Here is a 121,280-nt window from a genome sequence, read left to right on the forward strand (position 1 = left end):
GCAAATATCATTAATTTATAATAACTATTAAAATAAAAAGAAAACATATGTAAGTGTAAAAAACCTGTAACTCATGCCATATACCCAGAAAATGTTTAACAATAGTAACATTGCGCGCTATCATGTTAAATTTTGTCTGAAAACTAAAACTATTTAACTACCTCAACAGAATTATCTTTGGCACTACTGTCGGAATCCGTATCATTAACGGCGGCATCAGTTTTATCAGAATTATTAGAATCTCCACTCCCACTACTGAACACCTCTGACGATTCTTTACTGCTTGCTTTTGATCCTAAAATATCTATAAAACTACTAGCTTGTCTACTACTTTTACTTGAACCATCATTGGAGTCACGGTCTGTTGATCGTCGATCGCTTTTCTTGTCCTTTGAACTATAATGATCATCTACAGGTTTTTTATCTTTCTTTGAACTAGAACTTTTTTTATCTGAAGGTTTATCTTTGTCACTGCTCTTCTTATGTTTATCAGAAGATCTTGACGAGCTACTATATCTCTTATCTTTATCTTTAGAACTGCTTGATGAAGATGATTTAGGCTTATCCTTCTCTTTAGAGCTTTTAGAAATATCTTTATCCTTACTTGAACTTTCTTTGCTTTTCGAAGATTCTTTATCTTGAGATCTGTCCCCACTTTTATCCTTGTCTTTACCAGAATTCCTGCTTGAATCTTTATTATATTTATTTGAATTAGAGCTAGTAGAACTTCTACTTCGATCTTTGTCACTTCTGCCTTTATCACCTCTATCCTTTTCTTTTTGAGATTTATCTTTCTCTCTTTCACTATCCTTACTCCTGTTACTTTTATCTTTATATTTATCTCCTTCCTTAACTTTGTCACTGTCTTTATTTCTATCCGATTTGCTTTTGTCAGTGCCATCAACTTTGTCTTTTCCATTTCTGTAATCTTTTCTTTCTTTGTCTCTATCTTTGGAAGAACTATGTTTTGAGCTAGATTTATAATCTTTATGGTCTTTTGATTTGCTGTCTGACTTACTTCTGTTTCTTTTATCTAAAACAAATTATATGTTATATCATAAACTCAAGAAATATTATTTTTAATACCTTTGTCATCCTTACGATCACTCCTTGACTTATGTTTATCATATGACCTTTTGGAGTCAGATTTTTTATCATCAGAAATCTTGATATCACTGTCTCGTCTACCTTCTTTTTTTTCTGCATCATCAGAAATAATATCCTTCATCTCATTTGTATTTTCAATGGATTTGTCATCTATTTCATGTCTATCATTTGATACATTACTATCCTCACATATTTCCATTTTAGAATTTTCCTCTGACATTTCAACAGATAAATTATGACTATTTTGGGAGCTCTGTGAAATATCTTGGATAATTTCTAAATTACTGCTAAATTGTTTGCCTTTAATATCAAGTCCAATAGACTGTCCTAAAAACATATATAACATTAAGAATCCTTTTAATATTTATATACCTAAAGTACCTGATTGATCAATATTTTCCTCCCGTGATGAAAATTTTGTATTTTCTTCTAATGGTTCAAATGGTGGGCTCTCATCTTCAGTTTTAACAATTGAACTAATGAAAGAAGTATTATGTGCTTCTGTATCCACTTCCATTTTATCTTCATTTACACATATATCCTCTAAAATAAGAATATTAAAATAAGTTTTATTTGTATTTAATTTCTAACTAAAACTAAATACCATGCACTGATGCAGGAGATACAGCTTCTAAATCTTCTGGTAACAAATCAGTAACTTCTACTTTTAATTCCTTTTTGATGTCATTAGTTGGCCTTTCCAAACCTAGATAACGATAAACAACATCTTCAACTTTTGGTAGAAAAACAGTATTGATTTTGGGATTTACAACTTGATCCACAATGCGTTCAACGCCTATTTCCAAGAAACCTGATCTGAAAATTGATTATGAAATTCATAAGTATAATGTAAAATAATGTCATACTCTGATATATTTTTGCGGAGCTGTTCACGTATCTGGTTTTTATTCATATCACCACTAAACGTTTGCTTCTTAAGGAAATTGTTGACGCTACCTTCAACCCTTTGCCTTAAATTCTGATAAGCAGGTTTGGTATCGACGTCTGCAATACATTCTTTTCGGAATTGATCGAAAATACCTTGGGATTTCAATTCATATACAATTTGCTCTATTAACCTTGGATCACCTGGCACGTAACCTGTTGGGACAATATCCATAGTGTTTTGTTTAAAGAAAAAAACTAATATAGAATATATAGTACTATTATTAGCAATGGTTTCTAAATAATATAATGCATCTAAATGTTTTCATGCGGCTGATGTCAAAATATGAAATATGTCAATTTCTTCTTAAATCCCTAGCTTTATAATATTCCACATATAAAATAGTTATACTAAAACAAAATTGAATAGAGTTAATGTAGTTATAAAATATATTCTATACATACACTTTAACACAATATATACTCAATATGATTAAATCAAAGATAGGTTATGTTTGGATGGATCTAGGAGATTTCATAATACATATATTATTAAATATAGGTTATGTTTTATCTTTAATGTAAAACGTAAACAATACAAGTATTTAATCTTCTATGTATGTAATTTAAGTGAAAAAAGAAGGTTTCAAATACAGGATTATTTATTAGAATATGTGTTAAAATACCAAAATGTATATATAACATTTTAGATAACTCATATATGATTAAACTGTTGTAAGTACATTTTAATAAATAATATACAAATTAAAAATACATATCCTACAAAGTAGTACAAATATTGGATAAAATTATATTGAGTAATAAATACTGTCATTTATAACTTTACTTATAAGTTATAGAATATGGAACAACTAAATGTATATTTTATAATTTATCAATTTGTTATCTATTTGATATAAGATAAAACAGTGATAAAACTATCTGTAATTTATAACCTAACTGCAAAACATAAAGGCAGTAGATAAAAATATAATGTAGGAGATAAAGATATTGAAAAATATTTGGTGCATTAAATGAAGACTTAATAATAATTATATGGGAAATATGACTTTCTTCATATTGAACATTTAGTGTTTTGCTCTAGTATAATTTGAAAATGGCTACAACAAATAGATTTTATATTTTAGTAGTTTCTGTGATATCAGGTGTTGCAGCAATATTTCATCTGCTATCATTAAGCACAGAGTACTGGGTTAGTGGTCGAATATTTGAACTACATTCTGATAATCCTAAAAGTTCAATAAATTATGGGTTGTTTAAAGGCAATTATGCACGAGATCTGTCTACATATGAAATATATGAAGTACAAAGTAAGTTTCTTTCAATTATTTGTTTACAATTTAAAGCTTTACAGGCATTGTAATCTAATTATCGATATTATTGTAGAAAAACTTTCATCTCATTACCTTATTGTAATAATTGTTTTATAGTTATAATTTTCAGTAGATTATTAATTATAAATACTATAAGAACAATGATATTTATATTAAATATGTAAGCATTATATGAATTCATTTTCTATTAATTAATTTATTATAATATATTATTTAAGCGTTGATTTAATCAGCTCTACTTTTCAAATTTTAGTGACATGTAGTTTTAAAAATAATATATGCATATTGTTATGTGGAGATGAAGACTACAAAAAAGAAACATTAAACAAACTAATATCAAATAACTTGAGAGGTGCTGATGTTGACTTCATATTTCCATGCTATTCAACTAGTTCTTATTCTCAAGACTTTCTAGTTTCAAAGAAAAACATTAAGTCATCAAAAAACAATTATAATAATGGTAAGTCAAAAATTCTATAGTAAATTTAGAATATGTATGGTAATTAGTAACCTTAAGACATCATGTACACAATATAACATCACATAATTAATTCCATTTGTAAAAGCAATAATGTATTTTTGTAACTATATTTCAAATTTTAAATAATTCATTGAGCAGAACTATTTACAATTCATACCCTTTTAATGTACCGCACTTAACAATTTAATTATTATTTTTTTCATTATCTTAGTCAAATATGCATCTGCCTCTTGAAGTTTCTTAACATTTACTACTACGTAATATTTAAAAATGCTCTGTTAATATTTTTATTTAGTACATCGAATTAAAGCTTTTTGATACTCAATTTTTGGTGCAAAAATTAGTGTAGATATCGATTTCAATTTACTGATGTTTGAATAACTTATTAGAATAATCAGAATGGATTTCCAAAAATAATGACTGAAAGATCGATTTATTTTGTGCTTTAAATACAGTCAATGTTCTTTTGTCAAATTGTATTCCTTGAATGCTGATGTCTCTTTTCCGAGAGAATCGATAACTTTTCAGCCAATGTATTTTATTAGTGCCTTATTCACCCATTTTATAAGGTTTTGATTAAATAGCTTTAATAAAAAATGTTAATTTTAAATTACAGTTCAATCCAAATATTTTATCAATGCTGCCGTTTGGCTTTGTACTGTTATATGCCTGGCTATAGCTACTTTCTTAGGATTGACTTCTTCAGCACTGTCATTCTATAATATTATCGGTGATGGCACACAATTCTATTTGAGGTAAGTTCTTTCTTGTTGACTGTTTTTCCGTAAAAATTGCATGCATTTTAAATGAACAGAGTTGAAAGAACATGAAAATCTGAGAAAATATAATATCAGGTAATGATATAATTGATGGGTTTATTGTGTGATTTGTATTAATATACTACTATGACAAAAATAGTAAGGCTCAACATAAACAAGCATAAAGGAGGTGATTTATTTATTTTTGTCCCTATTTGATCCCCTTCTAAGTTATCCATCTGGGATACATATAATGTAGTTATTCCAAGGCTTTTTTCCAGTTTTAAACAGCTCTGGTCTGAAAAGCCTTCTTTGATTGACAACTTTAACGACAATATTATATAGTTATTTTAGTTTACTACACTTTTTTAAATTCTATATTAAAACTGACCTCCCAGACATGGTTCATTCATTTCTGAGTTCACACACACTATCCAATAATTGGCAGTACTTACACAAATTCTCTTCAGTTTCCGAACGACATGTTGTCCATCTAGAAGCTGCAGTTTCTATGGTATAAGGTGTGGCCTGGTTTCATATCCTCCGGCAAGCTTTTTGATTTTTCTTTAATCGTAGATATTCCTAGTCACGGTACTAGTCTTCATTCTATACCACGCAATACCTTGTACTAAAATATTTGAATTTTCCTCATATTTTCAGCTCAGCTAATTTCTTTTTAACATAACTCTTCAATTTTAATTTATTGTCCAAAGCCATATCTAGATATTTGGTACTATTCTCATACACAGCATATATATTCTCACTACAGTAGTGCCAAAAATTGATGGATTGTTTAGTTTTTTGTTGGTGAAGTCGGTGAGAACAAATTTAAACTCGTTACTTACTCTAAACTATAATAAACATGTCTTTTCAACTCGAAATTTTGCCTATAGTAAGAAACCAGAAGTCTAATTTATTCTGTAAGCCTCTTGTAAAAGCTAAGCGGAAGTTTTAGAGTAATACAACAGCCCAAGTTCGCATAATAGAAAAAGTATATGGCAACATATAATTAATATGCAGTAATCTTTTTTTCTGTAAATGTTGATGAATTTATCCGTTTGGATACGAGTCTTTTTTATTTATGTTTCAGTGTTGGAAGTCTCTGTTTCTACAATGGATTGGCATTTGTGTTTACTTTGTTATATATAATATTTTGGGGTACGTTGTATAACTTGACTATATTTCACAATGTTGGTTTGCCCGACACCTTGATTGGACTGATGACGTCAGACAGAAACGCATTTTTAGGGTATTCTTATTGGTATGTATATCATAGTATACAAGGATCGTTCGATAAATAAGAAAACAATAACTAAATCAAGTTCATAATTTAATATTTTAATGTTCTTTTTGTTCGATTATCTTTTCTTTCTTGTTTTACTTTTCCCTGTACTCTCAAAGTAGTGTAATTAATGTAATTGTAAAGTAATGGAATGCAGCATTGTCAAAATTGTTAAAATATCAATTGTGGTCTGTTTTGTTGTTTGAAAAATGTTTTTTATTTATAGGATAAGTTTTATACCACTGGTTCTTTATGGCAGCAACATAGGAATTCTATGTTACCGAGTGTATCTTAATGGAAAAGATTCAAAATATAAGACTGTGTATCTTGAGGACCCAACCAACCAAAACATACATTTAAATTGAAAAAGATATTCTAGTATATATATTTATCGTTGCACATATTACTTAGTTAAATAAACATTTTCAATTTGGATAATGTGATGCGTTTAATTTAATATATGTGTATAAATAAGTTTTTCTATATTTATAAAATATGGCGAACTAATTTTAGATCTCATTAGACCATATTGTCTTGCTGTCAAACTGTGCCGACAAAATATAAAATGCAGAAAACGCTTCTCTTTGTTTTTATTGGAGAAGAATATAATTGATAAACTATTACTGTGTCAAAACATATGGGGAGCTTTATTAGCATATATTACCTTTAATTTGGGGAATAGTTCATAACTTCTTTTGGAATTCCGTTTTGACTGAGAAACACTTTAAAGAAAGAGAGAAGAAGAAAAGTAATAGTTGGTGGTGGACAATATTTTGAATAAATTAAGTTGTACACATTTTTCTGAATAAAAAAAGATTTAAAGTTATAAAAATCTCAAAGATTATTTGTATATTTAACACCTTATATATAACACATTTTTACCATGTACCTATGTCATTAATTTACAAATCTTGAAAATCTATTGTGCGGATATTAATACAGTTCTCCAAAAATCATCATTGGTCGAAAAAATCAACACTGCATGTCTCTGAGACTTATTCATGCCATTGTTAATTATATTTATATTCGTTTAATTTTTTTTGTGTGGTTGAGAGTGATTTAGTTCTGATGAAGAAAACTTCATTAGAGAAGGATTAATTTTCATATTATCTTGGAGTATTATTAAAATGTCTAGTTGTTTTTTCCGATAGTGATGGTATTTTATTGAATAAAATATATATTTCGGAAAACTGGATGATTTTTGATTGCTTCAAAAAATGACAGGTTTTTACAATTTATTAATATATTATGCCTACGAAGATAAAAAGGTATATTCAGCTATATTCTTAGATGTAGCACAAACCTGTAAAAATTACGTGGTTGATTTGAATCGGGTAGGGGAATCCTGTTACGGATACCTGGTTGGGAAGACCCGCAGGAATAAGCGAATTTGACTGGTTATGTGGAGACTGCCTCTGGGCTACCCACTAAACCCCACCCTGTCAGCTGATCCAATGACCCTAACTGATACTTCTTACTGTTAGTAAGGAGGGTGGCCGTAACCGGCAACACCGTTCAGATGCACAAGGGCCAGACAAGGTCGTGGCGTCGTTATCACACCAAGCAGCTTGCGGTACATGAGTTAATCGCTCGCCGGAGAAAGTCGAGAAAATTTGGAGTTAGAGCACGACGGGGTAGTGTCGGCTGTGATAGAATAAGGCTACGAAGAGCCGAATGAGTTATTGGCCTAAAATATCGGCCAGCTCGGTAATATATGTATTGTCCGAGAGTCGAAAAGTGGAGAAATAGCTCGAGTAAACCTCGGATATAAAATTGTGAACTTGGGGGACATCTGTTTCTCCATGAATTTGATTGTTCCTGACGAACCAGGGGTTCGATTATTCTCCTCTCCTGAGAATTTTGTTTTGAAAAACTTCGAGACATTCCACCTGGCTAGGTGAGACGTATTTTAGATAGTCACTGGAGCCGTATAGAACGACTGATCGAACCAGCATCTTGTACAGGAGAGATTTTATAGAGAGAGGAAGCCTGCTGGCCCGGTTGATAAGTGGGAACAGCAAATTAACAATACCTTGACCTTTATGGAGGGACTTGTAAATGTGGGAATTCCACCTAAATTTGCGATCGAAGACAAGACCGAGATAGGTGGCTTCTTCTGACCATGGGATTTCGGCGTTCTCGATTTTAAGACCCGAAATGCTCGGTGCAAAACGCTTCTTGTGGAAGAAAATGGCCTAGGTTTTCTGTGGGTTGACCTGTTGTTTCAGGACCGTCTCATCGAGTTGTTTTTGGAGTCTGCTTCGGATGTGCGGTGCTACTCTTGAAGAAGCAAAGTAAACAGTGTCGTCTGCGTAAAAAGCTGCCTCAACTTGTGGTCTCCTAAGGATATCTGAATGAAAAATATTAAATAGAGCGGGTGTCAGGGAGGAGCCTTGTGGAACTCCTGCATCGATGGTTTCTGTATTAGGTCATCGTGTAGACCTAATCGGATGCATTTCGCCACTAAGCCTTCGTGCCAAACCTTGTCAAAGGCTTTGGTTAGCTCAAAGAAGACCGCGCCAAGTCTTTCACGTCGGTTAAAAGCACAGTTGATTTTTGCGGCCAGCCGATGGGCCTGATTAACGGCTGAGTGTGTGTCTTTGTAAAGTCATTAAGAGCATAAAGAATTGCTCTTTCAGCAAGTTTGGAAATGGAACTTAGTAGGCTGCTAGGTCTGTAGTCAGAAGGTGATGACTTAGCTCCTTTTTTGAGGATAACTGCGATGAATGAATGTTTCCATGTGGATGGAAAGTGATGCAGCCTCAGAATGGCGTTGATGATATTACCTAGTTCGGCGAGCTGCTTGTAGGGAAGATTTTTGAGTTGGGCTATCGAAATATTATCGAAACCCGGGATGTTCTTGTTCCGAATCTTGCTGATCATTTGCGTGAGTATTTTAGAAGTGACTAGATGGTTTAAAAGATAACTCGGAGGCATTTGACAACGAACGGAGTTGGCATTCCTAATGATTTTGTCGTTCTCAGCAGCGTTTATATTTGTAGCAGGAGGGAGGCGTTCCATTTGGGCCTCATAGGTTTTAGCGAGGAGCTCGGCCTTTTCGTGGTCGATGTCTGCGAAATTTCCTGTCTCCGCTGACTTTAGGGGGATATGACGTTTTGCACCTTCCCCACGAGGCTTTTAGAGAGTCGCCAGAAAGTTGCGGGGCCATCCAGCCTTTGGTCCGCTATTCCATATCTCGGATCCCCAGGCTTTAATGGATTCCTTCACTTCTCGTTTTACTCTGTTGGCCTCTCTTTTGTCTGCCGAGTTGAGGGTGGCACGAGCTCTACGATAGAGACGATTTTTGAGTCGGATCTGTGACTTGATGCCTTCAGGAATTGCTCACTTTGAGAGTTTGAAAATGATGGAACTTCGAATGATGAATTCTGATAGGCGGACTGGATGTCTCGAGTTAGCTTCGACACGGCACGCTCGAGTTTGTCAGGTCGATCAATCTTCGGGATTGGACCGGATTCCAAGAGAATTTCCAGTCCGTTTTCTTTCTGGCCTTGAAGCGAGGAATTTCGATTGCACAACAATTCCCGAGAGTTAATATAATCGGACGATGATCCGAATGTAACTCGTCGAGAACTTGTACATCAGAAGGACGATTGATGTTCTGGAGAATGAAAAAATCCAGAATGCGTGGAGTGCCCCGTTGTCCAATAGCGGGGTGATGGGTCGACTCATCCGGCAGGGTGAGACCAAGCTCTAAGTTTGCAGTCAGTGCTGCGATATCGTTACCTGCTCGATTTGCGCGCTCGCAATCCCACATGGGATGGTGAGCGTTGAAGTCTCCACCGATTATTTTTGAGGTTGGGCCGTCGAAGAGCGTTTTGAAGGCAGGCGAGTCATGCGTGGAGCATTTCCTGCACAGATAGGTGATCACGATTGGACGGTCCTGAGTTTCCATCTGGATACAGGTGTATTCGATATTTGGTGACGATACAATTGAAGGCAGAAGGCTGTGTTTAATTCCCTTTTTGACTAGGATAGCAGTTCCGCCATCGCGAGTTGGGTTACGGTCATTCCTGTAAACCGTGTAGTTTAGAAGGGAAAAACGATGAGAGGGTTTTAGGAGAACATAGGTAGTGAGGTTGGAGATTCTGAGAGAGTTCCCGAAGTGTTTGGAACTGTGGTAGCTTGAGGAGAAGTGTTTAATGAGTTAATAGCCTGGCTACTTACCTGAGTAGGCTGGGTCGTCTTGACGGGTTTGGGCGTTGGTTGGCTAGCTGTCTTAGTTATCGGTTTGGTGGACGCTAATCTGACGGAATTTCTGGAGGTTGATAGTTGCGAGTTGGCCTTGGGTCTTTGCTGGATGGGTTAGCCGTCTACCCGGCTTGGTTGTAGCTGTCTGTCTAGCCTTATCGACGGCCTTCGACAGTTGACTTGGTTGTGGCGGGGTGATGGGACCCCTCTTCCTCTTTCCCACCACGGTGAATCCATCATCCGGATCTTCATTTTCCAACGGTAGGGATGTGAGTTCATTTGGTGTCTCAGGAGGTTGATGTACTGGCTGCGCCGGGGTGGGTTTAGTAAGGGCGTCTTGTAGCAACATCCGCATTGCGGAGAGCTCGTCTCCTTGCTTTGTTAGCAATATTCGAAGTTGAGTAACCTCAATTTTGAGCTCTGCATTTTTATTTTTAATTTTGTTCATTTTTGATAAGTTCAGGATCCATCATCCGGGCATCGTCAGGGCTATCATCTGCACATTTCTCGGTTGTTGGATGGCAACTTTCTGGATGCAGTGATGGCTCTGGCGTGCAGGACGCCATTGTCCCGCTTGTAAAACGCTTTGCAGCGTTTACAAACGTTTATAATGTTTGGGCGAAGGCGCTGATGGAAGCGGTTTACGAGTCGATCGTTTGGCAATCAGTTGCGGGTAATTCTCGGAAGAGTAGGTAGGCTCGGAGGACCGAACACGATCGCTCTCTTCGGAAGCTAGCACTGAACTGCTACCCCCGTGTCCATTCATACGATATAAATCAAAACCGATATTTAAGTGGAGATTTCGCTACATTTAGTCCAGCGCCGTATGTGACCAGTTATCTGTATTGGAATATTATGTGACTTTCGACTAGTTAATAATAACAATATTAATAACTGTTATTATGGAAGTGGTCATTAATTTAATTGATGTGAAGAAATGCTTTAAATATTCTTACGAATAAAAGTTGGAATTTAAAGGAAAAGGTAGACCGTTGCCATAGAAAAATAGAAATTTCACGTTATAGGCGACCTTGGGCAAATGTTTTGCTTAGTTCAATCAACGGTAGCGCTGCGATCGCAGATTGTGATTGGCTAGTTTAAATTGCTGGAACCGCCACTAAAATGGAACGTGATTGGTTGGTCAAATTGTGCCAAGCTATAATTTTCTATGGGCATCCATTTTTAAGTTTGAAGGTTTTGGTGTTTGTTTAGGTTGTTTTACATTAATTATTATGGAGTAATAATATAAAAATTGATTACAATTCATCCGAGTAGTGAAAGATGTATACACTACATGTCTACTGGGTGTAAATCTTCTACCGAAATTAGAAATCGTTTCCCAAAGAATGATCTCATTCTTTTCCAAAAATTGGTTGATCAAGTAAATAGTAGTAAATTATCTGAATTAACCACAATGCAAATATATCAACGCCATCGTGTCTGTCATAGACATTTTAGTGAACAATTTAGAATTACCCTTCCTTCACGAACAGGTATTCCAAATGGGCAAATGCATGGCCAACATTGTTTTTATCAGGTACATATAAAATTATCTATCTACTATAGTTTGTTTATATCTATATTTATATTGTTTATATATTATCTATTGTTTTTTTTTACAGAAAATCAACGTATTTATTATTAGTTAATCTACCATGTTGTTCGTATGCTGTCAATCTTTTCTCTCCATATAAATAAGTCTTGCAAGAAGGTAATAATTAAGATAACTAGATAATTAGTACTAATAAATACTATTTTTAATTGTAAAATATCTTTAAAATATTTGTAATACTTTAGCTTTCTAGATCAACAATCAGAGGGTTCAATAATTTTGGAGTAGATAGAGATATTGTATATTTAAATAGTGCCAAATTTTATTTCCTTCTTAAGAACATATTTGTTACGGTGCTATCACTTAAAAATTTAATTGCGACTTTTAGGGGATTTATTACCTTAAAGAAATCTATTTTGTCTAAATTTACAACTAACTAACTAACTAATAACGAATTTTTTTGATTGCACTAAACAAATACGAAAAAGTGAGAAGGCGTTATAAAATAATATTTTAAGTTTGCCTGGAACGGAGCTATTAATGTTTTTTTATTTATACTTCTATAAACTATTTATTTTTGCTTTTTGTTTATATATATTTATGTTATTTACGTTAATGTGTATTTGTATAGGATTTTATTTTAATAAATATTAAAAGTTAAATTTGATTTTCATTTAAATACTATTGGCCAATAAATGTGACGTCATAAAGTAATCACACGAAATGGCAGACCAATCACAGCAACGTATTTTCCTTTTAGATTTTTACATAATCATTTTAAACTAACCAATCAAATTCACGTCGTCTGCGCCACCGATGTTTGGACTAAGCGAAACATTGCCCCACCACTTATCAAAGTAGTTGCACTCCTTTGACCATTACCAATATTATTATTGAGACATTTATTTGAAAAATGAAAGGATTTGCTGATGTAACCAAAAATATGCGTTGTACTGTTTCCTCTGCTTACTTTTTGGTGGCCATAAAGCTTGGACGGAAATATAGCTAATATAGGAAATATAGAAAGCTTGAATTGAAAATAAAAAGACAAAATATGTGAAAATCCATTTTCATAATTGTATGGAATTTGTTAGTAATGTCTGCTAATATTATGGCTTAATTAGATTCTGCGCATTACATAAATATACAGAGACATAATGAAAATGTGTCAAAGAGTAGGTATGTTTAATCAAAAATTATAAATTGAATCAAATTTTGTGGAGCATTTGAATTGGCTTTTCGAGGACATGATGAGAGCAATACTTCCCAGAATCTGCGGATATTTCGTTGACCTATACACTTTTCGGCTGATGCATCTCTAAGTAAGCACCTAAAGAATGCTTTAGTATTTAAAGGCACCTCCAAAGAAATACAGAACGATCTGTGGTAGTATATGTTTGAAGTTTGTCATGAACAAGTAATTGAAGAATTAATAATTCTTCATTTTTGGCGATCATGGCGGATGAAATAACTGATGTTGCTGCAAAATTTCAATTTGTAGTTATCTTTAGTTATGTTCGTGATGGTGAGCCAATTGAGCGTCTTTGGAACTACTTAATTCGTGAAGATCCAAGCGTGAAGGCCAGATCTGGAGAATGCGGTGGATGAGGAAGTAATTCGAAGCCCAATTCATGGATTTTTGCCATTGTTTTCACTGACTTGTGACACGGTACATAGTCTTGGTGAAGCAGCACTTTCTTTTTCTTCAAATGCGGCCGTTTTTCGGCGATTTCATCCTTCAAACGGTCCAATAACGCCATGTAAGTGTCGCTCTTGATGGTCCTTCCTATTTCAAGGTAGTCAATGAAAATTATTCCATGCGCATCCCAAAATGCCTTGCCAGCCGACTGTTGCGTTTTTCCACGCTTTGAAGTGGGTTCATCGTGTGCAGTCCACTCGGATGACTCTCGATTGGTCATAGGAGTGAAATGATCCATCTTTCATCCATTGTCACATATCGACGCAAAAACTCGGGTTTATTACGCTTGATCATCTTCAAACACTGCTCCGAATCATCAACTCCTCGTTGTTTTTGGTCATAAGTGAGCTCGCGCAGCACCCACTTTACACAGAGTTTTCTCATACCCAAATATTCGTAAATGATATGATGAACACGTTCAGTTGATATCTTTAGAGTGTCTGAAATTTCATTCAATTTCAATTTACGGTCATTCAAAATTATTTTGTCGATTTTTTTTATGTTTCCATCGGTAACAACCTCCTTTGGGCGTCCACTGCGCTCACCGTCTTCGGTGCTGATTTCACCACATCTAAACTTAGCATACCAATCCTTGATGGTTGATTTTCCTGGGGCAGTGTTCGAAAACTCGGCATCATGCCAAGTTCTTGCATCAATTGTACTTTTCCCTTCAGAAAGCAATATTTTATAATCACGCGAAATTCCTTTTTTTCCATTTTTTTTCACAATAACAAAAGGTTGCTTCACTCAAAATGCTATAATTCACAAACTAATGATCCGATAGCTGTCAAATTTATAGACGCATCTAGGGTTAGGCCTAACTAAAAACATATGGATTTAATTATAGTAGCGCCATTTTTCTGTCAAGTCGGGGATTTTATAATTGACCTGTTAGAACCCTTAATTCAAAATTCGCCTAAGAAAGTGATCGCACGCGAAGCTATGATGGAGTAGCGGTGATGAGCGGCCAACGTGCAGGCATTCGAGTATTAATTTAAAAAAAATATTCCTTTGCTTATTATGTACACTGTTATGCGCACCAATTAAATATGATTATATCTAAAGCTGCTTCTACAAATAAGCAAGTACTTGTATTTTTTGGCAATCTACAAGACATTTCTAGATTTTTAAATAGTTCAATGAGTAGAAGTGTTGAACAAAATGGTTAAAAGAAGGATCCTCCACGGCGCTGCAACCCGTTGAAACTTTATTATACTGACTATTAATGTTATGTATGAAAATAGAAACCATCTCATTGAGTGTACGGATGAAATAAAATATTAATTCTCCAGCAACACATTCTGTAGTAACAGCAGCCTTTTTTCCATCATGTGATGCCCCATGTAGATATTCTTTTTAACCAACTACAGCAAAGACAAATCGAACCTACTGGAATATGAGACGCTATCGATAATTTTGAAAGCAGTATTATTCAAGTTCGAAATAATATTGATAACATCATTAGTGAAGCAGATATAATAAGTCATGAGTCACCAGAAAATAAACGCAACCGTCCAAGCAACAGTAAATTTGATCACCGAATTTCTGCTTTAGAGGTGTGTGATATTATAATAAATTGTCCAAAAGATCGATTTCATTTTAAAAAACATCTAGTAGTTGTATCACCTTTCTTTTCGGAATACTTTGGAGTTTTCTTTCAAATTATTTTTTTTTGCAGAAAAAATTTTATTCCAGATAAAGTAAATACGTAGAATTGTCATAAAATAGTTTTTCGAAAATAGTCATCTACCCTTTTTCTGTCGTGACCTGGTGGACTCCTGCGGTCTTACCACACTTTAATAATTTTATTTCCGTTCGCAATCCGTTTATTTTTGCCTCCTCTGTATGTTCATTTTATTTCATATCACAATACAAACTCAAGTGTCATAGCACATATCAAAAAATAGATTTAATTTATCAGAATAAGCTATCTGATTTGAGATAAACCGGTGATTGATTGTGTTATCTGCAGTTCATATACGAATTGTGAAACCTAAATACTAAGGAGTGGAAAATATTCGGTTTATTAAAATAAGTTATGTATCATAATAGTAGCTAATCTATGTGAAGTGTATTTGTTTTTTTTCATAGTGAACAATAGTTTATGATATGCTATTGGAATTGACAGATTTTAAAAATGGCGACTACAAATAGGGTTTATATTTTAGCTGCTTTTGTGATATCAGGCATTGCAGTGATATTTAATATAATTTCGTTAAGTACGCAATATTGGATAACTGCTAAAATAACCGATTTAACATTTAATACAGCAACAAGTTCTGTAAATTATGGATTATTTAGAGGTAGTTATGAACGAGCAGTACCGTCGCCAAGTGTATATGATGTACAAAGTAAGTTTTATAGCATTTTTTAAATTGTAATTTCAATGTATATATGATATTGAGATTTATTCAACTATTAGGATTGGGAATTGATTCTTATTATTCATTTAATTAAGAAAAACTGGTAAAAGTTAGGTCAAGGAACCTATTTGGTCCGTATTTTGATTAATTTTTTCTATATTTCTGACAATACTGAGGTTTTACCTATTTTCACACATCTTTAACTCTATCTTATTTTCTTTTAAATTATTTATTTTAGCAATCTAATAAATGAATACTAATAAGCTATTTGTTTTTATCCCAATTTGCTACGATTTAACATTACAAGGTACTTAGTCTATGATAGACACTTTGAGCTTAACATCTATGTCATTATTTCTAATACGCACTAAGATTTATTTTTAACTTTACTGAACTAGATCAAGTGGTTTTATTCCCTTTAGTCTTCTGACTAAGCTATCGTTATCTAGGAGCTGGGGAACCTTGTTGGTGTAGCCTCTGTTCAGTCCTTGGGCATAGTCTTTGATAATGTTACCGACAATTTCTACCTTCATGTCTTTATGTACATTGTTGTTACGAATGCACTGTGGAGCATTAACAATACCTCGTAGTTAGTACTTTGTTTTGAAATATATGTATTGTATTTCTCTGCGTACTTTTTGGTGGCCATAAAGCTTGGACGGAAATAGTGGTCACCGATCTAGAGCACTTAAGTTTGAAAATAAAAAGACAAAAAATGTTAAAATCCATTTTCATAATTGTATGGAATTTGCGTTACTAATATCTGCTAATATTATGGCTTAATTAGATTCTGCGCATTGTATAAATATACAGACACATAATGAAAATGTGTCAGAGAGTAGGTATGTTTAATCAAAAATTATAAATTGCATCAAATTTTGTGGAGCAAGTGTATATGATGTACAAAGTAAGTTTTATAGCATTTTTTAAATTGTAATTTCAATGTATATATGATATTGAGATTTATTCAACTATTAGGATTGCGAATTGATTCTTATTATTCATTTAATTAAGAAAAACTGGTTAAAGTTAGGTCAAGGAACCTATTTGGTCCGTATTTTGATTAATTTTTTCTATATTTCTGACAATACTGAGGTTTTACCTATTTTCACACATCTTTAACTCTATCTTATTTTCTTTTAAATTATTTATTTTAGCAATCTAATAAATGAACACTAATAAGCTATTTGTTTTTATCCCAATTTGCTACGGTTTAACATTACAAAATACTTAGTCTATGATAGACACTTTGGGCTTAACATCTATGTCATTATTTCTAATATGCACTAAGATTTACTTTTAACTTTACTGAACTAGATCAAGTGGTTTTATTCCCTTTAGTCTTCTGACTAAGCTATCGTTATCTAGGAGCTGGGGAACCTTGCTGATGTAGCCTCTGTTCAGTCCTTGGGCATAGTCTTTGATAATGTTACCGACAATTTCTACCTTCATGTCTTTATGTACATTGTTGTTACGAATGCACTGTGGAGCATTAACAATACCTCGTAGTTAGTACTTTGTTTTGAAATATATGTATTGTATTTCTATTGCTTTGGCTGGTACAACCCCACACTTGAACACCATAAGTCCACACTGGTTTCAAGAGTTGTTGGTAAAGCAAAAGCTTAAATACTGATAGGGATGAATATCTGTCCTATAACTAGTACATTTCTTTATACTTCAAGTTTAGTTTCATATTTTTTCTTAACATGTAGCTTCCACCTGAGTTTATTGTCAGTGGTCATGCCAAGATATCTGCTTGCATTTCCATACGGGACTACTTGCTATTTAATATATACTGGCTTATGCTTGATTCTTTTGTTGACGAAATCAATATGGACTGATTTATTTCTTAAATTTTTTTTGATGTGCCATTTGTCTGGCCAGCATTGTAGTTTAGAAATAGCTGTTTGTAATTTTTCGGTTCATTTAGTCTTGTTATCGTTAATGGCTAGGATCGCAGTGTCATCTGCAAATATAGCAACAACATTTTCATTGAATGTAGGCACTCGGGACGTGTACAGCAGATAAAGGCCTGGTCCCAATACATTTCTCTGTGGCACACCTGTTTGTATTTTCCTCAAGTCATAATAAACATCTGCTTGCTTGACTCTGAAATATCAGTCAGTTATATATGACTCTAAAATGTATGAGTATTTGTCAGGGAGAAGAATTTTAATCTTATGCTTTAAACCGTCGTGCCATGATATTGCGATTTGACTCGGTGAACCTGATTGATCCATTCTTTATTTAAGTTGTTGAATGTTTACATATGATCTACGGGAGGATGGATAGGATATTATGTTAAGTCAAGATTGTGTGGAAGTGATGCAAGAAAGGAATGAAATAGAAAAAGGGAAAAAGAGAGAGACGTAGTCGTGTTGGCGTTCCTTACCTTTTACTAGCCATCTGGGAGATAAACATTACTATTTCAGTCGTTATTAGTGCAGTATCAATTGCCATTGTACCAAGCCTACTACTATGTACAGCCTTACTGCGAAGGGAGAACTGCAACTGTATTTGCGCGGTTTCGGCGTCAGGCAGTTTTATCCTGCCTACACGTGCCATGACCCTCACTGCGTTACCTTACCAAGCTGCGTCTCATTTTGCGCCTGGTATAATGATGATTTTTCGCGTGTAATTCTTCTGTTGTCCATTGTACAGATATTCTGATTCCGTGCAGTTTTCTATCTAGTAAGTACTCATTAACATTTTCTACCCTGTAGATTATTTATATATTTTCGCTTCTTTGTCTGTACGAGAACCGTTTTCCAGTTATTCGACGAAATATTTCGGTTATCTATATGTTAGATGTTTCTTTGTTTTTGCTATATAGTCAGTCACTCTAAATTTTATTTTTACATTATAATACTTTGTTATTAAAACTAATTGGGTATAACTTCTTATTATAAATCTTGACTCTTTTAGTTACTTTATATTATCTGTTTATATATATGATATATTTATATATTTGATAATTTACAACTAAATCGGTATGACATTGTATTTTATCATAGTTTAATCTTCTTGGCTGTTCTATATAATATTTAAAAATATTGATATTGAAAATTATCGATATATCGGAGAAAAAAATAATTTTGTTCCATTCTTGTACTAACATATTCGCCTATTGCTTTAATGATGTTGCAAATGGAAATCTACTCCTCCCTCTATGTTCGAAAACTCCCCATAATGTTTCAATTATGTTGAGGTCTCGCGAAATGGAGATCGAAGTATGTGGTTTTCTGGAGCCAGGGGATAAGGACTTTTTCTATTTGAAGGCGATACGCGCGGAATTCGCTACGGAGTACCATTCGGCCGCGTAGTTTAATTGGGATTCATTGAACAGGGCCGAGGCGAGAGGGGAACCTTATGGAATTCCAGCGGAGATTGGTTTCCGGTGGAAAGACCTAACTTCCAAATAGTAGTATACCAGGGATACTAGGTCTTCCCTGTCTTATAAAAGGGCTCCTACCCTGCGATCTTCTAATTCCGTCCACAAGGCTGTTTAGTGTGCTGCAATAGAAGGTGTGCTGATAGGCCTGCAATCTGAAGGATTCGGTTTTTTCTTTGGGATATATGCGATGTGCGTATCTTTACGCTCTTTTGGAAAATACTTAAACCTCAGTATGTAATTAATTATAGACGATAGAGATGTAGTCGTACATGCCTTTTACATCCTGGGACCGCAAGGTACAACATGGTATTCAACCCTAGAATATTATGTGGGTGTATTTATGGTGGTCTAAAGAATCAACGCGGTTGCTACAAAAGCAATGGAAACATAATGGATGTAAAATAGTTAAAACATAGTTTAAAAAACTGTAAAAGTTATATAATATAGGTTCTATCATCTATTATAAATTTTTCAAAACTTATTCACAATCCTAGTAGATTTTCGAATATACATTGAAGATATTGACTATAAAATTAGAATAGAAATTAGAAACTAATAACGTAATATTATAATTTCAGTGACATGTAGTTTTGGAGAAAATGTGTGTATGTTATTATGTGGTGATAAAGACTATAGGAAATTCACATTGAATGAGATCGTCACAAATGATGTATTAAATGACACCGATTATGTGTCCGAATGCAATAAAAATGGTTATAATTCTAAAAGCCTGTTGGTTTCAAACCTTAAGACAACCGAAAACGATAAGTCACTTCGAACAGAATCTGATAATAGTAAGTAAAAAATTATTTTATGTAGATCGTAAAATAATTACATTAATCAATCTAAAACATTGTTTTATATGATTAATAGAGTAATATATAGAGTTTCAACTCAATACAAATAATTTCAGAATTGTTTTGCGCGGTCTCAGCAGGAAGGCGCTGAGCACATTCGTTGAATTTTATTGGTTAGTTCAAATTACCATTACAGGCACCTGTAATGAAAATATTTTATTAGAAGAGCATTTAGTAATATAACATTCTATATTATTCTATCTTATACATTCTATATTATACAATATCAAGAAGTTAAAATATAACTACATAATGAATATATAATGTATATGAATAAAAAATAATGAAATGTGGATATATAAATGGCTACAATCTGATTGAAAACATAATATATCTCATGGAAAATACAATCAACATTCTCAATAGGTCTTTTTCCCCTTTTTTATGTTTCTTTAGTGCTATCAATTCTAATAAGATGTATTAAAGTTTCTATCTTTTTGTTCCCTCATACTGAAAGCAGAGCAGCCAGCCGAAAGTCTGTGTCTGTTAATATTTTACTTACTTGTTTAACACAAAAAAGTGTTATTGTGAAAATTATGGAAAGGATAATTAAAACACTTCAATCGTATGATGTGCGTCAGAATGAAGAAAACATACCGAAAAGTAATACTTAGAAACAAAAAATTAAATTGTATGATATATATCAAAATTACTACTGTGCTTCAAGCTCATCTTGTTGGTCTACAAATTGTATTATATTATTTTGTATTAATGTATTTTATTAACATCCTTATTGAAAAGGTTATCTCGGTTAAGGTATCGGTATAAGTATCTTGACCAATATACATTTGTTTCAAATAAATGAACCCTTTCAAATTAATTAGGTTTTTAATTGATGGCACTTTACAAACAACTTTTTAAAGGGTAACAAAATATTTTCATGTAGTATAATCACATTTACCTTCAATGTAATTTTGCTATGGTCCAATTAGGACACATTTTGTGTTTAAACTGTGTGTAATATTCTCATGATTTCAAATGAACACAAATGCTTTGTATAAATAATTGCTTGCGTACCAGGTAAAAGCAATGATAAGTCACACACACACATCCTTAATCTAGATAACTTGAGTTGTTTCTTCCAAGGAAAACTACGTCTGGTTTTTTATTTCCGCACATACACTGGATACGCAATACTTTTGGAGATGAAGATACATTATAATTAAATAATAGTGATTATATTTAAAACACAAAAATCCTGATTGCATTTTATGTCAGACATACAAAAATGGCGTCGTAAACAAACTGAAACGTTATAGAAATGAGTCAATTAAATGCCTTTGTAGGTCAATTCAAATGAACCAATCAAAAACGTGGTCTCGGAGATGACCGAGCCCGACTTTCATATAAGTCCTGTCTCTATTGTCCAGGAGATAAAAATTGAACAAAAACATTTTGTAATCTTTTGGAATAGTCTAAATACAAAAACAAAGATGGATGTATGGGTGCTACACCACTTTTACAAGAAATCATTGGCCAAATTTACATCTGTGAACAGCTGATGAATCGTAACAAACTAGACCCATTTCTGAACGACCACAACGTCAAGTGAAAATGGTCGGCGAGTCTGAGCTAACGCTGGACAAACAAGGATTAACGGCAAGGAATGCTTTGTTGTTCATTTGGTGGGATTGGCAAGGAATCGTAAACTGTATTGTGCGTTCAGGGTTGAGAGGAAATAATATGAACACATGCATCTTGGCAACATTGCTTCCGTGTAAATAATGCGCGTACGTATTACTCAGTTTACATGCCAGATCTTGTAGGTATGCATGTAGGTATATTCCAGTGTATTATACGCTTTGTTCTGCTATGGTTAAAACAAACGATCAGTGAAATGTGTGATCTCTAAGACTTCGAAAGAGGGAAACACATTGATGCTCAGTTAGCGAGAACGTCTGTGTCGAAAAAAACCGAATTGCTAAACTTTTCACGAGCGACATCTTTCACGGTGATGACAGCATATTCAAAACATGGTAAAACATCATCGGCGAACAGGAGTAGTGGAAACCCAAAGTTAACTGACAGGGACTTAAGACCATTAAACTGATTGTATTCAGACAATATACAAGTACCGCGACAAAAGTGACAGTCACTTGAGTAATTCTGCAGTACGGTAGGAGCTCCACAGAGCTAACATTCAGGGAAAGGCTGCAATTGTGGAATCGTGCATTAAGGAATTTATAACGGAAGCCTACTCTACGGTGCGGAAAAAGTAGTACAACGATCATAAAACCTCGACAGTTAATGATTGGAAGAATATGGTCCCATGAATAATCGTTTATATTGTTTCCTACAAGTTGCCAAGTTTATGTATGGACAACCTTAGAGAATATCTACATACAGACATACTCAGTGATGAAGTTCTTACTATGACCGGCATATTGCCGTCAAGCGCTACCATATTCCAAGACGATGTGGCCGTACACACAGCCAAAAACATCAAACATCTTCCCGGACCAGCATAACCTCCAAATCTCATTATCGAACCGTTTTGGAGAGTTTGAGTGCAGAGAGTGAGGAGTAGATTTTCATCTCCAACATCATTGTAGCAATTGGCAGATGTTTTGGTACGAGAATCGAACTGCATTCGATTGAAAATTATTTAAATACTGTACGAATTTACTCAACGAAGAAATGCAGCTGTTTTAAAAGCCTTACTCAACATTTTATTAATAAACATATATTGTGTATATCTCAGGTGTTCCTATTATTTTGCCAATTCTCTATATGCTCATAAACAATCGCATAAAAGGGACACATACACATTGTGATCACTTTAGTCACTAGGACACGAATTCAATATAGTCAGTCTATATACATCAATAGCTACCCCTCTAACTACGGCAGTTTGGTTGGGAGATTCTTGTTGCAGCCACCTTATAGCCGTGGCATCACGTGGTTACCATTTTGTCCATAGCGAACGATTCTGTTGAAGAAAAAAATCCTCAATAGAGCCTGTTAAAATCGACTCTCCCAGTTCTTTGACAATAGGGATAAAGGCTTCTAGGAAAGAAGCATAATAGAGTTACTTTCAAAATGGTATCAAGTTATGGAACAAACCTGTTGATATTTGACCTAAATCATTTGATTCTAGTCTAAATAAAGCCTTTAATTTCTACTAAAATTAATGGATTTCTTTTTAGTTGTATACGTATTATTTTTAAAGAAAATTATATCCTTTAGTCATAAATATTATAAATTTGTATGGCATTCGTAATAATTTATATAAATGTTAATCGCATAGAATATTGTTTGGGTTATATGGTGGAAATCCGCAAGATAAATATAGCCATTCATCAAGCTGCTATGTTTTTTCTAATTTATGTATAGTCTCTTTTGAGGCATTATTTCAGCAGGCTTGTTAATCTGTTTGTAATTTCAATTATGACTCAAACAGCCTGAACCAAAATGTAGCTTTGTTCAGTATTTTCCTGTCTTGTTAAATTTTAAATTTGTAAACTTAAAATTACATTTAATTAAATATATAAAATATATATAGATATACAGAGAAGCTTTCTATGCTATAAAAAATTAAATTTTATCGTAATGTGCATTATTTTTATTCACTTACACCCGACACATATCTTTGGGTATTTAGTAAAATCTGTTCAACCTGAATACAATGAAACCTATATATAACCTAACATATATCTTTAATTAAATTAAAAATAATATTTAATTACATTTGGTTAGCTACGTCTAAAGTGTTAGAGACCAAATTTTTAAAAAATAATTTCTAATTGAATGATGGCCTAATGCAAAAAATTAAAACATTCAATGGATTGAGCTTTTGTAATATATTTAGTTTTAATTAATACTAATTTTTAATTTTAGAAGAAACCAAACATTTTATCAATGCAGGAGTGTGGCTTTCTACTGTGGTGTGTCTAATTTTAGCTACCTTTATAGGATTAATATCTTCAGCACTAGCGTTTTATAATACAATTAGTAATCCGATACAGTTTTACTTCAGGTAAGATTATATTTATATCATTATAAGTGTATCTCGAAATATTATTATACGTTTAGGGTATTCAACAAAAAAAAATTACTTTTAAAACTGTTTTATTTTACGGAAAGAAGATGCGACTTCTTGAACGGCGGTACAAGGCGACATTGAGTGTCTTTTAGAAAACAGATCAAATCAATGAATGAATGAATGAATGAATGATGAATGGTGAACGAGTGTTCACCATTCAGGTAGTTTTAGGAACAGATGGCCAGATAGTCAGGGCCGTATTACATAACATTCTACTGAACAGATTTACTTAAAGTTTGTTTTCAATCTTTCTTATATAGGGTGGGGCAAAAGTCCCGCTACCATTTTGACTTGAATTCCAAATAGTAGACGTCCAAATTTTATTATGGATAAACATAACAAGTCAAACGAAAAGTCTCCGGTCTGACACATAGATGGCGCTACTATAATTAAATCCATATGTTTTTTAGTTACTCCAACCCGCAAAAGATGCGTATATAAATTTGACAGCGGTCGATTCTTTAGTTTGTGAATTATAGCATTTTGACTGAAGCAACTTTTGTTATTGTGAAAAAAATGGATAAAAAGGAAATTCCGTGTTGAAGCAAAAACTTGGCTAGATGCCGAGTTTCCGGACACTGCCCCAGGAAAATCAACCATCAAGGATTGGTATGCTAAGTTTAGACGTGGTGAAATGAGCACCGAAGACGGTCAACGCAGTGGACGCCCAAAAGAGGTTGTTACCGACGAAAACATTTAAAAAATCCACAAAATGATTTTAAATGACCGTAAAATAAAATTGAATGAAATAGCAGACACTCTAAAGATATCAACTGATTGTGTAAATCATAACATTCACGAACATTTGGGTATGAGAAAGCTCTGTGCAAAGAGGGTGCCGCGCGAGCTCACTTTTGACCAAAATCAACGGCGAGTTGATGATTCGGAGCACTTTTTGGAGATGATTAAGTGTAATTTAAATAAGTAACAAGAGTTTTTGCGTTGATATGTGAGAATGGATGAAACATGGCTCCATCATTTCACTCCGAAGTCCAATCGACAGTCATCCGAGTGGATTGCACACGATGAACCCGCTCCAAAGCGTGGGAAAATACAACAGGCAAGGTTATGACATCTGTATTTTGGGATGCGCATGGAATAATTTTCATAAACTACCTTAGAAAAGGAAGGACCATCAACAGCGATTATTACATAGCGTTATTGGATCGTTTAAAGGACGAAATCGCCGAAAAACGGCTGCATTTGAAGAAAAAGAAAGTGCTGCTTCACCAAGACAATGCACCGTGTCACAAGTAAGTGAAAACGATGGCAAAAATCCATGAATTGGGCTTCGAATTGCTTCCTCATCCACCGTATTCTCCAGATCTGGCCCCCAGCGACTATTTCCTATTCTAAAATATCAAAAGAATGCTCGCTGTGAAGAAATTTAGATCAAAGTATAATAGCAGTGTTTAAACAATATTATTTAAGGCGCACTTTTAGTTGCATCTTATAATGCATGGAAGCAGATGCTTCTTTGACTGTTAGCGAAAGTTGGAAACAATTTAATATGCTCATTGCATAACCATTATTAAAGATACAGTGAGTGATTTAAGACAATCAACTATAATAGTTATTGATATCTCAGTATTACCGGGGAAAGAAGCCGAAGTCACTAACATTTTACAAGTTACGTATCAAATATATGGAAAAGGTTTTGAAGATCTTTACAGATCCTAACAGATATTTAAGAAGTTTTACCCGCTAATGACAATGAACTCGCGGAAGTGGTACTCGGTGAAATTTTGGAAAGCAATACAAACAATGAATCAAATGATGAAGATGATACTTTTCGAAAAAATTAGCTGGAAAATTAACTACGTCTTTAACTTTAGACAAAATAAGTAAAATTTTGTCATCTGTTTTTATCAACTGCAGGATTTGATTTTGGACCTGGATCCTTAACTGGAACTGGAAGATGTTTAATGGTGGTCTGGAGGGTTTACTACAACCGTACAAAGAAGCGCAGAAAGACTAATTTTTTAAAAAATAAATTTTATTTTGTTACATTTATATTTTCTAAGTACATATAACATTGTGACTTGCGTACATATGCACAGAGATTTTTCTTTATTAATCAACAGACAAATAAATTCAACTATAAATCTAACAAAATTACATGCTTTTCTCCTTGTAATCTGTACATGTATGGATACACCCGCTAACCGCGGTTTCACCAACCGCTGCCATGTTATAGGAACGCAACCCCCGCGGATAACGAGATATTACAGTATATCATTTGTAGATTTGTAGTAAGCTTATTTCTTCTTATTTATTTTGAATTATTTTACAGTGTTGGAAGTCTCTATATTTACAACGCATTGGCATTTTCATTTACATTGCTATATATGATATTTTGGGGTGCATTGTACAATATAGTTATATTTCACGAGGTTGGCTTGGCCGATACCTTAGTTGGATCGATGACTTCAGATAAAAATGCCGTTTTAGGATATTCCTATTGGTAAGTATGCTAAATAATGTTTTTTTTTAAATGATAGAACTTTGAATTTAAACAAAATTCACTATCATAACATATAGTTATTTGAAGGTTATTCTCACTCAATATTTAACACCATCGCTTAGTTTTATAACGGTATAACCAACAATTTTCGATGGTATAGAAATACTTGTTCAAGATATTAGGTGCTTGTATATATTTTTAACAGCGATATCTGTGGACGAAAATACGAAGAAACAAAGTAAACAACCGTTATACAACCTAACCTAACTGTTAAATTCTATATACTTGACATTCTCAATGTAAAATAATATATATATGTATATATATATATATATATATATATATATATATATACATATATTAATATTTGTTTGATGCTATAAATTTAATAGGATCTATTAGTCTAGAGATCTAGACTCCTGTCTTTTTATTTTCATATACTGAACTTTGAGATTTTCTTTGTTAAAATTCTGTTTATCTGTTTTATGCAAAACCATATGGCACCTTATTATTTTTAATATTCTATTTGGAAGATCATTATATATTTTAGAATTAAAAGGTTCAATTAAAAGTTCAAAGGTTAAAGGGTAAAATCAAAATTTAACCACTATTTAAGTCCTGAATTAATTTGCACCAAAATTCCTAGTGTGTTGAATTTCGGTTAATCCGCTCTTAAAAGGCTTGCATTCAGTAGGTATTATTTACTATCTAATACTGTTAAATTTTGAAATTTCGAATAATCCAATATACCCAAATTAAAATGACTTGAAAACTACTCAAGGTCGCAGAAATAGCTTAAACTTTGCATTACCAAACGATTAGCAAGAAATACACTTTCGTGAACTTTTCGTGTATCTGAAAATGTTTTTAAAATCTTTGCTGATGCTGGTTTGTTCCTTTGTTCGAAATGTTTCCATCATCAATGGTCCAAAACTATGATTTTCGGATACTTCTTCTGAGGTGCAGTGAAGTGGGATAGGTTTTTCGCAACTAGTCTATCTGCGGTTGTTTTACAAGTTCCATCCACTTCATCTGGAGCACCCGTAATTCGTATTAATGCCACGTGAAATTAATCATATTAGGGCAAAGCTCTTGTAACATTGACACCTATACTTTAAACATAATTTTATTACGGTATTGGGAAACATGATTACCGTTCAACAACTTCTTTGTTGTAGACTGTCAAAGTTGTAGACCAAGTTCAAAATGAAATCCCATGAGTACATCTTCAGTGCTTTTAACACACTTTATTATTGTCAATTTTTTTTAGCTTTTGGGCCGACATTCTCGGGGGTCCATTTGGTTCACATTCTTAACAATTCCTTTTCTTTTATCTCTAAGTTTTTATTGTACGTATTTATCGTGATTAATTTTTATAATTTGGTACCTTAAACTTTCCACTGCACCTTTTTTCTAGGCGTTATTCAAGTGTTTTTTTTTCGGCCACCATATTCTGTAAAAGAGAAATCCTCTAGACATAAAAGACTTTCCCTTGGTATATTGACATGACGAAGCAGGGGAGGTACGATGAGGGAGATACATTTTGGAAAATCAATAGAAATAGTCTTAATAGTATTTATAGTACGTAATTAATAAATAAAAATCAGAGTTTATGCACATATAATGGTATATATACTTATTTATAATGGTATATGTATAATAATATATACAAATAATATAAAATCTTGAGAAATAATCATAAAATAAAACTTACTAGTGGAGAGATCATACTTACTGATTCATAACTGTACATGTGGTGTTATGTTGCTGAAATGACAATATAGTTCCGCAGCCAGGTCGCGCGAAGCTGAATTTTGTTTTAAGGTCATGGATTTATCCGATAACGTAAACAAACGTTGTTTTTAAACGAATACAAAAATTCAGGGTACGAGACGCAACATATGTGGGACAAATATAGATGCAATTTTTTTATGAAAACGAAATATTATGTAAATTTATTTTTTAGATTACAATTGTTGAGTTATTTATTTAGCTTTTTTTTTAAATTGATAGTGATAAAATTGCGTGATTTTGATAGTTTATTAGATTTCTATGTATTTAAAGTCACCGCTACACGAACAGAATCTGTTAAGGGACAGGCTAGAGGAGATACGTTTTTCATGTTTAAGGTACTATTTTGACTAAATTAAGTATATTTAAGTAACGAAATTAAATGAAAATAAAGAAAATGGTCAGTTTGAGACCTAATAACGTTATTTCGAAAAAAAAAATCGAATAATTGTAATTTTTAAAATGGATGTGGAAATTACCTCTTAACTTACAATGACTTGAATGAATGTTAAAATATTTTTGTGATACCATGTTTTTAACTAATAATTTAACATTTTAAAATTGAATGTAACTACTAGTAATAATTATAAACGATCTATCACTATTTATCACACATTCTTTTCGTTTCATTCATATTAGTACATTGCGATCATTTTGTTATCTACTGACGACTAATCATGCTAAGCAACAATAAAGAGGATTAGCTCATCCATTAACGAATCATCATTCTGTGAATTATGACGTTTAATATCAAATTCAGCTGCTTTTATCATTATTTTTTATTATGGATATTATTAATTGATTGTTGATTGACACACAATATTATTAGAGATTTGTTGTTTTCTTGTAGGATAAGTTTTGTACCGTTACTTTTTTATGGTGGTAGCATAGGAGTTCTATTTTACCGAGACTATCTCAACGCAAAAGATCCAAAGAATAAGACTGTGCATCTTGAAGAATCGACCGATCCGAACATATATTTATATTGATTGGGAATAAAGTTAATGGGCTAATAATGGCGACTATTCTAATAAGAAATAACTCGCTATATTTATCGTTGTAAATTATTGTTTAATTTAATAAATGTTTTTAATTAAAAGTAGTCTTTATTCTACTCCATTCTTATGAATCTATGGTAGGTATGATTCATATATCTACACAAACATTAATAGATTTACAAAAAAGTGTTATAATTTTTTTTTTGTATTAATCTCCTAGAACGTCAACGCTCTGCCCGTGGGAAATAAGTATTCATACAAATACAAAAAACACTACTGTGAAAACATACGCAGGTGACACAACAATCAACAGCATCAAACATTCTACAATGATGAAATGCAATTGTTGCTGAAGACTTGACGTATTAATGCAAACGAAACCATCTATTAATGAATGTTAAATGGGCAAGTCTAGCCATTTAACATTTATTCTGCTCAGAAGAACATGATACAACTAATATCAACTAAATATCTTGATATGCATCTGGACTGATGTTTAATCTGGAAGAAGCACATAATTGTTAAACGAAAATAGCTTGGACTTCAAGTGTATCAAATGCATTGGTTTATTGGGCGCGCACCTAAGTTATAATTAAATAACAAGGTATTGCTATACGAGTAAATACGAGTTCTGTTATTGGCATCTGCATAGGCAAAGCCTATCTATCTTACTATGTCTCTAATGAAGTGATATAACGTGACATCCCTTTAGAACTCATAACAAGTGTAATTCAAAATGTTTGTGTTAAGCACTTTAAAAGCAAGTGTACCCCAATGTTCTGGCTAATCAGCTAAATATGCGACGTGATAGTGACGTTCGTAAACTATAAATTTTAACACCACCTGTTTATAGGACTTATACTATATATTTTAAAATAAGACTAACTAATTAAGATAATATTTTACATAAGAAATTTTGAACTGATTTTCTACATGTCATGTATCTAATATAATCATAAGAAATATTTATTGCACTCTGTGCAGATTGTTGAACCACTAAGAGTAATAATTAAAGAAAGTTCCTTTAACATACTACATTCTCTTAAGAGACAAATTACTGTCATTTTGTACTAATAATTTGTTGATGTCTTAATATCAATATCAATTTCATTCTTTTCTTTCTATAACAATTCGTATTCAAACTAGTAAAAACACACCCTGGCTTCATTTGTGTCGTGCCCTGGCTTCTCTATGTAATTGATCATATCGTTAGTAATTGTAAATTTATAAAAGTACCCATTATGACTTAAAGTGAATGCAATAGATTTTTCGAAGAATTTTCAACTTATTATTGTATTAAGTTAAACAAAGTGTCGCCTTATTTTAGAATATTTGAAATAAAGTAAAAGTATCAAATTCAATTAAAATGATCTGCACACAAATTAATTTCATCGCATTTCGTCTTGTCGTATGAGGTATAAAGGTATGAGGGAGAGGGACTACACACTCTTTATACATTTCATAATGATCAAAATACAATTCAAGATTAACAATAAAAATAAATTATCGCGATGTTTTGATTTCTGGTAATATCAGCTTGTATATTTAGGCTTAGGTTTATATCGTTGAGATTCATAAAAAAAAGTTTTTTTTCTAATTTCTGGTAACAAAAATTGTTCTGAAAATGATAGCTAAAAACTATTAGGCGCACGAAAAAGTCTCCGAAGTTAAACATAATGTGGAACATCTGTCATATGACAGGACATCTAGGATGACTTAATATCATAGAATATATTTTATTTAATTTTTAAGGAAATAGAATAATGTATAATAGATAAAAAATATTTGATTTTATCTTATCTCATCACTTTTGTCATGTTTAATAATTTCATCACAGTCGTGTGATTAATCAATTAGATTTGTATAGACAATACAATTCAGACAGAATCACGATAACACTAGATTTAGAAAATACTACATATGTTCAAATTTCACAGCTATACGAGAGTAAAGCTAATTTTTTTATATAGAAAGACATAGTTAAACAACTTATGGAATTTTTAATAAAATATGGTCTTTTATCTGTTAGTTTAGTTCTGAGAAGTTTTGATGATTTTTTGATTTTACCTTCCACCCTCACTTTGGTTTTGAAGATCTTCGAAGCATGTCTATTATAATAAGTCTTTGCTAACCCACATATCAACTCGATTGAATTGCATATACAGTAATAGAGAGAAAATCGTAATACTATGTGACCATATTGTTCAGCCACCTGATCTACTGTATATCTTTTTCCAGGTTTATTTCTAAAAATTTTAAAAAACGCAAGGACACATTTCATTTATATTTATCTAGTAACAATTTGAAATATTTCATTCTTTAACATGGTTTCTTCAAAATTTATTTCATATACTTTAAGCCATTCCTTAATTGCAGCCTTATGTTGATGTACTTGCTGGGATCTTCTACACCAGTGTACTATCTTATGGTGAATTATCCATAACAATAACTGATAGTTTCTTCAAGTTCTATAAAAGTTGATTTTCAAACAACTGCAAAAACAAATTATGGTTCATTTCTCTATAGTCAACCCTGGACTTAGAGGAAAATACTAATTTTAAACCAGGAATAAAAATATTTCATTTATATTCCTGTTTCCAGTATTCAGTAGTTCTTCATGGTATATAGGTATGTCTGCAATGAATTATTAATATTATGTTATGACTAACATCACCTAGTCGATAGTTATTCCCACGTTTGCCTTTTTCCATCAACTTTTGTTGCCTTTGCGCTATATTTATTATCATCTTGCCATGACTGACCTAATGTACCATTCTGAAATATCCACGTCTCATCTAAATATACAAATTGATATAATAATTCTCCCTTGATTTTGTTATGTTTTTGGAAATTGAATTTCTTTAAAAGCAATGTCTCAAAGTTCCATTAAACCCATATCTTTACACCACTTAAATCCCATATTACCCAACAGTGTATGTAGGGATGTTCAACATCCCCCAAATAGCTGCATATCTTTCAGCTTTTTATGGATACTTTTAAGACTAACAATTTTCTCTGAAATAATTGTATTAAATTATGTTTCGATTGAAAAAACTATTTACTGTTTTTATACATTTCGTATATTTGAACTCTGATACAGTTAGTATCAAGCTGATCTTGACTCATCACCCGTTTTTCATAAAGACGGTTTCTTTTTGGTGAATTTAAGTTATTATTGTTTTTTTATTTTTTGAGATATTTTAGAGGCCGTGTCCGTACTAACATTCAGTGCAACTGCAACAGGCTAAAAAATATAAACGGCGGCTACTTGAAATTCATTAAAACAAACATTAAAAAAAATTAAAAGTCTTAAAACAACGTTTGCCGGTTTATAACACGTAATTATAGTATTTTGAATAACTTTGCGTACGTTTGACAATCGGACGGCTTTGACAGGCTAGTTCGGTTTCAAGTTCGACCTTATCAGACAGTATTAGGTCTCTTTTTAACTAGAATAAAATGGGAAGGAAAATATTGTCTGGTTCTGAAACGAATTTATAAATCGCGGAAAGCAAAACATTATACATCTTGATGACCTATATACAAAAAAACTTTGAATAGACTATATGTATGTTTTGATAAGATAATACGATGAAACGGCGATAAGGTAAGTTTAGTTTGGTTTTATCACGAATAGCTTGAAAAACGATTGTAAATGGTGGTAGATATAATAAAATGATGTCCATTTTATGATTGACAAAATAGTCGGAAACAATTAATTTGATTTATACTTTAAGTGGTAACAGAAATCCACAAGGACGTCGTACAGTTTATACAGAAGAAGTCATTGGTGCTGCAGGTAGTGGCATAGAGGAAGATATGAATAGTTCCTCTACTATCTGCTTTCATCGCCTTTGTGGAAGATTTTGTGAAGATATCTTAGCTACAGGCTTATAAAATACAATAAAAATACATACGTAATCAAAAGTTGAATTTGGAGTAAACATCTTCAGGTCTATGTTAAGACACTGAATCGTCCGTACTAATCAGAGCGTTAAAGTCAACGCTACAATCGATTTATTGGAAGAAACATTTGATGAATGCATAATTTTACTTATTGCACTCGTTAATTAGCCTCCAAGATCGCGTGAAATAATATTGATAGACTATTACTTGCGAAAATGTAAAGTCGCTAGTATGCGCCAATAAACATAAGTCTATTGAGTACATGAAAGACAACATTTGCCCTGCTGATATAACGTCTCAAATGTTGCAAAAATTAATCGAAAATTAGACTTTCACGTTGGACTATATCCTATCCAGCTATATATATATATATATATATATATATATATATATATTCAAATAGAAATGGCAAAATATTAATTTCCCTTTAAAATCAAAGCAAATTTATGTAATTTTAACTGTTTAATTAACATTTCTTCCTCTATTTATTTGAAATGGGATTTCAGTTGCAATAAAACAAATTCTCGTTATTCTTTACAATTTAGAGAACGCATTACTTTTTAAAACTCAAAAACCCTTATTTTGCAAAAATTATATTAACACAACTTGGTTTTTATTATGCATGCCCTCTAAGGTGTTATTTTTGTATTTCCCAAGATACACATAAAAACGAAAAAAATGTACGTAACTGACAAGGAAATATGAGTTGTCTACTGCTTTAACAAACATATTACTTATTTCTATAGCGCTATATCAGATTATACATATTAAATTAATACTAAATATTACCACTACAAGATAAAAATATTACAATTTGTGAATTAAAACAATTTTTATTACTTTTAGTGTTCAACAATCTCCTCAGTATGCAGTAAGTATTTCTCATGATAACTATTATACACTTGACATGTAGAAAATCACTTTTGTAATCCTGTGTTGAATATTTTATTTTAAGTCTTACTCTAAGGTCCATTAGTCAGATTGGTTGGTAGTAAACAGTTTAGTCTAGGCATTTCATTGACTTTACACATATTTACCTGATTGGCAGTACATTAGTATTATGGCTTTTAGACGTATATCCCAGTGAATTACTTGATTACGTCCGCATAGTAAGGAGCATCGACAATGGCACATGATACTTTATTCTGGAACCATTGTATGGTGGCTACATTATGCATGATAATTTATTTGTTCAGCAAGGTGTCGATCTCGGTGTCGGTCTAGATGTACGCGAAGGAGTTGGCAATACTATTTTTGGAGAGGCTAAGATTACCATATCATCTGCGTATTTTGCCACAGTACTTGTTTTTGTGGACTGCAGATATAATTGGCGCAGCCTTGTAAAATTCCTGAATATATTGGATGTAGTTCAGTGTGTTCATATTTTCTTTTATAACAAACTGTTTATCAACTTTTTTAGCCAGGCTCATGTGTTACACTTTATTAAGTTTAAAAGTTATCCAGGAATGCTATTTGGTTTTTCTATTTATATATATAATATAAAGGACATGTTACTACTATGTTATCTTTATAGCATTTAATGTAAATATGATTTGTTTAAATGCAAAACAGAATGAAAGTCTTGTTTTTCTAGTAGGTGAAGGTATAAATAAAAGAAATTCTTTTCGAAAGAGCAGAAATGGTTTTTGAAAATAAACAATTATAAACTTAAGAAAATATCTTGAGCTACATTATGCTTCCGAATAGGAAGGTTTGTTCGTTGCATTTCAGACCAGATGATTATAGACCCAAATGTGGAAGAGCGTTGCTTAACCAAGCTGAAATTTTTAATTGTGATTTAAATAGTGATATCTTTTAATAAGTCTACATCAATAATTGAATTGAAATACATAATATGTGTATATTCATAGATTCTTTGACTTAATTTATTTAAAGGGATAATATGGCTACAATATAGGAATCAACAGTGATAGATAGCTTGGAAATTGAAAATTATAACATATGTTTCTCCGTAGATTCTTTTGAATAAGACGAATCCAACTAGTGCCTCCAATTCCATGCAGATAAGAAGCAGACTAAGTGTGTATCCATGTATGGTAATATGGAAAAATATTTTTTTATTATTTTACTATTGTTATTATGTTGTATTATCAAAACATTACTTAACGGTGCTAGGAATGTATTTTAACCCCTACTCCTATTCACATTTCCCTCTAGCGATTCAGACGCGCAAAGCTGGGTTACAACTTTATACTTATATGTCTCTTTATTTTATGCCTCATGGTTTATTTGAGATTGATTTTTGATTTTAAAAATATTTTATATATTTCTATGTTTATTTGTAATGGTTAAATTAAGAAAAAATATACTGCCCGCTTAAAAATTTCTCTTTGGATTATATTACTTGAGAAAATGTAGTTCTTAAAGATTTAAAAATGAAAGTTACAAATGTTATGTTTCGACCGTCCCTGTAACACTACCCATTATTTATTTCGTTATTTTATTTATAACCTACAAGAATTATTAAATAGCGCTCTAAATTTTTATTATATTTTATACTAAATATGGTTAGCACAATCTTAATTTACAAATTAATTGATTACTATATTGCCTCAATATAACAGGTCTTCTGAAAAGCCGCATAGTTAGCGCTACTAGAATTAACCCTAAGCCCCAACCCTCAGAAAATGTGTGTATAAATTTGACAGCTGTCGGATCATTACTTTGTGAATTATAGTATTTTGAGTTAAGCGACTTTTGTTATTCTGAAAAAAATGGATAAAAAGGAATTTCGCGTGTTGATAAAATATTGCTTTTTGAAGGGAAAAAATACATATTAAGCAAAAACTTGGCTTGATTCCGAGTTTCCGGACACTGCCCCAGGAAAATCAACCATCAAGGATTGATATGCTAAGTTTAGACGTGGTGAAATGAGCATCGAAGACGGTGAACGCAGTGGACGCCCAAAATAAGTTGTTGCCGACAAAAACATTAAAAAATCCACAAAATGATTTCGAATAGCCGTAAATTGAAACTGAATGAAATAGCAGACACTCTAAAGATATCAACTGAACGTGTACAAAATATCATTCACGAATATTTGGGTATGAGAAAGCTCTGTGTAAAGTGGGTGCCGCGCGAGCTCACTTTTGACCAAAAACAACGACGAGTTGATGATTGGGAGCGGTGTTTGAAGATGATCAAGCGTAATAAACCCGAGTTTTTGCATCGATATGTGATAATGGATGAAACATCGCTCCATTATTTCACTCCGAAGTCCAATCGACAGTTATCCGAGTGGACTGCATACGATGAACCCGCTCAAAAGCGTGGGAAAACGCAACAGTCGGCTGGCAAGGTTATGGCGTCTGTATTTTGGGATGCGAAATAATTTTCATTGAATGCCTTGGAAAAGGAAGTACCTTCAAGAGCGACTATTACATAGCGTTATTGGACTATTTTAAGCGCGAAATCGCCGAAAAACCGCCGCACTTGAAAAAAAAGTGTTGCTTCACCAAGACAATGCACCATGTCACAAGTCAGCGAAAACGATGGCCAAAAATCATCCATCCACCGTATTCTCCAGATTTGTCCGCCAGCGACTATTTCCTGGTCTCAGATTTCAAAAGAATGCTCGGTGGGATGAAATTTTCTTCGAATGAAGAGGTGTTCGCAGAAACTGAGGCCTGTTTTGAAGCAAAGGCCAAATAGTACTACATAAATGGTACCGAAAGGTTGAAGGGTCGCTATAATCAGTGTATTACCCTTGAATTATGTTGAATGAAAAAAAAACTATATTTTCCAAAAAAATGTGTTTAACTATGATAGACCGTTGACTTTTCAATTAACCTGTTACAAGTATAAATACATTAGTATCTCTATAATATGTATCTCCTATATTAAAATTTACGCAATGTTGGATTTTTAGTTATTTTAACACGCTTTATATTTGTTTAAGATTTAATGATATGGCTCAGTGAATAGAGGTCAAACGAAATGAAACAGCGGTATTTGCATTATGTGGCCTTTATTTGTTGACGATATAAAATATTATGTGGCAAATACTAGTGATAGAAAGGATCGGCGCTGGGTTTACCTGAGGATGAGGCTTGGGCAGTCTATGGTGGCACGTCTGATCTCAACGCTGATAGGGAATGATCGAAAATACCGCTCAATTACATATCAAATAAACATCTCGGGGTTGCCAGATATTCGTTATCATCTTGTAGTTGGCACTGCTGTCACCCTGCCCGTGTTCAACATCTGGGATTATATTTCTGGGTATTTTGTAGACAGTTATTCCACGATGAAAAAATTCGATATGCCTCAATGTCGCTACATTTGATAAACCAACTAAAACCTTCTTGATTTTATGCATTTTGGAGCATAATTTTTTGATACTATCATTCTGGATAAAAATAATGGGAGAATGATCATAAATTCATATCTCAAGCTTCCCTTCGTTCGTACAACTTGCAGGCACATTTCGTGGTATGAAGAAATTGGTTCAATCGTATTATCCATATTGATTAAGTTGAACCCATAGTCTCATCCATAGTCATGGAATTAAGTACTTTCAATTCTTTTAAACCCATGTTGAATTTATGGTTTAAATGTTTGGCGGTTACGCAACTTGTAAAAACTCATTGAGCAACCTAACATTTTTAAGACACTGCACAGATGATTTATATCAAAAAAGACTTATTTATACAGTCAATATGTAAAAATACTTAAATTAATATTTTCGCCAGTTTAATTTTTATAATTAATTAAATAACATTTTTCTGTTCGTTTGTTCCATTTTGGTCAGAGCGGAATCGAATTTTTAAAGGTTTATAACTACCCACCAGAAAAAGTGCGCGTGTGTCTGATGCTTTATTTCAACAACCGTCTCTACATCAGATGTGGTTTTTACTACTTTTATTAGCATTTCCATATTTATTCGCCTTTGATTAAACATTCGTTAGAAAAGGTTTTGAATTGGTTAGAGAAAAATATTTGAAATCGACGAATATTTTATCTGATGTTTCAAAATTAAAATTTAAAATGGTTTTACCACTAAACGTAACATAAATATTTGTAATTTACTAGGTCAGCCTCTAGGTTTTGTGCCAGGTTTGGCTGCTACTGCTACGATTGTTATTTGGTTAGGGACTTGAACAGTGATAAGAGCGGTAACAATTAAGACAAGATGGGTATAAAATTAATATAAGATATCCGTAGAAAATCGTATTGTAGAATGTGAAAGATTTGTGTGCCTAGAGGTGTGTAATTTTTCAGTATAGATCAGTCTAGTATAGATTAGTTAAGTCACCAATAATAATATAATGAAACAAAAATACTGTTATCAAATAAAATTTATATTAACATTATAGTTCATCTAATGCATATATTATCGAAGGACATAAACTACAGTTAATGATACAGTCACAATGGTTTGTAGGTAAGAATTGTGTTTCATTGTATACACATTTAGCTCTTTTAGAGTTATACCTTATTTGAGTTTTAAGCGCGTTTTTTGGTAGCCTTATCCCCTGGAGGCCTAATCGACCTAAATAATAATTGTATATCCAAATAATGTGTTTTACTTTCATTAGAGAGCATATTTACATTTTTATGTTTAGTTCTTGTTTTATTTGTTGATGTGTTTCTTTGTCAAGTAATTTTCTCTTCTCATTCATTCTAACCAAATCCTCATGTATATTCCAAACAATTACACACACATCTATGCACATAATCTTTCACACTCTACAATATAATTTTCTATAGTTGTCCTCTATTAATCATAGTTGTATCTAGTTGTATCCACTCTCATTACCCTGTCTTGGTAATTGTCAGCGTTGATTAATAGTGTCATGTCCAGAAAGTTTCATTCAAACTGTCACGTTCGGAATCGCTATTTAAGTGAATAACTAAGCTGCTAGTTTCCAGTATATCTAACATTTTTTCACGATTCCACCATTTGTAAATTTCTTCTTCAGTGTGTCTGATCGTGTTTAATACCAACCGAAGGTGTAATTGTAAACAGTTCTTTTTTTGCATATCCTAATAGTTCTTGCTTGTATATCCTTCTCGATCTGCATGTCTATTGTAATAATTCTTTGCCGCATTCCATATCAATTTCATTGAATTGAATATGCAGTGATAGGGAGGATCACGTGATACTCTGGGGCTATATTATTGGGCCACCTGATCTACCATGTATCTATTTCAGGCCTATTCATAAACAAGTAAATTATATAAAACGCAATTAAACATTTCACTTATATTTACATAGTATTAATATAAAATGTGAAAGCCAGTCCTTGAGTGTAGCAGTTGTCAATTCCCTTGTTGGGATTTTTTCCACCAGTGTACTACGGTATGGTGCATTGTCCATAAAAATAACTGATGGTTCCTCCAAGATCTTTAAGAGCTGATTTTCAAACCACAGCAAATACATGTTATGGTTTATTTCACCCTTGGATTTAGAGGAAAACACTAAATCTGCGCTAGGGGTAAAACCATTCTTGTTTCCAGTATGAAGAACAATATATCTGCAATGAATTATTAATAAATGATATGACTAATAAATCCTAATCAATTATTGTTTCTAATTTCCATCAACTTTTGTTGTCTTTACACTATTTTTATTATTATCTTGCCATGAGTAATCCAATGTCCCATTCTGGAATATCCGTGTGTCATCTAAATACACAAATTGAAATAATACGTTTTCTTTGGTTTTATCTGGAAGTTCCATAATACCTCTTTGTGCATTATCTTTACACCATTTAAATCCTATATTAACCAACAGTATATGAACAACAACAGTACATCAAAGAGCTGTATATCTATACATTTTCTACGGATGCTTTCCAGACTAACAGTTTCCTCTCAAACAATTGTTGTAAATTATGTTGTAAAAACTACTCACTGTTGTATACATTTCTCATATTTGATCTGGAATAAGGAGGTAACATCAAGTTGGTCTTTACTCGTCACCCACCTCGTATGAGGACGGTTTCTTTTCGTTGAATCCAATATTATATCGTTTTTCATTTCTTGAGATATTTTAGTGACTGTGCCCATATTAATAGTCAGCGCAGCTGCAACACTCTAAAAATATTTTCAATAAAAACCGCAGCAACTTAATATTTAACAATATCAATGCTTACCACTCTAAGGCATTTTACCGGCAAGAAGAGGCCTGCATGGTCTCGTCCATGTACGACGCAATTTCGCATTTCAATTAGAATAATCATAAGCAGCGATTTGAAATTTATTAAAACAAGTAAAGCGTTAAAACAACATTTGACGGTTTATAACCGGTAGTAATTATAATTGATATTTTAAAAAATTTTGTAGACGTTTGATGATCGGACGCCTTTTGTAGGCTGATTCGGTTACATGTTCGAACATATCAGATAGCATGGCATCTCTTTAACTAGAATAAAATGAGAAAAAAAATATTGTCTGATCCTAAAACGAATTTATAAATTGCGATGTCATTCCTTCGTTTCAGCGATGTTTTTTTAATAAAAAATATTTTTTCAAGTTTGTTGTCTGTTGTCACTGGCTGTCAACTACTAACAAAATGATGCAGCTTCCGTTAATACAATGACGTAGCTTGCAATAAAATATTAAATATAATAATAAGAAAAATAATATTATAAAAATAATAAAATAATAATAATAATTAAAAATAATATATCGAGACTCTAATAATTCTAATCATATTGTTGTTGGAAAATAAATAATTTATGGTAAAAGGTACTGTACTTTTCAATCAACTAATATCTCATACTAGAGAAACAGTCGCACGTATCATGTTGTTGTCATTTATAAGTGTATTTTTTATAATTACGTTTTAGAAATAGCGATATGGATCTTAGTGACCAGCCGCACCTGGACAGCTTCAAAAGTTTGAAGATATAAAAGTTTTTACGGTTAAAGAAAGATAGAATATTTTCGGAGAATTTCTACGGTAACGTGATTAGAGATTAACGTGATATAAGAACAATTGTGTTAAATTTGTTGAAATTATATAGAAAAAACAAGTTTCCTTAAACAAGAACTTAAACAATTATAAAAAAGTTTTTTAAAACTTATTTTAGTGTTTTTTTAACACAAGTAGACTACACGTGTATTCGGAAGTACAAAAATATGTTTTAATAAATATTACGTCGCGTTTGTGTGTTTCATTGGTAATTAATGCCTGTTGATTAAAAAAGTTTCAAATTAATGTTTGGCGATTCACCGAAGGTAAATAGATTACGAAGCCTTAATTACATTCCGATTAAATTTGTGAAACTTTGTGTGTTTACCATTGTAAATAAATTACTGATGATTCTGGAACGTATACCATAAATAATAATATTGAAAAAAATATCTGACACCTAAAATTAGTGAAAATTAATTAACTATCCGTATTTACGAATATTTTAAAACAATATTACTTAACTTGAAAGATATAATTTTTTTTTATTAATCTCCTGGAACGGCAACAATCTGCCCGTGGGCAATAAGTATTACTATATGATTTCCGTTATATAAAATAACCATCCTGACATGTAGATCACTTCAGTAAGTGTTCTGCTGTACATAATCTAAATCTTGTTCTAGATAGTAACTTATTTTAAAGTCTATCCTAGCTTATCCTAAAAACTATTCTAGCTTATTCTAGAGATTATTAAGTCTCACTCTATGTGTCTATTAATCAGTTCGTATGGTAGTGTGTTTGAACCTACGCACTTCATTGTTATCGCGCATATTTAACTGTTTGGCGAGTGCATTGGGATGCACTAATAGTGTTTCAGAGTACTTCTCACTAACACTCCGAATCACACTCGTTATGGGTTCTAATGGGTTATCGCGCTGAATCAGTCCGTTGGACACGTAATATGGGGCATCGACGATGACTCGCAACACTTTATTCTGGGACCTCTGGAGGATAATAAGATAATATTATAGAGATATTAAATTTTAACAATAAAATGTTAAAGAGAAAAATTTATTACAATTATTTGTTTTTTTATAGTGAGATATATAAGCATAAATAGAAACATTATTTAAATAATACCAATAAAAAAATTTACAATTTTTAATGATCGTAAGTAGTGAAAGTAGTAGTAGGCGTCCAAATTTTATTATGGATAAATATACGCCACAAGAACGAGCAGAAATAGTGACAATATTTATTGAAAATAATCGTTCTATTATTGCCACTCAGTGGAAATTGCGTCAATGGTAGCGGGACTTTTACCCCACATTGTATATTATGACAAGTTTTTTGGTCATAATATATATGTAATAATTATAATATTATTTAACTCTAGGGCTGATGCTTCAAACTCAAACTTAAACAGCGTTTGATGGATGTATTCAACTCAACACTAGTGTTTCTAACTTGGCACTACTTCCGTATATCGTCTAACTAAATTACACTAGTTCGAATAACTTCTGTCATATTTCTTACTGTCAGTAAATCATTTTTTTAATCATTTTATGTAATATTCCGGATTCTCACCATTACAGATAGCTTGTCTTTTCAATAATTTGTCTTCTATGGCTTGCGTCCGCAGCAGGAGATTTCTTTTTTACTCTACCTTGTTGCCCAAATGAGAACTAAAGTCTCGCCAACAAATGAGAAGTTTAAAAATTTATTTTAACTGTTCATTCCCAAATAAATTTATTTATTACCTGTAATATTTGGTTACGGATTTGGTTAGAAGTTAATACCAATAACATTTTCAGAAAAATCTGAATACATTTTACAATTGTCTCTACTACAATGATATGCTATGTCTTCAGAAACATGTCAATTACTACCACTTCTTAAACAAGAACAATTTTTTTTCGCTGTTCTGACTTGATTAGTTGAATCTGAAAAACTGCTTGCGAAAATCTAAATACATTGTAAACTAAACACGGATGATTCTTGTTATTCTGGAATTTTGATAATCTATATTAGGATAAAATTTTCACATCTCTCCTGTTTTTTTTCACAACTGAATATATCTTCCTATAAAGCAGACATATTAATTTGTCGTCACTAAATATGTTCATATAAATCATCATTTCTTAATCGTTAAATCATAACTACCATAATTCTTTAATTGATCCAACAATATGAGAACCACCACAAGTAATACAATACCTTAAACAACGCTGCTTAAAAGCAAATAAAATTATAATTAATATAATAATTTTTTATCTCACTCACTTTCCGTGTTAATATCATTTGAAATACAAAACAGAAGGACTTATCTTCCGATCTAAAATTACTCTGACTTTCGTAGGGTACTTACTTAAAATTGAGACCATTCCAAATTCTTCTTCCGTCTCTTGGTGTTTCCGTTTTCTCCAAATATATATATATATATATATATATATATATATCTATGTATGTATATATAATTTGGCCCTTTGAGGGTACACAATATAGCGTTGTATGGGTGTGCAAATTTGATTAAAGCCTCACGGCAGCTACAAGACTTCAATAATATAATTGGTTCATAATGCTATACAGTATAAGGAAGTATATACTGTATTTTGTTGCTACTTGTTGGCCAACACGCTGGTTGCTAGCAGATTGACATATATATTGAACTTGTTTTATAGCATCGTATAGTTCTTTACAATGTTTACAAATCTTTGGCCTCAGAATGTATGCATATTCCCTCTGATGTCTTCCTTAGATTTTATACGGATCTTTACAGGTGTTGTTTGTATCTGTCATTTTTGTATAATAATTTTGTTCTCTAATTCTTGATCCAGCTCAACCTATTTCATAGCTCCTTAGTGTAAATTGTCTTTTGTTTGTATTATTAGCACCAGCGATTCACAGACTGACGCTAATCTATTATAAAATAAACTATAAAGCACTTACTGTATTCACTACTGATTTATTAATTCAACTATTTACAATGAAGTGAATCAAGGCGATGGATTTGACTTGGGTCTTTCTAACTCGACCTTTTGAAGGTGAACGTTTCATACGATGCTCTTTGGCTACAACGTAACGTGATGGGTATACAATCCCACCTTGAGAGTATATTTTATTTTGCAAGAGCCTTACCCCTTACCCATGAATGAATTTGAAAATACTTCTAGCACAAACGCATCAACCCTGGAAAATATTTTCAAAGAAATAACTAAGATTCGGGGTGTCCCAGCGGTGGTAAAAATGTCTCAAAAAGGGTACGCTATACGCTAAATATAAATTTATAAGGCGTGACTAACTATGGCCGTTGGTCTATATCATATCTTCATAATGTTTAATATTATTCTATATCTTTAAGACTGATTCACCTCTAGATGAAATGTTTGGGTGTTTGATGCAGTACAACTTTTTAACTTGTATTTCAGATAACTTTTCGTAGGAAATTTTTTTCAGAAATTTGGTATAGGTCTATTTTCTTGTTCAAGTCTTCAATATTTCTATTCTAGAACATTTAAATTCCACGCAACTATTCTAATAGTTGAAATTTTTTTTACTTGCTTTTGGAGGTTGCTTTTCAAACTTTTTTTAATAACGTTCTGATCGTTCTTTCATGATTATCCAGATTGTTTGTATTTTTAACAATATGAAGTACAATGCCGCGTATTGCTTAATAATATTTTAATCGCCAATCAGCTATTGTTATTCTACTATTAACTCGGTAAAAAAAGTTGCGTTGACTGAAATACTGACTTGAGAATATATCCTGCATTCTGGATGTCTCTATTTACCGACAACAGCAGCAGAGTACAGACGTCTCATCGATAGATTGTTTCATATGTCTCCGATGCCTCCGTCTCGTGTTTCTTCTTGTATAGGTGTCTATAGTGGTCTGTCGTATTCCTCAATTTTAGCCATGTTGTGGGCTATGTTTACTATAAGGGCATCGTTCAATTCCCGATTATTGTCGTAGATTATTGGCTTCAAAAGATTTGTATTTTGGCTTAAAAATGTTGAGGTCTCCCCATATTTCGCTGCGTACCTAATTAATCAAGGAATTTCTAGTATTTTGACCATCCTCGACTAGTTTAATGGTACCGTTGGTAACAAAAGCTTTAATTATGCCCAATAAGTTGAGAATCAATGCATAATCTGACAACATCAGCTCATTGAATAGTAAGGATGCTCGAAAAGCTGAAAAAGGACAGCAGCAAGCCAAAAAATGACACATATGAAGTTGAAGAAGGATTGCAATATGGTGCTGAGATAGCGGATTAATTAGTAAGTTGTTTCAATTAATTAATTACTGGCGTAAACCTACCTCTACTGCTTTCAACTTTCAAATGCGTTGTTCTGGAAAATATGTTTTTCGAAATCTGTAGATTATAGCCCTTAGAGTTTTTAACCAATCGTTATGAAATTTTACACATATCTTCTTTATATTCAAATAAATAGTTTATCTGTGAATCAAAAACTAGTAAAATTTTTCATTTTTATTATTTTTTTATTGTATGTAAATGTAATAGGTTAATTGAAAAGTCCTTGGCCTGACATTAGAATTAGAATTAAATCCATATGGTTTTTAGTTATCCCTAACCTTTAAACGATGTGTGTATAAATTTGACAGCCGTCGGATTATTTGTTTGTGAATTATAGCATTTTGGGTGAAGTAACTTTTGTTATTGTGGAAAAAATTAATAAAAAGGAATATTGCGTGGTGATAATATATTGTTTTTTGAAGGGAAAACTACAGTTGAAGCAAAAATTTGTATTGATGCCGAGTTTCCGGACACTGCCACAGGAAAATCAACCATCAAGGATTGGTATGCTAAATTTAGACGTGGTGAAATGAGCACCGAAGACAGTGAACGCAGTAGACGCCCAAAAGAGGTTTTTACCGACGAAAATATTTAAAAAATCTACAAAATGATTTTTAATGACCGTAAATTGAAATTCAATGAAATAGCAGACACTCTAAAGATATCAACTGAACGTGCACCTACATCATATCATTAACGAATTTTTGTATGTATAAGAAAGCTCTGTGCAAAGAGCGTGTCGTGCAGATGATCAAGCGTAATAAACCCGAGTTTTTGCGGCGATGTGTGACAATGTATGAAACATGGCTGCATCATTTCACTCCGAAGTCCAAATCGACAGTCATCCGAGTTGACTGCACATGATGAACCCGCTCCAAAGCGTGGGAAAACTTTTTGTATAACAGTCAGCGGGCAAGGTTATGGCATCTGTATTTTGGGATGCGCATGGAATAATTTTCATTGACTACCTTGAAAACGAAGGACCATCAATAGCGACAATATTGAAGAAAAAGAATGCTGCTTCACCAAGATAATGTACCGTGACACAAATCAGTGAAATCGATGGCAAAAATCCATGAATTGGGCTTCGAATTGCTTCCTCATCCACTGTATTCTCCAGATCTGGTTCCCAGCGACTATTTCCTGTTCTCTGATTTCAAAAGAATGCTCGCTGGGAAGAAATTTTCGTCGAATGAAGAGGTAATCGCCGTAACTGAGGGCTATTTTGAAAAAAAGGAAAAATTCTATCGAAAAGTTGGAGGGTCGCTATAATCCCTATATAATAACTAACCCAATATAATATGTTACATATGTTCAGTATGTTCTTAAAATAGAAATAAGATAAACTTATCCTCTAGTGGCTAAAGAATTTCATAAAGATGACACTAAATAAGCTGTTTTACACCTATTTTCCCCCTTAATGCTTAAAAATTAATATTCGTGACATCATCGGTTTAACAATAGTGCTTACTTGATAATGAAATGGTGGTTTTTAAAATTTTTAGAACGATAGAATTTTTCAAATGTTAAAAATATCCTTCCCCAGGTGAGGCTCGAACTCACAACCCCGGCATCGCTCACGACTACTGTCTTATAAGTACCGTGCGCTAACCAATTGCGCCACTGGGGACTGATAAGGAGTCTATAAAATAATCTGGTGAGATTTTTCTAATATACTAGTAATATATAATTGAGTATATCTGCTCTATAGTAATTAGCGAATATCTAAAACATAAACAAGATCTGTAGTGCAAAATCTAAGCCTATTAACATTTGTATGTATACGTTTTTCAATTTCTGTTTGAGCTGTAGTAAATTACGTGATTGCGCGAATATGCTCACTTAAAACTTGATTAGTGTTGGTTAAGACTCAATGCATTTTTCAGTACATGATTGTATTAACAAGTACAATTGCTGTAAGTGGTATAACGCTAACCTACATGATGCCTTCCTTTCTTCCTTCCTACACGCTAACCTACCTTCACCAGATGCCAATGCATCCACAAAAAGTTTCTATATGTGGTTTCAGCGCATATAGCCATTTTGTATGAATTATTTGAAGGTATCTCTTTTATTAATTACATCTTTCATTAGATATGCTTAGTACAATCTTAGTTTATAAATTAATTTATTACTAATGTTCTGTAGTAAATGTATCAATACACACGTAAGGCCAGTCCGGCAAAAATACATCAAAATGTATTTCTTAACTTAGAATAAAATGAAGCTAAAGTTAAAAGTAATACTTTACACTATATAAATTCGTGTGGTTTGATACGCTCAATCTTTTGATTTCCTGCATGTTGTCCAGCAGCTATATTGCTTCTACTTTGCTGTGATTTGATAACCTTATTTTATGTTTCAAGTTTAGTAACTTCAACCCTTATATGGTAGATTATTCGTCGTTTCTATTGTGCGTACATCAACCACGGATGCGTCAATGTTTATGGGAGGACAATTCTTTTAGTTTTACATTTGAACCGATATTAGAACGGAAATTAAGTGTGTTTGAAACATTATTAAACGAAGTTACTTAATTTTAAGGAATGGTATTAGTATGGTTACACAGAGAGAATAAATTAATGTGCCCATTTTATCGGAAGGTATATACATCTGTAACAGAAAAACTCGAAATTTCATACCAACATAAAATAACAACATTTTTGGTGCTCATTTGTTTTGAACTCATCTTTTGATTTAATTCGATGTCTGGCGAACAGAAAACAGCTAAGAAAAATTGTACTAGCTTATTAGTAACTGATGTTGTTTTGAAGACATAGTATATCATTCAACTAGAGATAATGCTAAAGGTTATTAAGATTTTTCTGTACCAAACTTGTGTCCAATTATTTATATTGTCACTTGCCTGTTGTAATTTTCGTGAGGCTTCTTCACTGTTGTCTCCGACAGTATCACCAGAAAATGTAGCCATCATAATATTCTCCATTTGGAGTATATCACAAGTGTTGAGTAGATAAAGCATTGGTCCCAGTACACTTCCTTGTGGCGCACCAGCGTTAGCTTCTTTTATTGTAGAGTAAGCTTCTTCTTGTTTGACTCTAAACATTCTGGTCTTTTTTTTAACTCATTTTTTGATTTAATTCGATGTCAGGTGGACAGAAAACAGCTAGGAAAAATTGTTCTTGCTTAATGACTGAGAATAATTGACATGGTATATCATTGTACTAGAGGTAATACTAAAGCTTATTAAGATTTTTATGTAATTTTTAGTTGTATTAACGTCTGATTCATTTTAGTAAAATTAGAAAATGTGTTTGTCAACAAAACACTACCCGAATATACATTCATTTGTAATAATTACATTAATTTGTGCATCAAGAGTTAAAATGAATGTTGCAAAGAATATTAACAGTTATAAAATAGTTTGATAGAATTATAATTCCTCATTTATTGGTGAATTGTTAGTTTTCACGTGAGCCATAGGACAAAGAAGAAAGCAGTAAATAAACGAAAGCCACAGAAGACAAATTAAATGAGTTATCTGCAAGGGTGAGGTCGAAGAGTGGAATATATGAACAAGGAATGATGCAGTTTTATTTAAAAATTTAGATAAATAAATTATCAGCTTGGTCTGATGTATTTATTGTTTTTGTGATATATTTTAGGTGAGAAATATGGATAAAAGGAGTATATGTGCTCTATAACTAAATAATTTGCATATGTGAAACACATAGGACAAATAGAAGAAAATATGAATTATTAAGAGTTCCTTAGTAAATAATTTAAAGATATGTGACTATATGACATCTTATTCTTTGAACTTTGTGTCAATTGTTTTGATTATTTTCTTTATAGACCTAAGTTTTCGAAAATCAATAGTTAACTTAATGATTTAAAATAGATTCCTTTAATATTCATTTCAAATTGTGTTTTATTATAGTTTTATATACATGTTAAAGTTAAATATCAATATCAAAATTTTTATATTCATATATTCTCTATTTTAATTTACAAATATGTATTACTTCATTTATTATTCCATACTTATATTTATAACATAAAAGTAAAGTAAAGTAAGATCATGTGTACTTATATTAGATGCTTTGCAGTTTTGAAAATTATCCTACTTATGATATTTATTGAGTATTAAAACTTAATGGAAATTAGATTTAATTAAATGCCCTTTAAAAAGGGTTAGTGAGTGTTAGCTCTTGAGATAATTTGCATATATTTTAATATGTTCTAATATACAGACATTTATTATTTTAATTGTTTTAATTAATATATCTGATAAATATATTTCTGATCTTATATTGAAATTACTGTGAAAACAAGTTTTAGTACATAATATTTTTATTTTTATTTATAAATTGTGGTCGAATTTCGACTACAGGGCGATCACTACTACTGTTAATTTCAGCTGCAATTTGTAACTTTTAACTGTAATAATTATTTTATAATTATAATAACTGCTGTTAGTGTTCGTTTTGGTGTTTATATTTACATATATCATAATAAAAGTAAAATAATTTTAAATTCATATATAAAATATATTATATTAATATTATATTCAATGGACATGTAAAATACTATTGGCAATTTTTTTTACAAGCTATTCCAAAAATAAACTCATAAACATTTTAAATATATTATTTTGCTATAAACTCGATATTTTAACATTTTTAAAACAATTGCTATGTTTAACGTTAGATAATATCTGTAGAAATATATTTGATATAGATTTTGGAAAATATGTCTTATGCGCCACTATATAGTTATTATAAATAGATCTCGCCATATCACTTTCCCAGATTTTTCTTCAGTCCCCAGTGGCGCAATTGGTTAGCGCACGGTACTTATAAGACAGTAGTCGTGAGCGATGCCGGGGTTGTGAGTTCGAGCCTCACCTGGGGAAGATTTTTTTTACGCCCAAGAAATATCGTTTAGTGAACAATCGAATAAATACACTTATTTAATTAGAATAAAATAAAGTTAGAATTTTTTTATAGGAAATAATTAAATTGTGTACTGCTTGTTATAGAATCATTCAGATTTAATGTCTATTAAAACGTGAAGACTGTCCAATATTTAGCAATAATTTTATAATATTTTATATATTTCAATACAATAACGAGAACCCTCCAAGAACGAGCAAAAAAATTTCAATGACAGACATACTTTCTTTACCTTTAATTCAATTATCCAACTTTCCTCATTAACAGACAGATTGTGGAGATCAACATCTAACCTCTTTCCATTATTGAAACTGGCGGAGATTCTGAAAAAAAAAACAAAAGAATCAACATCTTACCAACAAGTATACTCATTGAAACAAGTTTAGATGTTTTCCTTCTTTGTTTTGCGCCATGATAATCTGCGTCAGAACGATACTGTGTTGTTCATATTTCAAAATGTTTGTTTATCATATTTATTTAATGATAGTTTCACTCTGTGGAGGCAGGTTCCATCCCTCTACATAAACCTGTTGTTGGGACTGATGATATCGCTTCTCTGGAGCCTCACGTGCAGTTGTCTTCCTATTTAACTCCAACGCCAGCTCGATTACTAAACGCAACATAACAGGTGGGGCAAAGGACTCGCTACCATTTTGATTGCGCGCCATTTTGGTTATATGACGTTTAGCTCGCTTTAACCATTGTGTTGTGTAGATGTCCAAATTTTATTATGGAAATAGTGACAATTTTTAGCGAAAATAATTATTGCTACTCAGCGGAAATTGCATCAAAAATATCTTACTCGTCCAGTGCTTCACAAAACCACAATTTATCCTTTACATGCGAATTTTCGACAGTACGATACGACAGCAGACATATCTCGTTCTGGAAGATAACGGACGTCTTGTAACACCGAAAATGTGGCTCTGGTGCGTGATAGTATTGCAGAGTCTCCAAAAACATTAGTTAGGAGACATGGTTCCTAATTATACATTTCTGCATGCAGTTTAAGGCGAATTTTGAAAACTGATTTGAAAATGTTCCCGTACAAAATTAAATTAGTCAAAAATTACTACCGAGAGATCCTGATCAACGAGTTGAGTACAGTAATGCAATCCTAAGGCTGTCTGGTGAAATTGAAAATTTTTCATCTAAATTGATAATGAGAGATTTTTTCTTCTCAATGGCCACGTCAATAAAGAGTATAGTTTAATCAGTTTAGAGGAACACAGAATCCTCAATTAATTCATGAAACATCATTGCATCCAATAAAAACAACTTTATGGTGTGGTATTCATGCTGGAAACATCATTGGTTCCTATTTTTTTGATAATGACCAAGGTGTTGCAGTTGCGCTAAATGGTACCAAGACATGATTCGAAATTTTCTTGTGCCTGAAATGGAAGAGCAAGGACTAAAGGACATGTGGTTTCAGCAAGATGGGGCCACAGAATGTTCAACAGTTCAATTATTCAATGACGTTTTTCCACGAACACTAATTTCACGAAGTGACGATTTTGCTTGGCTAGCCGGAACTCCGGATTTAATAGCACCAGACTTGTTCCTATGGGGTTTCATAAAATCAAAAGTTTATGTGTATAAGCCCCAAACGATTCAACATCTTAAAGGCAATATTCTTAGATGTAGCACAAGCCTTCGATAAGGTTCGATAAATAAACTTTTTATTTAAACCAAACTTACTTATTTTTTCTTAGAGCAAAGTTATAGGCAATCAAAATGGTAGCGGGACTTTTGCCCGACGTTTTACAATACGCTAGTTTATGTGATACTGACTTATTTCCTATCTTACTATTCGTACGCCGAGAGCCAGATGCATATCCAGACTGTGGCTTATGCTTTAAGGAATATTGACCATGTTTTTTAAAACTTTGTTCTGAAACATTTCAAATTTCTCAATAATGGTGATTCTCACTGTGCTCCATTGTTGAATGACGTATGTCCAGATTGGCTTGATGATGGATTTGTAAAAAATAAATGGTACTGGCGATCTGTTCACCAGTTCACACTACGGAGTCGCTCGTGTCGATTTGTTTACGCTTTGTCTTACATTCTTCTACCAAAATAACCTACGATCCAAGTAAAGGCCCGACTATTTTGGGTGTTCTTCTTGTGGGATGTTTTTGTTATAGAATTTTACGGACGGCAGTTTTCTCTTCTCATATAGTGTAAGTAACATGAGTGTATTTACTTTTTACACTTGATTTTATTCTCCATTGGTAAACCATTTCTCAATTTTTTTTAGATGGTATTGGTGTTAGGAGGATGCAATTTTTGGATCAGAATGCACTGAGAAGACGGCAGTATCGGAAGGTCCGCAATGTAAATCAGGTAAAACACTGGTACCAGTGCCTATTCTTGTCATCCGAGTTATGACATATTTAATGCAAGATAGAATATTCATAATTACACTTAATAATGAACCACTAATATATATATATATATATATATATATATATATATATATATATATATTTTGAAGTGTCTTATTAGTTTATATGCCCATCCATCATGCCAGACTTTGTCAAAGGCTTCATAGAGGTCAATAAAGGCAGCAGAGCAGCATTTTCCAGACATCTACTGACGGCGCGGTGGTGGTTGGTGACTGGGGTTTATGTTATTTAGGTTATAGAAAATTAGAAAATTATTTTTGATATTAGTTTACCAATTATTGGTTGTTTGTTAACATTTCTATGAGGTTCTTAAATTCATTCGAATATTTATTTACCAAGGTTTTGTTTTTTGGGTTACCAGTGGATTTTGATTTGGTATAGTATATATTCTGTTTCCGGAGGTTTCCTTTGCTTTTAGTCGTTGCTTTGTTGGCGACTTTATGGATGATAATATTACTAAATATATTATTTCATTTTCCATTTTTTTTAAAGTTCCTGTCATTATTTTTAATAATAAAAACACTCAGTACATCAGGAATATTTTTTCCGTCAACTGGGAAGTAATTTGATGCGTTATTGTAATGTCATTCAATCTTCATTTTTTTATTACTCGTACTAGTTACCTTCCTCTTGGATTAATGCTTGCAGTTTCAATTGTCAGCACAGTGAAATCTGGGACCCATTTTAGCAAACAAGATTTTAAAATCTCTTTCAAATATTGTGGGTCTAGGGGGGCAGTAAACTGCAGATATTTGCGTCATGGCCCAGCTCTCTGTAAGCTTTATTGATGTTGCCTCTATTTTTTCTTTGCAAAATTCCTACAGGGTATAATGTTTGATAATGTTTTTAATAAAAGTGGCTGTTCCACTATGGCTGTTACACGATGGACTGTTCGTTGTTTGCACGGTGTAACTTATTAAACTTTAATTATTAAAACGTGTTAAAACATTTATAAATATACCAGTTTTTCAGACTCGATGTTTGCACAAATCGCCACTCAACATTCGATCGAGTGCATAGAGTAACAGCGGTTATTAAAAAGACGTTTGGAGTACAGAAGCTTGATCGGGTATGTCATTTGGGACTAAACCATATTATTAAAGAATTGTACGCATATCTTTTAGAAAGAATATGTAGACGAAAGTCATACGAAAGTATGAAGGGACATTCTCAAAATTTAAACCTATTTCGAGCGAAATTCCGAATGATAGTATCTTGAGGCTACTCCTGTCCTTTACTTTACATTTCCGATAACCGAACAACAAAATAAAGGATTCTTGAAACATTGGTCAATGACGCAGTCATTATGGTAGAAGACATATCTATAGAGGGCTATAGATAAAGAACAAGTGGCACCATAAATGGCTTAGAAACAGGAAATTACCGCTCGATACCTCCAAATCTATCTATGTCAATTTTGCGATACGGTGAATAGACATAAACTAGACATCACTAGGGGATGTGTCATCAAGTAGAATCAGAGAAATTCCTAAACATCCAAACCTGATGCTTCCAACTTATCCTAGTATCAAAGATATTTATTGATCAGTTAGTAATAGAACTTGGGTTGTGATAAGACATAATATCGACTGGCAATACAAAGCTATTAATGTAAAGTTCTCCGATTAATTTCCAATGCTTATTGCTACATATCCAACGAAGAACTGCACGATAATCTCGAAATCAAATAGATCTAACAAGTTGTTAAATATTTTGCCTTAAAACATGAAAGAAGCTTATTAAAATTCTGTAACGTAGAGCTGGTTTTAGGTTAGCCTAATTTCATATTAATTTAGGAATGCAAGTACCATTGAAAAGTTCTAATTAATCAATTTGTAAATTAAGGTTGTACTACTTAATGTACGTATTGAAGTTGATATTGTTTAAAATCTGTTTTAGAAAGGCACCCAAAGATTTCTTTTAGCCGTATAATTTCCATTTTGAAGAAAAAAATTATGTAAAAATTAAGCCTTAAATGTTTTTATAATATTGAAATCTTCTTTCCATCTTTCTATTCTCAATAATTATAGATTAACTTTCTTATTATGGATGCTGTTCCAATCACTTAAAAGGCATTACCAACAGGCCCATTAGCTCAGTTGGTTAGAGCGTCGTGCTAATAACGCGAAGGTCGCGGGTTCGATCCCCCCATGGGCCAATTCATTTTTAGTTATTGTTAATTTTTTGAAATCTGCCAAAACTTATGGAAATTCGATTGTCGACAAGAATAATTGTACGACAGACCAATAAACTCAAAACTTATACATTATAATTATGATAAAAAACGTTATATTTTTTAATTTATTTCTTATAAAGAGGAACATTCTTAACTTAATTTTTTTACGAATATTTTGATAGGCCCTAATGTCCTGCCGTGTTTACAGTTTAACCTCCAGCAACGTTTCCTTTAAATTATATATGAAAGGTAAAAGTTGGTTGCTGACGTGACTGAAATGATTTTTCTTGTCGGATTTTGCACTCTTGCCTCATAAACAATCACAACTACAAACAATCATAACCATGCCTCAGCAGGATTCGAGTCCATGATTATCACAACACTATGTGATCATGGTGTTGCCTTGACAAAGTCAACCAAACCGGCGGTTTAAAACATTAAATTTTTAATAATGATTGTTTATTATATTTAATGTATTTAGTATATTTAATAATTTTATTGAACAGGCCATTATATTTAATTCCTGTACGTTTTTTTAAAAAACACTTAACTATAAAAATATTGCAATGTATTCTTCGGTCGGACAAAATAGTATTTGTACGAGAGATATAATAAAAAAACATTTGTAATATATAATATTTATTATATTTTATATATTTATTTCATAGGATCAACAATATGCTTCAATTTGAAGACAATATGACCGCAGGCCTTATTATCTTGCCATGTTTAAATTTAGTTTATTTAGAACATTTTCTTCTAATCAAATAGGAAATGTAAAACTTATCGCAATTAGTGCTTTACTTACATATATAAATACATAAATACATTATACTTACATAAATTATAGAATTATAGATAATAAGAAAAAAAATGTACTGATTGATTCTTATGTATTTAAATATAGTGTATAAGAATGATAAAAATAATGATAATCCTCATTAATATTTAATTTTTCAAAAAAAATTGTTAAACCCATGAAAATGAAGAAATTTAATGTGTTTTTAAGGGTCAAATCCTCTAGCTTAAATTGACACAAAAATGATCTTTATTAATAATTAATTTTTCAGAAAAATTGTCAGCGAATTAAACCTCCTCGCACACTTAGGGTCAAGTGTTTTGTCGGGTCTAATGAGGATATTATGTGTGTGAGATGGCAATCTCGTAATTTTGAAAATTATTATTAAATTGTTATTCTGATGAAGAAACGTTTGTAGTTTTTGTAGAATAGTTCGCTTCTCTGATGGATTGTGAGCACAACGTTTATCATTCTCAAGCTTGTTTGGTCATATGGAATCCAACTATGGGAAGCCGCTAGCAAGTCTAATATATTCATCATGCAACGGTTCAAAAATTAAGTGTTGCGTTCCATTGTCGATGCTCCGTACTATGTTTCAAATGAAGTGATAAAACGCGATATTCCTCTAGAACCCATAACGAGTGTAATTTGACGCGTTTGTAAATACTTCGAAAGAGTGTCGATGCATTCCAAAGTACACAGTATAAGTAACAGTGAAGTGCGTAGACTAATCTCTAAGATCTCTTAAAGAAGTGATTTTCTACACGCCATGTATATATTATACATACATGATATATTAATCGCGTATTCGCTTTGCTTGTCCATTAATGCAGTATATCTAATGTAAAGTATAATTATTTAAAAAAATCGATCTCAAATAAAAATGTTGAGATATTTGTGCTCATGAGGCTACTCTTATATTGAGAAAAATTTAGCCAATAGGCCCATTAGCTCAGTTGGTTAGAGCGTCGTGCTAATAACGCGAAGGTCGCGGGTTCGATCCCCTCATGGGCCAATATATTTTTAATTCCTGTAAATTTTTAAAAAGCACTTAACTATAAATATATCATAATGTATTTTTCGGCCGAACAAAATAGTAATTGTGCGGTATATTTAACAACAAAACATTTATAATATATAATATTTATTTTATTTTATATATTTATTTCTTAGGGTGAACAAGATGCTTCATTTTGATGATAATATGATCGCAAGCTTTAATCAATGTCTTCCTTGATTACATTTTGTCAATTTACAACATTTTCTTTGAATCAAATAGGAATTGTAAAACTTGTCCCAAACAGTGTTTTCTTGGTCCGTAATTCAATCATTTTGGAGATAACAATATCAAATACTTACATTCCAACAAAATTATAGGTAGTAAGAAATTAAATTTACTGATTGATACTTGTGTATTTAAATATAGCATATAAGAATGATAACATTAATGATAATCCTCATTAGTATTTAATTTTTCAAAAAAATTGTTAAACCCATGAAAATGAAAATTTAATATGTTCTTAAGGGTCAAATCCTCTAGCTTAAACTGACACAAAAATGATAGCTATACTTTTCTTTCTTGAATATTGGACCCCTTCAACTTCGTATCACCTACGCCAATTAAATTTCCTCCGACAGTAACAACAACAACAATTTGTCAGCAAATTAAAGCTCCTCGCATGCTTAGGGCCAAGTGTTTTGTCAGGTCTAATGAGGATATTATGTGTGTCAGATGACAATCGTGTAATTTTGAAAATGTTTACTAAATTGTTATTCTGATGAAAAAACGTTTGTAGTTTTTGATGGATTGTGAGCACAACGTTTATCATTCTCAAGTCTGTTTGGTCATATGGAATCCAACTATGGGCAAGTCTAATATATTCATCATACAACGTTCCAAAAAAAGTGTTGCGTGCCATTGTCGATGCTCTGTACTATGTTTCAAATGAAGTGATAAAACGCGATATTCTTCTGGAACCCATAACGAGTGTAATTTAGCGCGTTTGTGTGAAGTACCTCGAAAGAGTGTCGATCCGAAATAAAAATTTTGAGATATTTGTGCTTACGCGGCATTATATATTTAGAAAAGTGCAACCGACAGGCCCATTAGCTCAGTTGGTTAGAGCGTCGTGCTAATAACGCGAAGGTCGCGGGTTCGATCCCCCCATGGGCCATTATATTTTTAATTCCTGTAAGTTATTAATTGTAATATATATTTTATTTTATATATTTATTTCTTAGGATGAACAATATGCTTCACTCTGTTGACAGTATGATCGCAAGCTTTAATAAGTTTCTTTCATAATTAAATATTGCCCATTTACAACATTTTCCTTGAATCAAATAGGAAATGTAAAACTTGTCGCAGTTGGTGTTTTCTTGGTCAGTAATTCAATCATTTTGGAGATAACAATATCAAATACTTACATTCCAACAAAATTATAGATAATAAGCAATTAATTTTACTGATTTACTGATCCTTGTGCATTTTAATGTAGTGTATAAGAATGATAACAATAATGATAATCCTCATTAATATTTACTTTTTCAGAAAAATTGTTAAACTCATGGAAATGAAGAAATTTAATGTTTTCTTAATGGTCAAATCCTCTAGCATAAACTGGCACAAAAACGAAAGCTGTACTTTTCTTTCCTGTATATTAGACCCCTTCAACTTCGTATCACTTACGTCAATTAATTTTCCTCCGACAACAATAATTTGTCGGCAAATTATACCTATTCGCATGGTCTTCAGCAAGTGCAAGTGTCAGGTTTAATGACGATATTAAGGGTGTCAAAGATCATTCGTGCAATTTTGAAAATTTTTGATTGAATCAGAATCTCAGAATTGCCTGTCAAATATATTTATATGAATTATTAATCTGCGATTGGTAGTGGTAAAGCGTTCCTAATAAGTAGTATATTTTAATTTATTTTGCTATTCCCGATTGTAACTGATGTCGGCACCACAATCTACTTCCGAATCATAGTGGAATGCTGCTTGTTCCTGGATAACAGGAACACTGCCTGTGCAGATTTGCGAAATGTTATTGTGTAGAACACGCTGTTGTGTTTGATGTACACAAAATCGTCGCATTTTAAGCTTGTCCGCTTCATTTCCAGTGAATCTCGAACGCAGTTGTTACATACATGAAGCGGTTTTCCCCTTGGCATTGTTAATTATAAAAGTAAAGAAAGTTTTTGCATCCTAAATTTGTGACTATATAATAACAAATTTGAAATATATTTACAATTATATTTTACCATAAACAGACACTACACATATTTTGCATCTATCATAATTTTATTAAAAAATATTAATAATTATTATTTTATTACAATTAATTCATTATAGTTAAAATAAACATGTTTTCGCGTTTTTTTTCTGCTTTTGGAGAAACCAGATAGATCTTACATACCACGGATTGAACGTGATTCAAATATCTCTGTTAACACTTCAACTAACATATAGTCAACTCGTAAATTTGTCTTAGATTCAGACAATATTTTCCTTTTCATTTTATTCCAGTTAAAAAGAGATACACTGCTGCCTGATACGTTCGAACATGTAAACGAATGCAGAAGTCGCTCGGTTGTCTGCAAAATTCTCTAAAATATTATAATTACGGGTTATAAACCGGCAAATATTGTTTTAGCAGTTTGCGTGTTTTGAAAAATTTCATTTCAGCTTATTATTCTGATTGAAAATGCCGAAGCCAGACAGAACATATTGTGCCTCTAATCAGTTACTTCGGACAGGAACTAGATAATGAAGGTCCCTTCTTGCCAGTAAAATTCGTTAGAAAGGTAACTAATTTTCCTGTTAATTATTAAGTTACAACGGTTTTTATTGCAAACATTTTTTAACGCGTTGTAGCTGCACTGAATATTAGTATAGGCACGGGCATTAAAATATCTCAAGAAATTAAAAATATAATCTTGGATTCACGGAAAAGACACGGTCATCATACGATGCGGGTGATAAATCAAGGTCAGCTTGATGTTTGGTCTATCAGATATCAAAAATATGAGATGTATAAAAACAGTGAGTAGTTCTTTCAATATTAATATAATTTAATAGAATTATTTCAGAGGAAATTGTCTGGAAAGATTCCATAGATAGCTTAGATCTATGATATATGGTCTTTGAGGCATGTAGAACTTCCCATCGCATATTCTAAGACAAAATAGGATTTCAATGGTGCAAAGATAAACCAAGAAGAGGTCTAATGGAGCTTTAGACATTGTCTTTAAAAGAATGCCATTTTTAAAAGCATATAATAAAATCAAGGTAGACTAATATATCAACTTGTGAATTTAGATGAGACACGGATATCTCAGAATGGGACATTGGGTCACTAATGGCAAGATGATAATAAAGTTGTTGCGGCAATAAAAGTTGATGGAAAAAGGCAAACGTTGGAATAACAATTGAGTAGGTATTAGTAGTCATAACATGTATTAATAATTCATTGCTAATATATTATTCTTGTTCTTCTTAGAATTGTTGAGTTGCAACGGTTAATAACACTTTTGGTTACGTCGAAAAAGAAATTGACAAAACATAAAACAGTGGACAAACATTAGTTTGGAAAATAACAGCTTAGTTATTCATTTGAATTAAATTTTATGAATGTGGGATTATGATTCAATGCTGACAATTCCCAAGACAGAGTGATGAAAGTGGAAACAACTAAACCTGAATATACAAATAATATACGGTAATTGTAGGAAGTATGTGAACGATTTATATACATAGACATATGTGTAATTGTTCATAACTATAAATGAGGAGAAGATGAATACTAACTGTTTGTATTAGGGAGAATGCAGTGATTAATTTCATCAGAATTATGTACACAGGTAGTAACAGTAGAAACCAAAAATATCAATATTGAAAGTGATATCAATATTACTTGATAAGGAAATACACCATCGAAAGAAACAAGATCTGAACGTAAAAGTGTTAGTATGCTCTCTAATGAAAGTAGAATACATTACTTGGATATGCTATTGTTAATTAGGTTGATTAGTACCCCAGGGGTTACCACTACATAAAAAGGCGCGTCTATAACTATTGTAGTTGTATAATTAGCTCTATGTCGTTAATTTTCAGTTTTAAAAACCCTCAATTTATTTCCTTTGAAAAAAAAAGATATTTGTACATCTAATTTTTTTTTGAGGATTCTGCGATTAATTATATTTTAACCCTCGTTATAACAAATCTCTTTTCACAAGTAAAAAATATTATCAATAGGCCCATTAGCTCAGTTGGTTAGAGCGTCGTGCTAATAACGCGAAGGTCGCGGGTTCGATCCCCTCATGGGCCAGCAATTTTTTTAATCCCTAAAATGTTTTATGAAACGGCCATTTGAATATTTGCTTTTAACTTAGTTAGTATATTTTATTTCAATCATATTTCTAGCGAATATTATTATCGTATTTTGTATATCACAGAAATATAGAAAATGTACAACTTTCATTTTGGTGTCGGTGTAAATTTTACCCAGAGGAGTTCAACCGCAGAAGTAAAAAAAGCAGTAAGAATAAATCTTTTATATTGTACAGCTAGTAAAAATCGTTGTTATAATTGTGTAGTAGGAAATATAATTTTTCAAGGCGAATAACTATATAATCTGTCCAAAATAGCAATGAACTCACGTCATTAAGATTTATAAGTGTATTGTCTATTGCAGTTTGTAAATTCGTTTTAATAAGAGACAATATTTTCGTTTTCATTTTATTCTGTTCTCAAACCAGTGAAAACACCAGAAGGTGTCACCTCCTACCGGCCTATAAGATTATTACAGATAATTTCAAAAGTTTTTCAGAAACTGTACATTAAGAGGCTTAATAGTATAATAGAAAAAAGAAAGATTATTCCAGAACACCAATTTGGGTTTCACAATAAGCATGGAACAATTGAATATGAACTTAAATTTTTAACAAAATAAATATGGATTTAAATGCCGATAGATATTGTTCAGCTTCATTCCAAGACATATCTCAGACCTCTGATAAAGTATGACATACATGATTTCAGGTTTTATTAAAGAAACTTCTCCCTCATCCGGATTATGAGCTACAAACATCTTACCTTACAGATCGTCATTGTGCTGTAAGAGAAGGTGATGAACATACCGAATGACATGCAATATATTCAGGAGTTCTGAAAGGTAGTGTACTGGCTCCAGTACTATATTTTCTGTACACAGCCGATCTATCTACAACAAAAATAACCACTGTCGCAACATACGCAGATGATACGGCAGTCTAGGCTTCTTATGAAGGTCCAGCCATAGCATCAGTGCAACTATAAACACACCTAAATTAATTACAAATGTGGCTGAAAAGATGGCGTATAAAAGGCAACGAAACAAAATCGACTCATATAACTTTTACGCTCTGTAGGAGAACTCCGTAGATGTCCACCAGTCTATATAAAAAATTGTCAACTCCCGCAAGCAGAGGATGTTAAATATCCTGGTATGCACCTAGATCGACGTCTAAGTAGGAAGAATCACATACTGGCCAAACAGAAACAACTTGGACTTAAACTCTATCAAATGTATTGGCTTATCGGGCGGTTTCACTATGAAGAAAACAATGAAAATATATCTTCATTCTCAGTAATTATTTAAAAAAAAACTTCCAACAGGCCCATTAGCTCAGTTGGTTAGAGCGTCGTGCTAATAACGCGAAGGTCGCGGGTTCGATCCCCCCATGGGCCAATATCTTTTTCAGTTTATGTATATATTTAAAAAAAACACTTAAAAATAAGAATATTGAAGTTTCTTGATTTTATTTTCAACCTTAATCCTCTACAAATTGGTTATTATGTCTTAGAAGCATTTTCTCCCTGTTAACATTTATGTAAAAGATAGAGGCAATTTTTTATTAGCTGTATTTTTCAAAGGTAGACATATTCGTTATTTAATTCTTTTATATCTTAGACGCCCCTTTTAAACTAAGGTTTATCTGGACTGGACCTGCTACTTAACGTGGATCCCGAACCACGGTCCGCAGCATTAACTTTATTAACTAGCCAGTGGCCAACTAAGAGACCTTCCTAGAAGACATACTGTCTTACACAACCTGATTACTGGCGTGAGTGGAAAAATTTTCCCTGGCGGATTTTACACTCTTGCCTTTTGGACAATTACAACTGTAAACAACCACAAACATAAATTACGACTATGCCCCAGTAGGATTCGAAACTACGACTATCGCAACAATAGGAAAATTGTCTTGTTGCCTTGACCGCCGTGTCAACCAAGACGATTTTTTTATTTTAAATATGATTATAACTATAAAAAATATGTAAAAATTAAGTAAAAAAATTCAATTAAATATTGAAAATTAGTCTCAAAATTTCTATTCTTATCAATCGCCCAATATAATATCACGCGTTTGGTGAGTTTCCACATGTTTTATTGGATTCATATCCGGTGAATTCCTTGGTCAATACAAAACAGTCATTTTTTATCTGCCAAATGTGCAGTAACAGTTCTTGCTAGGTGACACGGTGCCGAATCATGCAAAAAATGTAGTTCCCATTGTCAGGGAACCATTCATTGCTCTGCGGTATTAACCGGGTTTCTACTACTCACTTGTATTGGTCTTGTTTCATTGTCCCTTCTAAAATGTGTAAGCGTCCCATGCTTTTGGCTAAGATAAGACACCATTATCGTAACCGGATATTAAAGAACTTTTGTCAATCCAAATTTGGAAGGTTGATTCATCGGAAAAGTACACCTTAAATTAATAGAATTAATACTAGAAAATCGTTACTTGACTCCAGTCAGCAACAGTTATATTTCGATATGCTCTAGCTCATTGGAGTCGTTTCTTTTTTATGCTGTCGGTTAGGCGTGGTCTTTTGGAAGGCCGCCGTCCTATTAGACTCTTTTCAACCAACCATCTCAGCATTGTTATCTCCGAAATCTTTAAACTCTCGTCGTTTATTATCGTAGTCAAATGAGACATGCTCTATTTAAGATTTTGGTACGAGATGTGGTGATTTTTTTGCCACATTTATCAATACGATTTTTCTCAAAAGGCTTGTTATTAATAATTTTAATTTAAATTCTAACGACAGAGGTTGAAACTCCAGCAGTAGCTGTTATCTCTCTCTGGGAATGCGTGGAGTGTAATAAAAACGTTTGTATCTTTCTACATTTTCTTAGTGACGTGTCCAAAGCCTTATCCATCGTGAAAAATAAAAAATTTGTAGCAAAATAAAAATGATATCAGTACTTATTTAAGGTAAAATAACCCTTTAAAAACAACATCATTTATTTAAACAAATACAATAAACTATTAAACTAAATTACATAAATACGAATACTGTCCCTAATAATATATACACATATCACATACAGTACCTTGACCCTCAATTTAATGATGCTATTTTGGCAACAAAAAATACTGATAACATGCCCATTAGCTCAGTTAGAGCATTATGTTAATAATGCAAGGATCGGGGATTCGATCGCCCCATGGGTCAATACATGTTTAATATCTTTTTTGAACCTTTTTTGAAAACAACAAATTTGTTAATTTAATCTGCTTCAGGTTGCATTTCTAGTACAATTTTTCTCCTCTACTAATTGTATTATTTGCAATAATCATTTTCCTTGAGAAAGTAATTAAAATCTTTTAATTTGATTATATTTAATTTGCCATCTCTGATATTTACAGAAGGAAATAAAAAATGTACTAGATCAGCGATCGGTATAATTACTTGAATCTGGCGAGAGATTTGCATAGCCAGTGTTGAAGCGTTGAGCTGATTTATTCTACAATTTGTAATTTAAAGTTAAAAATTTTAACTTTAAATTTTAACTTTTAATTAAAAGTTAAAAATACAATTTCGTTTGCAAATTGTCAATGGCATCTGCTTTAGCCACTTAAATCGGTGAAACTATAGACCCAGATATGTGAATAGTATCTTCCTCCTACTACTGTATTAATTCTAATAGGGCTCAGAGCCAACATATGTATATGATCATTTGAGTTTGTCTGTAGATAACCATGTCAAAATCGACAAAGAATGTTTTGTCGCACCGCACAAAGAAATCATTTTCTGATTTTATTTTAAGTATAATATTAGCTTTCAAGAAAAATCTTGCAAAAATGAAGTCATATTTTCTTTAATTTTAATTTATTTTCTTTGTATTCTCTATAATTTTAACCTAACCCACGTATTATGGATGGTACATATAGTTAATACTATATTGCTAACAGGCCCATTAGCTCAGTTGGTTACAGCGTCGTGCTAATAACGCGAAGGTCGTTTTTGTGCTGAATTTATTGCGTTCTGCTGCTGCTTCTGCATTGTTAGTAATAATCATATTCCTTGTCAAAGTAATTATAAACTTTTAATTTTATTATATTTAGTCTTCCATTTCTGATATTTGCAAAAAAAAATTAATAATTTTGAAATTAATCAAATGCAATATTAAACATACCAAAAGCAAAGCTTTACTTTTTTTTGGCAGATTTATCCAAAGTTCAACATAGTAATAGCAGCTATTAGAAGTGGTTAGCGCCTTAATTCTTCCAAATTGTACAGATCGTAAAAAATCGTCGTAACATTTGTATAACACGAAATATAATTTTTCAAGTCGAATAACTATATTTCGTTATTTAGACATCTAAAATATCCAATTTGCATATGTTTAAGAAGCATCCTGAAAATTAACATTCGAATATAAGTAAAATAATTAAACGTTATAAATAAATAATGAATATGTTATAAAATATAATTTATTTCAACAGTATAGTACATATATTGCATACATTATCGAAGGACTTGAACTATAGTTAATAAATAGCGACAATAGTTTGTAGGTTAGAGTTGTTTTGCTATATTTACATATAGTCTATTCAAAGTTGTTTTAGTAATGCACAGGGGTGTGCAACTGCAATGGTAAGTAGTGGGGCAAAATTTCGCTTAGTCCAATCATTGGCGGCGCTGACAACGCGAATTTGATTGGTTAGTTTAAAATAGTTATGTAGAAACCTGTAAGGAAAATACTTTGCTTTGATTGGTCTGCCATTTCCCCTGATTATTTTGTGACGTCACAGTTATTGGCCAATAGTATTTAAATAAAAATCAAATTTAAATTTTAAAATTAATTTATTAAAATAAAATCCTATACAAATATACATAAGTGTAAATAATATAAATATATATAAACAAAAAGCAAAAAAAAAAACAATTATGAACTCTATTCTAGGCAATATTAAAATATCTATAATTCTTCTATAAGGCCTTCCCATATATGTTTAGTGCCATCAATTTTATGGGATCTATTAGAGTTCTAACTTATCTTGATATATTGAAGGTAAACTTTAAATTCTTTCCTGTTGATATTACATTAACTTCATTAAACCAAAAATACAATCAAACCTCAGAATAACTTAAAATTTTGTCTTGAAAATCATTATGGATTGGACAGTCGAAACACTAAAAATGTATGTGTTTTTTAAAAATATTTAGATTTTAGAGTATTTAATCTGTGGAACTACTTAATATAGAATATAGACAAATATTGCATGTTGTCTCTTTTTCAGAAGTTTTGTTAAATATCCTGAAGTAAGACTAAAATACAATATTAGACTTTTGTTTTCCTCAGAGCAAAATTCTCTGGAACTGAAAATATAGACTCAACTGGTGATTTAACACCCTCAAGTGGTACTAGATCTCCCGTTAAAAAAGAATATAAGTTATCTAACATGTTCATCTTCTTCACAATTTTCTCCGGGAGAATGATGTGAAAAAATTGAAATGATGAGCCCTTTTAAAAATTTCTCGAACATACTAGGGGAAGGATGCTGTTTCTACCTCTATGACCTCTAATAGATCCAACAAAAATCTTTAAGCAATTTTGGTTAAGATTTGTTAAACAAATGTAGTTATTTGTAAATTTAGACAAAATAGATTTCTTTAAGTTAATAAATCCCCTAAAAGTAGCAATTAAATTTTTAATTGATGGCACCATAACAAATATTTTCTTAACAAGGCAATCAAATTTAAATATATAATTCCTCTACTATAAAATGATTGAACACTGATTGTTCTAAAAAGTTAAAGTATTGCAAATATTTTAGGGGTATTTTACAATTAAAAGTAGTATTTATTACTACTAATTATCCAGTTATATTAATTATTACCTTCTTGTAAGACTTCTTTATGTAGAGACATCACACTGACAACATACGCACAACTTGGTAGATTAATTGAATTTTATTACTACTAACATCTTCATAAGTTTTTGAATTTCTGTAAACAAACAATATATAAACAGACATGTAGTAGATAGATAATTTTATATGTACCTGATAAAACCAATGATGGATATGCATTTACCCAAATACCTGTTCGTGAAGGAAGGATAATTCTAAATTTTTCACTAATATGTCCATAACAAACACCATGACGTTGATATATTTGCATTGTGGTTTATCCAGGTAACTTACTACTATTTACTTGATCAACCCATTTTCGGAAAGGAGCGAGAGCATTCTTTGGGAAACGATGTCTAATTTTCGTAGTAGAATTTTACCCCGGTACACTACATCTTTTACTACACTGACGTATTGTCATCAATTTTTATATTATTACCCCATAATAATTAATGTAAAACAGAAAATATGCACAACGTAAAACGAAAATTTCGTGATCTAAACAAAAACCATAACCTACAAACAACAAACATAAAAATGGACGCCCATAGAAAATGCTGATTTCACACAATTTGATCGACCAATCACATTTCATGTTAGTGGCGGCACCTGGAATTTAAACTGCCAATCACAATTTGCGTTCGCAGCGCTACAGTTGATTGAACTAAACAAAACATTTCCCCAAGGTCGCCAATACCGTGAAATTTCTATTTTTTCTATGGTAATGCATCGTGGATATTTGTGACGTCGAAGTAATACAATGTTGCCATATCAACTCTGAGTTTTAGTTCAGTTTGGTTTTGATATAAAAAAATTCTAATCTAAATAAAACAATTGAACATAAATATTATGAAATATAATTTTATTTAATATAAAGTAGTAAATCTAATACATATGTTATCGAAGGAGTGAAAACTACAATTGAGACACAGCTATAATAGTTTGTAGGTTAGATTTGTTTTGTATACATTGAACTCTTTTCCACACCATCCATGAGGTAGAGTTTCTAGGCGCATTTTTTATGTAATGGTGTCCCCCTGGAGGTCTAATCCACCTAATTAACAATTGTACATCTGAGAAACGTATTTTACTTTCATTCGAGAGTATATTTACTTTTTTCGTTTAGTTCTTGTTTCCTTCAATGGTGTGTTTACTTATCAACTCATTTTGGTATCACTGTATATTTTATTTCTTCTGCTACTATCTGTGTACACCATTCTGCATAAAATTGATCACTGAATTCTGTCTAATGCATTTACCATATCTACAAAACAGTTAGTATTCATTCTCTCCTCATACCTAATAAACTAACCTAATAACCTAATAACCTAATGCTAGTAACCTAATGCTCATGTTTCATTTTGAACAATTACAATCAATCAATACAATTTTCCACTCTGATCAATCTGTTTCAGGAATTTCTAGCATTGCATAACATTATCACATATCCTGAAAGGTTTCTTCAGACACTTTCACTTTCCCACTCATTATTCAATTCAATTACTAAACTGTTATCTCTAATTAAATAATAAATAAATAATAAATAAATCTCTAATTTATCTGAAACATGTTCACGATTCCACCATTTACCAATTACTTCCTCTGTATTTCCAATTGAGTTCATCCAAACCCAAGGTGTTATGGTTAACAATGCTTCCTTCCACATATCCAAACAGTTTTTGATGGAATATCCTTCTCGGCCAGCAATATATCTGCAATTAATTATTAATAAATATAATGATCAACAAAACCTAATCGAATGCTATTGTAACTTTTACCTTTTTCTCTCATTTTTTGTTGTCTTGACATTTTTTTTGTTGCCGTCTTGCCAAGAGTGCTATAATGAACAATTTTGAAATAGTTTTTCAAGTTTCCAAGTTTCGTCAAGATAGACAAATTCAAATAGTTTATTTTCCTTGGTCTTATTTTGTGCCTTTAAAAATCCTTTTTAAGGTAAAATCTGGAAGTTCTATTAAACCTCTCCGAGGGTTATCTTCACACAATTTTTTCTAAGATAATTTCATTAAATTATATCGAAAAAATAGTTGGTGTACTTACTGTTCTTATACATTTCGTATATTTATTCTCGAATAGAGAAAATCTCAAGATGGTCAAGATTCGGCACCCACTTTGTATTTAGACTGGTTTCCTTGGGTGAATCTAACGTATTTTTCTTCATTTTGTAAGCGATGTTATTCACAGTACTCACAGTAATATTTAGCCCGGCAGCAACTCGGTAAAAACATTTTAAATAAAATTGTAGGGACAAGGCGTGATTGCGCTGAAATAACTACGATGAACAAATACTGAAAAAACTCACCCAATAAACTCAAATATGAATAATTTTTTGCTCTGTTTCATACTGAAAATTTCCAATTATCTGTGAAAGTTACTTAATTTTTCTTTCCTCAAGAATCTTCTACCAAGTGTTTGAAAACTTTGAAAAATATATTAATGGAATCGGTAAAGTCGTTCTCAATATATATACATATATATATATATATATATATATATATATATATATATATATATATATATATATATATATATATATATATATATATATTTTATATATATTTCGCTAGATCAACTTTGCGACCTTCTTATCAATCCCCAGTGGCGCAATTGGTTAGCGCACGGTACTTATAAGACAGTAGTCGTGAGCGATGCCGGGGTTGTGAGTTCGAGCCTCACCTGGGGAAACTTTTTTTTTATATATATTTAGTAAACAAATTAATGAAAATGTGAATTTTAATATTGCTTCTTTTTCCATTAATATGTAAATAATATATATATATATATATATATATATATATATATATATATATATATATATATATATATATACATACATATATATATATATATATATATACATACATATATATATATATATATATATATACATACATATATATACATATATATATATATATATATATATATATATATATATATATATATATATATATATATATATATACATACATATATATATATATATATATATATATATATATATATATATATATATATACATACATATATATATATATATATATATATATATATATATATATATATATATATATATATAATAGTCTCCGGCCTACCATAGTAAAATACATTTTTTGGCAAAAGTAGTTTTTTTTATTCAACATAATTTCCTTCAAGTGGTACACTGATTATAGCGACGAAAGTTTCTTCTGAGCGAGCATTCTTTTGAGATCTGAGAACAGGTAATAGTCGCTGGGGGCCAGATCTGGAGAATACGGTGGCTAAGGAATGAGCAATTCAGGGATTTTTGCCATCGTTTTCACTGACCTGTGACACGGTGCATTATCTTGGTGAAGCAACATTTTCTTTTTCTTCAAATGCGGTCGTTTTTCGGCGATTTCGTCCTTCAAACGGTCCAATAACGTTATGCTAACGTTGTTGATGGTCCTTCCCGTTTCAAGGTAGCCAATGAAGATTATTCCATGCACATACCAAAATACAGAGGCCATAACCTGTGACTGTTGCGTTTTACCACGCTTTGGAGCGGGTTCATCGTGTGTAGTCTATTCAGATGACTGTCGATTGGATTTCGGAGTGAATGATGGAGCCATGTTTCATTTATTGTCATATATCGACCCAAAAGCTCGGGATTATTAGTCTTGATCATCTTCAAATACTGCTAAAATTTATTAAACTATAGAATATGGAACATTTATCATCTTAAATATAATTCTGCCAAATATAGAGTACAGTATAATATATGTGTTGAAGACTATTGATTTTGAAATGTTTTTTTAAATATTTTCTTTTCCAAATATTTATTGTAAGTATATAATTGTACATCATCCATATAAGCTATGTTATACTTGGATATTACAATAAAATATGTTTCATTTTTGCCTTTTGCTATTCTGTTCACTTTTATCATCCACACCTAACTATTATCTTTCTAATTATGTCTCGTTCAGAATTCTCAAAACAGTTGAACGTTTGGAAAAATACAGGCATTTTGTGATTTAAGATATTGGACAGCCTGCTTGTTAAGTTTTGTGCATAATCTGGGAATTCAATAGAACAGTCAAGATATATTGTTTTATCATATTTTGTTTTGTCATGTTTTCTTTCTTCTATGCCATAGCTAAAATTGAAGCTTGTTATATTTTACAAATCAGTTACATATAATTAACATTATAAAAGACTTACAATGTAAATAACAACTGGAGAATATATCCCTGTTAAGCAATGTTCTTCTACATTTTGGTGTGTAGTTATCCTGTGTAAAATGTACATTACAAACCCTTTTGTTCTAATTTAAGACCTCACAAGAGATTCCCATCAGTTTTTCATTATTTATTGCTAAAGCCATTTCTCACATAGAGCAGGATCCCTAGGAAAGCTAGGTATTCTATTTGAAATGGTATTACGTCCTGGGACGCAACACTTGAGATGTCTTAACATTTAAACAAATCATTTTAACTAAAAGAGAAGCATAAAAACACAGTTAGCAAAATAAGAATATTTAACACGTAAGTTTATAAGTTTTTTAAGTTTGCTTTGTCAGCAATGAAAGAGACGCTTTCAACAAAAGCTTTGTCAAAAAAAAAATTAAACTGAAATTCTTGTATATAAATCAAATCGTTTCTATAGGAAGCATAGAATTACCAAAAAGTCCGAAATATCCAATACATTTTTGATTATTTCCACCAAATATACACATACGTACACTACGCCTTCTTATATTTTAGAATAGGCTTCTGAAAGCAGAAGGTGTCAAATTTCAGCTTTTCTACCAAATTTATACCTCGAGCCACCTGGCGGCAAATTAAATAACTAAAAGACTGTCTCGCATGCGCACATTTAAGATACCCTTCTAAATACTCAATTTTTTTTTTCAAGATTTTGTATTACTTGTGATTATTCCCGTATTATAGGAACTGTTAAAGAGTTATGGTTGCTATGATTTAACCATTAAGAAATGATGATGAAGTTACATTCTACATTAATTTTTAAGTACCACAAATTAATGTGTCTCTTTTATCGGACGACATATGCGAAAATTTCATTCTGATATAGATTCAAAAATTTCCAGAATAACAATAATCGTCTGTGCTTTGTTTACAATGTATTTAGATTTTCGCAAGCATATTTTTTAGATTCGTAATATAAACATCAATCAATACGTTTTCAATTTTAAGAATTTAAATTACCGTGATATCTGGCTAACTCAGAACAGCTAAGAAACCTTGTTCTTGCTTAAGAACTGGTAGTTATTGATAAGGTTCTGGAGATATCACATCATTATATTAGAGGTAACTGTAGAATTTATTAATGTTTTTCTATCAATTTTATTAGTATTAACTTCTTTCAGGTTTTATTAGTAAATGCATTTCATAACCAAGCCGTAACCAAATATTACAAGAAAATAAATACATTAATTTTTGCATCAAGAGCTAAAATTAATATTTTGATTTCTCATTTCTTGGTGAGTTTGTAGTCCTTATGTGGGACACAATGAAAAATAGAAAGCAGTAGATTAACGAGAGCCATAGAAGACAAATTAAAGATGACCTATCTGTAATAGCGAGATACCAGAATATTAAATAAAATGATAGTTCGAAATAAACAAATGTTCTGTCAGAAAAAATATGACAGCTACTTTTTTAAAGATTGAATAGTGAAATTAACAAGTAAAGAACGATGTAATTCCATTTAAAAATTCAGGTGAAATTATTTTTTTATCAAATAAGCCTGATTATTTATTAAATTTATTGTTTTTCTATATATATTTTAGGTGAACAATATTTATAAAAGATAAAAATTATGGTAATACATAAATGATGTAATGAAAATATGAAGATAAAGTGAAATTACATAATCTACCTAGATGGAATAATTGGGACAAATAGAAGAAATTAATAGCGATTTAACAGTAATTTGGAAAATATCTTAAAGTGCTGATTAAGATCTTTAACGAATAATGCAACAAAATATGTAACTAAATGACAACTTATTCTTTGAACATTTTATCAATTATTTTAGTTATTTACTTTATTGACTAAAGGTGTGAGATACCAATAGTTCATTTAATGATTATATAATTGTGTTCGTTATTGTTTTCATTAATACACATGTCCTATTTCATTTAATATTCCATGTTTATGATAATAATATAAAAGTAAATAAAAATCATATATACTTATAGCTGATATCCCAAAATTAATTTCCATCACAAGGCGGTTACTAGTTAAAATAAACGGTATCAAAAGTGCTAATTACACGAACGAAAAAAGCAGACACGAGGCCCATTAGCTCAGTTGGTTAGAGCGTCGTGCTAATAACGCGAAGGTCGCGGGTTCGATCCCCCCATGGGCCAGTATTTTTTTATTTTGTTTTTCATTTAATTTTACCTTTTTTAAGAAATACTTACGCAACAAGTTGAAAATAAACAATTAACATTATATTGAATGGCATTTTTATTACCTATTACTTTCATTACATTTAAAAAGCAAACATTCTTAACTTTATACGTTTTTGCACATTTTTATATATTAGTATATAATGTGGTATTATTTTCATTTTAGGAAAAAATAAATAAAATAAGCTAAAATCTGAAAAAAAAGTAATTTTTGTTTTGTTACATAGCGAATCTCGTGTGTATTTGCACGTGCTAACACTTGAACTGTAATGTCCCGGGCCTAACACATAGATGGCGCCAGTTTTATTTCATTCACCGCTTTTTCAGATAGTACTAACCTTCAGAAGAAAGCAGTTAAGATTTCATGATATTTTACTCATAAATTTGACATTAATCGAAGTAAAAGAATGGCACTACTTTAGTTATTTTCGAAATAGTCAAAAATAAAAAACAATTTTGCGTTTTAATTTTACACTGCTTCTTGATGGGAAAAATACCATTCATGTGAAGGAATGGCTTGAAAAGTGTTATAAGGACTCCGCTCCATCAGAATAAAACGTTAGGTTGCTGACTTCAAACGTGGTCGTAGAGACACCGATGATGCAGAACGCAATGGATTTCCAAATGAGGTGGTAACACCAGAAAATATTTTTGAAAATCTACAAAATCGTTTTGAATGATCGAAAAGTGAAGTTGTGTCAGTTAGATAAGGTGAATTTTAGATAACATTGCAATGATTGCATGAGCATTTGACAATAAGAAGGGTCTGTTCAAAGTGGGTGCCGCATTTCTTCACAGTTGGCCAAAAATAAGAACGTGTTGGTGATTCTGGGCAGTGTTTGACTATGTTTAAACGCAACAAGCCGGCATTTTTGCATCGATATGTGACAATAGATGAAACATGGAAGCACAACAATCGACTGAACAGGTTACGGCCTCGTTGTTTTGGGAGGTGCGTGCTGTAATATTCATCGACTATCCTGTGATTATTATATAGCATTATTAGAGCGTTTGAAGGCCGAAATTGCAAAGAAAAGACTGCATGTGACAAAGATTAAAAATTGTTAGAGCGGCACTGGAATGATTATGTGGCCCTTAATGGAGATTACGTTGATGAATAAAGCCAATTTTGAACAAAAAAAAAAGCATTTTCCTTGTTACGCCCGAGACTTTTCCGTCCATGTGTTAACAGGTCAATTGAAAAGTCTCCGGTGTGACACATAGAGAGCGCTACTAGAATTAAATCCATATGTTTTTTAGTCAGCCCTAACGCCCAAAAGATGCGCGTATAAATCTGACAGCTGTCGGATAATTAATTTGTGAATTATAGCATTTTGAATGAAGCAACTTTTGTTATTGTCAAAAAAAAATGGATAAAAAGGAATTTCGCCTGTTGATAAAATTTTGCTTTTTGAAGGGAAAAAATACAGTTGAAGCAAAAACTTGACTTGATACCGAGTTTCCAGATACTGCCCCAGGAAAATCAACCATCGAGGATTGGTATGCTAAGTTGAGACGTGATGAAATGAGCACCGAAGACGGTGAACGCAGTGGACGCTCAAAAGAGGTTGTTACCGACGAAAGCATTAAAAAATCCACAAAATGATTTTGAATGACCGTAAATTGAAATTGAATGAAATAGTAGACACTCTGAAGATATCAACTGAACGTGTACATCATATCATTCACGAATATTTGGGTATGAGAAAGCTCTGCGCAAAGCGGGTGCCGCGTGAGCTCACTTTTAACCAAAAACAACGACGAGTTGATGATTCGGAGCAGTATTTGAAGATGATCAAGCGACTATTACATAGCGTTATTGGGCCGTTTTAAAGACCAAATCGCCGAAAAACAGTCGCATTTGAAGAAAAAGAAAGTGCTGCTTCACCAAAACAATGCACCGTATCACAAGTCAGTGAAAACGATGGCAAAACTCCATGAATTGGCCTTCGAATTGCTTCCTCATCCACCGTATTCTCCAGATCTGGCCCCAATGACTGTTTCCTGTTCTCAGATCCCAAAAGAATGCTCGCTGGGAAGAAATTTTCGTCGAATGAGGAGGTGATCGCCGAAACTGAAGCCTATTTTAAAGCAAAGGCCAAATCGTACTACAAAAATTGTATCGAAAAGTTGGAGGGTCGCTATAATCAATGTATCACACTTGAAGGGAATTATGTTGGATAAAAAAAACTAATTTTGCCAAAAAAATGTGTTTTACTATGGTAGGCCGGGAAATTTTCAATTAACCTGTTATATACTGCAAATATACTTGTTAATATAGTCAAATACATCACTAAAAGCATGGTCAAAATTGGAATCTTAACTACAGTTACTAATCTCAGTAGGTTTACTGCTCTATTGTAATGCCTTACAATATAAATAATTGATGTTGTCTTTGATGTTCACAAACTTGTTACATTCTAAACGCATCACATTTCTAGACACTCTTGAACGCAAGTATGACATAACTATATGCAATTGTGGCGTTTTCCCTCTCTAGCTGGTGAAAAGTAAATAAAAATCATATATACTTATATTTGATATCCTAAAATGAATTTCTATCATGAGACGGTTACTAGTTAAAATGAATGGTATTAAGAGTGCTGACCGTGCAAATGAAAAAGTAGGCACGAGGCCTATTAGCTCAGTTGGTTAGAGCGTCGTGCTAATAACGCGAAGGTCGCGGGTTCGATCCCCCCATGGGCCACTACATTTTTTTGTGTTTCAACTGTCCCTTTAGCTTACTGTTTGCATTTAGTATTTGCTAATATATAACACTTAAATAAATGGGTTGTTGATTGTTGATTAATATCGATATTCTACATAAAATGAAGATATCGGATGTTTTATTACATCCAAGAAACAATAGGTTTTTCTTTCAATTATTCTGTTAGCATTCCACAATCTGCCGAATAGTCAAAAAGTATTTGATGGAATTTATATTATAAAATGACGTATAGAAGATCGCTTTAATGATCTCCTGTAAAAACTTATCAAGTAGTACTTAATGTATAGTCTATCCAAAATAACAATGAACTCAGGTCATCTCAATTTATGATAAAATGTATTTTAGCTCTGATATATTACTGTCTTTAATGTAGATAAAATTTAAAAAAATGTTATAAAATATAATTTATTTTAAAGTTATAGTACATCTACTGCATATACTACAGAAGGACTTAAACTGGAGTTAATTAAACAGCCACAATAGTTTGTAGGTTTGAGTTATTTTACTATATTTACATTGAACTCTTTTCTAAACGACCTATGGAGGCCTATCCACCTAATTAACAAATGTATATCCAAATATTTGGCTTTTGCAATAAGCATGTGACTATAGAACAAGTGCATAGGTTTGTAAACAAAATAAACACAGACCTAAATGCCAAAAGATATTGTTCGGCTGCTTTTCTAGACATATCTCAGGCTTTTGACAAAGTATGGCATACGGGCTTGCAGGTTAAACTAAAGAAACTTCTCCCTCATCCGAACTATCAGTTACTAAAATCGTATCTTACTGATAGAAATTTTATTGTAAATCAAGGCGATGAACATACCGAATTAAATCCCATATATTCAGGAGTTCCGCAAGGTAGTGTACTGGGTCCATTATTGTATCTTTTGTATACGGTCGATCTGCCCACCACAAAAATAACTACTGTGGCAACATATGCAGACGACACAGCAATCTTAGCATCCCATGAAGATCCGGTCACAGCATCAATAAACCTACAAATCCACCTGGAGCAAATACAATTATGGTTGAAGACATGGCGCATTAAAGCCAATGAAACAAAATCTACGCATGTAACGTTTACCTTGCGTAGAAGAACATGTCCACCAGTGATTATCAAACATCGTCAACTCCCCCAAGCAGAGCATGTTAAATATCTTGGTATGCACTTAGATCGATGCCTAACCTGGAAGAAGCACATACTAAACGGAAACAACTTGGACGGAAACAAATTGTATCAAATGTGTTGGCTCATCGGGCGCAAATCCAATTTATCATTAGATAACAAGGTATTGCTGTATGAGTCTATACTCAAGCCCATTTGGTCATATGGAATCCAACTATGGGGTACTGCTAGCAAATCTAACATATCCATCATTCAACTGTTCCAAAATAAGGTGTTGGCGTGCCATTGTTGATGCTCCGTACTATATTTCAAATAAAGTGATACAACGCGATATTCCTCTAGAACCTATATCAAGTGTAATTCAACGTGTTTGTGTGAAGTACTTCGAAAGAGTGTCAGTCATAGTGTCATTTATAAAAAATAAATTACATAAAACCCAACTGAAACATTTCATTTATATTTACCAAGTAACAATTTGATATACTTCGCTCTTTAAAATGGTATGTTCAAAACTTAATTTATGTTTTGCAAACCATTCCTTGATTGCACCTTTTTCCTAATCTAACATATCCATCATTCAACTGTTCCAAAATAAGGTGTTGGCGTGCCATTGTTGATGCTCCGTACTATATTTGAAATAAAGTGATACAACGCGATATTCCTCTAGAACCTATATCAAGTGTAATTCAACGTGTTTGTGTGAAGTACTTCGAAAGAGTGTCAGTCATAGTGTCATTTATAAAAAATAAATTACATAAAACCCAACTGAAACATTTCACTTATATTTACCAAGTAACAATTTGATATACTTCGCTCTTTAAAATGGTATGTTCAAAACTTAATTTATGTTTTGCAAACCATTCCTTGATTGCACCTTTTTCCTAATCTAACATATCCATCATTCAACTGTTCCAAAATAAGGTGTTGGTGTGCCATTGTTGATGCTCCGTACTATATTTCAAATAAAGTGATACAACGCGATATTCCTCTAGAACCTATATCAAGTGTAATTCAACGTGTTTGTGTGAAGTACTTCGAAAGAGTGTCAGTCATAGTGTCATTTATAAAAAATAAATTACATAAAACCCAACTGAAACATTTCACTTATATTTACCAAGTAACAATTTGATATACTTCGCTCTTTAAAATGGTATGTTCAAAACTTAATTTATGTTTTTCAAACCATTCCTTGATTGCACCTTTTTCCTAATCTAACATATCCATCATTCAACTGTTCCAAAATAAGGTGTTGGTGTGCCATTGTTGATGCTCCGTACTATATTTCAAATAAAGTGATACAACGCGATATTCCTCTAGAACCTATATCAAGTGTAATTCAACGTGTTTGTGTGAAGTACTTCGAAAGAGTGTCAGTCATAGTGTCATTTATAAAAAATAAATTACATAAAACCCAACTGAAACATTTCACTTATATTTACCAAGTAACAATTTGATATACTTCGCTCTTTAAAATGGTATGTTCAAAACTTAATTTATGTTTTGCAAACCATTCCTTGATTGCACCTTTTTCCTAATCTAACATATCCATCATTCAACTGTTCCAAAATAAGGTGTTGGTGTGCCATTGTTGATGCTCCGTACTATATTTCAAATAAAGTGATACAACGCGATATTCCTCTAGAACCTATATCAAGTGTAATTCAACGTGTTTGTGTGAAGTACTTCGAAAGAGTGTCAGTCATAGTGTCATTTATAAAAAATAAATTACATAAAACCCAACTGAAACATTTCATTTATATTTACCAAGTAACAATTTACTTCGCTCTTTAAAATGGTATGTTCAAAACTTAATTTATGTTTTGCAAACCATTCCTTGATTGCACCTTTTTCCTAATCTAACATATCCATCATTCAACTGTTCCAAAATAAGGTGTTGGCGTGCCATTGTTGATGCTCCGTACTATATTTCAAATAATGTGATACAACGCGATATTCCTCTAGAACCTATATCGAGTGTAATTCAACGTGTTTGTGTCAAGTACTTCGAAAGAGCGTCAGTCATAGTGTCATTTATAAAAAATAAATTACATAAAACCCAACTGAAACATTTCACTTATATTTACCAAGTAACAATTTGATATACTTCGCTCTTTAACATGGTATGTTCAAAACTTAATTTATGTTTTGAAAGTCATTCCATGATTGCAACTTTTTCCGCCATTTATTATGTATTTTCAATATCTGCTCAAAATAATTTGTAGTATGACAGGTATGACATATAAAATATATAGATAAACTTATCAATAATTGTTATTTTAAGGTTTTTTCAACTTGTGGCATTACTGACAGGAAATTTTGTGGAAGAGGGTTAAAATGTTAAATAATGAAGGACTCAAGAGCTCGATAAAAATGTCAAAAACCTTTCCTAATTACCGTTTATCATAGCCTAAAATAAAATTGAGGTGCGATTTATTTTAGGATCATGGCCGACAAGTAATTAATTGCTGAAGTGATTAAACATTTAATATATTAATAATCAATATGTTGAAAAATAAATTTAGGTATTACTGAAATAGCTGTGATGATGTTAAAAATCAACCTTATTTATTTGTTGTAGTATCTAGTATAGAGAGTTGAAATTGACAACAATCATTTTAAAATATCTTTGTAAATTTGAAAAAAGTGTATATTTTTATTCACAGTATTATTTATCGTTAGGTAATGTTTTTCATATTCTTTAATAACATTTTAATATTATATTCGAAAAATGGAAGTTTAATGGAAAAAATGATAAAAAATACTTGTATCACAATAATGTGACTACAGGTCAGTAACGAGATGTAGAATATGATTGGCTAGTTGAGCGCATGCGCACTTAAATAAAGTAAATAATATTTCAATTTAGTTTGGTTATGTATAACGTTTTTATTGTTATCTTTGAAAAACAGTTCATCACAATCCGATTACATTTATCAATATTTTAGGATAATTAATGGAATTGAAATATGAAAAATTTAATTCAAAATAAAATCAGTGAATACTTATTATGTTGCTCAAATTTACTAATTTCCCTTTTTTTCTTTACTAAAACTTTTATTGTCAAACAGGGTGACGACTACACTGACTTACGGCCGCTATATTCGGGTGTTCTGCAGGGCAGTGTTCTCGGCCCATTGCTATATCTTATGTACACAGCTGACCTACCGACCTCACGAAACACTACTGTTTCAACGTATGCTGACGATATAGCGGTTTTATCATCACACGAGGATCCAATATCAGCCACAAAAAAACCTCCAACTTCATCTTAACAAAGTCGAATTGTGGTTGAAAACGTGGCGTATCAAAGCAAATGAGACAAAATCTACCCATATGACATTCACCCTTTGCAGAAGAACATGTCCTTCAGTAAAATTGAATAATCATGAACTTCCGCAAGCAGACAGCGTTAAATATCTGGGAATGCATTTTGATCGACGTCTGACTTGGAAAAAACATATAGTGACAAACCGCTTGGGCTTAAACTGAACCAAATATATTGGCTGATCTAAAAATAATCTAAATTAAAAAAAAAGCGTAAATCTAAATTATCATTAGATAACAAAGTTTTGCTGTATAGAATATAATCATAAGTCAATACTTAGGCCCATCTGGACCTATGGTATTGAACTGTGGGGTACTACTAGCAAATCTAACATAGATATCCTCCAGAGGTTCCAGAATAAAGTGTTGCTAGTCATCGTTGATGTCCCATATTACGTGTCCAACAAACTGATTCAGCGTGACATCCCCATAGAACCTATAACGAGTGTCATTCGAAGTGCTAGTGCAAAGTACTTTGAAGAACTATTAGTGTATCCTAATGCACTCGCCAAACAGTTAATGTGCGCGATGACAGTGAAGTGCGTAGGCTCAAACGCAAACTACCATACGTGCTGGTTAATAGACACATAGAGTGAAATTTAATAATTTCTAGAATAAGTTAGAATAGTCATTAGAATAAGTTAGGATAGATTTTAAAATAAGTTAGAATAGTATCTAAAATAAGGTTTAGATTATTAATTGTACAACAGATCAGTTACTGAAGTGATCTTCTACATGTTAAGATGGTTATATAATATAACAGAACTCAAACAATAATACTTATTGCCCACGGGCAGGTTGTTGACGTTCCAAGAGATTAATAAAAAATATAGAACTTAATATAAATAAAAGCTTATAACTAAGGTATCGAAAACATTTATGAAAACGAAAGAAACAAAACAAACTTGATGTCAAATATGTTATATTTCAATACCGAAGTAATAGCATCGGTATATTCAATTATGTATATTCACATAGTATTGATGGATCTAATTTTCATTTAGTATTTTCACATCACTAATATGCTCTAAATGCTCTTTGTTAACTTACTTAATTTTTCATCCAGTAGCATTTATGTAGTTTTCATACTCTAACATGTATACAATATTGCCTGCAATAGTATCAGTACTTATTACTTACATACTCTTATCAAATGTACATGCTTTCAAAACATATTTTTAATAACCAGTAGGAACAGTGACACTAATATTGATATTCACAAATTTGACATACCCTACAAACAGTATTAGATAAGGAATTACATCATACATTATATGTCATTATTTGAGGTCTGAAAATTACCATATCTTGGTAATTTTTTTGGTCCCATTTAGAATATACTATAATCTTTATTCATATTTTAATTCTAATTAAGCTGTATTAATTATCAATTATATATAGTATACTAATATATACTTACTAGTACAAATATATATATTTATAAACTCAATTTGTCGCCTCAGCTTCGCTATAATTTATTTATTTATTTTATTGCCAATAAAATGATTATTTTTTATTAGTTTTTTTAAATTTTTATCAAATATTCTAACCATTTGTAAAAAATTACATGTAAGTGAAAACAAGGTGAAAACTAGAATTAGTAAAATAATAAACGTAACCAGATGTAGATTATCGTAATGCGCATGCATATAAATAAGGAACCAATCAGAAGCGACTGTCGGCAGTTTGTACGTCGTTCTAACTACTGACGTATTTCGATTTTGTCCGAATAATTTATCTGATATTTCACAGTTATACAATCAGTTTTGTGCTTCTAGTAGTATGATAAAGATGTAACAAATATTTTTTTATACTCGTTGTGATTCCACAATTTGCCCTATAGGCAATAAGTATTTATTATGTCTATATTATATATACGTGGCATGTAGAAAATCACTTCATTAAGCGATCTCCTGTATAAAATATTATCTTAATTAATTAGTCTTATTCTAAAGTTTATATATGTCCAGTAATCAGATCAGGTGGTGTTAAACGTTTAAGTCTACGCACTTCACTATCACGTCGCATATTTAGCTGATTAGCGAGTACATTGGGATGCACTGACACTAATGTAATATTTTACTCTCAATTTTTCCCAAAACCTATATTTTTTGCAGAAAAAATGGCAGGTTTATATTAAAAATTGTTGAAACAAAATACAGGCAAAATAATAAATAAAACTTCTACCGTTATCCCTTTATTCTTAGAAATAATTAAAAACTTGTCAACAACAGATCGGATGGTGTTAGACGTTTTAGTCCACGCACTACACTGTCGCTTCGCATACTTAGCTGAATAGCGATTACGTTGGGATGCACTGACACTTTTTCGAAGTACTTCACACACACACGTTGAATTACACTCGTTATTGGTTTTAGAGGAATATCGCGTTGTATCACTTCATTTGAAACATAGTATGGAGCATCGACAATGGCATGCAACACATTATTTTGGAACTTTTGTATGATGGATACATTAGACGTAAAAGTTATTTGACTCGTTTTTCAATACAAACAGTATTAGATAAGGAATTACATCATACATTATATGTCATTATTTGAGGTCTGAAAATTACCATATCTTGGTAATTTTTTTGGTCCCATTTAGAATATACTATAATCTTTATTCATATTTTAATTCTAATTAAGCTGTATTAATTATCAATTATATATAGTATACTAATATATACTTACTAGTACAAATATATATATTTATAAACTCAATTTGTCGCCTCAGCTTCGCTATAATTTATTTATTTATTTTATTGCCAATAAAATGATTATTTTTTATTAGTTGCAGAAAAAATGGCAGGTTTATATTAAAAATTGTTGAAACAAAATACAGGCAAAATAATAAATAAAACTTCTACCGTTATCCCTTTATTCTTAGAAATAATTAAAAACTTGTCAACAACAGATCGGATGGTGTTAGACGTTTTAGTCCACGCACTACACTGTCGCTTCGCATACTTAGCTGAATAGCGATTACGTTGGGATGCACTGACACTTTTTCGAAGTACTTCACACACACACGTTGAATTACACTCGTTATTGGTTTTAGAGGAATATCGCGTTGTATCACTTCATTTGAAACATAGTATGGAGCATCGACAATGGCATGCAACACATTATTTTGGAACTTTTGTATGATGGATACATTAGACGTAAAAGTTATTTGACTCGTTTTTGTTTCGTTGGCTTTTATACGCCATCTTTTCAACTACATTTGTATTTGATTTAGGTGTGTTTGTAGGTTAATTGATGCTATGGCTGGATCTTCATGATAGACTTAGACTGCCGTGTCGTCTGCTTATCTTGCCACAGTGATTATTTTTATTGTAGGTAGATCGGCTCTGTAGAGAAGATACTGGATCCAGTATACTACCTTGCGGAACTCCTGAATATATTACATGTAATTCGGTATTGTTTTTGCAGTAAAATGACGATCTGTGAGGTAATATTTTAATATCTCATCTATCCGGATGAATTTTTTAAAATTTAACTTGCAATCCCATATGGGCATAATTTACCAAAGGCTTGAGATATGTTTAGAAATGCAGCTGAAATTCTGTTGCTCCATGCTTATAGCGAAACCCAAATTGTTGTTTTAGAATGATCTTCCTTTTTTCTATTAGACAATTCAGCCTCTTTGTGTACAGTTTCACCAATTACGTAAAGACAGTTTTGAAGACAAAGTACATAACATAAAAATCTTTTAAGTAAATTTAATTTTTCATCAAGTTGTGCAGATAAATTTAGAGAAGCCGTAGTCATCTCGGCTTTGACACATCTAGTTAAGGTTGAAGGTGGTTCAATAATTGGAACAGGCTGTATACATGCTGGTACTATAAATGGGGATGAACTGTTTTCTGATCGCAATCAAGGAGTAGATATAGTTGGTTTTAACTAGCTGTGCACTCGGAAGGTTACGATACGTCTTTTGCCAAAGATGTGTTGTTTGTATTTGTTGAAAAAAAAAAAAACATCGGAATTATAGAAATGTTTTCATTCAGTGGAAACGTTCCAGTTTTCCGAATTCCATTCACTGCTGTACCAATTCTACAAGCTTTTGAATACGTTGTTTCAAATATTTCTCCGACTTGGCCATTTGTAACAACTTGCCTTGGATAATTTGTCAACCAATTCTCAATCTCTTGGGCGTAGTATATTTTAAATGGAAACATAAATAAGACGTCTTAATGCCCCATATGATCAGTTGAATGAGGGAGGAGTCAGATATAGATACGCCAATTGTCACGGGATACGTCAATTATATCTAAATTTCTTGAATGGCTGAAATGACCATCTAATATGAGTACAATGCGAGCTTTTTTAGATGGTTTTACTATGGACACGAAATGTTTCAGCTATTGTGAAAATCGATGCGGATTACTGTTCCTGATAGCTACTTGAAAAGCTATTTGTTTTATATCAGAAGTGGTGACGACATAGTTCTTATCAGTATTTTCTTATAAATCTGACAGAAACTTAAAAATAAGGTGAAGTGAGGTCATTCAGTCAATAAACCCATTCAACAAAAACACAGCTCATGACTTTATTCCTTATCCTTTTAAATCATATATAATAATACGCATAATCTTGATAAATTGTTGTTTCAATATGTAAAGCACATAAATATTTGATTAATATAATTTTAGTTTGAAACTGACAACGACCGTATTAATCAAATTAAATATTGTTAACCAAATATTCTCGTTTTTAAAAATTTTATATCATGGGGTATTCTCGTTTTTAAAAATTTTATATCATGGGGTTAACAACAATCATACAATATTATATGTTTGGTAAAAGTCATAATATTATATTGGATAATATTTGTCATGTCAGATGTTATCGAAATTTTGGATATGTAATTTTATAAAATAAATAGACATAAACAGAAAGAATATTATAAAAGTGAAAAAATCATAAGGAGCCATGTTAGACGTACAACGTTTGGTCGATTATATTTGTTGAATTATGATGTTTGAACTCGAGCTTTTTAAGGCTTTTAAGGATTGAAGATCGACCGGAAGTACGGCTCAGATTCTCCCCAATATGTTATATAATTCATACGATTGCATTTTTAACAAGCATAATTCAGGTCCCCTGAAATATAAGGATAATAATTCTAGGATTTGGAGATCCTTACCTTGTTTTTAAAAATCAAATTTTGTTGTTGGAAAGCTATTGGTTAACGAATGTTTCCATTGTAGTATCGAAGGGTATTCAAGTAATATTAACAAAATTTCTATTCAGTATTGTGTTACCAAACCAGAGGTTAAAAGTCAAACTTACGATCACTTATTTGCACCTAAAAGTTAACATGTTAACACAAGTAAAGACAAAAATAAATAAACAGAAATTTAAATTATTTTTAATTTCAAAATTTGATTAAAAAAATACTTTTAATTTTTTTATGTTCAAATTGTATAAAAAATTTATATAATCATGAATTCTTCTCTTATATAGAATAGAACTAATAATCCCAAACGTTCATTGGGCCCATTAGCTCAGTTGGTTAGAGCGTCGTGCTAATAACGCGAAGGTCGCGGGTTCGATCCCCCCATGGGCCATATAATTTTTTTTTTGAAAAATTCAAATCTTCGTTTTATTTCTATATACTAACTTAATGTTTTAATGATAATATAATATTATTGAACTGTATTGTATTATTCATATATTTCACCTGTTCTATACATTTTATTACAATTTTTACATTTTATTTAATTTCAAATGATATTTATCTTAAAATATAACTTAAAAGAAGTTCGTCCAGTAACATAAAATATACGGGATGCACATTTTATTTAGCAATTCATAATAATATATCTTAGTTTTTGAGTAAAAATATTCTTCCCCAGGTGAGGCTCGAACTCACAACCCCGGCATCGCTCACGACTACTGTCTTATAAGTACCGTGCGCTAACCAATTGCGCCACTGGGGACTTGCAAAAAATATTTAAAATAACCAAAATCCAAATCTTAGGCGCTTTATATGCTATATATGGAGATAAAATAAACATTTATGTATATGGGGATATATTCTTGCGTTTTCAAGGCTCAATACGAACTATTGCGTTCATTATCATTTAATACACCTTAAAATATATCTTCCCATGTATAATGTTATTCGCTTATGAATCAGATTAATGAACTAGAAATAATCAAAAGGGTCATGTCTGGTATATGTTGCAGGAGTAGAGGAATTTAAATATTTTATCAATGCTAAATAAAAATATACTAATTGGAATGTAGGTGTTTGTATTTAGTGGCGTTTTGTTATCGCCGATATTGAAATGTATTTTAGTGGTAAAAGTCATAAGTTAGAGTTATAACCTCTTATTATTATTGTTTTCAAAAAATTTGTATATATTTGACAACCGGACGACTTTGACAGGATGGTTCGGTTACATGTTCGAATTTATCAGATAGCATTGTGTCTCCTTTTAACTAGAATAAAATGAGAAGGAAAATACTGACTGATTTTGGAACGAATTTGAAAAACGCGGCAATACATGAATCTTTTTGATGACGTATGTTCACAGCAATTTTGGATAGTCTATAGATGAACACTATTCATATATGTAGATTATGCAATACATTTTTTTTTCATTTCTGCCCTTTGAAGTTGAAGTCTTTTCAGTCATAAAAACAAACAACACAGTACTTAATCACAGTCCATAGTCTATCCAAAATAGCAGTGAATATCTGTTAACCAGATGTATAGTATATTGCCTATTGCAGTTCGTGAATTCGTTTAAATATTAGATTTTATTTCTCGTTTTATTCCAGTAAAAAGAGATAAGATAAAAAGATAAAAAGTTCGAGCATATAACCGAATCAACCTGCAAAAGTCGTTCGGTTGTCAAATGTCTTCAAAATTCTTGAAAACGTTAGACGTCAGAGATTATAAACCGGCAAACGTTGTTTTGGCCCTTTGCTTGTTTTCATAAATTTTAAATAGCTGCTTAATATTTTTGATAACTCTGGTTGAAAATGCCGAGACTAAACAAACAGCCAGTCTTATTAGTAAAATTTTTTAGAAAAGTAAGTATTGATACTATTAAATATTAAGCTGCTGGGATTTCTATTGGAAATATTTTGATTGTGTTGCAGCGGTACTGAATATTAGGATGCTCACTATAACTACTTCCAAACTAGAACGAAACGCTAGAATTTTGGATTCAATGAAAATAAGCAATCTACATACCTCGATGTTAGCTCTATTCAAGATTAAATTTATGAAATGTATAAAAATAGTGAGCAGTTTTATATCTAATGATAATTTAATACAATTATTTCAGAGATAACTATTAGTATGGAATGTATCCATAGAAAACTTACGAATATGCAGTTCTTGGAGTGTATAGACATAGGTATTTCAAAATCGAACATTATGCCACTCTAGGCAAGACACTAACAAAGAGAGAAATAAAGAAAACAAAAGTTTAAGGAAAAAAGATGCACAGTAGATAGGGCCACAGAGTGCAACATCTTCCTCCTTATCATTGCATATTCAATCAAATTGAATTGTTATGGGCGATAAAAAATTACTACAGTGGATATGTAGGCCAAGAACTCTTTTGATATGTGGAAATCAATACACTCTCTACAATAACACCCTTCGGTTTGGATAACACGCAGATTTTAGGATTAGACACACAGAAGAAGGCATTGACAAATAGTGGAATTTTGAACTAATGTTAGATTGGAAATTAACAGATTAGTTACTGACTTGAATAGTGGCGAAGAAAGTGACGGTGAGGGAATAAAATTCTCTGGATGTAGGATTATGATTCAATGCTGACGATACCACGACAGAGTGATGGGAGTGGAAACAGCTAAAGATGGGTATATAATTAATATTGGATAACTGCAGAAAATCATATTGTCGGTTGTTAAAGATTTATGTGCATAGATATGTGTGTTATTATTCAGAACATATATAGTTATAAGCAATTGTACGAGGAGAAAAGGAATACTAACTATTTTGCAGATATGGCAAATGCATTAGAGAGAATGCAGCAAATATAAAAAGGTAAATATGTTCTCTAATGAAAATAAAATACATTACTTAGATGTACAAATATTCATCAGGTGGATTAAGCCTCCAATGATGCCATAGGTGATTTAGAAAAGAGTTCAATGTAAATATAGTAAAATAAATCTAACCTACAAAATTTGTGGCTGTTTAATTAACTGTAGTTTAAATTATTTGATAATATTAATTATTAGATATATTATAATGTTAAAATAAATTATGTTTTATTAATTTATCCATTTATATTAAAATGTTGTTATATATCAAAGCTAAAATAAACTAAAATTGGTAAAATGTTAACGTTAAATACAACAACATTGCCACGGTTTGACGTCATAAATTGAAAGTACATGAGTTCACTGCGAACCTTTTCCATATCACCTAGGAGGTAGAGTGTAGGTATGAGGTGAGGTTCTAGGTGAGTTTTTTATGTGGTTATTATAGCTTTTTACGCCTACTTTTGTACATTTTGCTTGATAAAATTAGATGTAATCACTGCTTTCTCCCCAATACTTTTGCCATATCTTCACGAAAATGTTTCACATTCTATAATACGATATTCTATATTAATTCTATATTAATTATATACTCACTTTTAATTGTTTTCGCTTTCATCACCCGAACATGGTATTTGTTAGCATAATTCCATGAGTCTATTCAAGTCAATAACTGTAATGTTAACTTACAATCTATCTGAAACTTGTTTATTATTCCACCATTTGTTTGAGTGCATTGCTTTCCACATATCCAAACAGTTCTTGGCCTGCATGTCTAAACAGATTAGGTCTAATAGAAAAGGTGTTATTTTAGATATTTCTTTTTTCCACATACCTAAACAGTTTTTGCTGGTATATCCTTCTTGACCTGCCTCACATCCTATATCAATATGTTAAGGTTGAATATGCTGTTATAGGGAGAAAGACGTAATACTCTATCTGATCTATAATGTATATTTTGCAGGCCTATTTCTAAAAAAGTAAATTACATTAAACGCAATTAAACATTTCATTTATATCTACCGAATAAAAATTAGTAAAAAAGTAGTTCACTCTTAAACATGCTATCTTCAGAACTTAATTTATGTTGTAATATATACATATAATTATGTCTCAGTATGCGAAGGATTGATCTGCTTTTTTATTGTTGTCGTTGATTTATTCCTGCTGCTCAATTTTCTTAGTGTCAAGTCCGATATTCACGTTTTGATACAGAAACGCTCAAATTCCAGCAGGCTTCTCTTTCTAGTTTTTGTTTTTGCTTAATACCTCTTTTTAATTTTAGATATTTGTCTAGAACCATCAGTTTAGTTCGTTTTCGATCTTCTACCATCTGTAGAATCAACTGATGTCAATTTAATAGCAATGTCGTCGTAAAAAGGATCAGCAATAGCGAATCGTCGAGCAGTCATCCTTTTGCATGACAGCGCTCGGCCATATGTTGTAAAAGTTGCGAAGGATCCACTGTCCCAGCTCGAATGGTAAGTTCTGCCGCACTGAAAATATTCATCAAACAAAATATTTCATTTGAAGAAGAAGTTCGAAATTGGATCTCTGTCAAACCAAAATAGTTCTTTCTACATGGTGCTGCCATGAATATATGATATATAATATGTGAATGAATATATGAATATAATATATGATATAGGAAGAAAGAGGTTGCGTTGGAAGGAGAGTGTTATTGTAAACGGAACATATTTTGATTAATGCATATTGTTTAATAAGGAATTCTTCTCATTTTGTGAAAAAACCCTTGTTAACTCACTGACACTGACCACAAAGTGTAATTTACATACATGTAATGACGGTTCTCGTATCTATAACTGACTCTTTTTGCGAGAGCACCCGTTTACCTCTAACTATACCAGCGAGCAAATAAATCAGCTAATATCTCAGGTCAAAAAAGAGGATACATTACTCCACAAGTATCTCTAACCATAGAAAATAATAAACTATATTTTCTTCCTTTTCTAATGGCGATACATTCTTTTCGAATCGGTCGGTACAGTCGATCAAGTCAAAACAACCTATATCTAGAATATTTAGATTTTGAGTTTCGTTAATAATTCTATAGTAATAATAATTAAATTGTTGTGTTATTCTTGATGGTTTAACACACATTGGTTTTAAAATTTTGAAGAACAAGGGTAAGTGCAGAATGTAAGGTTAAATTTTTAAAAGTTATAAAATCCAAATAGCATCAGTTTTATTTATAGTGGTAATATTAGCTGCCAAATTTATAACATCATTTTCAATGACATCGAATAGGTATTAACATATGCCAAAATTTAATGATAACAAGAACAGGGAAGAAAATGATTCTTGTTGTGATGGAAATAGTTAATAAGTCTAGTAGCAAAAATTGTAGTAACCGGTTAAATAAATAGTATATAGTTAACATAATATATTTTAGTAATGATTTAAATTTTATATTATAGGCAAGATGTGGCTAGAATTTGTTGAGAGCGAAAGTTAAAGAATGTGAAATTTAGAGAATCAGAGAAGAATAAATTAGACCTGGATCAAATAAATAAAATATAAAACTATCAACGACACCCTAATGATCTAATTACTAGGAAAATACAATACATGTATATAAGAGTATAGGTTAAAAAAATAAAAATATTAAAAATATTGATGTATTGACTGAGATTTCATTCAGCTTAAAAGTACGATAATCCATTCATTTTAATATGTTAATTCATTAATGGAGTTTGTGGATCAAGAATAGTGGGTATAATAGTTGATCATATCTGGAGATTTTTGTGAGAATTTCACTGCTTATATATAGTGGCAGATTTTAATTTGGTTTAACTATATTGGCTTGGTTTGATCCAAACGAATTTAGTCTTGTTATGGTAATGCTTGGTGGTTTTAATATAGTTAGTGGAGTACTTGCTAATTGTTGAAATATGTAAATTGACTTAAATATGGCGTTTTTATAAAAATAGAAAAGCATATAGAAATTATTTTTATTACTTCATATCATTCAATAATTTTTTAAACAAAATATGTTATTTCAAAAAAAAATTCCAATGTATATATATATCTTCAATATTAAATCAACTATTTATCAAGTTTGTGTATATTTTTCATAAAAAATAATGATGATGTTTAACATGATGTTTTTATAGATATGGAATAGCTGGACATATATTAAATAGATTTTTATTACTTCGTTTTAGTAAATATATTTTTTAAATGTGTTATTTCCAAAATTTTTCCATTTTTATAAACCTCTTGAATCTAAGGTAAACCTGCTTGTATATATTTTCGACATTGAATCTAATAATCATGATAAAAAAAGTGCGCATCTCTGTTTTAAAATTAAATGGATCTCAATGTGCGCTAAATCTGGAGATATTTGTGGAATAATGTATACTCATAAAAATAGATAAAAGTATTATTTAGTCAGCATTGTTAAAAATAATTTTTTATATCACAACAATAATACTTTAATTTAGTAATTTATCTGTGGTGTATCTATTATATGTTTTCCAGAAAGAAGTGTCTACTTAATGGATATATATATAACAAAATACAAAAGTAAAAGAATAATTATTTGGCAAAAATTTGCTTAGCTATATACACCTGCGATTTATTCCGTTTCTAGATGATTTGCATATTATGTTGTTTTCAGACGGCAATATGAATTACAAATGGATGATTAATAAACATTTTGGAGTATGCTAAATAGTAATAAAAAGTGGTGTTACATCTAACGAATGAAACTTAATTGCATGCAAAGTTGCTCTAAAAATAAGGTTATTTTTGTGCTAAAAGAAAACAATACCATTAATTATTCATGGTATTGATATTAATGGATATGGAGTATAATAATTATTTTTTGAGATAAATAATGATTGTCATGTGAGATAATTATAGTTTATAAAAATCCAATTTAAGCAAATTTTTACAAACTCATTTTTGTTAGTCTGGTATTTGTGTTAGTTACACCCAATATCACAAATATTATGAGCTGACTTGGTTGGCGAAGTGTTAAAGGCGACAGGACGGTCCTCCTGCTGTTGCAATAGTTGCGGGTTCGAATCCTGCTGGGGCATGGTCGTAAATTTATGTTTGTGATTTTTAGCATTTTTAATTGTCCTTAGACAAGAATGTAAAATCCAACAAGGAAAATGATCCCTGTCACGCTAGAAACCAGGCAGGGTAATAACGGATGTCTTCTGGGATGATCTCCAAAGGTCACTAGCCAGTCGGTAGGCTTAATGCCGAGTAGCACGTTTCGGAGCCCACGTTAAACTGTCGTTAAACTGTCGTGTCCATATAAACCATCGTTGGTAAAAAGGAGACTTTAAATATACGAAAGAACTAATTTTATGATGTTATGAGTGATATCCATTTTCTAGAATTTATTGACGATTGAGATGAGAACTGACAATCATTCCATAAAATGTCTTTAAACATATTTTAATAAATGGACTATTCATTGGGATAACTGTATTCTTTTCGAAGGGGTCTACATTGAAAGCTATACAATAAATAACTGTAAATAATAAATATTTTATATTTTATTGATCAATTTCCGGTACATTTTTAACTAAACATTCATGGATATTTAATTAAAACGAACATATCCTACAGAAATATCCCAGAAATATAAACTCTTGAACTGGAAATATGAATTACCTTTCGTGAAATAAACGACTGGAAATTAATTAGTACTTGAAATTCAAATTAATTTTGTATCTCTATTGAAAAATTGAAACGGAAAATCTCAGTGTAAAAAGGTGTATTTGTTTTACAAATCAAACTTGATATTACAATTCAAATATTAAGTTGAGAGCACATTTCATCAAAACACCATTTTTTTATACATAATATAGAGAATATTATTTCAGATATATTATGTCATTATTAATATAATATTTCTTAAAACTATTAATTCTCTTTACTAGTGGAGGGTTATTTTTAAACCCAAGATGTAAAATAAAAAAATATATTTAATAAAACAATGTGAAATATTACGTCTTAAATAAATAGAAACAGAGATCAAAATAAATGTTATAACAACTATATACTCAATAAATCGCCAAATAAAAAAGCAAATAAGCGTGAGAGATGTTGATGTCGAGATGGTTGGGTGATGAAACTGAAAACATTAAAAATATGCATGAAATATAATGAAATGATCGGTGATTATTACTACAGATACTCATAATGTCAGGTAATGTTGAAATATGGTGATTAATGACAGTTATACTTATACTGACAATGAAACTTCGCAGTCAATCTCTTTCAATTTTTAAGGTTTACTAAATATTTCTGTAGTTTAGCATAGACATGTCCATTCTAGTAGTTTTTTTAAATCTGTTGATTCCTTAACATTAGTTGTTGATACTAGAGAGTATATCTATTAGTGAAATATAAACGTACTGCTAATGTAAATAACCGTTAAAGAACTTAAGCTAACTCTTATATAGGATGATTTTGACATTTTGGTACCTAAAATAAAATAAACTGTTTTCGATTTAGTATAAGGCACAGTTATACTGCGCACATAGGTGCTAACCACAGGACGTTTAAAATTGCCTTTTCGACATTCATCACTATTGTCGTTTGATTTGTAGAAATCTGCTGTTGAGGCCATCAAACACTTTTTGAAACTTATCGTGATACTGAATCATATTTCAATTGTCAATTTTAGTTTCACCGATATAAAGGTGTTGATTTTGATGTGAAGAATGAGAAGAAACGTTCTTGAAAAATTTCGAATACGTTCGAATACTTATTGTATGAAAATTGAACTTAAAGTCTCAAAGAAATATCAGACAGCATGTAAAAAATAAGTTTTCTGTAACACAATGTGACTGGTGCTGTAAAGTGGATTCACTATAACAACCTCAAGCGCAGAAAGCTATGGGTTGTTCCACTAGATTCATCCACATTGACAACGCCGAAGCAGAATATTTATGACTGTAAAGTTTTACTTGTACATGGTGGTATTAGCAATGTTTAATGTAATTTCGAGTTGCTAAAACCGAATGAACTTATTACTACAGATGTCTATCAATTTCAACTGAACAAATTTTATAATGCATTGTTGCAAAAATAAACAGCAGTAGGGTGTAATAGACATGTCATGTGATATTATTATCGACATGCTGCTAGAAAAATGAAGTAGAAAATGATGCATATAATATATGTTATAAATTTTTCTCAATATGAGAAATTATGAAAATACATGCAAGCACCTCTTAATAATTTGGCTAGTTATGAACATCTCATGATGAATCATTATCTTCAATACCATTAAACCACAAAACATTGAAATCATCAAACATATAACACAACTATTATTGCAACCGTTTGTAATGTTTCTCGGTACTTCAGTCACGTTCTTTTTTACCATAATTTCTTTTTAATTGCCCATTTATTTAGTTTCAGCAAAAATTCACAAATGATCGGTATTTTAAATTGTTCAATATCAATTCATGTGGAATCCGAGTATCGACTTTCTGTTCAATTGTTTAAAGTTTGATATATAGCTCTCCAAATAAATCCCGCCATCTTTTTATTTAAAATGCTATACGAACTGTTCTTTTCTAATGCGCTATGGTATGGCTTAATTGAATAAATGTTACTAGAGATATATGACTTCAAATTCATTTATGAGGAAACATTGAAATTAATTTTTCCGCTTCCAGTTTATTGTTATTCAAAAATAAAACTAATAAAACAATTAAAATAAAATATATAACAATAGTATAAGTTTTAGTAGATCACATCAATACATAAGTGGTATATAAAAGTCTAATATTGTTATGAAAGTCTAAAGAACAGAAATAACATCTGATATAGAATCTGCCTCCCCATAAATTCAAAACTCATAAGCAACAACGTATTACAGGAAATTCCATTTTATTCGAAATCGATAACCAAATTTCATAGAAAATGTCTGGGGTTCAAAGATGTGAGTGTGGATCAAATGTAAAATATTCTTCCGCAGTATGACGCCGAAAATATTTAGAAATTCCAATATTTCTTCTGGATGTTTTTTTATAGAAATATATTTAAAAATTCGATATGGTGATCTAAAAATAAATATTATTTTCTAAATAATATCTATCGAAATTTTTTTATAATTAATATTCCTGTATTAAATTTCGAGCAACGAGAGGCTTGCAATTTGGCATGGTTAAAACTTATACGGAGGAAGAATTTTTAAGCCTAATATATTTGTGTAATAAGCGCTCCAAATAATATTTATTAAAATGAAAAAAACACAAATCAAGCAACCAGGAATAGCATTACATTATATTAGAATTACATTTGAAACCATGTTAAAGCAGAAAGTTAGTTATAAAACGTTTTTAAACGAAGTTAATCAATTTTAAGCAGTGTTATTCAGGATTTTGTATTCCTTTCGATAATCACCGAATTGTTGGAATTATTAAAGAATTATAGCAAGTTTTTATATTCTTTGCAGGGAAGACAAATTAATGGGTCCGCTTTATTGGAATCTATATACAGTTCTGAATGAAACTCTCGACATACGTAAAATTTCCATCCCTATATAGATTCAAATCGAATATCGCATATAATAAATAAGTTAATTTGTGCAGATTTAAATTTAATGTTCCATAGAATATTTTTTTGTTCTGGCCTAAAACCAGGCGGTGGAATGCATGACGCATACCTGGTCGCGGAGACTTGCCCTGGAATGACAAGTTGGACCGGGTTATGCGGAACTGCCTCTGGGCTTACCAATACACTAAACCGAAACCGCCTCACAGTTGAACCCTGTGGATCGCTACTGCTACTGCATTAAATTTGGGGATATGGCAATATATTAAGAAGACCTGCCTATTCTATTGATTCGCGAACTTGAGTTAACACAGGACTTCATATTGTTCTATGGGGGCAATAGTTATGACTGCAGCGACAGATGAGGTCGTTTCACCCTGGAAAAGGGGGAGGTTAGTGGTAACGCGGTGCTAAACTACCAGCATGTCGACCAGTTCACGAACAAACGCGTTTTTAGAAGAACTTGAGCTGAGTTGTTGTTTGTGGAATGATTGAGTGAAATCAAGCATTTCGTATGTGCTTGATTTCTGGAGTATCAGTTTCCTTATGAATTTGATTATTTCTGACAATCCATGGAGCGTTTAAGATTCTCCTTAGGTGTTTATTTTGAAAAACTTGTATCCGTTTCACCTGGTTAGCTGTAACAAACTTGAAGTAGATATTAGATCCGTAGAGGAGTACGGACCGAATTAACATCTCGTAAAATAAACATTTGCTGGAGATGGGAAGTCTGCTAGACGGGCAGATCAGAACCGAACCGTCGGTAGAAGTGGAGACCTAGGTACGTGACGTTATCCAGCCATGGAATTATTGAGGTGTCGGTCTTAAGTTGCGAGACGCTTTCCGAGTTGTGAGTTGCGACGACTTCTTATGGAAAATGAGGGCCTGGGTTTTCAGGGGGTTGATTTTTAATCTCCAGAATTTGAACCACTTGACCACCTGATCGAGCTGCTTCTGTAAACGTTCATGAATTGTAACTTCGAACCTGGTGGCCGTGAAGAAAACAGTGTCGTCAGTGTAATAACACGACGCCAATGAGCTCTTTTGTCGGCAGATCTGAAATAATGAGGTTAAATAAGGCTGGGGTCAGCAGGGAACCTTGAGGTATGCGAGAATCGATTTTTTTTCTACTGGAAAGTGTATTTCTGATCTTGACCTGGAAAGATCTGTCCGATCGGTAGGACCTGATGAGAGCGGCTAGGTCTTCTGGGAGGCCTAATCGCAAGCATTTGATCGCAAAATGCCGTCGTGCCAGACCTTGTCGAAGGCTTTGATTAGGTCCATAAGGACTGCTCTAACCGTTTTATGTTGGTCAAGAGCGTGGTGGATGTGTGCGGCCAGACGGCGAAATCCGAATTGTTTATCAGGAATGATGTTGTTGTCCTTTGTGAAAGAGTAGAGGGCTGAGGGGCCTGTAGTCGGAGGGAGGTGGTTTTGTTTCTTTGTTGGCAATAACCGCTATAAGTGCGTATCCAAGACGCCGGGAAATGTTGCAGCCTCATGATGGAGTTAATGATGTTTGGTTCAGTCCGCGTTCAGTCAGTTCCGCGAACTGCTTATGCGGGAGCTTTTTTCGTTGGATAATCGATATTTCGTCGAAACCTGTAGATTTTTGGTTTGAAGTTTACCGATCATAGCCTGTAGAGCCTTTGGAGACCCGAAATGGTTGAGGAGAACGCTTGGGGTTACTAGTCTTTTGATGGAGTTGGATTCATTGATGACAGTGTCGTTGTCTTTAGGTTTAGTGTTCTCTGCGGGAGGGATGTATTTAATCTGAGCCTCGTAGGTCTCTGCGAGGAACTGGACTTTTTATTGGTCAGTGACTGCGAAATTTCCTGTAACCGCTGACTTCCGGGAGGGATGACATTATGCCTCTTCCCCAGGAGGGGTTTGGGGACACGCCAGAAAGAAGCGGGGCCATCCAGTCTTGGATCCGCAAGAAATGATTTCCATTTCATCGCTCGCCAGGTGGAGACGGCCTTCCTCATGCATGCTCTATTCGCTTTCCTTTTGTAGTATTAAGGATGTATTAAGCTAATCTGCATAGACCATTTTTGATGCGAATTTCACGTTCAAGAGAAGCGGGAAGGTTGAATTCGTGAGCAGGCTGAATATCACAAGTTGGCTTAAGTACGGCTTCCTCGTGGTGTTCTGGAGCGTTAATATTCGGAATTGGAATGGATTCCAGATGAAGAGATTGGTAGTTTTTCCAGTCGGTTTTTCTTGAATATTGTGAGTGGGACTTGAGTGGTGGCGCAGTTCCCGAATTTGAAAAGGACAGGACGATGATCAGAGCCTAGTTCGTCAAGGACTCAAACTTTGTAAAGGCGATTTACGTCTTGAAGAATAAGGAAATCGAGAACTCTTGCTTGTGCGAAGCTGAACTGGCGTGATAGATGGATTCATCTGGCGGGATAAGACCATAGCCCAGATCTGTAGTTAGACCTACGGTGGTGTTATCTTCGGGGTTTGCCCTGAAACACCCCCAAGTGGGGTTGTGAGTGTCGCCACCTATTATTTTTGGAAATTTTCTTTCGGTATTGTGTAGAGTTGAATGCAGAAGATTTCCTATACAGTGATGTAATCACGAAGGGACGTTTCTTGCATGTCGATATTAATCAAGGTTGTTTGCTGATAACGAGGATAGAAGCTCCTTTTTGGCTCCTTTTCTGACGAGTATTTCGCCTCGACTCGATCTCAACCTGGAGTTCTATCGTTTCCGTTAGACAGAGAGACGATGCAAAAGTTTCAGGAAAGTTTCCTGGATGAGAGTGATGATGGCGTCATAGAATGTCATGTTTTGTTTGCATTCCATGTCATCAGTATAAGAGATTTCGGAGCAGCCATTTCGAAGATTTAAAAGGCTGCTGTAAGTAAAAGAAACAGGTAAATATTGCCGTTTAGGCGGCGATATTCGGAAAAAGACGAGCAAGTTGGTGAGCCAGGGCGATCACTTGCAGGAAAGCCTGTTGGCCAGTAAACGCTTGCATTGGGAAGTTAAGGTCCGGTGTAGTGACTAAAAGAGGAGTTTCAGTTAGAGTAGGCTGGATAGCGTCGGCTAGTTTTCGGGATAGCTTCCTGCCACCTTGGTTACTCCATGCAGAACCTTGTGGAGGCCTGGATTCGGTTGGAATTTTTGGTTTTCTCGGTGCAGGGTGTTAAATATACAGCCTGTGATTTGTGATTAATAATTGTTGGAAAATGTAATAAAGTACTCGCAGTAATTAATATTATACCTTGTAATTATCATTCAGCGCCCAAAAGCACTGGCTGTCTCACCGACAGTAAAAAAGTGCTAGACCTACTGGACTTTTACATTTAGAAAGGCATCTCATCCAGTCAAATAAAAATCGAGAGCTTGTGCGAATTATCATCTGATCACACTCTAGTATTTTTAATTTTATGCACGACAATGCAGTAAAAAACCAAACAAGTATAATTTTAGTAACAATTTTACTAACTGGAAAACAACCAGTTTACTTAAAGAATACTTGAAGTTTACAGTACTTGGAACGTTTGCCGACTGTACATCCTACCTAAGGCTGTAGAAAAAGTACAAGTAGGAGTTTCAGGTAGGAATTCAGAAGATTGTAGCGAACCAAATCACATGAACTTGGATGTAGTGTATGACTGTATTCTTAATTTTTGCTTAAGTGGTTTACTTTTATTTTAATTTGGGAAAAACATATTGATGTATTAATGTCGTACTCACGTTGGTATAAAAGCAACTACAACAGAGGTAATAAATTAATTTGTAAAGTATATCTAATGTCTTAATGTAATTATCACAAATTCTCACTCTATATTATTAAGATAAGATACTAATTATCTGAACTCTAAGATTACAGTTAATTTACATTTATATGGAATACCTAACGTTAACGAACTCAATTTAGAAAAAAAGGAAAGCTTTCTTTCTTACGTAAGTTTTGTTTCCGTCGCATTAATCGTAATTTGAAAGCTATTTTTTTACCTTTCTACAAAATTAGGGGCTACAAGATGTGAACGTTTTTTTGTTAAGAAAGAAAAGAAAATTCCCAATTTTAGAGGACATTTTATACAATAATTTGACGATTTTTGCCCTTTTCGACAAACCCTAAATTAAACTTAACTTTTTCTGTTACATCTCTAGAACTATTTTAATTATATATAATAAATACAAGTATGTAAGAAATAATTAGTAAAGAAAAACGTAACAACTCTTTTGTTTTATTGAAGAATGACATGAAATGATCAAATTATTTTTGTTTTAAGCGTGTGTGCTATTTAAGAAAACGTTCTTAAGGTATGTTATTTTTAACATATACGAAGGAACAAAAAAGTTTGTTACTGACTGTTCTATTTAACGATCACTAAAAATAAATTTGACAAATTTGAAGAAATCTACATAAAACAAGAAATACTGTATATTTTTAGGTGAAATCAGCTACTAAACAATTTCCTTATATTGGAGATTTCGACACAGATCATCTCTCAGTCACAAAATGTTGATGAACTTTAATTAATATGTCAGGATAAAGTAATTCATTAAATTAGCGATCTATATTTCAGACTTTATGAATTTACTTCGTCCTGGTATACAAGTCAAAAATATTTGCAGATATTCTGAAATTGAGTTTACTAGAAAAATATGACATTCGAAATGAACAAAAAATCTTCGTAATATTTTTTTAATGCCTTCCGAAACTAATTTCTGATTTAATTTAATAAACATAGTTTTAAAAGGAAATGGGTATTTAATTTTTTTACATAGACTATAACTAAGCCCATGACAAAATCAAAGAAACTACCTATAAACCATGGCAGAAAGCATTTACTTTTTGTTTGCATTTACTATTGTTATCTGTCCTATTTAGTATTCCAACTAGAAACTTTCACAAGATTAAATGCTGAAGATAAGTAATATTATTTTCTCAGTTAGAAAATCCCTAGACTGTTTGAATCCCTAGAATATTCACTAGCTTTGGGATAATTCTGTGATAAACATGAAATTTGTCGAAACTTTGATAGATTACATAGGTCAAGGCCAATCAAATAATCCTTGGGGATACATATTTTGTATATAATGTAGGCTGACTAAGAATCGGTATTTGTTTTAATAATTTTCATCATATCTTGAAATATTCTATATTTGGAGCTAAAAATATTTATACCAACCACTAGTAGTAATTAATCATTTTAATTATAAAAATACAAATAAGCTAGTATTAGGAGAGTAGTAGTAGGATTGGAGATAAAATAAGTTAGTTTTTTTACAAATAGCTAAAATGCGAATATTTTTCTCAGTGATTGAAAAAATGCAAGTAGAATACAAGAATATATCCCAGCTATGTGGCTGACTAGTAAACACGATCTGAAGTGTAAGCAAAGACTACAATAATCTTACGCAATCTAGCAGAAAGTGTCATAATATAAATACATAATGATAAACTTAAGGAAATCGCTTATGACCTCATAGATGAGTCCAAGAAGGTTTGTTCTTTGTATTTCAGGATGACCATAGATCCTTATGTGGAAGGGCATTGATTACCTATTATGCTAGTATTATAAAAAGGGTGGTCTTTCATTATAGCTGTTGTATATATATATATATATATATATATATATATATATATATATATATATATATTATGTAAGTTATAAGTTATTCAGTCCACATCAGAATCTCCAAAAATAATTTAAGTAATATTTTTTTCAAATGAAGTAAACTGAGAAGGTTTGAGGTTTTGATTCTTTTGAAACAGATAGTGTCAGTATCAGACAAAGAGATCAGGTAACACAGCACAAAAAATACCAAATACTGATCCAATGTGGTGATAATAATTAAATGTTGTTTGGGTCGGTGAATAACAAAAGTCGCTAGAATTTTAGAAAATAATTTTATATTTATTTTCATATTAAATGATGTTGCATAACACGGAAAACTTTGTAATAAAGTTGAGGAAATAGGATATTATTTACATTTATGTTTAAAGCCCTGATAAATTAATAAGCTCTTCAATATATACCCTTTTAATCTATATATTAATAGGCTTAGCGAAACTATTGCCTCCCTTTTTGAAGAAAACTTGGAGGCGTGAAATTTGGCACGGTTAAAGCTTATATTGGAGAAAAATTTGTAGGCCTAATATTTTTGTGAAATATGCGCTACTCATAAATATATAAACACAAAATATATTAACGAAACCAGCGGGTAGCCGTGCGGGTTACGAGTTTAGGTCGCCGGCAATAAGTTACTAGGTTCGAATCCCGCTGGGGCTAGAGGTTTTTTAAAAAATGTGTTTATAAATTAAAATAAAGGAAAGTGAGTGGTTAAAATATTATTAAACGAAGTTATATTTAATTTTAAGCTATCTTAAGGTTTTGTGCTACTTTCGTTATTCCCGTATTTATTGAATTATTAAGAGTTATGACAAGTATGGATAAAAAACGATTAAGAATAACATGGTTACGTAAAGTTATATTTTATAACTTCGTATGGTTCTGGAGACATAGTATGTCACTGTACTAGAGATATGTCAGTACTAGAGAGAATTCTAAAGGATGTTATGAAAGATTCATCTGTAAATTTGACTGGTATTAACTTTTGATTAATTTCTGGTTTCATAAGTAAATTAATTTCTTAAGAAAGCTCTAATTGATTATTGAAGGTTATAAATAAGGTAGTTTGTGCATCAAGAGTTAAAACTAATATATTTGTTGTTTTAATGTTTAGGTGATAAGTATGGATAAAAGATAAGGACTTTATGAATACATAGATGAGGTAATAAAAATATGCAGGATTTAAAATGAAACTAACTACATAATTTGCATAGATGTAACACATAGGACAAATAGAAGAAATTATGAATTATTAACAGTATATTTGTAAACATTTTAAAGCATTGGTAAATATTAAGGTGTTTAATGATTAAGGCAATAAGATATGTGTCTATATGACATTTTATTCTTTCAACCCTTTTTCAATTGTTTTTTAGCATTTTACTTTACACCACTTTAATATACATTTCGAAATTGTAAAAAATAAATTACCTAATTGTTTTTGCTATTCTTTTAATTGTTTTATTCATATATTTTCTGTTTTAATATACAAATATATTATGCACTACTGCATTTATTATTCCATATTTATGTTTATGACGTAAAAATAAAGAATGATATCAATACTTTACATATTTAATGCTCTGAAGTTGTTACAGGTTTGAAAATAATCTTGCTTATGATACTTTATTATAATGCCGACTGTCTAATTTACCTTTATTAATAGTTGAAATTGATTATTGTTGTTATTGAATGAGATTATTGAGTATTGTAAGGTCGGTCGAATTTTGAGCGTATGGCTAGTAGTATATATTATCTGCCCAATAGTTTTAATCAAAACTATCAATAGTTCATAATATAAATTTGTTAAATTGTATTCACGTTACTATTTATAAATTTTTATAAATCAAAAATTTTAATTAAAGACCATTTTAAATTTCGTAGTGTAGTGTTTCTGAAGCATAAAACTAAGATAAAATTATATAGACTATCTCTTTCAATGTCTCTCTATTATACGGTACAGATCGATCTATACATCCTATGAATTTTCCATACTTTGGAAGTTAGATAATCGATGTTTGATTGCGCGATTCTCCCGCATTGAAGTGGGAGAATCGTTTAATCGTTTTATTTTTTCTGGCCATCTTCAATGTGCTATCATAGAAAATTATTAACAGTTAAAATTCTGAATAGAAGTGACTTTCCGTAAACTATAATTATTTGTTTTATCTTTATTTATATAATTATTATTTATTAAGTATAGATGTAATTTAAAAGAATAAATTCGATCTATATTTATACACATATTTATGTTGCTCCCCGTCCAATCTTAATACTTAGTTTTTAGTAAATAAGTTCAAGTAAATTAAACAGTTGTAGAGTAGCGTAATGTACAATAGCGAAATGACGACAGAACGTCGAAAGCGACAAAAAGTTTCTTAACAATAAAAATTCAATATTTGTATCAATGTCAGTAAACAATTGGGTACACATATTAAAAGACCTTCAAAAGAAAGCTGTTAAAATTTCATGATATTCTACTCATAAGTTTGTGAGTTATTGTACTAAGAGTGACACTACTTCCTTACACTGCTACTTTATGGGAAAATACCGCTCAAGCGTAAAAATGGCTTGCAAAGTGCAAAGGACCCCGCTCCATCAGAAACAATAATAAAAGGTTGGTTTGCTGACTTTAAATGTGGTCGTAGAGACACCGATGATGCAGAACGCAATGGACGTCCAAATGAGGTGGTAACTCCAGAAACCATAATCAAATCCACTAAATCGTTTTGAATGATCGAAAAGTGAAGTTGCATGAGTTAGCTAACATTGTAAAGATATTAAAATAACGTGTTAGATTTATATTACATGAGCGTTTATACTATGAGAAAACTTTGTTCCAAGTGGGTGCCGCGTTTGCTCACTGTTAACTAAAAATAAGAATGTGTTGATGATTCTGAGCAGTATTTGGTCATGTTTAAACATAACAAACCGGAATCTCTATATTTATATGTAACAATGGATGAAACATGGATCCATCACTTCACGCTGGAATCAAAATGATCATCATCTGAGTGCACAGCAACTGGTAAACTTCGTCCAAAGCGCCCAATAAACTGGAAAGGTTATGGTTTCTGTATTTTGGGATATGCATTGTGTAATATTCATCGACTGTATTGAAATGGGAAACACCATCAACCGTGAGTATTATATAGCGTTATTGGAGCCTTTGAAGGTCAAATGAAGGCAAAGAAATGACAGCATATGGCAAAGAAAAAAAAAGTTTCATCAAGACAACGCACTGTGCCATAAATAAATTAAACAATGTCAAAACTACATGAATTGAACTGCGAATTGCTCTCATATCCACCGTGTTCACCAGATTTGGCTCCCAAAGACTACTGGCTTTTCGCGGACCTCAAAAAATGCTCAACGGTAACAAATTTTGCTCGAATGAAGATATTATCGCTGAAACTTAGGCCAATTTTGAGGAAAAAGATAAAACATTCTACAAAAGTGGTATTGAAACGTTAGGGCAGCGTCGGAATGATTGTGTGGCTCTTGATTACGTTGAATTACGTTGATAAATGAAGCCAATTTTGGTTTAAAAAAAGCGTATTCTTTGTTACGCCAGAAACTTTTCAGCCCATATGTTATTTTACAATAATTTTTTGAACTAAAAAGTGACAAGAACATGCATTTTAAACGCAACAATAGCTTATTCATGTGTCGGGGAACGTTGTTCTTCCAGCTTATTTTCCACATGCGGAAGTAAAAAATTCCCTCGGGGATGGGGGTCAGGTAGATGTTAAGTAAGACCTCGGGTGAGTCCCAAGAGGCAAAAAAAGATTGATTTGATCTGACTCTGACTTAAAACGAATCGATTTGTCCAAATACGAAAATTATATAACCTAATAACTCGAAAATGGTTACCGTTTGATTTAGTTTTTAAAATGTTACTATAAATCATATAAAGAGATCGTGTGCATCAAATATTGACACATATAGTATGTGCACCGTCAAAAATATCATATATTTTACGACAAACCGTAATGTTTTTATAGCGTAATCCTCAAATATAAAAAATAACACCCATATTTATAACATGTACGTGTACTGGAGTTGTTGTTTGACTTTCGTACAGCAAAGATGTTTTTAGAGAAACGCCCAGTAAAACGAAATAAATAGAGCATACATTACATTATACATTACATTATAGAAAATAATAAACTCTATTGTCTTCCTTTTCTAATGATTGAACATTTGATTAGTTGATTTGATTGGTTAGTTTTTGTTAGTTATAATATTTATTCCTTCAGTTCATTGCAGATATATGGCTCTTCATGCTGGAAACAGGAACGCCTTTATTTCTATCCCAGAGTTAGAGTTTTTCCCCAAGCCTGAGGGCGACTGCCTTAGAGAAATAATCCATAACATGCTTTTGCTCTGGTTTCAAAATCTGATAAAGAACTTTCAGTTATTGTTATGGACATCGTACACTGGTGGAAAAGATCTAAAGGTAAAAAGGTAAATATTATCTCTGATGAAAGTGAAGTACGTTACTTGAATATACAGTTGTTAATTAGGTGGATAAGGCCTTCAGGGTTTATCACTACATAAAAAAATGTGCCTGTTCCTATCTGTGCAATGTGCTATGTGCACAATCCTATCTGTGGATACAAATCTTTCAGGCCCTGCAATAGCATTTTCTACAGTTATATTCTATTAATTATGTGTATTCCTTTAGTTAATTCCACTCATCACACTGTGTCAGGAATTTCCAGCATTGCACAGCATTATCACATTTGGGGTACGGGTGCGGTTAGATAAAGACAACAATATTCGGCGATTTATTTCGGTACAAATGAAGTCTAATTATATGCAGAAGGAATATTTATTTTTAGACGAACGGTTATTAAATAATAAACAATATATTAACACTAAACACTAACCCACTATAAGAATATAAAAACAGAAAGAAATGCACGTGGCAGGGTTACCTTCAGGTGTTACGAACAGTGGCACGTCTCATCACTTTTTTAGAGTCGGGAACGGAAAAACCTAACCTTTCCGGCGTCGCGTCATCCGTTAGCTTTACCACCCGAGGTTGCCACGTCGTACCCTCTGTCAGTACCCCTTGTTGCCACCTCACCGTGGGTGCTAACTTCAGGTATGTGCAACGCCTCGAGTAGATCTGTGGGCTGCTGAGAATTGCGGGAAAATTCGAAACATCTGAAGGTCGCTACAGTACTCCCCCACCAGAATTTTACCGACAATGATTATACAGATTACATATACGAATACAAATATACAAATAGCTACAAACATACCCCAATACCTTACATATATTACCTACGTAATACTATATTACCCTAATATAAATCTCGATACAAATAAAACAAAATCATCTAACTTACATCTATCTATATCTACCGGCTTAGCGATAACATATTTACGTAATACAAAAGTAATATAACAAGAATGACATCCTAGCAATAATTCTAAATGCGTAATCCTAATTTGTGATAAAAAAAAAAACAAACAACAAAAAAAAATTATTATCTAGACAAAAGGACCATACCCCCATATCCCGTACAATGTGTGGTTTATAGATATTTCTACCTGGGTTGATTATGGAAATCCCGCCTGGTACCGATCGGGAAATCGAACCCGTCTTGCTGATCGTCTCAGTTGTGGGGGGGAATGGGGGTCTGGATTTTGTTGCGTCGCCACGACCACTGTTCCGTCATCATCTAAATCGCTTTCACGTGGTCTGAGGTTGTCGTTGATACGGTATGCTGGCTTCAATCTATCGATCGACACCGGAACTTGTTTTCCTCGCATTAAAAGTATGAAGACTTTTTCACTGCGAGAAATCACTTCGTACGGTCCATCGTAGGGCATCTGCAGTGGCGTTTTGGGGCTATCGTGACGTACGAAGACGTGCGTAGCTGTGTCAAGGTCTTTGAAGACGAAAATCTTGCCGTCGCCGTGTCTTGTTCCTTCAACTGGTCGCAACAACTCGAATTGCCTTCGTAAATTGCGCACGAACTCGACGGAGTTGTCTACCTCCTTAGCGTTGGTTACCAGGAATTCGCCTGGCAGTCGTAATAGTTCGCCGTAAACCATCTCTGCTGTAGTGGATTGTAGATCCTCCTTCCACGTAGAACGAATGCCCAGCAAGGCGGTTGGGAGGGCTTCCGTCCAGCGGTCAGGTTGGAGGCACTTGATCGCGGATTTTAATTGACGGTGTAGGCGTTCGACCATACCGTTGGCAGTTGGGTGGTAGGCCGTTTTCCGCAGGTGCATGGTTCCCATGAGATGATTGAGGCAACGGAAGAGTCTAGATTCGAATTGTCTGCCCTGATCTGTAGTTATCCGAAGGGGGACGCCGAACCGCGCGACCCAGTTGCTGTAGAAGGCTCGTGCTACGGTCTCTGCTTCCTGGTCTGGTAGGGGAATCGCCTCCGGCCACCGCGAGAAACGGTCGACGCACGTCAGGCAATACCTGTAACCTTGGGAATACGGCATTACAACCAAATGTAAGTGGACATGTTCGAATCGGCGAGATAGCATTTGAAAGGTTCCGGTCGCAGAAGAGACGTGTCTGGTGATCTTAGCTTGCTGGCACTGGATACAAGAGCGAGCCCAGGTGCGACAGTCATTATCGATGGATGGCCATACGTACCGTTCCTTCATTAGCCGTACTGATGCTCTTACTCCAGGATGTGACAGCCCATGAATTGCCCTGCGGAAAGCTTTCGTGAGAAATGGTCTAGCGGTTGGTGTCTTGACATCGCAGTATACCGCTGTAGTTGAGCCAGGGATGAGAATTCTTCGCATGTCCAAGCCCGTATTGCCATTTTCCAAGTAACTCCGTAACTCCTCGTCTCGTTCCTGGGATGCTGCTAAGGCCTCGAAATTGACTGCTGGTGATGTAATCTCATCGATGCGCGAAAGTGCAGTCAGCTACAATATTGTCCTGCCCGGAGATATGTTGAATGTCTGTGGTGAACTGACTAATAAAATCGAGATGACGGAATTGGCGTGGAGAACATTTGTCGGTCTTCTGACGGAATGCGAATGTTAGCGGTTTGTGGTCAGTCAGTATCGTGAAGTGGCGTCCCTCTATCATATGACGGAACCGCTGCACAGCACTGTAGATCGCTAGTAATTCACGATCGTACGCACTGTATTTGCACTCCGCTTGGTTAAGTTTTCTTGAAAAAAAAAACCAAGCGGTTTCCAATGGTCTCCTGCGCGTTGTTGTAGGGCGGCTCCAATGCAGTAGTCTGAAGCGTCGCATACCAGTGATATTTCTGCCCCTGGTTCTGGATGTGCCAGTAAGGTTGCTCGGGAAAGTTGATCTTTGCATTCCTCGAATGCTTTTTCTATTGTCTCATCCCACTTAATCGGTGTCTTCCCTTTTATGTTGTTCTTCAGTAGTTCGTTGAGCGGTGCTTGGGTTCTGGCTGCTCTGGGTATAAATCTCCGATAAAAATTAATCATACCCAGAAATTGTCTTAACTGCCTCGCCGTTTCTGGCTGTCCAAACTCCCGTATAGCAATCACCTTGTCTGGGAGCGGCTCGGTCCCTTTTTCTGAGACCCGATATCCGAGGAAGTGAACTTCGGTTAGTCCAAAGCAGCATTTACTAGGATTGACCACTATGCCATATTGCTGCAAACGCTCGAATAGAGTTTGAAGATGTTGCCGATGTTCCTCCTCTGTTGTTGATGCCACCAGGATGTCGTCGATGTAGGCATAGCAAAAATCAAGTCCCAAAAGTACCTCGTCGATGAACCGTTGAAAGGTCTGTGCTGCATTTCGAAGACCGAAACCCATGACGGTAAACTCATACAACCCGAAAGGAGTTGTAATGGCGGTTTTCGGGACATCTTCGGGTGCCACGGGTATTTGATGGTATGCTCTGACTAGGTCGATGGTTGAAAATACCTTCTTCCCGTGGAGTGTCTGTGTAAAGTCTTCAATATGCTTTACAGGGTACCGGTCTGGGATGGTGCGTGCATTGAGCGCTCTGTAATCGCCACAAGGACGCCATTCGTCGCCTTTTTTGGGGACCATGTGTAACGGAGAAGACCAGCTACTCTGCGACGGGCGGCATAATCCTAGTTTCAACATGGTCTCGAATTCCCTCTTGGCGTCTCTTAGTCGGTCTGGAGCCAGGCGTCGTGGTTTCGCAGCTACTGAAGGTCCGGGTGTCGTGTTAATATGGTGTACCGTCGCGTGTTTTACGGGGGCTGTTTTACACGCTCCATCGGGTCGAGTGATTTCCGGGAACTTCTGCAGGATGTCGTGATATCGCGAACTGTTGTTTATGAGTCTTATACTCGCGACATTTTCGTACTGCGGTTGTCTCCCGTTGACACTAATACGCGTATTCCGGTCCACTAGTTTCCTGTTTCGCAAATCAACTAAGAGGTCGTAATGAACAATAAAATCAACCCCGATAATAGGCCGCGACACATCCGCGATAACGAAACTCCATGGAAAATCGCGTCGTAAACCGAGGTTTAAAGTCATTGTTTTAAAGCCATACGTGGCTATGATGCTACCGTTCGCCGCAGTCAGATCGTAGTTCTTTTTTTTTCGATGTCCGTTCACTAATCGCCGAGGAAACACGCACAAATCCGCTCCTGTATCCACTAGGAATTCCTGGTTGCTGTTTCGGTCTTTGACGAACAGGCGGCGCATGATATGATGGCCGTCACTTGCCGCCATTAGTGACCGCCCGGCTGGTTTCCCGCATTCGCGCTTGGGCTTCTCGTAACGGCACCCCGGTCTGCACCTCCGTGCCCTTTCGGCGTAATTGTAATGATACCAGCACAACCCATCGTAGAGCTCGCAACCGCGAATACGAGACCGGTCGCGACTTGAAGAGCGCGATGACGATCGGCCACGACTTGACGAGCGCGACGATGCCCGGTTACGGAACCACGCGCGTTGGTGTTCTGCTACCTCGTCGACTTTGGCTTGCAGCCCGTGAATCTGCAGCCTCAACCGCGCGAACTCCTCCGCCAATTGGCTCTCTGAACTATTCGTCGGTGCCGTACCGCCCTCTGGCCGCCACGAGCCTATGGAGTCTTTAATGTTGTCAGCGATTTTCGCCAGGTCTTCCAGCTTGATGCTCGCTTGCTGCGCCGCGATACTAGCTCGGGTAATGGGGTCTAATTGGTTCATCCATATTACTTTAATGATATCGTGGCCCGCTGCGTCCCCTGCTAATGATTGTAACCGACGGAGAAACTGCAACGGAGTGCGGTCACCTATTTCTTCCCGTTCGAGGAGTTGCCGTGTCCGGTTCTGGATTGACAGCCCTAAGCATTCCCGGAGCGCCTCTTTTAATTTGCTGAGTGGATCTTCAGCTTCCGGTGGGGGATTAAATAAGAGGCCGCGCACTTCCTGAGTATAGATGGGGTCCAATGCTGCCCCTACGATTTCAAACTTTTCTGCGCTTGTGGTTATCCCTTCATTTTTCAAGGTCCACTCGACCTGCAGGAACCACATCTCTGGATCGTTCGGATTAAACGCAGGCAATCTGATGTTTGACGCCAACATGATGCTTTACAACGAATAAACAAAACAACAAGATGGCGTCGCAAACCAAAAAAAATAACTAAACCTTCAAGAATCGAAAATAACCCAAAAAAAAAAACAAAATGTGGAATATAACACGATGTCGCACGTCAGGGTCACTAATTTGGGGTACGGGTGCGGTTAGATAAAGACAACAATATTCGGCGATTTATTTCGGTACAAATGAAGTCTAATTATATGCAGAAGGAATATTTATTTTTAGACGAACGGTTATTAAATAATAAACAATATATTAACACTAAACACTAACCCACTATAAGAATATAAAAACAGAAAGAAATGCACGTGGCAGGGTTACCTTCAGGTGTTACGAACAGTGGCACGTCTCATCACTTTTTTAGAGTCGGGAACGGAAAAACCTAACCTTTCCGGCGTCGCGTCATCCGCAAGCTTTACCACCCGAGGTTGCCACGTCGTACCCTCTGTCAGTACCCCTTGTTGCCACCTCACCGTGGGTGCTAACTTCAGGTATGTGCAACGCCTCGAGTAGATCTGTGGGCTGCTGAGAATTGCGGGAAAATTGCGAAACATCTGAAGGTCGCTACACACATATTATGAAAGTTTCCTCTAGTCACTTTCACTTTCCGAGTCGCTGTCCAATTCGATCACTAAACTGTTAATTTCCAATTTATCTGAAACATATTCACGATCCACTATTTATCAATTACTTTCTCTGTATGTCCTATCGAGTTCATCCAAACCGAAGGTGTTATGGCCAACAATGCTTTCTTCCACATATTCAAACAGTTCTTGATTGAATATCCTTCTTAACCATTTCTGTCATGTCTATTATAATAAGTCTTTGCTGCCTCTCATATCAACTCGACTGGTTTGAATAAACAGTGATAGGGAGGAAGTCATAATACTATTTGACCATATTGTTCAGCCGTCTGATCTACTGTATATCGTTTTTTATGCTTATTTCTAAAAAAAGTAAATTGCAAAAAATTATTAGTTATTAACCGATGAAGAGATATATATGTTTAAAACGCATCTTGTGGAGTTACTACAATCGAAATTGAAAATGTACTTCGAAAATTTGTTCCAATTGATTTTAAGGGAGAATATTTAAAAATTAATTAATTAATTTAATTTTCATCAATATTGCAAATGTTAATTTCTAATATTTATTTTCTGATTATTACTGGTTACATATGATATACACACGTGAAAATTTTATATGTACTCGTAAATACTGGTCAAGATTGTAGCAGTCAAAGCGTCAATATCATTTAAAAAAACACACAACAAAGTTTGTTTAGTTACCCAAATTAATTCCGATATGGAGTGGGTTTTTTCCACCTTAATACACAAAGCAATTTGAAAAACTGAATTATGGAAAGCCAATATTTCCCTCTTTCAAAATATCAATTAGTTTTGTAATTTGGCAAAACATAGCGAAAGCATAAAGATGCATTTAAATTGCTTTTGAGCTGAACTGGAATAATATAATACCAACATTACCGTCTAAAGCGTTCAAATCTGTTAAATTATTGTAAGGTTGATTGTTTAAGGTTGATCAGTATTCTCAGCTATGTGTCACTTTATGGATTTGAAAAATGAAATGTTCAAAAATAAATTGTTCAGGAAAATGGTGAAGGGGCATCGATAAATAATTACGCCATTTTTAATACCCATTACATATAGTCTATTCAAAGTTGTTTTGGTAATGCGTCGTGGATATTTGTGACGTCGAAACATAGCAATGTTGCCGCATTAACTCCGAGTTTTAATTCAGTTTGGCTTTGACATACAAAAAAAATATATCTAAAATAATTGAACAAAAATTTTACCAAATACAATTTATTCTAATATTATACTATATCTAAAAACTACAGTTAATTATACAGCAACAATAATTTATAGGTAGGACTAAATTTCGTTAGGGAGATAATTATTGATGATATTAAAATAATATAAGTCCGTACAATTTTATAGAAAATGTATTTTTAGCGGGTTATAAATATTACTGTGGGTACTGTGAATAACATCGCTTACAAAATGAAGAACAATACGTTAAATTCACCCAAAAACACCCATCTACATACAAAGTGGGTGACGAACCTTGACCATCTTGTTATTGGCTCTATCCGAGACCAAATATACGAAATGTATAAGAATAGTAAGTACACAAACTATTTCATCGATATAAACATAATTTAACAAAATTATTTTAGAGATAATTGTCTTTTTGGCAACTATACATAAAAGAATTAGGAATATGTAGCTTTTTGAGCGATGTAAGACATAATTTCATACACTATATAGGGCATTAATTAAATTTAAATTGAAGGGTTTAAATGATGCAAAGATAACCCTCGGAGACGTTTAGTGAATTTTCCAGATATTGCAGACTTTAAAAATAATTCAATTAAAGACATAAAATAATATAAGAAACTTGAATATTTCAAAATGGTTCATTGTGGCATTCTTGGCAAGACAGTAACAAAAAAAGTGTAAAGATAATAAAAATTGATGGAAAAAGGTAAAAGTTACAATAGCATTCAATTAGGTTTTGTTGGTCCTTATATTTATTAATAGTTAACTGCAGATATATTGCTGGTTCCTGGAGAAGGATATACCATCAAAAACTGTTTGGGTATGTGGAAGGAAGCATTGTCAACCATAACACCTTCGGTTTGGATGAACTCGATAAGACATACAAAGGAATTATTTGATAAATAGTTTGACAGATTAGAAATTAAAAGTTTAGTGACTGAATTGGACAGTGAGTCGTAAAGTGAAAGTGATTGAAGAAAATTTTCAGGATATATGATAATGCTGTGCCATGCTGAAAATTCCTGAGACAGAGCGATGAGAGTGGAAACAACTGAACGTAAGGTATAATACTTGTGTTCTTAATTGTAGTTTTAAGTCCTTTGATAATATATGTATTAGATCTACTACAATGTTAAAATAAGTTATATTTGATAACATTTTTGTTCAATTATTTTATTTAGAGTAGAATTGTCTTGTACTTCAAAGTCAAACTTAACTAAAACTCAGAATTGATGCTGCAACATTGAAATGTTTCGACCTGACAAATATCCACGATGCATTACTAAAAAAACATTGAATAGGCTATATACTACAAAAGTATATTTTTAAATTGTGCCACCTATCTAGAATTTTAAGTATAAAACTAATATTATGATATTGAAATATATCTCTTATAAAAAATTGTACAGAAACAAATATCTACAATTCTACAATAAAAGTATTTTAGTATAAAAAATTATATAAACTCCAATATAAAGGAATGTAAGATAATTTGGATAATATTCGATTTTCCATCACGGTTGTTTTAGTAAGAAATTCGGAGAAAATAATGGCAAAATATTATCTTTCTATTTATGTTACTGTCTCCTTATGTTCGATTTACCTTTCTATCGTAAAAAATAAAGGAAGCGTAACATATAAGGTCGGTAACGAAAGCAATTTCGGATTTTCGTAGTAGATCGTTTTAAAATCCCAAATAGAGATTCTAGAAGGTCAACTCATTAAGTATGAAAAATATGACTATTTTCCGGTTCGGTAAAGCTTTAGAAAACGGTTGGAAAATCCACATTAAAGTTAAAGTGTAGGTAGATATTTTGTCTATAACTAACAACTGATTGATAGGAAAGTCGTCATATTTACATCAACCGTATACCCAGAGCTTGCTTATGTGTTGACCTAATTTTACTAGAAAAATGACAAAAGGTCTATAAATCACTGATTAATATTGCTAATTTTGATCAATAAATTAAACATGAAATATAAGATAAAGATCAAGGAATTTTTCTCCAACCTGTTAAAACAAGTTGAGACGAGTTGAAGCCCAAATATTCGTCAAGATGTATTTCTGGTTAAATTTTACAGTTCCTTTTACCAACTAGGGTTTATTTGGACTAGACCTGCTGAATTATCTGTGTATGGGTTTTGAACTACGGTCCTTGGTACTAAGTCTATCGACTGGCCAGTCAGTAATCAAATTAGAGTCTTTACCGGAAGATCTTATTCAGAATTTTGTTATATGTTAAAGCCAAAATGAACTAAAACCGAAAGTTGGTTGGGCAATATTGCGAGGTTTTAACGTTATAAATTTGGATGACCTGAGTTTACTATTTTATTGAACTATATATTCTACTAGCGACCCGCCCCGGCTTCGCACGGATGCAATGCTGATACTAAATTAAATACACTACAGAAAAAATATGAACGTTGTATATAAAAACATAGCGGCCCGCTCCGACTTTGCACGGGCATAAAATATATATGCCTATGTCACTCAATGAAAACATGATTAAAATCGATCCAGTATTTTTGGTTCATTCATTACTGCCCTTGGCCTGCACGCATTAAATTTGGAGTAAAACAATTCCTCTTCCCCTATACTTACTATGAAGATTTCCTGCTATCTTTGGAATATCTAAATTCATACAATTTTTATTACATTACACATTTTTAAACGCAAATTTTAAATTTGTAATATCTCCGAAAATATTTGTTTAATTTACATGCTGTAAGGAACCATATTGATCTATATTAATTGCACACTGTATTTAAGGTACTTAATTCGATAAGGATTAATGCCGTATTGCTTAAAATAGCTTCGTAAATAAGCCATTTTCTCACGTAAAAAGTAAACAATAAAAATGGTTAATGTGGGTTATCCCTAAAAGATAAACATATACCATCGCGGACTTTTTTGTAAACCTTTTTATGGTGTACAATACTGTAGTACATTAATTTGATCTAACTCGTTTTTGCTAATTGCTAAATAAGCCTAAAAAAATAGGTTAATTTACGACATCACGTTAGAAACCTCTAAAATTAGCAATGTTGCCTTAGTATATTATGCATGTATTATACATATGAACCTTCCTCTTGAATCACTCTATCTATTGAAAAAAACCGCATCAAAATCCGTTGCGTAGTTTTAAAGATTTAAGCGCACATAGGGATATAGGGACAGAAAAGGCGACTTTGTTTTATACTATGTAGTGATAAGGGCTATAATTTTCTTTCTCTAGTGCATATCTAGATGGGCAGTACATTGCATAAACTGTATACTCTTTAGATTTTGTAAGGATTTTTACAGAAGTGCCTGGTATCTCGCATGTTTCATATATAAAGTCTTCAAAATGCGTAACGTTGCTCTTTATAATTAGCGCAAATCTACCCTTAGCAGTATTATTTGGATGAATACTATGGTACAGTCGGTAGCCCTCCATCTTTAGGTAAATTTTCTTAGTCAAATATCCGTCAAGACACGCATTTATTTTTGCCAACTAGGCTTTATTGGACTAGACCTACTGTTTAACCTGGATTCTGAACTATGGTCCTTGGCACTAAGTCTATCGACTGACCAGTGATAAAATTAGAGTCTTTACCGGAAGGTCTTATTCAGAATTTTGTTATATGTTAAAGCCAAAATGAACTATAACCCAAAGTTGGTTGGGCAACATTGCGAGGTTTTGACGTCATAAATTTGGAGGACGTGAGTTTAATATTTTATTGAACAGGCTATAATTCTCTTTCTCTAGTGCATATCTAGATGGGCAGTACATTGCATGAACTGTATACTCTTTAGATTTTGTAATGATTTTTACAGACGTTTCTGGTATCTCGCATGTTTCATATATAAAGTCTTCAAAATGCGTAACGTTGCTCTTTATAATTAACGCAGATCTACCCTTAGCAGTATTATTTGGGTGAATACTATGGCACAGTCGGTAGCCCTCCATCTTTAGGTAAATTTTCTTAGTCAAATATTCGTCAAGACACGCATTTCTTTTTGCCAAGTAGGGTTTATTTGGACTAGACCTACTGTATAACCTGGATTCTGAACTACGGTCCGTGGCACTAAGTCTATCGACTGCGCAGTAATCAAATTAGAGTCTTTACCGGAAGGTCTTATTCAGAATTTTGTTATATGTTAAAGACAAAATGAACTAAAACCCAAAGTTGGTTGAGCAACATTGCGAGGTTTTAACGTTATAAATTTGGATGACGTGAATTTACTATTTTATTGAACGGGCTATAATTCTCTTACTCTAGTGCATATCTAGATGGGCAGTACATTGCATGAACTGTATACTCCTTAGATTTTGTAAGCATTTTTACAGAAGCTTCTGGTATTTCGCATGTTTCATATATAAAGTCTTCAAAATGCGTAACGTTGCTCTTTATAATTAGCGCAGATCTACCCTTAGCAGTATTATTTGGATGAATACTATGGTACAGTCGGTAACCCTCCATCTTTAGGTAAATTTTCTTAGTCAAATATCCGTCAAGACACGCATTTCTTTTTGCCAAGTAGGGTTTATTTGGACTAGACCTACTGTATAACCTGGATTCTGAACTACGGTCCGTGGCACTAAGTCTATCGACTGCGCAGTAATCAAATTAGAGTCTTTACCGGAAGGTCTTATTCAGAATTTTGTTATATGTTAAAGCCAAAATGAACTAAAACCCAAAGTTGGTTGAGCAACATTGCGAGGTTTTGACGTCATAAATTTGGAGGACGTGAGTTTAATATTTTATTGAACAGGCTATAATTCTCTTTCTCTAGTGCATATCTAGATGGGCAGTACATTGCATGAACTGTATACTCTTTAGATTTTGTAATGATTTTTACAGACGTTTCTGGTATCTCGCATGTTTCATATATAAAGTCTTCAAAATGCGTAACGTTGCTCTTTATAATTAGCGCAGATCTACCCTTAGCAGTATTATTTGGATGAATACTATTGTACAGTCGGTAGCCCTCCATCTTTAGGTAAATTTTCTTAGTCAAATATCCGTCAAGACACGTATTTATTTTTGCCAACTAGAGTTTATTTGGACTAGACCTACTGTTTAACCTGGATTCTGAACTACGGTCCTTGGCACTAAGTCTATCGACTGAGCGGTAATCAAATTAGAGTCTTTACCGGAAGGTCTTATTCAGAATTTTGTTATATGTTAAAGCCAAAATGAACTAAAACCGAAAGTTGGTTGGGCAACATTGCGAGGTTTTGACGTTATAAATTTGGATGACATGAGTTTACTCTTTTATTGAACGGGCTATAATTCTCTTTCTCTAGTGCATATCTAGATGAGCAATACATTGCATGAACTGTATCCTTCTTAGATTTTGTAAGAATTTTTACAGAAGTGCCTGGTATCTCGCATGTTTCATATATAAAGTCTTCAAAATGCGTAACGTTGCTCTTTATAATTAGCGCAAATCTACCCTTAGCAGTATTATTTGGATGAATACTATGGTACAGTCGGTAACCCTCCATCTTTAGGTAAATTTTCTTAGTCAAATATCCGTCAAGACACGCATTTCTTTTTGCTAACTAGGGTTTATTTGGACTAGACCTACTGTATAACCTGGATTCTGAACTACGGTCCTTGGCACTAAGTCTATCGACTGAGCGGTAATCAAATTAGAGTCTTTACCGGAAGGTCTTATTCAGAATTTTGTTATATGTTAAAGCCAAAATGAACTAAAACCGAAAGTTGGTTGGGCAACATTGCGAGGTTTTGACGTTATAAATTTGGATGACGTGAGTTTACTATTTTATTGAACGGACTATAATTCTCTTTCTCTAATGCATATCTAGATGGGCAGTATATTGCATTAACTGTATACTCCTTTGATTTTGTAAGGATTTTTACAGAAGTTTCTGGTATCTCGCATGTTTCATATATAAAATCTTCAAAATGCGTAACGTTGCTCTTTATGATTAGCGCATATTTACCTTTAGTAGTATTATTTGGGTGAGTACTATGGTACAGTCGGTAGCCCTCTATCTTTAGGTAAATTTTCTTAGTCAAATATCCGTCAAGACACGCATTTCTTTTTGCCAACTAGAGTTTATTTGGACTAGACCTACTGTATAACCTGGTTTCTGAACTACGGACCTTGGCACTAAGTTTATCGACTGAGTAGTAATCAAATTAGAGACTATACCAGACGGTCTTATCCAGCCAGTTTGCTAGTGTGACTGGAATGGCTGTTCCTTGTCGGAATTTAGCCTGTTTCCTATAAGCAAACAATTACAATATTTCTAAAATACCTGTCCGATTTGTAGGATTTGAACTTTAAGCACAGCACTTTAATATCTTTAACTACACGTTGAACAACTCAATCATAGGAGTGTAAGATATGCTTCTACTGGCTTTTAATAATTATAAGGAGTATAAAACTTATATTTAGTGATAACATTGAGTAGATATTTGTAATTTAATACGTCCAATTTTAAACCATGGTTTTATTTTATTAAGGTGTGTTTGAAGTCTTCTTCATGCTATCATTGGGTCCTGATGAGATGACTCGATCCAGCCTTGTGGCACTGCTGAATATATAGGATATAGTTAAATATATCTATAAACATGTTTTATGATAAACTGCCTGTAGTGACCTTGAGGCATGTCGAATTTTACATCGTGCAATAACGGTCTACAAAATACCCAGAAATATAATCTCAGATGTTGAACACGGGCGGGGTGCCAGCAGCGCCAACTAGAACCCGACAACGAATAGCTGGCGGTAACCCCGAGATGTTTATCTGGGATGTTATTGAAGGGTATTTCGGTCATTCAGTGCTCAACCATCGTTTGGTTTAGACGTACCACCATGGACTGCCCAAGCCTCCTCTCTAGGTAACACTGCTGCCATCCGATTTATCATATTTTTCAAAGCCCTTTTCATGCAGCACATTTTGTTTGGTATATAATTTTTTTTTGTATTTGATATTTTTTCATACATTAATGTATTTTTGTTGCTTGGTTGAATACGGGCGGGGTGCCAGCAGCGCCAACTGGGATGTTATTGAAGGGTATTTTCATAGATTCAGTAACCGACCATTGTTTCATTTAGACGTGCCACCATCGACTGCCCAAGCCTCGTCAACAGGTAACACCGCTGCCATCCGTTTTATCTAATTGTATTTTTCACATTTTTTTTATAAAGCCAATAAATAACGGTCACATAATGTAAACATCACTGTTTCATTTCGTTTAACTTCCATTCAAAGAGCCATATAATTTACCCTATATGCCTATTTAATATTTGAGTAGCTCAAAGTGCGGATAAGGAAAAAGTGTTTTTGACAGTGCACAGGAACAATATTTTTTAACATTTAGGTCCGTATTTATTAACTAGTTTAATATTCAGTTTAATGTTCAGTAATAATATTTCTACTATCAGTTATTATTGTTAAGCTTTTTGATATTTTTCGTTCTAGTTTGAGTATCTTAATGATTTCATATATATACCAAGTGCTAGGAAAGTAATTCATTCGAAACATTAAATTATATATAAATATTATTAATTTTATACACTCTTCTGCTTGTTCTTGTAAAATTTTTCCCATCATTAGATCATTTCCGGGAACTTCTTACGCCTAATTTTCCTCTTTATTAATTGTTTAACTTTCTTGACAATATTTTTTTCAGGGGGTGGATCCATTCGAAATGCTGAATTTAGAGAATCGGTAACTTTGTTTCCTCCCTCTGCAGATTTCTCAGGCGGGAAATATTTAAATATATTTTTTAATTATATTTATTACTATATTAATACTAGTCATTGTCGACTAACCTACAATTTGTCTTTAAATTAGATAGTCTAGCTATATCTAGGATTAATTTTATCTATATATAATCTACTAGCGACCCGCCCCGGCTTCGCACGGGTGCAATGCTGATACTAAATTAAATACACTACAGAAAAAATATGAACGTTGTATATAAAAACATAGCGGCCCGCTCCGACTTTGCACGGGCATAAAATATATATGCCTATGTCACTCAATGAAAACATGATTAAAATCGATCCAGTATTTTTGGTTCATTCATTACTGCCCTTGGCCCGCACGCATTCAATTTGGAGTAAAACAATTCCTCTTCCCCTATACTTACTATGAAGATTTCCTGCTATCTTTGGAATATCTAAATTCATACAATTTTTATTACATTACACATTTTTAAACGCAAATTTTAAATTTGTAATATCTCCGAAAATATTTGTTTAATTTACATGCTGTAAGGAACCATATTGATCTATATTAATTGCACACTGTATTTAAGGTACTTAATTCGATAAGGATTAATGCCGTATTGCTTA

At 32.7% G+C, this 121,280-nt stretch overlaps 3 protein-coding genes, 1 long non-coding RNA gene and 12 other non-coding genes across 21 annotated transcripts in view; 12 read left to right on the plus strand and 4 right to left on the minus strand.

Annotated features, from left to right (window-relative positions):
* The window catches only part of LOC143199976 (uncharacterized), a 9,310-nt gene extending 6,949 nt beyond the window's left edge, over window positions 1-2,361 (minus strand). For 3 of the 5 annotated variants that reach the window (XR_013006596.1, XM_076410184.1, XM_076410181.1), the window contains exons 1-5: window positions 1,974-2,360; window positions 1,712-1,923; window positions 1,489-1,650; window positions 1,087-1,434; window positions 162-1,033 (exon numbers count right to left, since the gene is read on the minus strand). Coding sequence is in view for 4 of the 5 variants with exons in the window: in XM_076410184.1 (XP_076266299.1) it covers window positions 162-1,033; window positions 1,087-1,434; window positions 1,489-1,650; window positions 1,712-1,923; window positions 1,974-2,227 (1,848 nt within the window). In the remaining variant the exon portion in view is untranslated. Of the gene's footprint in view, window positions 1-161; window positions 1,034-1,086; window positions 1,435-1,488; window positions 1,651-1,711; window positions 1,924-1,973 lie in introns of all 5 variants that reach the window. The other 2 variants (XM_076410183.1, XM_076410182.1) reach the window with 2 other exon arrangements.
* Window positions 2,362-2,967: 606 nt separating this feature from the next.
* Window positions 2,968-6,306, plus strand: LOC143200010 (uncharacterized). The gene is made up of 5 exons (XM_076410242.1): window positions 2,968-3,323; window positions 3,601-3,807; window positions 4,445-4,583; window positions 5,677-5,847; window positions 6,095-6,306. The coding sequence occupies exons 1-5, from the start codon at window positions 3,110-3,112 to the stop codon at window positions 6,231-6,233; spliced, it is 870 nt and encodes a 289-aa protein (XP_076266357.1). The 5' UTR covers window positions 2,968-3,109; the 3' UTR covers window positions 6,234-6,306.
* Window positions 6,307-15,314: 9,008 nt separating this feature from the next.
* On the plus strand, window positions 15,315-29,341 carry LOC143200033 (uncharacterized). Its single transcript, XM_076410263.1, has 5 exons — window positions 15,315-15,679; window positions 19,667-19,882; window positions 23,783-23,921; window positions 26,281-26,451; window positions 29,093-29,341. The coding sequence occupies exons 1-5, from the start codon at window positions 15,466-15,468 to the stop codon at window positions 29,229-29,231; spliced, it is 879 nt and encodes a 292-aa protein (XP_076266378.1). The 5' UTR covers window positions 15,315-15,465; the 3' UTR covers window positions 29,232-29,341.
* Window positions 29,342-46,885: 17,544 nt separating this feature from the next.
* TRNAI-UAU (transfer RNA isoleucine (anticodon UAU)) lies at window positions 46,886-46,977 on the minus strand. Its single transcript is given in 2 exon segments — window positions 46,886-46,921; window positions 46,940-46,977. It is a non-coding gene; the product is annotated as a tRNA-Ile (tRNA).
* A 3,154-nt stretch (window positions 46,978-50,131) lies between these two features.
* On the plus strand, window positions 50,132-50,223 carry TRNAI-UAU (transfer RNA isoleucine (anticodon UAU)). Its single transcript is given in 2 exon segments — window positions 50,132-50,169; window positions 50,188-50,223. It is a non-coding gene; the product is annotated as a tRNA-Ile (tRNA).
* Window positions 50,224-54,758: 4,535 nt separating this feature from the next.
* On the plus strand, window positions 54,759-54,832 carry TRNAI-AAU (transfer RNA isoleucine (anticodon AAU)). The gene has a single exon. It is a non-coding gene; the product is annotated as a tRNA-Ile (tRNA).
* Window positions 54,833-56,590: 1,758 nt separating this feature from the next.
* On the plus strand, window positions 56,591-56,664 carry TRNAI-AAU (transfer RNA isoleucine (anticodon AAU)). The gene has a single exon. It is a non-coding gene; the product is annotated as a tRNA-Ile (tRNA).
* Window positions 56,665-57,749: 1,085 nt separating this feature from the next.
* TRNAI-AAU (transfer RNA isoleucine (anticodon AAU)) lies at window positions 57,750-57,823 on the plus strand. Its single transcript has one exon. It is a non-coding gene; the product is annotated as a tRNA-Ile (tRNA).
* Window positions 57,824-60,905: 3,082 nt separating this feature from the next.
* TRNAI-AAU (transfer RNA isoleucine (anticodon AAU)) lies at window positions 60,906-60,979 on the plus strand. The gene has a single exon. It is a non-coding gene; the product is annotated as a tRNA-Ile (tRNA).
* A 1,327-nt stretch (window positions 60,980-62,306) lies between these two features.
* Window positions 62,307-62,380, plus strand: TRNAI-AAU (transfer RNA isoleucine (anticodon AAU)). The gene has a single exon. It is a non-coding gene; the product is annotated as a tRNA-Ile (tRNA).
* Window positions 62,381-66,006: 3,626 nt separating this feature from the next.
* LOC143200034 (uncharacterized) lies at window positions 66,007-67,133 on the minus strand. Of its 2 annotated transcripts, none has more exons than XR_013006610.1 (3): window positions 66,993-67,133; window positions 66,828-66,936; window positions 66,007-66,120 (listed from the first exon to the last, which is right to left on the minus strand). It is a non-coding gene; the product is annotated as an uncharacterized LOC143200034 (long non-coding RNA). The 2 variants fall into 2 exon arrangements; XR_013006609.1 differs by lacking the exon at window positions 66,007-66,120 and adding an exon at window positions 66,602-66,733.
* Window positions 67,134-69,449: 2,316 nt separating this feature from the next.
* Window positions 69,450-69,541, plus strand: TRNAI-UAU (transfer RNA isoleucine (anticodon UAU)). Its single transcript is given in 2 exon segments — window positions 69,450-69,487; window positions 69,506-69,541. It is a non-coding gene; the product is annotated as a tRNA-Ile (tRNA).
* A 3,594-nt stretch (window positions 69,542-73,135) lies between these two features.
* Window positions 73,136-73,209, plus strand: TRNAI-AAU (transfer RNA isoleucine (anticodon AAU)). The gene has a single exon. It is a non-coding gene; the product is annotated as a tRNA-Ile (tRNA).
* A 2,675-nt stretch (window positions 73,210-75,884) lies between these two features.
* On the plus strand, window positions 75,885-75,958 carry TRNAI-AAU (transfer RNA isoleucine (anticodon AAU)). The gene has a single exon. It is a non-coding gene; the product is annotated as a tRNA-Ile (tRNA).
* A 9,978-nt stretch (window positions 75,959-85,936) lies between these two features.
* Window positions 85,937-86,010, plus strand: TRNAI-AAU (transfer RNA isoleucine (anticodon AAU)). Its single transcript has one exon. It is a non-coding gene; the product is annotated as a tRNA-Ile (tRNA).
* Window positions 86,011-86,290: 280 nt separating this feature from the next.
* On the minus strand, window positions 86,291-86,382 carry TRNAI-UAU (transfer RNA isoleucine (anticodon UAU)). The gene is given in 2 exon segments: window positions 86,291-86,326; window positions 86,345-86,382. It is a non-coding gene; the product is annotated as a tRNA-Ile (tRNA).
* Window positions 86,383-121,280: the final 34,898 nt, after the last annotated feature.

The sequence above is a fragment of the Rhynchophorus ferrugineus genome, unplaced genomic scaffold (assembly GCF_030347505.1).
Source record: "Rhynchophorus ferrugineus isolate W39M unplaced genomic scaffold, kcgeb_rfMv2 rfM7, whole genome shotgun sequence".
In the NCBI taxonomy this organism is placed as follows: domain Eukaryota; kingdom Metazoa; phylum Arthropoda; class Insecta; order Coleoptera; family Curculionidae; genus Rhynchophorus; species Rhynchophorus ferrugineus.

Coding starts and splice junctions, on each gene's coding strand:
- LOC143200010 (XM_076410242.1), top strand. CDS start 3,110: ATGGCTACAACAAATAGATTTTATATTTTAGTAGTTTCTGTGATATCA. Junction 3,324..3,600: donor TGAAATATATGAAGTACAAA/GTAAGTTTCTTT, acceptor TTCAAATTTTAG/TGACATGTAGTTTTAAAAAT. Junction 4,584..5,676: donor GGCACACAATTCTATTTGAG/GTAAGTTCTTTC, acceptor TTTATGTTTCAG/TGTTGGAAGTCTCTGTTTCT.
- LOC143200033 (XM_076410263.1), top strand. CDS start 15,466: ATGGCGACTACAAATAGGGTTTATATTTTAGCTGCTTTTGTGATATCA. Junction 15,680..19,666: donor AAGTGTATATGATGTACAAA/GTAAGTTTTATA, acceptor TTATAATTTCAG/TGACATGTAGTTTTGGAGAA. Junction 26,452..29,092: donor GTTTTAGGATATTCCTATTG/GTAAGTATGCTA, acceptor GTTTTCTTGTAG/GATAAGTTTTGTACCGTTAC.